Source organism: Hypomesus transpacificus, chromosome 3 (assembly GCF_021917145.1).
Source record: "Hypomesus transpacificus isolate Combined female chromosome 3, fHypTra1, whole genome shotgun sequence".
Lineage (NCBI taxonomy): Eukaryota > Metazoa > Chordata > Actinopteri > Osmeriformes > Osmeridae > Hypomesus > Hypomesus transpacificus.
In genome coordinates, this window is record NC_061062.1 from 11,030,591 (window position 1) to 11,136,652 (window position 106,062).

At 44.0% G+C, this 106,062-nt stretch overlaps 4 protein-coding genes across 15 annotated transcripts; all 4 read right to left on the bottom strand.

The window, feature by feature from the left end:
* Nucleotides 1-19,965: 19,965 nt before the first annotated feature.
* LOC124462432 (CD109 antigen-like) lies at nt 19,966-32,542 on the bottom strand. Its single transcript, XM_047013978.1, has 32 exons — nt 32,112-32,542; nt 31,693-31,853; nt 31,367-31,395; nt 30,868-31,095; nt 30,615-30,740; nt 30,395-30,434; nt 30,211-30,292; nt 30,020-30,125; nt 29,798-29,918; nt 29,540-29,649; nt 29,135-29,386; nt 28,800-28,904; nt 28,621-28,683; nt 28,333-28,509; nt 27,651-27,740; nt 27,239-27,308; nt 26,844-26,973; nt 26,509-26,605; nt 26,212-26,325; nt 25,787-26,005; nt 25,323-25,464; nt 24,583-24,759; nt 24,383-24,464; nt 23,939-24,170; nt 23,492-23,663; nt 23,127-23,317; nt 22,836-22,991; nt 22,566-22,631; nt 21,698-21,831; nt 21,388-21,544; nt 21,151-21,253; nt 19,966-21,069 (listed from the first exon to the last, which is right to left on the bottom strand). Exons 1-32 carry the CDS (start codon nt 32,366-32,368, stop codon nt 20,888-20,890), a joined length of 4,371 nt encoding a protein of 1,456 aa, XP_046869934.1. The 5' UTR covers nt 32,369-32,542; the 3' UTR covers nt 19,966-20,887.
* Nucleotides 32,543-33,427: 885 nt separating this feature from the next.
* Nucleotides 33,428-44,706, bottom strand: si:ch211-195o20.7 (cytospin-A). 10 transcript variants are annotated; one of them, XM_047014006.1, is made up of 12 exons: nt 44,307-44,706; nt 43,292-43,401; nt 41,527-42,099; nt 41,329-41,381; nt 36,351-36,916; nt 35,739-35,835; nt 35,538-35,604; nt 35,382-35,442; nt 35,151-35,247; nt 34,916-35,032; nt 34,566-34,625; nt 33,428-34,412 (listed from the first exon to the last, which is right to left on the bottom strand). In XM_047014006.1, the coding sequence occupies exons 2-12, from the start codon at nt 43,329-43,331 to the stop codon at nt 34,323-34,325; spliced, it is 1,821 nt and encodes a 606-aa protein (XP_046869962.1). In that variant the 5' UTR covers nt 43,332-43,401; nt 44,307-44,706; the 3' UTR covers nt 33,428-34,322. The 10 variants fall into 10 exon arrangements, with proteins under 10 accessions (XP_046869962.1, XP_046869972.1, XP_046869946.1 ...); XM_047014016.1 differs by having other exon boundaries at nt 34,566-34,622; nt 35,151-35,250; XM_047013990.1 differs by having other exon boundaries at nt 35,151-35,250.
* A 1,167-nt stretch (nt 44,707-45,873) lies between these two features.
* On the bottom strand, nt 45,874-49,566 carry zgc:193593 (uncharacterized protein LOC564090 homolog). The gene is made up of 3 exons (XM_047018227.1): nt 48,726-49,566; nt 48,049-48,188; nt 45,874-46,729 (listed from the first exon to the last, which is right to left on the bottom strand). Exons 2-3 carry the CDS (start codon nt 48,097-48,099, stop codon nt 46,427-46,429), a joined length of 354 nt encoding a protein of 117 aa, XP_046874183.1. The 5' UTR covers nt 48,100-48,188; nt 48,726-49,566; the 3' UTR covers nt 45,874-46,426.
* A 757-nt stretch (nt 49,567-50,323) lies between these two features.
* On the bottom strand, nt 50,324-56,039 carry LOC124466451 (glutamate-rich protein 1). 3 transcript variants are annotated; one of them, XM_047018316.1, is made up of 6 exons: nt 55,689-56,028; nt 55,336-55,455; nt 54,940-55,086; nt 52,771-53,220; nt 51,840-52,034; nt 50,324-50,487 (listed from the first exon to the last, which is right to left on the bottom strand). In XM_047018316.1, exons 1-6 carry the CDS (start codon nt 55,705-55,707, stop codon nt 50,426-50,428), a joined length of 993 nt encoding a protein of 330 aa, XP_046874272.1. In that variant the 5' UTR covers nt 55,708-56,028; the 3' UTR covers nt 50,324-50,425. The 3 variants fall into 3 exon arrangements, with proteins under 3 accessions (XP_046874272.1, XP_046874273.1, XP_046874271.1); XM_047018317.1 differs by lacking the exon at nt 51,840-52,034; XM_047018315.1 differs by lacking the exon at nt 50,324-50,487 and having other exon boundaries at nt 50,494-52,034; nt 55,689-56,039.
* Nucleotides 56,040-106,062: the final 50,023 nt, after the last annotated feature.

Here is a 106,062-nt window from a genome sequence, read left to right on the forward strand (position 1 = left end):
GTCCTGTTATGTCATTATTTTAAGACGTATCTTCTGCTGTATCATTCTTGGCTTATAGTTGGAACTCCTCATCCCATCTCAGTCATAAGATGAGGGAGGAAGTGCTTCTGATTTTCATTCCTTTCATATTAAACATAAGAGGTAATAAGGATGTTTCTAAAGTGCACACTGGATTGTATGCAGTGAATATTGCTGTCAAGTCCATTTTTAAATTTTGCATTCATTTGTTTCAAACATTAAGTCCAGTTACATAGAATATATGAGTTCTTCTATACTTGTTAGCTGTGTGGTGCTGCCTAACTATAAACAGAAAGAGAATTCCATATACCGGTAATAAATGCTGTTTTTGAACACTTTGTACTGTTACAGTGTCCTTAGACCCAGAGGCACATAAGTAAAGTACCTACATGAAAAGCATTTTGACTCAGTTTGACACTGCCGGTAGTCTCGGTTTGCCAATAATTGTAAGCAGTATTTTGTATATACAGTCAGTGTACATCAATGAAATACCTGCAAAGATTGGCCCTTCCATCCTCTTCCCATTCTTTCAAAATACAAGTACGCTTAGTCAGCTTCCAACTGACCTGAAAATGATAAAACCTTTGCAGTTGCTTCACATCTGGTTTGAAATGGCTTTTCCACATTCAAAGTCTGGCTACAGTATGTCTTATGCTCAAGGAACATTAATTGACTTTTGAAATAAATGTACTGTATATTTTAGATCATAATCGTGAAAAATATTGTATTTTCTAAAGAACCATTGTTTTTGGTTTTGGTATCCAGGCAATGTCATAATCAGCTGACTTCATCAGCTAATCACTGTCAAGTAGATCCACTGAAATGGAAATTGGAATGGATTAAGAAGCTATTGGCAAACGAGTCATGTTCATCAAATGATTTACACAGGTGAGAAAACTTACAGTAGCATTGTACCTCGAACAGAGGTCTAGGTACATAGATTAAGTCATGTCCAAGCTGGAAACGAGAAGAAAGATTGTTCCTCATTTAAAACCTGGCATGCCATGGTCTGCTGCCTGGGGCAACATTTCAATGCTCCTATAGACAAATGCAACCCCAGCCTGGTAAATGTAGAGTAGCACTGGAAATGGAGGGTTACTCGTCAACTTAAAAGTATTTCACTATTAACAGAGTGACTGAACTGGAGAGCACTTTGTCAGCATTTATCATTAAGGTAAACTTGGAATGGAGGTCTGACTAGGTACAGTATCAGACTCCATTTTAAGTCTAACATTTGTCAACGTGTGACCTATTAAATGTACAGTTTATGTCTCCCGTGAGAAGTGAATCTCTGTTTGTAATCTGATTGTCTGGTAATTATTTGTGTATACAAAGGAGCTGACATGCATGCTTCCTATCTTGACTGTAACTAATTAGTTTTATATAAACAGTCCCATCACATCTCACTTTCCTCACTGCCTATGAAAGATTTAAACCTCCCATGGTGTTTATGTTTCCATGTTAGAATGCTCATAAAAAAGCCATCGACAATAACACATTGTGTTTATGATTTATTCTATCCAATGCATCATTTCCATTTAATTACATTTGATTTTAAAGTATTGTGATGGATTATTGTATGAATCCCTCTTCAACTAGTCGATTAGCAGCAGTATCATTCTGCATTCCAGTGCTGACTTGGCTTGCCTCTGGAGCTGGGTTGAGTTAGGCCTGGTCAGTCCTCAGATGACAGTGAAACTGTAAGTGGTATTAGCAGGTCTTTTGGGCCAGTGAGTGGGCATGCATCCCTCTGGTCCTTTTAGATCACAACTGAACTGCATGCTGCTCAAAAAACAAATGGATATAGCAGCCCTTTAATCTCACTCTTCAAATATTTACATTGTGGTTCCTGAATAATTCTTTGGCTGAGTGTGGGGAGAAACGCAGATACACGAAAGCTTGATTGACCTCTCACTGAAGACTTAACAGTGTTGATATGCCAGCTCATTAAGGACATCATTAGAGAGCTAATGCTTCCTGACACTATAATCCATATGTTGACACATGCGGTGTGCCATGACCCTCTCCCAAGCCCATCTCATGAAGACTCACGGTAATAGATTCTACCATGAGACAGAGACGTTTATTTTCTCTTTGAACTCTTTACTTGATTAAAGAGAACTTTAGAAAGAAAAAATACTGGGCAGTATCATATTCTCAAAAACCTGTCTTTGTTTTATGCCAAGCCACTTGCTTTATTCAAGGAATCTCTCAAATTAGCAGCATAAAAAAGGGATTGTGCAAGGGATATAAAACAACAATGTTGCAATTGGCGTAAACTGCACGCATTCTTGATCTTCTTCTCTGTGATTTCGAGTAAACATCCAGTAAATGAAAAGCTCATGCAGCATCTATTGTTATATTTACTAACCAATTATTCTTAACGACACCATGGTGTTATATTTGCAGCCTTTAAGTTTTTCCCCCTGAAAAAGCATTTTATAATGACCAAATTCAAAACATTCGATTACAGTTGCTGAACAGGATGGGCTATTGCGCTTCTCTGAAGACGAGATTTGCTTTGATGTGGGTTGGTGAGACTGAGCCAGCCATAAAGCAGCTGGATAGGCCATGTCCAGAGAATGGAAATTTTCACTCAGGGAGCCAAGCCCAATGCATGGGCTGGCTTCTCTGGCAGATCAAGGATCAGGTAGCTTTCCACAAAACCTCATTTGAATTGGATTTGTTAGGTTCTCAACCACAATTAAACTGAACTTAGATCAGTTCATATGGGAAGCATTTTCCCTATTCTGGTTTCTCTGGATGGATGGCTCCATGTAGGGATGCAACATGGGAGTGTGTGATTGCAGGCAGCCATGGAATTGGGCTTGCATTTGTCCCAAAATGTTGCAAAAATTAAAATAAATCGCTTGGAAGGCAGAATCTGGGGCCGATTTTTTTTCCACAACTAAGAACAGGATGGGAGCAGATCACTTTTGCTTAGGGTTTTGTTTAGGTTGGGGAACTTTATTCGATCTCCAGTAAAACTTGGAGGGGGAGAGTGAGGACATAGTTATGTCCTTATTAGAGAGTATGAAACGATGTGTTCGCATAAATGGTACACTGCTGAACCATAGGTGGAACACAACATGTTCCATACTACTCAAAGGCAGGGCTCATTGCAACTACCGGAATGAACATGAACATTTCCCTTCAGTTCGCCAAAACAGTTCGCCAAAAATTACAGCAGAATTCACAATTTGTAGTCATCAGAAAACATACTCTCTTACTATACCCTGCAAGAAATTTACAGCGAGCACATACATATTTATTTTGACAGCTAAAGCTCATCCAGTATGTTTAAGCTTAGTTGCATTTACACAGCCTTGTGGGCTATACTTTTAGACTTTGTATTTGTTTGTCACATATTGTCATTAAAAAGTCCCTAATTGGGGTTGTGGCTTGGAATTACATCAGCATACCACCCAGAAGTTCTAATGAATAGAATAGGACTAGCCCAGTACAACCTCATGGCCACAATTTCCATACAAGTCACTTATTGGGCCATGATGATGGTATATGACCATTGACCACTTCAAATTGTTGGTCTTGCTCAGTCATGCTGCCTTTTAACTATAACAGATTAGGGTTGATGGTTTGACACACCCATAGCTCAGGGTTCAGGTTTCATGGCCTTTCAGTGGGACGGAAACTTGTCAGATGACAGTTTCCAGGTTTTGGCCCGAGCTCTAATCATAATTAGCTAGTAGGTGTACTGGAAATGTTTCATCATTCAACGGATTTAGGCAAGAATGTGTTCAGCCCCAACTCAAAGATATTCTTCTGTGCAAATTGACCGGATCAACAAAGAAATTATTGAGCAGCCAGGTAGGATGACCTGTCTACACAAACAAATCACCGTTGCTTTGTTTACATTTGTGTCATGTCATCAACCAAGCATCACACAGATACCCCTCTGCATATGCTTTTTGTGTGTGTGTCTGTGTGTGTGTGTGTGTGTGTGTGTGTGTGTGTGTGTAATTGTACAGAGCTGGTTATAAAAGGGTAAAGGACAATCTGTATTGCAAATAAAATGGGTCAACCGTTTGAAATAAAGTGGACATTTTAAATATTCTGTTATAAGTGAAGGATCTGATGGCAAACCATCCCAACTCTAGGTGATCCCATCTGGTGCAGAATTCCTTTTAGGCATTACAACCAAACATGCTTTCTCAATTAGTGTCCATAACCATCTGCTGGAAATTAATTTAATTAAAAAAAAATCTTTGAGCTCTTGCGTGAATCCTTTGTCAGCTGTTTGATATAAAAATATATGTCCTCCTATTGATGTACGTCAATGCTGTTTCTGTGATAATAATGCTGAATTCATAAAAATTAGGTTAATTGAATAAAAGGTGAAAGGTTGTGTTACAACAGCTCTATCACACATGCAACTGCTCAGGTGCATATCCCTCCACAGCATTAAGAGTCAGTTAGTTGAGCCTCTTCCAAGGACGTTTTAGCACAGACATGCATACATTAAATGTAATTGCTTTTATTGAAATGATCTCACCATTTGAAATCTAATAAAGTTAACACCTCTAGTTTCTCTGCCATCATTCCAAATGCTGCACCTGTTTACATCATCTATGGAGAATCTCATTGAATTTCACAGAATTGTTTATGAGGGAAACTTTTAGACTTAAAAGTGTTGGGACTTCAGTTCACAGTAGGTGGGGAAACCCTGAGTTTAATTAGTTTTACAGTGGCTAATAAAGTGCAATTAATGTAAATGAAATTGTGTGACATATACAGTATGTTGGGAAAAACCCTTTCAAAAGATCTTGATGGAAATTGGGGTTGAATAAGAAGTTAATTAAATTATTCAAATCTCCAGTTCATGTAAAACGGAATTACAAAGGATCCAGAGGCCAGGACAAGCTATTACAATGCCTACACACACAAAGAATAACATTTTGGGAAGCTAGATGTAATGACGATAAACCTGCAGTGAATGATACAAACTTATTATATGTTGTGATATTTTCACCTCCAAACTAGTTCACTTAAACAAATCAACCACCACTCACAATAATCGAATGTAAACTGCAATGCAAAATGTATGATAAATGCATGCAAAAAGTATTGAAAACAAATTGTCTGCAGACACGCACATACAGTACAGTGCACAGTACAGGAGCAGCAGACTTGTTTTAACTGAACGGGGGAGTACCAGAGTATGGGAAATTGCTTTCACATGTTTGAAAATGTGGCGAAACTGGCCAACACGGATGTGGAGTGGAACGCTTTACCCAAATCACTTCTCTAATGGTATAAACGCACAGAAGAAGCAGGAGAAGAGACGGATGAAGGAGAAGAGGATAGAACATTGAGTCCTTGAGTACATTGTGTTCTCTACGTTGGGTCTTAAATGGGTTGGGTCTTTTTTCACATGAGTTTCATACAATTAAATCCCCTGTAGGTAAACCCTAACCCAAAGATTTTACCTCACGACTAACCTTAACCTAATGACTCAAGCTTTAATTGATTAATAAGAACGATGACTTTGCATATTCCGTATGATACACTGATTAAAGCACAAACAAGACTGGAGACTGTACCCGGCAATCAAGCTCAGCCACAAAATAATCTAACTAGGGTGGCATCATGCTTTTTAATAACATTTTCCACTCAACCGCACCAACAAAGCACTTAGGATGTACCCCATAGGGATGATGAGACTAAATGCCCTTCTTTACATGTCACTGTTTTGTTTAGACAGTAATTTGGCGATCCCCAAGTTTCAAGAGAGAGAGAGAGAGAGAGAGAGAGAGAGAGAGAGAGAGAGAGAGAGAGAGAGAGAGAGAGAGAGAGAGAGAGAGAGAGAGAGAGAGAGAGAGAGAGAGAGAGAGAGAGAAATGAGATCAGGCAGAGATGACACCGTGTGAAAGCACCTCTTAGCCTCCCTATCTTTCATAGTGACGGGAGTGCTGTGAAGATGAACAGCAACATCTAGTGGCAGAGCGTATAGGGGCCCCAGGGGTTAGTCCAGACCTAGGGGCCCCAGTAGCCTATCACAAGTATGCTGTTACATGCATGGATAGTCAAAATGAAACATACTACCTATGAAATTCCTGCCAAGTGAGACTATGGCAGTCTTTGTAATCCCCTGTGTCTGCCTGCCTGCTTGTCAGCTTGCCTTGTCTGTCTGTCTCCATATCTGTCTCCATTTTGTTCCACTCAAAACATTATTACATGAATTTGGCCCTGGCTTCCCTTTGGGCCTCCATATAGTTTTTCTATGTGCTAAGCTCATATTGCTACAATGTTTAACCTGTTTTCTTTAGCAAATGACTTTTTCACACCCCAGGTGTTCTCTTTGACCCTTGAACTCTCTTAAGGGTGACAGAGCAAAAATAACTTATCAAGCAGGGTATAGCAGTGCATAAGTCACTGTCGAGCGATCCTCAAGTGTTTTGCTATTAGTGCATATAGGCGGTCATTGTTGAATACGTCAAGCTGGGAGTCATCTACTTTGTTTCTCAAGTACAGATGTCAACTGTGATGAAGCCCACTTCACAAAAATGCATTAGATGCTGCAAAGAGATTGGACAACCATTTTTTAAGTATACAGTAGGAAGAATGGAGAAGAGAGAGACAAATACAGTACAGTCTCTCTCTGTCTCTGTCTCTCTCTCTGTCTCTCTCTCTCTCTATTGTATGGATAAAATCAACATCTGTGCTGCTGCATTGATGAGTTCCTCAATAAAACCCTTCTGAGCAGTTAGTCTGTCTGGCTTGACCAAAAGCCTCCGTGACTTTATTGACATCCTGTCTTGAGAGAAAGGAAAGGCATGGAAGCTTCTGTGAGAATCCAGGAAGCCTGAACAGGGTTTAGGGTAAAGCTAACAGCTAATCCTCAAACACAGTTGTGAAGTGTTCTTACAGATGGCATTATGTAAGATCCCAATTTAGGATTTTCATATATACATATATATACAGGACTGTGTATATACACATAATTCACATTCTACTTTCACAGTATGTGTACAACTTCCAAAGAGACTTATCACAATTATTATTTTAATGAAATCCTGAGTAAATGAGGAGGAATATTTAAGTAATTTTGAGACACATGATCGGAGTCAAGCCTGGAGCCCATGCTTTGTACTGTGTAGCTCTGACTATGTCAAGGCAGCCTACTCCCTGGACTAAACTGCATTTAGTATTTGAACAGAGTTCTCTTTACCTTTGGCAAGCGTATCTTTTATGTGCATGGCATGTTAAACTTGTTGTATATATGGGTTGGCATGTGAGGGTCTATACTTGTAAGCAGCACCTTTATGTTGATGAAGCGTGTGGTCCATAGGTATACAGTGAGATTTGAATTCATATGGTGCATAAACAATGGAAAAATAAGAAGGTTAACATAATAAGATAAAAACCTCCTTTGTTTGTGTTTTCAAAACCCTCCTTTTACTGGAAAAGTATTTCCTTAACAACCTGCACCAGTTTGGTACTGTTTTTGTTTCACTTACACTATCATTCAAATATTATTTTATCATTTAACAAAACATTTCTGTTCTCTGCAAAAAAATTCTGCTCCTTTCACTGTGTAACTTTAAAGTCAAGTCAGCCAATCAGCAAAACATTTTTTACAATCAGAACTTAGTGGAAGCAAGCTGTGCATGCTGTGTGTGTCCTTGACTGTTTGGTCACCTGATGAAATCTCTTTGTGGGCTGGAAGAGAAGAAATTGGAGTTCCAGTTAGAGCCGGTTACCTTCTGGTCCTGATTGGCTCCTTGTTTGCATTCAATAAACTAGTATTTGACATTGTCTTGATTTGTTCAAGTCTTAATGTGATCGCCTGGTGTGTAAATTGAATAGAAATACATATGCAGTGGTTTCATTTCCACAACACTGCCAGGTCACAAACCTGGAGAAGCTACTTCAGTCTGTCTGAACTGACAAATAGTTCTGTTTACCCTCCCTCTGGAGTCATGCTGTGCTGGGTATGCACACAACATCACAACCAGGAAGTCTGCCGCCCCCTTCCCCGGACAAGTGCCATCTAGGTGTGATCAAAATCACTCCCAGAGTTATGTTCCAGACAGAAGTGATTCATGTAATATTTTGTTTGATACTGAATCAAATCTGATGTTTTGTGTTGTTAGTTGGATCTACAACCAACACATGAGGTCCAGACCTACAAACCCATGATTATTTTTTCAGCTTCTATGTATCACCACCTAGTGAGTTAAGACATTGGCATGCAGTCTGAATGGAGCTGAATGAGATCATGTGTAAATAATGGTTGGAACCAGGCTATTACCAGAAGGATGTTGATGATTATTTCTACATATGCTTTCATCAGTCTGGTAAGGCCAAGATGTTAATCTTTTTCTCTCATTATTCTTTGCATATGAGCTCATACTAAGACCCCTACTGTTCTAAACACACACACACACAAACGCACGCACACACACACACACACACACACACACACACACACACACACACACACACACACACACACACACACAAATACAAAGCATTACAAGAACCATTCTGCATGTGTGTGGTATCTGCTGCATATTCATACAGATTCACACATGGATAACCATCAATCACCTCCCTGACCTCCCTCCTTGTGAACACAGTGCAAACCATAAACTCCAGATTGCGCTTCTGCTCTGGAGTCTCTCAACTCACAGTTAATAAAAATGATGCAGCCAGGGAAACAGGCTCCCACTACGGGTGCGTGCTGAGTCGGCACATTGCTGTATTGTTTCAAAAAGAAATCTGATGACGTTGAGGATTTACGTTGCTGGGTGGGAGTTTGGGCCTTTTTAACGAGTGGAAAATCAAGCACAGCGGCTATATTCGCATCGTTGGTTCGGAAAGTATTCGGGAAGCCCATCGGTGAGTGGAAAAGCCTTGACCGATTTGGTGGTCGCGAGGGTTAACCACAGACACCCCCCCACACACACACACTATCTGCACATGCTCAAAAGGCATAGGGCTCTGACCTCTGAGGGGGATGGAGAATGCACTCCTTGAGGTTTTTGCTTTCAATGTTCCAGAACTTCTCACCAACATTCTATAGAGCACATGTTCACCAAACCTGGCAAGGCTACAGATCCCAGCGGGTGGCTACAGCTACTCGCAGTGACATCTCAAGCTTTCCATGGCTTACATACTGCATAACATCATCTCCAAAGCAGAGGGATACTGTCAGCAGTCAAAATGGCTAATGAGAAAAACGTTTAGCTAACATAAGTTGGCCAATTTACTGTACTGGATTGGAAGTCAAATATAACTTCCTTTATCAAAGTTGGGTCAGAACAGTGAGAACACACACCCAGTTGTGCAACTGAAGGGTGACAATGTAGCTGATCTAAGCAGCACATGTTGTAAGTAAGCGTGTTTTGGCATGCTTTCAGAGGTCCCTATTCACATGTACTGTATGTATGGCTTGTGTCCTCTACACTGTGTCCGTCCCCCACACTCACTGTGTCAATAACAACGCTGAATATCTTTCAAGTGAGGTTGTTTTCCTCAGATGTAGGATGGTGATTTCTTGAATAGCTTTATTCAAGAGACATTTATATTTCATGCCTGCTGAAAACGACAGCGTCATTTAATATAAAACACTGGAAATTTGGCTCCACAACTTGACACTTTTACACCAGAAACCGATGTTGTCTAAAATAAAAAGCCCAGCATTTTACAACCTGCAATAATTTTATGGAAATAAATGTGTCAACAGGGGATATTTATAGGAATAACTTTTCAACAAAATCACAATAACAAAATAGGCCTTTCTACAAATTTAAGCTCTTTGGCAAACTGGGTATTTTCCGTTTTTAAGCCTTGCATTGCAATCTGTTGTTCAGACATTTCAAGATGGAGTGATTAAAATGCCTGTTATAACTGTCATCCACAGACAGCAGATATAAGTCTGCCACAATACATGTATTTGGCGACAGGGTTGTGTAATTGGTTGATGACTACTGAGATTGCATGCATAACTTACCTGCTATGCAATCAGGAATCCAATAACCTCTGTCAATTTCTGGAAAACCACAACTGCCTAAGCTTTGAAATACAGGTCAGTTACCTTTAACTGGTCTACCTTTGCCAATTCATCACTAATCCTTCCCAAAAAGCAATCCCATGGCTTTGGGAGTTTCATAACCATATAAACTTTATTGTTTCCCTTTTCTATTCTGGTCCCCCATTGTTCTGCGAGGTGGGCCTTCCACAGGTCCTCCAGGGCTGAATGGTCTGGTTGGTTTCACTGTGCTTCAATGCTCAACTGGCATAATGACTTGGCCAGAGAGGGTCTAACCTGGGTGTTCCATTAGGAAAGCACGTGCTGATGTGAAGAGTGCTGCCCAGGAGAGCTGTGAACTACGCCTGCTACTGAGGAGTCGAGTCTGGTGGTGTAGCGCTACAGGCTGGCAGCCCTGGCTGTGGGAAGGTGGGTCCACTTCAGGGGCCATCAAATACGATTTATCTTTATGTCCTCTATGGAATTAATCTGATAAGTTAATTGTTATTTGTAAAGGACAATTAGCTATTCACTGTGTGGAGTGTGCACGTATGGACGTAATAGCAACATAAAAATAACATTCACGATGAGGTTTTAGTTTAAACATTTTCAGCTATTTACAATTGTTGGTAAACTAGTCATGAGGTAACAGTTGACAAACATATCAAAATCTTATCAGAGTTTGAAACGTCCAGTGCTGGGAAGCAAAGGTTATGTTCCCAGTCATCCATGTTTCACTTTTACTATCCCGGGGCCTGGAGGAAGGGCTAAGTCTGACTCAGATGAGACAAGATACAAATCACCCTCTTGGGATTACCATGAGTACTCCATAATCAGGTAGATACTGGTATACTGTAGGCCTGTGACCTAGGATGAAAAGGTCGGAGTCAGGGAGCTGCAAATCACCAGTAGTGACAAGCCCTACCCCCACCCTTGCAATATGGAGCCTTCTGGTTTATGTTTTATACTAGGCTAGCTATAGTGAGGACTGGAGCTGTCCAAATAACCAATCAGAAGTGCTGCCTTCACATACTTTCCATTATGTGTATGTCCTGGAACTCAAGGTTGAGGCTCTGGGGTGGCTGCAGGAAAGGGAATGGTCTAAACCAGGGATGTGGTGAGGTGGACAGGGATGTGAGGCTGAGACATTGAAGGAGGCTGAGACAAGGAATGGAAGTAAGGATGACGGGGGTGTGAGGCGGAGGCAGGGATTTGGTGAGCCTGAGACAGGGAGATGGGGCTGAGAGAGATGCAAGGGCTGAAACAGGGATGTGAGGCTGAGAGGGATGCGATGAGGCTGACAGGAATGTGAGGCTGAGACCGCTGTGATGAGGCTGGCAGGGATGTGAGGCAGAGACCGCTGTGATGAGGCTGACAGGGATGTGAGGCTGAGAGGAATGTGAGGGCCTAAAAGATGGGCAAACCTCTCTTTCTTCCTCTTTCACAGGAGTCTTGAGTAATGTCAGAGGGGAAGGGAGCATCAAAGAGAGAAGGGAGCGGTCTGCCTCCTGAGATTCTGCACCAGGAGGTAATACTCTCTGTCTGATGAGGTTACCTCTGTCTTCACCTTTTAGCTAAGCAGGCAGGGAACTCTGTGGATAGACTTATGTAACAGTTGGCACAGAGTAACCCCTTCACCACTGTCATTCAGTTAATAGGCCATGGCCCAAATAGCATTGCGTTGAATTTAAGTATTTTGCCATATCAAACTCACTGAGGAAGGACAATGTCTAGCAGTCACGTGCATCTGATGTTTTCAGCATATGTTTGGTCTGCAGAACGTCAGAATCCATTACGTTTATCTAGTTCAGTATTATCAAGTTTCTACCTTCTGTCTGTTTGCTAAGCGATTTTGGCAAGAGTGGGGTTCTGGGGTTTGCTTGATTTCATCGTCGTTGTGATCCAGACAGAAAAACATCCTGTTTGTCACATTCAGAGAGTTTTATGAAGAATGATTAATAACCCAAAAAAGACATCCAATGCAATCTGCAAGAAAGAAAATGACTTCAGCGTCTAAGCACAACTTGTTTTTCCGTATTTGTCAGGAAATAGCAGCGTTTAAGAGTTCCACTGCAACCCACAAGGATATCAGGTAGTATTGTCAATCAAAATTGTGACAACTAGAATTTAACAAGTTAACTTTGTAAACATACTCCTACTTTTGATATTCTATATATACATTAGAATCAGAATGGCTTTTAATCGCCATGAAAGTTTGCACAGACAAGCAATTTACTTTGGCAAGAGGGTGCATACATTCAACATATAGGAATCTTATATATGTGGTCTAAGTATACTAAAGGTACAAAGTCTAACTAATACTACGGGGATTTAGAATAAAAATAAAGAATATAAAATATAAAGTAGCCATAATTTACAATATAAAGATGCAAAAAATACAAATAGTACAAAAGATACAAATAGTGTAACATAGTGCAAATAGCAATGTGGCAAGGTGTCATTGTGCAGATAGTGATTAAAGTATGTGTAAGCTGTTAGCCTTGTTGAAGACGCCAACAGCGGATGGGAGGAAACAGTTTTGTGGCATGTGGCGTTTAGGAGGCACATTACTTCAATCTCATTCCTTAGCACTGAACAATAATTATTTGGACCTGAAGACTATTGTTTCTCCCTGTGTGTGTCGGAGATATTGCGGGTCGTGCATCCAGAATGCGAGACTGTTGAATGAGGACCTAAGGCGGCACATGCCTGGTCTCATGTGGACCTCAGATGTTTGAAGTGAGCCATCAAAAGGAAATTCCACAGAACACATACTTCAACAGCAGCTTGGTGCTCTGTGGTGTTCCCCAGGAGATCAGAGAAAAGAGAACTGAAGTCAAAGATAAGAAAAATATGGACTGACACTGTGAAGAGTTCAGCTTGGAAGCCACGTCAGAGCAGAGTGTGTGTGTGTGTGTGCTTCCGTGTGAGCAGATGGAAGGCCTGTTGTGGGACCCAATCGAAAAGCCAACTGGTGTGAATCAGATCCAGTATGTGAACTTGACCTTGTGAAGAGAAGTGGTGTTGGTTCTTATGTGGTGGGTGGGATATCCCTGTCATGGCCTCAGGGGCCTTTGTATGTATTAGGGTCTGGAGCTCACATTCATGTTGTGCCTAGCATGGTTTGTTTTAGCACCATGTCTGATCAATGGGCCTTTTTGTCATGTCTTCTCGGGCTTCAGAACATACTTCTACATATGTTTTTACATATGTTTTGATAATGCCACGCATGGCATAGCTTCCAGCAATAGTTCACTGAGGGGTATTAACTTTCAACTACAACATTTCATTACTTCTTGTAGATTTATCGACCAGAGCGACCAGATATTTTCATTTGTAGCATGGGTTTGCTTTTCAATAGCCCAATGCAACTTTCCGATGAGAGAAGATATGAGTTGGAAATAAGTGAGATACCATATAGTATATCCTGTGTAATTCTAGCAGCACACCAGAACGCAAGGTTTCATGGCAGCTGACTGCAGCTTCATGGAGTGGGAACAGTTTCATGGACATCTTTTCCCTCTGATGCTCAGTTCATAGGTGAACATGATTTGCTTTATACCAACACTAATCATTAATGATTCATTAGAACATACTGTGATAGGGATCGAGATAAGAATGGGTATAGCTCAGTAGTCGAGCATTTGGCTGCAGATCTAGAGCTTGCAGGTCCTAATCCCCCCATGCATGCTGCTTTAGAGAAAACATCTGTTGATCATGCACCATCGTGCACCAATACAGAAATCCTGTATGTAGCACAAGGGAAAGTTAGTTTGAAGGCACACTAATCACTCTCCTCTTTAACAGCAACAGTGTGCTTGAGAAGATTTACTGGGAGAGTATTGAGAGCATATTGACGGTGCTTCTCCAAAAGGTTTGGTGTGTAAAGAGGCTCTGGAGAGGCGGGCCTGGCGACAGCAGACAGTTGCTGTCTGGGTAGCGGACCGCTATGGTGATCACATGTGGTGACTTGTCAGTGATTGATGTCATAACACACCAGCGGGACCAATCCAGACGGATTGAAAATACCTTAATTTGTCTTCATGACAGATAATAATGGTGCCCTTATAATAATGTTATATGTTTGGCTCATGTTTTTTTCATTAGTATCATGAGTGCATGTGCGTCAATACTTGTGTCCTAGATGGATGGAAAGACGGATGGATGGGTACCTAGGTAAATCAGATGTTTGACAGGAATTCATGTGTTTGTGTGTGTTTATCAGTTTTCACAATCAAAAACTGTGATCCACGGTAATTGGATCAATATCAGTGAAGCTAAAATGAAGTAGCAGTTGAAAGATCATTTCACTTAACAAAATGTGTCGGGTTCTCCTTCAATTCAAATGGCACCAAACTCATTAACCAACAAAATATCATGCTCACTCACTCTCTACTTCTGTCTCATAGCATACACACACACCCACACACACAAACAATGACATAACCGATTTTCTCTTGGCTTTAAAAGACCCTGTCCATACTCCCACGTATCCTTGACACTCACAGGCATGCGTGTACTCCATGTGCCTCCCTATAACTATGTCCCTCAGGCTTAGTGGAGTCCTCCTGGACCTAACAATCCTTAGCGACCAGTAGCTGGAAAAGCTATGCCTCTGACTTTTACACCATCCGACCAGCCTGCAAAAGTCCTTAAACTGTGACAAGAAATATTTAGACAACAGCTCCGCTCAGTCAGTTATAGTGGGAGCCAATAGACCCAAACAAGAGTGTGTGTGTGTGTGCGTGCAAGGGTGTGTCTACTTCCATATGGAGCATTTGGCACGGTAGCGTAGCGCAGTAAGGGTGTCCATTTCAGCACCCTTTTCTCTCTTGTCTAGCAGATCAGCAGCCTGCAGGTCTTCACGGTCATCAAGGCGTGCGTCACTGCAATAACACGGAGGCAGCGTTTATTTTCACAGCCCCTCCTGTCAGCAATCCCACAATCTCTGCTACTGTACAGACCTACATGTCACATGTATTTAACCCTATAGAAATAGTTGCCACAGAAGGATTCAAAAGGTGTATCACAAGTCATGGCCCTGGTCAAGTCAAAAGGCTGTAGCAAATTTCAATCAAGACGTAGGAGCTTCCTTCACATTTTCCACTGTTTTCCTCCATAATGATCTTGTGTCAATCACTCCTGCACACATGTACACACACGGCCTACTATACCACAGAAATCTATACACACTCACACACACATACACTGATGGTGTAATATGGCGTCCACCTGTTTTTGATTAGCCTAATTGCGTATTGTGGTAGAGAGGAAATGTGTAGCTGCTGTCTGTATTTAAGCTGGAGAAACGGACCAGGGGTGAAGAAGGAATGGAAAACCATCCACCGTGTGTGTGAAGAGACAAGAGTCATATTTAGATTTCAAGGGGCCTCCTTTTACATAACACCATGTGCAACACCATAGCTGAGTTTAGTCTACCTCTCTGTGAGTCACTCATTTAAACCCAGCAAGTCGCTTTTAACACAGCCACGGTTCACGGTGCCCCACTGACTCTGCTAGTCACGCCAAAGCACCAGGCCTGATTAATTGAGCCCAGAGGCGCAAAGTCTAGTCTCTCTGTGAGTCAGACGCAATAAATCAATTATTCAGAACAAAGAATTCTACATGTCAAAGTCTCCGGTTCTCTCCTGGTTCTCACCTTTCACCTCACCGAGATTGAGGCTTCTGTCGGATGGTTGGAAATTCAATGGGGCTTTCAGAGAAGTGAATGAGGCTGCCCTGTCCTGACTAGGTGTGGGTGGGAGGGCTGAGTCTGGCCAGTAGAAAATGTGGAGAGAGAGCTTTCACAGGGCCGGCACTCACTGACCGGTAGAGATAATAAACAATCATGATGAAGAGGTATACAGGTTGTGTTTAGGCATGTTATGGTAGACACTTACAGTAAAACAGTGCCCATGGCACTGACTGCACACACACACTTTGCATTGACACACACACAGTCTGGGAGGACTCAGCATTTCCCTGACTCTCATGGTTATAGGCGTCACCTCTACCTAGAAGGATAATAGCATGGTGGTGATATCAGAAGGTTCCCCACATTGCTCCCTGTGTGGGATGACTTAACAAAACCTCAGGTACTTCATCCTTCTACACTCCTTTTTGTCTGGACTAGATCATGCCCCCAGCTCCAGGCATAGGTGTGTGTGCTGTGGGGGTTGTTTGTGTGAGTGTGTGTGTGTGTGTTCATGCATGCCTGTGCGTGTGTGCGTGTGCTTGTGTGTGTCCTAACTGGCCTGTGGATAAGGTCTCCCAAAGGAAAATGCTGCACACAAGGTTGTGCAAATACACACTCATTCTGGGTGGGATGGAAGCTCAAAGGGATTTTCCATGACTCGCCCCAATGACTGCCCCAAACACACGTATCATCATCACAAGAGGAGACGGCACTAAGGCTTCTGGATAGCAGTCGCTGGGGCGGGTTTTCACTCAAACCCCCGTTGTCTTTCATGCAGTGGATGGTGTCATGTATCTATAACATGTTTTTGTTTGGAATATCCTTTGTTATTGCTGTCTTTGAAGCCATTCTTTCCTGGGGATTTTAGATTGGGACTGCTGGGATATCATATTCAGTGTTCTTCCTGGAAAATACAGTTATAAATACATATCTTATTGTTAGGGAAGTCTTCTGTTTTGATAACTTGATATTTAACCTGTAGATAAGTCAAGGTGTTCCATGGTGTCTTTAAATTCGGATGCTGTGACAATCCATCTGCCTTCTTCAAAATATTTCTTCATTAGAACTCCACAAAAGAATAGCAAACCTTAGCAAATCCTTTGTCATAAAGGACTGACTTTCATGAACTCTCACATAATTTATCAGACTTGTGTCAGAGTCAAGTCCAACAACAATAAAAGGTTGCTCCAACAGTTTGCTGATTCTCCCATAAGGGAGTGTGGATCGTACATTTTCATGTGCCTTCCTGTGTTTACTTTGACTATGTCTGATGAGACTATTTCTTAACCAATATTGTCACCCTCTATCACTTTATGATATTTGTTGATTAATAAATGTCACAGCTCTCAATGGACTCCATTTAGGGTGGCTACATATAGGAACTAAACAAGTTCCTGTTCTGTATGTGGAGGGAGGGTGCAACCGCAGCAAAAACACATTGTAAATTGCAATGATTGACTTGTTTGTCAGGAAAATTGCTTTCTAATGCTTCCTTGAAGATGCAATCCCTCATTTGAGATTGTTCTCAAACCTCACTTATTCAACCTGCACTGGTGTATCATTCCTCAGTAGTTTTCTTCAGGCCTCCCAACCCGTCACAACAACAACCAACACACGTGTTAAAACACATTACCTCACACCCATATGCACAATGACCTCCCCGGATAAGATTCATAGCATCATAAATTCTAGGTTCAGACTCTTCCTAATGAATATAAATAACTCAACTCTTTATCATTATGTTCACTAACACAGCCCCTGACCACCACTCATAGCAGAGCAGATGTCATGGACCTGACGTCATGAACTCTATATGACCTCTACAGGGCCCTGGATAACCATCTGGTAATGTCGCCTACCCTAGGTCATGGTGCGCTAAGTCAAGGTTAGCTCAACGGTCAGGACCTCAGGGGGTTGATGTCATTTTATCTCTGTCCCCCCCAGTTTTAGATCTCGGTGCAACTGTGGAGAAAAACGACAACAATACTGCCACCTACTGGTAGGAAAGGTACAGATCAGAGGGAGTCAGAACAGTCACATGGAGATGTGTTGAAGAACGGCACACGGTGCTCTGAACAAGAGTGGAACAGAAAGGGAGAGAGAGAGAGAGAGAGAGAGAGAGAGAGAGAGAGATAGACAAGAGAAGAAGGAGAAAAAAAAGCACATGTTTATAAGTCTGTGTGCATAAAGTCAGGATCCAGAATAAACCTCTCAGAAAAAGAGTGTGTGTGTGTGTGCGCGGGTTGTAGCTTTATTTCCTTAACGTTGTTTACATTTCCATCGGCTGTGATTGTGGCTGCGTGCAGTCATAGCTGAGAGAAGCACATGTTTGTATAATAGGGTGTCTTTGATTATAACAAGCAATCCCTGTAGTCTGCCCACAGTGGAGCAGGACGAGGGGGCGTGAGGGCTTTCCTGTGTGCGCTACCAATACCACATTCAGTGCTTTCTGGTGATGACACCTGGTTCTAATACTGTGTCAGTGGGAGCATTGTGTGTCACTGCAAAGTGGGCTGAAGGTAGACAGTACACTTGTGAACTGTACATATGGGACTTGAGCCCATTAGGGTTACCAGATTTCAGTTTATGAAAAAGAGGACACTTCGACGGAGACAGTTCTCGATACAGTCAGAGCTCGCGCATGAAGGTGGAACGTAAGGGAGATACCCTTTTCCCCCAAAAAAATTGTCTCGAAAAGAGGACATGTCCGGGTAAAAGAGGACGTCTGGTCACCCTGCACAACATTCTAAAAGAGACCACCCTGGCCACTCATTGTTCTGCACAAGCTAGCGCTGAACGGTTCAAAACAAACCCTAGTTTGATCACAGTTGGTAACATTGAAGTGGGTAAATTATGAGCAGGCTGTGAGAGGTATTATCTATACCTGAGTTTCCTGGTCCAGAGTTGATCTACAGTCTGGGAAGAGCACCAGCTGTATTCACCTTAGGGTCCTCTGACAGATTGCTGATTCTCCTTCCTCCGTGCTTTAGAAGGCCATGTTGAGGAAGACGAAGATGAATATGATGGCGTGGCGGAGCGGAGGTGGTGATGAAGTGCTGTCACATCAAACCCTTTCCACATTGTTGAGAACACAGAGAGGGATGAAGTGAATGTCAGATTCTGCGTACGACCAAAAATCACACACAAGGGAATGCACAAAGAAATAGATCATTGCAAACATGTCAAAGTTTATCCCCTTGATCACCCAGGGCATTTCTTTTTTTCACAAATCCAACGAAAACACAATAATGTGAACAGAAGCAAGGTCAATAATCTCGTGCTGAGCAGACCCAAACATTGACTGACCTGTCCAGGTTCATATATTAAAATCATCTGCTTAGTAAGCAGCCTGAGTCCTGTGGTATTAAGGCTAACATTTAGAACCTCAGACTGCTGGTACTGCCTCCTCTCTGATCTGCTCTACAAGCTGTATTGGTGTGTTGAGTGATTGCCCACTGACAGGTGCTTATGGTAGGGGAAGTTACACTGGATGGTAGACATCCATCACCAACCATCCACTCACACAGTAATCCTTTCATCCTCTTGTTAGATTTCTGCTAACAGGCAGCAGATTTACCTTTGTCTGCAGTTCCCTGGATATATGAATGAATTAATGAATAAATGAATGAGTGGTTGAATGGATGGATGTGTGGCCATGTGAATGCACAGTTGGCTGAATGGATTCAACGTGTAACTTCTTAGGACACTGACAGTCCTGCCAATCCATCAATGCGTTGTAGTCATTTATCATAAATGATTTGACATCACAGGGGAGGGAAATTATAAGACACATTTTATGTCATGGAACATTGTGAACAAACTTTCTACCGCCTGATTTATTTATGATTTATGATTTATTAAGCTTGAGTTGCTCATTCCGGTGTTGTTCTTTTGCAGGTATGGCTGCAGCTTCTGGACCAGGAGAAGAGATGCTCCAGATAGGAATCAGACATCAACGATTAGATCATCTGGGCTTTTCACAAACATATTGATGCTCTATTTGCGGGTCATTCGGTCATGTTCCCTTCATACAAACCTTTATTAAACCTTTACCCAATTTATCTTAATATCAAATCATCAATAAACCATTTTCAAAGTCATAGTCAGTTTTTTTTTGTTTTGTTTTATCTCATTCAAATGTGCTCCTTACACATATATATATATATATATATATATATATATACATATATATATATATATATACTATATAGAACAAAATAAAAGCCAATAGTTATATATATATATATATTTACGACTGACAATGCATTGTATAGAATACATAAACTGTACAATCGATCCCATTTGTCTTCAATTGCATTGTTGATGGCAAATATAGTACATTTACTCAATGATTACATAAGGTAGCCATGTTTATCCTCTGGTCTACAGCACTTGTCCTAAAAGGTCATGAAAGGTGCATTCCTTCTCAAGTGGCAAGATTTATACAGTCATTGAGGTGTCCTGTGCACGCAATGACCAAATGATGCCAAACGCATCATGCATCACCGTGAGTGAAAACATATTGAACCCCCAAAAGTCATTCATTTGCAGTTCAAGGGAAGTCCTGCTGAAATAAATCTTAATTCACAGCTTTACTGCCCCAGCTTAACATGTCTGTCTTTTCTTCCAAACAGACAGTTCCAGACAGACACATGTGGAGAACTAATGGCTTTTATTTTGTTTTCCAGCCAACTCCAGACGGATGTGCTTAAGGTCTGTATCAGAAGTTATTCTGTCTGTCAATGCATTCATATTTTGAAGATAAATTGGTATTGCACTGAAACATCTGGCTGAAAATATATTCATTATATTATTTTCATCATGTGTCTACTTCTTAAGCATACAGAAATGCAATTACTACAGCATGGCGTTCTGATCCTATGCATAAATCTCAATTACAGAGCTGCCTTAGTAAACCAGTTAAGTTCCTGAACAAATATTTACAGTCGGATGTCAACATTTAATCAAGTGCACAGGATTACATTACCAATACCAGACAAGTACATTTAAAACAAATTCCAGTGCTTGATATTATAATAGCTTAAATCAAAGTCTGTATCTTCATTATCATTCATTTATTTGGCTAAAGTACTGGATATAATGTAGAATATATTAACTGAATAGTTATTATAAGCAAAACAGTGTTTGCCAAAGGACAATGGCTGTCGGTGTGTCCCATCTTATAACAATAAGACAATTATTGCAAATAGGCATCCCAGAGTGTAGGAGGCGCTGTTGAGTGAATGAGTGGAAGAGATGACACTGATCACAGTCCTGCAGTGGCTACATAGCTCTCCACAAAAGCCACAGGCGTCCATTTTGTGCATGATGTCTGACTTGTATGACCTCACTGCTCTTCGGCCTATGGGAGTTAGGATAGAGAGACAGTGTGTGTGAGAGAAAATGAGTGAGTCAATTCTAGGTAGCTAAAAGGGTAACTTACCTGGCTCATAGTAGTCATACACTTGGACGACAGCAGCTTGCAGATGGGCCACTTTGAAGACAGTCACAAGTGGGAGACTGATGCACACCTCTGATGTGTTCAGCTGAAAATTCAAGAAAATGTTGTTCAAGAAAACTGCAACATATGGCACGTAGTTAAAATCATATCAAGCAAGGAAACTTGAATCAAATCTACTGTGGCTTTAAAAATGTAAACTGTACACATGAGCTCACTTACTGAGTCTAAGTATATGCTGACTGTGCCAGGCAGTATCTCAACCTTTCTGATCAGGTCTCCCACAGACACAGCATCTGGGGCTAAGGTGAAGCCACTGAGCATGCCCACATCCAGCATCAACATGCCTGTCCGAGGAATCATCTGGCTCTCCAGCAGTCTGGTCCACAAACACCAGACCACCAATCAGATTAACTGTTTTAGAATGCACTCAACATGTACAGAATATTAACCTTCAGAAATGTAAAATAAAAGTATATTACAGTGGGTCTACAATGATGTCACTGTACTGGCATTACAGGCAAACACTTACCTAGTACATATGGATAAGTTCATATGGTCCAGATCTTTCTCATCCTCCAAAACAGTTACGGTAAGAGAGAAGGCTTTGTGATCTGAAGCATGTTGAAGTTCTTCCTTGCTCTCCAAATTGTAGAACACATTCATCTTCATGGAACATACAAGGGTGGTCCTAATCAGTCAATGTGGTTTTAATCTGGGACAGGCCTATAATTGATCTGTCGTATTTCTACAATTGATCTATTATTGGAATGTCTGCTTTGTATTTGGGGTAACTCAAGCGCTACCATATTTCATGGAGCTGTTGACAAAATACTATTTCTCCTTTTCTCTCACAAAAACTGTTTTATGAAATGACAAAATCCTGGTTTGTTTTTACTTCCTAAATGCAGTTTAGATACTAATAACTTCCTGAGGGCCAGGAACAGAGAACCAGTTGTTTAAAACTAATGCAGAAGCAAACACAATTGGAAGCAGGTTCCTTCCATCACATCCTTTGCGAGATACAATCAGGGATTCTTCCTCAGAAACAGGAAGCTATGCTTTCCAGATGGTAATTGCTGAACCAGTGAGGCAAGTGACCATACTGCTTCTTTATTGACCCGTTCTGCCACAGCATACGCACAGCGTTGTAGGAGACTTAGCTATCGCACCCAGCTGCTGCCTGCATTTGGTCTGCTCTTGTTTATATGCTGGGCTGGACCAAGTCAGAAGGAGGAGACCATTCTATTTAGGTGGGGGTCTGGACATGAAGCATGATTGAAATGCACTAGTAATGAGGATGTGCCATTTTGAGACCACCATTGGCGCTTTGTACAGTGTGTATGTATCTTGAAATGCAAAACAGTTGGCCTATTCTCATTTCTGTCCCAATACTGTACCTGAAATGAGGCAAATCCTCTGCCCTCTGTGAACACGTCAACGACAATATCTTGGTCAGCATCAATCTGAAATAAAAAGTTATGCAATTATGCACTTTACAAACACCATGGTCAAACATTACACAGACAAAGGTAGACATGAGTTTTCCTCTTGCAAAATGCAACAGAAGATCTGCCCTTCACAGGAAATTATGAGCAGAGCATTAATACAAGGAATGCATAGTGGAAGAATAGGCAGCCAGAATGCAGCGTGTTATTAAGTATGCTTACCTCCTGGCCCTGCTGGAGCATGTATGAGGTGGAGTTGATAGAGAAGAGGTTCTGGGAGAGAGAAGTTGGAGAGGACACTCTGATGCTGATGTCAATGGCATTGGCCCCGCTGAAGGCTGCATAGCATGCCAGGGCCTGAAGGGCTATTACTGTGTCCTGGGAAGGGGTCAGGGGTGAAAGATTCAGAGGTCAGATGTTAAAGATAACCGACAGGCTACTGGGGCTTTGCTCGATATGACAAAAGCTGGAGAAACAGAGGTACAGAGGTACAGAGCCAATGAGCCGCGTCACCTGAGTGCTCCCGAACCCCCCGAGGTGTGTTCTCTGCCGGCTGAGCCACTTCATGAGCTCCAGTCCCTCCACTACACTGCCTCTCTTATACAGAGCCAGCAGGACATACGACGCCATCTCTATCTGAGATGAGCGTGCCTGCCGACTGTCTGGCACTGCTGCACCCAATGACTTCCAGGTCATGACCCCATCTGGAGGAGAAGAGTAGGGATCCAGGAGGTCAGTCATGATATTGTTGGAAATTAGAGTTGTGAGTACAAATGACTACTGTTGCTTTGATAAACACCCAACATGTAGGGAAAGGCCTAGGGGATTTCCTGGCCACCTAACCTGTTCAGTAATTCCCCCGGATCCCTACCCATTACCCTTTATATCTGCTCTCCTTGTGAGTTCACCCAGGGCAGTGGCAGTCACAGGGCTGTTGACTAGAGACAGGGCGTATGCTGCCAGACACAAGCTGTAGTTGCTGGACACTCCACTGTTCACTCTGGCCTCAAGGTAGCTTACAGTCAAGGGAACATTGCCAGAGAACATGCTCTGGAACAAGAGACAGGAAAGAGGTTCACGGGAAGGTTAGAGAAAAAGAAGAAGTAATATTCATAAAATAGTCTGCATACACTAAGCATAACCTTTCCGTATCCCTGTGTCCTCATGTTTCTTAATAATATTCTAACATGACTAGGCTCATGGAGTAATGCATGTCATTTAGTTGCATTAGAACTCCGGCCCCTTGTTGTAAAATTACAACGTCACTTTTAGATCTTTAATTGGAAATGTCTTCTTTTTACAGGGTTAATGCCTGAGTTCCTCACCACGTAGGCCTGGTCCTCCAGGAGGGTCATCAGTACATAGGCGGTGAGAGAGACAGGCCCATCCTCCATGCCCCCCAGCATCTCTGTGTGAATCACCGTCCCAGCCTCGGTGAACTCTCCCAGAGTCGCCTGCCGGCCCACCAGCCAGGCCATGGCCCTGGAGAGCACCGCTGGGTCTATCTGCATGAAGGGCCGGGCCTGGAGGAAGCTCCTCAGGACGAACGCTGTCAGCCTGGAGGTAGGGAAGGGGCGAGGGAGGGGGAAGGGGTGGGTCAAGGGAGGGAGAGGGGAGAGGGAGGAGGGTAGGGAGGGGCAGGGAGGCTCCAGGGGGTGGGACATGGGGGGAGAAGGAGGGGGGCAGGTATAAGGCATGGGGAGAAAAAGACAGAGAAACAGTAACAAGAGAGTCCGTAGATGCATTGACGTCGCCACCTGAAGACCCACCATGTGCTGCCTGCAGGGTCGCTATCTCCAAAGGCACTGAAGGAGCCATCCTCTCGCTGGTAGGACAGCTCTCGCTCATAACCTGCTCAGAGCGCAAAAACACAAACGTCTGTGATTGTGAGCATCCTTTATGTAAAACCAATGCTAAAGGTATATTACACCTTGAGCAAAGTTCATCATGCATCTTAAAGACTGATTACCTGACACCATGTCGGCCAGAGCCTTGCTGCGGATCTTCTCATTAGCTTGAAGAGACTTCTCCAGGTACTGGAGAACGTAGACGTTTGGAGCAAAGAGGATCATGTTCTGTTCACCACAGCCGACAGGCATATCAACCAGGGATCCTAAACCACTGATGGACAGGCCCAGGATATCACCTGTCATTGGGACAGGAAGAGACGTGGGAAGGATTTCAACGTTACACAACATATTTTGGTAATGGAGTCATGATGTTGGAGGCTGTGAGCAGATTTATTACCTGGCCAGAGGATGTTTCAGAGGAGAGAGAGGGAAAGAGAGAAAGGGAAACTCCCAAAATAAACAGAAAGCACCAGAAAGGCATTCCTCTCATCCCTATTTAGCTTTTAAAAAGTATATATAAAACATGTTACGCCTTGAACAACAAAAGTATGCTTGCTCGACACTCTAACATGACAAATACCCAACTTCCCTGGTCGTGACTGAAGGTAATCCAAATAACCAGGCAAAAACGCTCACTGTAAGCATTTTGGATAACCATCATGTCCGTTTATCATTTTATACTTAATACCTCAGACAAACAGATTTCATTTTGACATCATGTGCAAGTAGTTTAAACACCCAATGAAAAGTGGGTATACACGTTGCGGTTAAGCCCACAAAATGTAAACTTTCCATCTTGTCCAAACACACTGTAAAGCGCTGCTTTTGAGGAAGAACAGAAGACGGATGGGGGACGTACCAACCACCTCCACATGTGCCCTCTGGCTGCCAGGCACTACGTCCGGGGGGAAGGAGAAGCTGACGGTTTTGGACAGGTTCCTCTCATCTGGAGGAACCTCCAGAAACAGAGTCTCTGAGAAGGACCACTTGACGCCCTCGGGCTGCAGGGAGGTAGAGCAGACACAAGGGGTTTGGTTTAAGATGAGTACCAGACAATGGAGAAAACAATGAAGATGGAGCTTAATCCATCGACGCTCTGCTGTAATGACAAGCACATTAAGGACAGGCAGATTCACATGTTATCCTTATTGCTTCACTTATATTCTCATTTTGGGATGTTTCCCACAGATTATGGTGTCTGTCCTTGTTTCTGGAGGCCACAGATCACATCGCCAGTGGAGGAAAGGGCAACATTAATCCTTTCCCCTGGGTGCCATTAAAGAAACATGATGGCCCTACCTGAGTCAACGTTTGCAGTTGTACCTTGACTAGCACGGTGCGGACAATGTCGTCCGAGGAGTTGGCGGACCTGGCGTGTACAGATATTTCAATTTCTCCCAGTTCCAGTGGCATGATGGGAAAGAGCATAGAGGCCTCGCCCTGACTCTCGATGATTACTCTGCGTGCGTTTGCCATAGTAATGTCTCCCTGATCCTCCAAAACAAACTCATACTGCTGGCTCTTCTCAACCAACACTATGACCTGAGGTGAACCAACAAGAGGAATAGGAAACCAGTTATAGATAGTCACTAAAACCTGATACATAATGAGGTTAGAAGATGGAGATGCAAGGAAGGAGTTTCACATTCAGATTTCATTCTTTCCCTTGGCAAGAAATTATTAAAAAAATGCTTTGATTCCTAATTCCGGGAAGATGCAAGAAAACCGGCAGTTTGTCTCTGACGTACCTCGCTGTCTTGATCCAGGTAGTTGGAGATGTTCACCTCCAGCAAAAGCTGCTCTCCTCTAGTGATGTGAGCTGGCACCTTCAGAGACAACTGGAGCTCCTGGGACAAGATGCTCTGTGGAGACATCCCATAATAACACTCCTATATTAACACCATGGATACTTAATACATTTCCATAAAAAACTAACAATGACTTTAAACAACAAGAACAAAAATGTCCCTGTAGTAGACAATAAGATATTTTAATTTATACTATGTTTATATATGTTGTGGAGATTTACTGCTTAGCAGACATACTCTTTGAGATATGGAGGCAAGGCCGTAGACATTGTTTTTTGACAGCACCCAGGAAGTGATGTCTTCAGTCACATGAACACTGTCCAGGGCCAACGCACTGAAAAGCAAAAGTGTAAAAGAAATTTAGGGGGAAAAGAGTGTGCAAAGAAACTTAGTGATAAGAAACAATATTGTCCCAAGGTAAGAAACGTCTTCACGATACGGTGGGATAAGGTGTTTTGTAATACGTAAACGATTCTCAATCAAGCATTTAAAAGCACGATAATGCATCAAAGGTATGCTTGCGTCCTCAGCCATGTTTCCTATGCTCTGAAAGCCCTGGTCCAATCTCTCACCTCATGATACCATCCTCCCACAGCCAGAAGTCCTGCCTCATGGAGGAGTTCAGGTCCCCCCACTGTACCTGCTCTATCAGGGCCTCTATCAGGGCCTCCTGCACCTCTTCTGCTGCCTCCTCCTTTCTCACTGAAGAGCAGACAGATGACTTGAGAGCAACATTCTACCTGTTGTAATCCATCACGTGAACATGTGAATGTTTCAGATACGTTAGCTCTCTAGAACTTGGTGATGGAATGTGTCGTATTATGCTGCATCTCCACAAGAGGGAGTCCTCTTTTGAGGAAGGACCAAACAGCAGGAAAGGTATAATAATGATAACATTCATACATCAAGTGGGTACATTGATTGATTAAAAGCTTCATGTGTGAGCGTTTTTTTTCATCAACCATACCCATTTGAAACTCCATAGATTCGTTTATTTGGTTAAGATTTGCATCAGTCAGCACCACCAGGTTACCTGCCTAAAGGGGTTGCAAACCAATACAACATATTATGCTTCACACATAATTTCACTGATATATTTCAGTGAAAAGAAGAAAAATAAACCTATTGTGCGTGGACTGAATCATATCGCCATTTTAAAGTCCACAATCAGTTGACCTTATAAGATGCCAACATGTAGCACAATTCTAGCCCACATGTAGTTCACAGATGCATCTTGTCTAGCAGCTTACATGTAGGTCAGCTAGGCATCCTGATGTAACAATATACTGAAAACAACAGATCTTGTTTATAGCTTAAATGGTTCATTTAATTCATCATGGGGTGTATATGGTTTATGAGACCGTAAAAGCTGCAATTACCTTGAACACAGACAATGGGTTGTCCATCGCCCTCAAACCATTCTGAATTTGTATCTTCTCATACAGATTTTCCACCAAGTCCCCAGGCACCTGGAAAGAAAAACACCCACAAAAGCATTGTAACAAACACTCACAACATTCACAAGAAGGCATCCAGCTATGTTACATCTGGTTTGACCAGTTTAGTGCAACTTAGACTCCTCCATTGTCTGACTTTGAAAAGATACCTGATAAAACAGATCTGATGAGACTGTTAGAAAAAATTCTGGTCATGAGTCAATCAGCCACACAAAAGGATTAATCAATCTCTGAACATAATCTTACAATGTATTGTTTGATGACTGACTTTTAAACTGGATTTAACAGAGGTGTTGGTTTCAGACTTCTGATATGGGCTTTCTCATTCAGCCACAGGAAACTATTCTACTATAAAATGCAAGACATTGTTTCTATTCCTGTTCATCCTACGTTGTGAGAATTATTCACAGTAAATGGATCCCTCACCCTCGCTCACTCAGTGACTTTACCATCTAACCCATCAATCAAAACATGCACCTTTAAATGTTTCGGAATACCAAAGTTGAACGCACTGACACTCAGTTGTAGTCATATATTCAAAAAGTAGGCCGCTGGTTGTTTACATTACATTCAGTTCACTTCAGAAATAGTGGTTGTTAGTTACATTGTTGAGCTGGGCTTTGGAGATGGGGATGTATACAACATCATTGATAACCTCTCCATCTGGGAGGATCCAGTAGACTGTGACCCAGGCCTCAGGTAACCAGGCCGCTGTCGGGCTGAGGGAGAAGGAAGGGGAAGCCTGTGTCCCAGCGTCCACCACCTGCTTCCTGGACGCCACCTGTAAATGACAGGGCATGTCAAACCAGGGCACTGAATAATCATACATTTGGTTTTCAAAGTATGGTAGAAGGCAGCGCACAAATGTAATTTATTTCCAATGCTATTTTACCAGATAGTGAATTTCACTGAGTTGGAACGTGCTCTCAATGTTTATTTCTAGTTGATCCCCAATCTGGAAAATAAAGACAGAGAATTTAACTAAAAATGTTTACATTATTAGGTGTGCCAAAATCAAGTATTTATTCATCCAAGCTAGTCCACATCAGATCTATGTATGGATGGTATCACCTGAGCAGGGATGGGGTTGACTGGTTGGATCTGGAGGTATGAGTCAGATGGAGAGATGTTGCTGTCGTATATCTCCAAAGTCTTCTCAATGAACATGAACCTGGCCTGTGGACCACAGTGTGTTGCATCACAAAGATTACACGCTGTTCAAAAAAGTCTGAGAAGGCCTCAAGCTAGTTTTCTTAGCATGATTTAGCTTGACAATATAAATGTATCTGCAGCAAATCAAACAAACATGCATTTAACCAATGTTGAAGAATGGCACATTTCTGCACGCTATACTGTAGCATTCTTATGGATAAAAGCAACAACCTCAGGAAACTTGAGCCATGTACCTGGATAACAAGCATCTCTACTTCATTTTCTAACAGGAACTCGATCAGGACAACCCCGTCCTCTGGTACAGGGAGAATGAATCTCCTCAAGCCTCCCTCAATATCCATCATGGTTGGAGGAGAGATGCTGCTGCCATCTTGTTGTTGTCTACTTCCCCTTGAACTGGATGTTCTTTGAGTGACTTCAATCGACACAGACGCCGTGGGACCCTCCAGGCTGAGTGGCTTTAGATCAGACCTGGATATTCTCAACTGTGGAATTAATTTGTTCAAATTAATGTATTACTTCCTGAATTCTTTCAAATTAATTTTAATGATTTAAACCCCTGGCATAAAGTGAGTGAGACTAAATTACTCAAAACCAAGTTGGAAACCAAGTGGAGTGTGTGGTTCTTATTCCCTTACTTGAGTGTAGAAGTGCAAATATGGCTTCAGTGCATGTGGGTGATTTTGGAAATCAAGTTGGTAAATGTCCTTGATGACATTCACTGGCACTGTCTTGTTTTTTGTGATTCCTGAGGAAATACAAGAGATTTACAGTTTATATACCGTGTATCCTATAAAGGGAGACTGTACATGAAACATACACATACAAAGAAAACTACAAATTAGTGTTGTGTACAGTTAACTTCATGTTTCTTCATTTGTGCATGATTGACGCACCTGTTGATATTGCAGTGACACAAGCAGTGACAAAGATGGTGATGCTTTCAGCATCAGGGAGTCCTAAACTGCCAGGAAGCAGGTCATCCTTACTGAAGAAGAACTGGGTTGAACCATTGATCTGGAAGATCAAGTAAAAATACAATTGACAGACAGCTGTAACCACATCAGGACCGTAAATTAAAAGTTAGTTTAGGAGACAACAGTTTATTGTCTGGAAACCTCTTTGGTTATGTTCAGGTTGAATGGGTTGACAGAGTTGTCTAGGTCGGACAGTAGAGTGATTGAGATGGACACAGTTCCCTGCACTGGCTGTCCATCGAAGAACCTGGACAACACACAAGATGGTGACAATAACACAAGTCCAAACACTTATGGATCAAGTGATATGTATACACATTCAGAAAACGTACTGGGCAGTCACGTTCCCAATGATGTCATCCCCCACAAGGATCTCAGGAGCAGTCCTGAGTAACACTTTAAAATGAGGTGGCTCTATGAAGACATATATTAACAGACGTTAGGTAACCAAGTCACATGCTGTCCTGTATGTTTAAACAGTCGAAGATCAACACTGGATTCTAGAATGTGGCCTACTGTCGTCCTCCACAGTGAAGCTGCTCTCAGTGGTCCTCTCCTAGACAGTAAGAGACATCCACTCAAGTCAGTCTGAGACTCACTTTTCGGTACCAACTCTTTACCACCAAAAATAGTAACAGTGATATGATGTGTTGAATATATGTACAGTCTTTCTTATCTTGAGATCCAACTGTCCAAGTACAGTATATATGGGCAGATGGCTCTGTACAAAGCTTACTTTCATTGCAGCAACGATTATCCATGTCCCCAAGATAGGATTATCAGAAAGTCGAAATTCTTTAGACACAAATCCCACATGGCTATCCTCATGTTCCCACCTTTGGATAACATTACCTTTGGGGTCCTGGCAGGGACATAACCAACAAAGGATGTCAGTCAAACTACACCCTACACAATGCTAACAAACACATCTTTTCAGCGCTCAGTTTTTTTGTTTGTTGGACACAGGATTGAGTGTGAAACTGACCCACCCTTATGACAATATCCAGGCTGTTCTTGAATGGTCTGCCGTTGGGTTGGACAGAGAGAATACGCAGTCTAACAGTCTCTCCAGGTTGGTAGGTGGACTTTTCTGTGTGGATGAAGGTGGTGAATAGGATGTTGAGGGTGGTGGTGTTGGTGAAGACTTCCTGGTCCCCCTTGTAGCCTTTCACCACCACAGTGTATGGAAGGCTGTAACTGGTAGAGCTTTCAGGGATCTGAAAGATGAAAACAGCCATCAGTGAAAGCCACCCAACCCTACTGTACATTTGGATTTGTCTCATATTAAACATCCCATCTTAAGTCATGTAAAAATGACTATTTATCAATATCTCCAGTTTGAGGTGAAGCCTATATTTATTTTTTGACCACCCCTCTTTGCAATCTGTCTTACATTGTTTTACAAAATGAATCTAATGTTAATATAGCTTTTAAAAATAACAAAACCTGAAAGAAATGGCTGTTAAATGAACACAAACTCGTACTTACAGGAGGAATGGTCAGAATTCCAGTCAAACCTGAGAAAAAGACAGTCAGCACATACGATAAAAGCACTAAACTTGGAGGGCAGCCCACATCACTCAGTAGTCCTGTACAAACCCACATCATCTGAATGTTTCATTCACATTTTAAATTGAGCTTGGTCCACCTATCTGCCCGCATACACAACATGAAAAAAAGGTGGGTGCTCTGTGGTAGAGCGCTTGACCAAAAATCAAGAGATTGCACTTTTCAATGCCCCCCTTATGTCACTTGGGATAAAAGTGTCTCTTAAATCATTGCATTCTTATCAAATCAAGCGAGGTCCAGTTCACCTGTAGTGAAGGTTTCCTCTGCTCTGACTAGGCTGGTGTCAGCCTGCTTCACCTCTGCTGTGACCCTGACAGGCCCGTTGCTGAGAAGGGTGACGGCAAGAGAGTTGGGAGTCCCTATGAGCATCCCATCAGGAACTGAGATCAAGTAAGTGGGTCCAGTCCTGCAAGGCAGAACATATCGAGGAGGAAGAGGAAGAGAGGAGGGAGCGGGGAAGAGGTTTCTGACATTAGATATTCCACACACGGAACTGATTTCTTACTGAAAAATTACAGAGAATTCTAAACATCCCAACAAATGTATCCCATACTTTAGTTGAATGATCATTATTTACGTAGATAATTGTACCAAGTTAACATGTACACTACTGCAATGTGATTTGTTTGGATGTTTATCTATTCAGCTCCGAACATGCATTTACCTGAGGGTGTCTTGAGCAGAGTTCAGATCAAAAGTGTAAATAAATACAAAACACACGCCGAGAAGGCAGATCCACTCCATCTTCAACTGTAGTTTATGACAGAAACTGTCTCTTGGTCCACACTCCAGACATACAAATTCACCAGTGGCAGACAGCTCGCTCTCTCTCTCTCTGGGCTCAACCAACCTGCAGTCTGGGACAAAGCCCCAACTCCAATACTGTCCCAGTGCCCTAGGGACACACTCAAAAGCAGTCATTCACTACACAAATACACACACACACACACCACAAGCTCAATTTTCGAACAATTCTCTCTCTCCCTCAGACAGACACACACACAAAGTATCACCTTTCCCTGCATGTCAAGCCCAAGGCTAATCATGACCCCATGGGTGTGTACATGTCTGTGTGTGTGTGTGTGTGGGGGGGGGGGGGGGTAGTGACAGAGGCACCACAACACCTGCTTACAGGTGTAAGTAACTGTATTCACACATACCAACAAGGATGAGACGACTTATTTATATGAAAGGATATAGCAACACTGTACATTATGTACAGTTCTGTAGTTCCCATGGAAACAGGATGAACTGTGGTGTAGAGAAAGGGTTATAGCTACAATGGCATGTGAAGCTATAACGTTTTACCTAATACCTTTTTACCCAAAACGACACTTCTAAATGAAAACCCTTAACAAAAATTGAGATCTTTTTTTCACCAAAAACAAACTTTCTTTCTCACATCCTTTCCAAGCATTTTTTCTAAGATCACCATCTCTTTTAAAAGGTCTAAACTCATTAGAGTGGTACTATAACCGTCTGCTCTTAACTTTTAATAATTCATAACCATTTGATATGTTGGTGTGAAATTTCCATGAGGTGGTAAGTGCGTGTGAAGACGTGTGATGACAGCTGAGAGGGTGAGGGTGACCAAGGCTTTGTTGTACTAATCATCGTTCTCTCATGGTGCCATCATCAATTATCCAAATGAGGCTAGAACTCTGAGAAATGCATTTTAATTACTGGAAGGCTTTGTATATTTAAAGTGCAACATGTCATTGAACAGAATGTGACTTTCGATGTTTCTCCCAAAAAATTCTTATGTTTTTCTCAATAATCTTTTTCAGACCAAAGAGTATGAAGCAACGCAAAAACAACAGATTGTGATGACAAGTGCAGCAGCAGGGTCTTACCTGGAGATGGCAATCAAGTCAAGGCCAAACCTTGCCTTGGTCATTCATTGAGAACATATTGTAAATCAGATTCCAGTGAGGTAATGAGACCTCTGTTACAATCTACAGAAAAAGAAGTAGACTGTTCTATAAATCCAAAAAGTATTTATTTTATTATTTTGGAAAAACATTAATTAATTTCACTCTTACAGGTTATTTTACAAAAGTATTTCCCACTACATGGCACTTTGCTTTGTCCACTTTGGCATATAGTTACAGTTCATCACTCAATACCAAAACAGCATTGACAGTTTGAAACTGGCTGGATTCATGTTCTGGGAAAAGGGGCAAAATTGCTTTCCACAACTTCTACATGAGATTTACAAAGTATTGATCCCTATTCATTTTCTCTTCATCACTCCTATTGACTATGCTTATACGTAGGAGTTGATTTTAATGCAGGGCAAGAGCTTTTGGGCATGAGCCAAGCATGCCAAACAACAATCCCTGCTATGATGCGTCTATCTACATATCGATCCTCATATCAAAAAGTGCATATAGAAGTGCATTATTTACAAAGTGCTTCACATGAAATACTCTGAAATCAAAAGGCACTTATGTTCGGTAAAAGATGTGATTACAGTAGTTCCACTGTGTCAAGGAAGCAGTGTGGGGGCATGCAGAAACGTGCATGCACACCATGACCACAAGGTGGCTCTGTTGTACCCACAAAGATTCAAACAAAAATCTCAGAGCATTGAGTACTCTGAAAATATATGGCAAAATAAATTGTAAGGCTTTCACAGTCAACCAAATCATGATAGCTTTAAGAAAGATAAGGGAGAGAGAAAGACAAAAAGGAAGCATTCTAGAGAATTCAAACAAATGATCAGTGATTTCCATACTATCCAAGTCAAGGGCTAAATCAAGGGCTGGTTAGCCATTAGCAGTGTTTGGGAGAGGAGGAGAGGGGGGGGGGGTCTACCTCTTCAGTCACCTATGAGAACCCTGGCCAGATTTGGGGTGAGGACCGATCTAGAGCGTCACATCTCAAAGTGTCGGTAAATACTCTCCACATAGACCAGCACCCTCTGCCAGTCTGGGCCTCCTGGTCTCAGCATCTCCTCCATAGTCTGCAGAAAACACAGATCAGGATAAACACCTAGAGACAAAATAAACAATTTCACAGCAAACTTGTTTGTGCGAGTCGTTTTGCATATGTGTGTATTAGAGCCAAAGGGAAGCATTCAGAGGGTTTAGTCCCTTGGCTCCTCATCATGACTCACCAGTGATTGTGTGATTCCCACATTCTCTCCAGTCATAAAAGCCAGGCTGAGGTTCTCCTTCTAGGGACATACAAATAGGATTTCAGGCTGTGTGTGTGTACTGACATTGTGTGTGTGCAATGTAAGGACCAGAAGAATAGCAAAGTAAGGAAGAATTGTACTTGTTTCTTAGTGCTACTTCAAAGGTTTTTGGGGGGGAGATTAGGGTTAGAATTGTATGAAAGGAGGGGTTGGAATTCAGGGATAGGTTAGAAGATAGGGTTTGGGTTGAGGTTAGGGAAAACAGGCCCTGTATTCTGAGTTCCCACAAGAATGGACACACAAACTAGTGTGTGTGTGTGTGTACCCACTTTGCTCTCAGGGCTGAGGGTGCAGTAGGGGATGTGTGAAGGGAGGTAGGTATGATAGACAGCACAGAAGGCCAGACCATCTGCCCAGCTGCTGCTGAAGTTGGTGATGTCAATGTTCTGTACAGGGGACAGACAGCCAGCCAAGACATCCAGGATTACTTCACAAAACCCCACACACGGCTCAAGTGCAGCGAACCGTGTGAAGTTTGAGTGACACATAAGCACGCGCACGTACCTTGTAGCCCTGCGTGCGACTCTGACACCAGCGCAGCAGAGAGTTTCTCTTGGAGCCTCCATGACGCCGGAGCAACAGGTTGAACCCATCCTGGGATCTGCTGCCATTCAACACAGTAACAGGGACACCACAGAGAAGACCTTGATGTTCCTGGTCAGGAGTGTGATACTAGGACTAAACTGTGGCTAGTAATGCCGATAGCGGTGTGTTTGTCGGTGTGTTGGGACTCACCTGCTTGGGGGCATGTCTGAAAGTGCAGAATTGTACTTGTTGAGAGTCTCTTCCTGCTTCCCTATAATTCCACAAATAAAGTGGAATGTGAGTTGTAACAAACTGTAGGCAATAATTCTTCAAGAGATGGTACATTGTTTACACATAGACACACACCTGTGTGAGTGCTGGACCAACTGTCCTGATGTTCCAAGTTTTTTCTTGCCCTTGGTTGATTAAGATTCTGGAGAGATAACACAATTCACATATTCATACATTACTGTTTTTGCCACTAGTCAGCAGCAGCAGCCCAGACAATTAGACCTAGGAAACCTCAAGATGCCAATGGTTGGACCCCAGAAGTCAAAATAGTCTCACCTTGTTTGTGGAACCTGCTGTTGTGGCAGTAGTGAACTGGGAGGTTCCATTCTCAACAGCAGGGAGATCCGAGGAGACGGGAAGTCTGGACAGGCTTCTATGATATCATGCAGCAGGATTCTATGTTAATGAGATGGCCTCACATATTGTATAGTGGACAGAAAAGCACCGCTTAATGTTCTGAAATCTAAAAGTCAGTCTTGACAATCTGGGCAAACCTTTTTTAGATAGGCTGGCTGCTATCCTTGCTTGACTTCATGCCTTGAATCAATGCAAGTCTATTTGAATGGTTCCTGGAAAATGGATGCCCTTAATTGCCCCTGTGAATGCCTTATCTATTCCAACTACTAACTTGCACACTAACTTGTACCTGCTGATGAAGCCTGCTGTGGATACTCCTCTCATACTGTTTATCTAATGCTTGTAAGAAATTGAACTGGATTGACAAGCTGCAACTTGATGAGTCTGCATTAATAAGATAGATAGAAGTCATGGATGAATGTCTGTCTTGGATGGATAGGTTTAGCACATATTTGTTGAGAGAAAGTTCACAATATAAAAAATGATTTAAAATGTTATTGTTGTATATAGTCTACAATGAATGATTCTCACCTTGACCTCTCTGTGGTACCTATCCTCCGAGTCTCAATGGGGGCACACCCCTCCTCTCCACTCCTCTCCTCATTGGTCACATTCCTCAGGTACCTCTTGACCACTCCCTTCACGTCAATGTGCGATTCCTCCTCAACAACATTCTTCATCTTTTCATTCTGACTTCCTTTTTCCATCCCTTCCCCTTTTCCTCCTCTTCCAATCTTGCATATCGCTCTTTCTCTTCCCCGTCCAAACTGAGACTCAAGGGCGTGTGTTTCCACATTTGCCTTTGTATGTGTGTGGGCCGGATTTGGAGCCTGGGCCTCAATTCTTCCCTGGGCCTGGGCGAGGCTGGCTTTCCTCTGCCTGCTCTCTCTCAGTTCTCCCCTCAGAGTGACCATTTGAATGTCTGTCTCTTTCTGTCTCTGTTGAGCAGCGGCCAGCTCTCTCTCAGTGTCCCGGTGGGCCGTTCTGAGCGCGCTCAGTTCCTCTTCTGCTTCGGAACGCAGCCTGTCGGCCACAGTCACTGCCACCTGCAGGTCAGACTGGAACTGCAGCCACTCCCCGCGTTCCACTCTTTCTGTCTGTAAGAAAAACAACTGCCAATTACTAAAACATCCAAAATTCAACTGAATTCAATTTTACTTGCTTGCTTTCCTTGAAAGTTGCTGCTACATTTCATTCTCAGTTTGGTCATGCTCAGAGCACATTATATTACATGGATAGGGACTATGAACAAGGCTTCAATGTTAAAGTAATAGTGGATTTAGATTACACACCGTGCGTCTATGAAACTGCCAAATACGTAAAACATAGGAAACTTGACATTGTCCTTGATGATCAAACACCTATTTGGCTTCCTTAACACAACTGAAAATTTGAAGTGGATGGGAGGCAAGCCTTAGCAAGCACAGGATGGCTTAGTAAACAAAATGATGTGCACACTTCCCTTGTGCCAAAGTGCTTTACTCTAAAACCCCATCAGGTGAAGCACTTTAAAACAACAAACCTGGCAAAAATGGAACTACATGATTTGTAAACACCAAATGTTTTGCAACTTCAAACTGTAAAAGGATTGCTCAAACTAGTTTGAACTTGAAAATCTGGTTTCATCGAGGTCGGAAGTGACCCCAACCGTGACTCATCAAAGCCATCAAGCCAGGAGTGCATCTCAACAGTCCTCTCAACTTGCATTCCTTTCTCAATCTCCTTCCTACAGAAAATAATCAACATATGAAATCAAAGCTCCAGAGAATATACAATCCACTTTTATATTTATACAATCCTACATTTTCAGATCAGTTGAGTAGAGATAAGAGAGAGAAATGAAAGTATTCTAGATGATTGAGGTTGGTCTGAAGAGTATCCTATCCCAGGACATGCACAAACACACTGGCCTGTGGATGTGAACACATATCAAGCGAGGCACTAAAAGACAGGAACTGACCCAAAATGTAAACGATACCAGATTATTTCAAAAGCAAGAGAGAAAGCTAGCAAGCAAGCTGAAGAGAGAAAGCTTGAGGGGAAAAAGGGAATAAGCACAGACTCAGAACATTTTGAATGTGAGTGAGTGAGAGTGTATGTGTGTGTGTGTATTGCAATGTGACCACACATAGGAACAAAAGTGTGTGTGTGGAGGAGTAGAGGGGTTGGGTCGCTTGTTAATTAAATGAAGAATGGATTGAGATGCAGAGGAGGGCTGGAGAGGCAGGGAGACCGGAGCCAACTTGTTTCCTCATCTGACCAGAGACTCAAGACCACAGCTGGGCCCTATTAAATCCTCCTAGCGCACACACGCTGTATATGTACTCACAGATCATATTCTCTACCCTCTTCTTTCTCTCACACCTCATTCTCACATTCCCATCCCACTGAAGCACAATGTTAACTTCTCTTTCACACATTTGAGAGTAAGTGCAAATACACAAGCGCTGACAAACATTCTCAGAACATTTAGCAACAAATCCACATTTCCACTCTGCTCAACTGACATGCTAGTGCACTTTGTAAGCACACAGAGCAAACTTCAGTGAATGAATCCCGTTACATTCAGAAGACATAACCCTGAAAGAGATGTTTTCCCCATATTCTGACCATACACCAACACACTTAAGTTTGTGCACATCTTTATACCTGTCAATATCCTGGATCTATGAAACACTGGCGTGCTGCATGTTCATACTAACTAGGGCTTGTCTGAGAAGGGGAACAGGAAGGCACTCCTCATCTCACACAGAGATAAGAGTGTTGATTCTCCTTTTAAGAGAGACAGACAATCCCTGATGGACTGACCTTGTGCCCCACCACAGGCCCAGATGAAGACATGCACACACCCACACACAGAGACACTCATGTACACAATGAAGGTGTGTGTGTGAGTGTCTATGTTAACCATCTGTCCCACACCTCAGTTCACATCCACAGCAGAGCCCTCTAACACACAGGGCATGGACGGACCATGTGTTGTGGGCCTTTTCAAGCTTTCCACAGACACTAACTGCAAGTTAGAAAACCATCTCCTACACACTCATTAGGAAAAAGACTATACACAGTTTCACATTTATTTAGTCAATATATTCATGCTATATTGTTTGCATATCAAGGATATGCCATTTCTCCTGCTGGTTCCTACCATTCACTCTGCATTGCAGATTTGACACACACACACACAAACATGCACAAACACACACATGATTCTGAATGTAAACTAAATAAACCTAGCCTTCTAAGAGCTGGAAACTTAATCCTTGAAATGTGCAGTGCCGTTCACCTGGAACTTATCCCACTGTAGGGTTCTGAGAAGTTCCCCAGGACAACAAGAGCCAACCCCAGGAACCACCCCCCCCCCCCAGCCAGCAGACCTCAGAACCCAACCCCATGCACCCCACCCCCCACAGCCAGCATACCTCAGTACCCAGGACCCCTCCTCCACACCAGTCCTCTCTCGCTCTTTCTCCCCCCCTTTCTCTCTCTCTCTCTCTCTCCTTCTCTCCCCCTCTCTCTTTCTCTCCCTCTCAACAAAAGCCTCCCACAACACCATGAGCCAGAGCTGACTGAGTTCATAAATTCTAGCTTTGCTAACTTGCAGTATATTGCTCTACTGAGGGACCATGTCAACATGTTGCTGGATAGACCGAGTTTCATATAACGGGCTAACTGGGGCTTAAGAGAGCCCTGGATCTGTGTGTGCTTCTCAGGCACACAAGTACAGGCAGAAGGGGGGATGGAGTGATTGAGTGAGTGAGTGGTTAGAGAGGGAGATGGGATCAGAAGGGAATGGAGAGATGGTGAATAGCTAGAGAACAAAGCCTTGGAGGAGGAGGGAAAAGAGGGAGAGCAAAGGCATGGAGAGAGGAATGGATGGAGTGAGGCACAGCCAACAGAGAAGAAAGCAGAAAGGTCATATTCCAGCTGTCCCAATCTTTACCAAATCTAGAGAAAACTAAAAGCCCATGGCTAGCATACTCTGGTGGGTGGGTATGGGCTTAGAACTGGGCTAAAACAGGAAATTAGAGAAAAACGATCTGAAGGGGAATCAGAAGACTGCACAAGCCATGCACAAGGAATCCTAATTCTGGTTCTGTTGGTTTGTCTTGCTTCTTCATCTAGCTATCTAAAAATGTTGTGGCCGAAAACTGCTATCACTGAACTGGTTGATTGTCCTGACGTGAACACACTGAACTGTCCCGAATTATCCTCAGGGTTACCTCAGGTGAACTAGCATTGACCAAAAGAACAAGACACAGCACATATGATCTTAGTTAACTGTCACTGACCAAAGGTTAGAACCAAGGGGATACACATCAAATAGGAGGGAACTGACCTAGGAAACACCAAATAGGAAGGAACTGACATAGGATACACCTAGTATATGGACAGGAATAGAACATGGCGGCACACATAAAACTAAACACTGACAGATATAAACATGGACTTTAGTCGTTTATGACTGATTGGTACTTTCCTAACAGCTGATGAGCCGAAGCTAGCAACAGGAAGAGATAGCAAGAATAAGCCACCTATACCAATGTTCAGTTAAGGGCGGGTTTTGTGTAAAGAATATAAAAATGACTGATGCTTAGGCTTTCACTGCGGAAAACCCACTGCCTGTCTCTTTGATGAGATAAAAGAAGAACTTGCATTTGAACTTAGAGACCAGCCTGACTCCCGTTCCTCCTTGAAAAGCTACCTTTGGCTAGAACAGCCCACAACAAAATCAATGGCCTTGGATGGCAAAAAGAGAAGAAATGGATAAAAAGAGAGAGATAGTGTAAGCGTGAGAGGAATCAAGAAGATCTAAAAGTATTTCCTCCCTAGCCTCTTAAGAGGGCTGTAGACAGGAAGTGAGCTATTAGAAGGACCACATCTCTCAGAGGCCCTGCAGGGCTGGTCCATTTCTGGGGTGGGTGGGGGTGACAGGGAGTCTTGTTATTGCTGAATCTCCTCGATGGCGAGGTCTAGTCAGAACTATGATTAAAACACAATCCCAGCGCCTCAATCTTTGCTTCAGGGATTGTGTCACTTCCTGTTTACATTCCCACATTTATCCAGCAATTTTCTACCACAACTGTCCCGGCTACTATAACCAATTGTAAAAACAAGTACTAAATATAGTATACAATATTGAAGTGGTCTGTAATCTACTAAAAACTAATCAAACACACTGTGTTGATTCTTCAAATACAAATTGGAACCAGCGAAGCCTTAGGACCCCAGGTAAAAAAGTTAGATGAATTTCCAATAAACATTTGACAAGAGCAACCTGAGCTGTGTGGAATTGTTATATATTTGTTTGCAATAGTGACAAACACCCAAATAATCCACAGGAAACCAACCAGCATTATGAGACTCAGATGAAAAGTCATCTGAACAAGCTGTGTCACATTGGAAGAAGCCTTTTCAAGACACCTTAAAGACAGCTTCTTCATTGGTGATATTACTGAGCATAGAAGTGTAATGCAGGTGTATGCAATCATATGTGAGTATTGATCACCTGTATGGTTTCTCTCAAACAGCAGATTTCTGTGAGGAGACTTTTCAGGACACCTAGGAGAGAGGGAGAGTCAGGGACAAAGAGCAAAATATCTGAATATTTGCATCGCATTGAATTACTTGTGTGATATCATTTTTGAAGGAGGACTCGTGACATTTAGTCCATCTGCTAGTTTGGTCTAGATCTGGTGTAGGTTACCTGCCACTGTCTTGTCCTTGCTGTCAGAGAGTCCCAGTGTTGTCCTGCACTCCTCCACCAGCCTCTCCATCTCCCCCTGGCTGTCCCTAGAAACAGGCCCCATTAGCAGGGACTGGCTCAGACCACTGTCCCTCTCTTTCCAGCTTTGGCCCGAGAGGCTGACCAGGGAAGATGAGCTATCCAGAAACGAGGGGCTCTGGTTTGGCTGGTTTGGGCTTGTCATCTTTGTCTTCCCCTGCTGTGCATGCGCACTAGGGGTCGAACTGGACAGACCATTGTTACACCCCACAGCCACCTGTTCCTCAGGTGTCACGGTACATTTTAGTTTTTCCTGTTGGGTGCTGGAGGTGGGTCCAATCACGGAGCAGTCTGGGGTGACAGGCATGAGAGGTTTCCAATCAGAAGCGGGGGTGGAGGGGATGAAGTCTGAAAAAGGAGGTGATTTCTTGCCACCTGTGCTGAGGGCTGAAGACCTTGGTTGGTCTGGATGAGGGAGGGTTAGTTTGGGGACAGTAGGTGGGTCAGCAGCAGCAGGAGAGGTAGGAGGAGTGTGGAAAATGTCCTGGTGAGGACCTGGAGAGATGATATGGGAACAAGATTGCAAGAAAGAGACTGACCGACTGACCGACCGACCGACGAGCAGGAAAACAGAGATAGGATGGAGTGATCATTTGTGGATGTATGATGCAGATGGCTGAGCCAACAAGTCCATCCAACACACACACGCACACACACATATCTTTCTAAGAAGAGAAGGAATGGTCTATTGCTTGTCAGGAGACAGACCTGGCTCCGGTGCAGCTGATCAACAGGAAATGACCACAACCAACACTCCTTCTTTGTCCTTGTTTGGAAAATGGTCTGGGCTCAAATGGATGCGACTTTAAATAGGAAAGAAAGCTATGCAAAGCAATGCTTCACCACCAGGCGAATGAATCTCACACTACTGTTCTTCAAATTGTGTGCATAACTTCCTATAGCCACCCTTGTCCAGATGATAGTGTGTGTGTGTGTGTTTTAGCTTGTCTGGGTAAGAGTGTCTGTCAGCCAGCATTAGGCCTCCCATGATTAATCCTTTGCCCTTGCGCTGAGCCGGGGAATTCTGCCGATTCATCACAGCTGGGGTGACTGGGCCTGACGAATCACATGGGGATGCAAGGAGAATGACCACGGAGTGAGCTCCACACAGGACAGGAGCCAAGGTTTCAGCCCCTGCAGCGCGCACACACACCCTTTAATTTATCCTGAAATTTGGCCTATCCTTTCGTCTTGCGCTTTCCCCCCCACATTGCTCTCTTTTTTCCCCCAAATAATTCTGTCTATTATTTTAGGACTGTCACTATCACTTTTCTTTCTATACCTCTCTCCGTTTCCTGTTGAGCATTGGCTAATAGTTGAAATGTGTATGAGTGTTTCTGGGTATGGGGAAATTTGTATTCTGGTGGGTAGGGAGATCAAGACTGTAGAGACAGGGAGCAGACAGAATGCAAGGCTTACCCTGTGTGTGTGTGTGTGTGTGTGTGTGTGTGTGTGTGTGTGTGTGTGTGTGTGTGTGTGTGTGTGTGTGTGTGTGTGTGTGTGTGTGTGTGTGTGTGTGTGTCAAATATTTCAAATTCATCTTAGAATGTACAAACTGGCCACAGGAATTTCCTAAATGAGTTGTCTGAGGGCACAGGTATTCACTTTGTAAAAACTTATGGTGTGTGTGTCTGTTAGGTGTGATCTTGACACGGAAAAGAAAAACATCCAGACAAGGGTGTGTTACCTGTTGGTCCATGGCCATCTTTGCTGGAGAAGTTTCCCATAGTGTAGTGCGAGGGGGCAACACTGAGGGGCACGCTTTATCTCCGTGGTCAGGGCTGAGGTGAAGGCACCCTGGAGTCAGATAAACACCATTGAAACAACTGGCAGCATCACAGAATGATGTCATATTACAAGGAAGACGTCCATATTCCATGTTCAATTATATCACAATGTACAATACTGAATTCCATTACTTAAACATGCATGGTTACATTTTGAGCCTGCTAAGTTGTCACTAGCTCGGTGAGGAGCTCATGTTGTTGGCTCTTGATTGTTTGCATGTTCATTTGAATGTTGTGCAAAACAAGACAAGAACCTCAGTCGTCGAATTAGACCTATGATCACATCCTCATGAGAGAACAGTGCGGATAGCACGCAGGGTACAACGCCACCGTAGCAGGCAATGATGAACATGACACTAACATCTCGCTGTTTGGACACATTTTTCAGTTCAAGTTCCGGAGTTACGGAGCGAGAGAGGCCGTGTTTGGCCTTGAATGTTAGAGAGAAGTTATGAGTTTAGTCATGCGTGAACGTGCCAAGTATTGCGCCGACACAGGGACATTGCTTTGACCAGAATTAAGCACCCTTACTTAGCCCAATTAGTAAAATCCATTTCTTAGTGATGTCAAATGTTAACTCCAACGTGAAGGGAACACACGGTGCCCACAAACTTATCAAGAATACTAACTGACCGTGTAAACTTCTGATTGATCCCAAAACTATTATTTTTTAGCTTAAATGAAATCAAAGACACAAGCCTGTAACGACAGAAAATAGTGTTTAGGGAATCCAATGGAAATCAAATGCTTGCATGCCTTGATACAATATTGAATGCAACGCACCTGGCAAAAGTAACTGGACTTTCTTTCCCAACAAACAGTGCTGTTTAACTGAATCATGAAGTTTCTCTACAAGCTCAATTCGAGTGTCGAATTCCTCAGACACGCTTAAACATCAAAAAGATAACTACCTACCCCTGGAAGAACTAGGAAGAATAATTTTTATTTCAACCCCTTTGTTCTTCGTCTAGGTTGTGGAACACAAATCCGCTTGTTCTCCGCACCTTTTCTCCTCCCGAAGAAGCGCGCTCATATCATCAAAACGCTTCACTGAGTAGGAGGGGTTGCGCGCAAGCACGGGAGAAAGTCTGCACTTCAAGAAGTTGAAAAGTACTCTAAAACTTTTAACATAACACACGTTAAGATACCCAACAAACTGCTTTATCAATTGAAAAGAGACATTTCATGTCAAGAGATTCTTTTCAGAGCATACACAGTAGCAGACTACCTGTTCGAGGTTTGTCCAGTAGGGCGCGTAGTTGGTCCGATGTGGACGATTAACGTTGAGTTGACCAGAGAGGTAATTTATTCAGCATTTATTCCAATTGCGAGATTATTTTTAGCCAGTCTAGTTCCCATATTATGGATTATTGGGTGTTAGAAATCCAATTGATCAAGTTTGGTAAACTTGATTGATCAAGACATTTCACAATTTCATTCTAGATCGTCCCATTGATAGAAAATAATTGAATTGCCTGCTCCTTGACTGGAAAAAAATGAATTGATTACTCGATTTATGTTCAATTTACAACATTATAAAGAAATGCAGAAACCCTGTACGGGTTTTAATGGTTATATTATTATAGTGAAAAACTTTCATCGAAACACAATAATACAGGAAAACTGTCAAATTGCAATACTAATAGTAAAACACATCACCAGTTTACAATAACCTATGTAAAAAAATAAATACAAATGTCACATTGCAGAGTACTAAGCCTGGATACATAAAACATGTATCCAGGTGTCACCACACAACGGTACAATCAGAATCAACTATTTAAACATTTACCACTGGCGCCTAAATAACTTTGTGCCAAATATTTTCACATATTTAAGTCATGCTGCTCTTTTAAGTCTTTTTGGAGCCCATTATCATCTTGTCTAAAAGGGGTCAGTCTCAGTGGACTGGCTGAATGTGATGGCAGCTGGGCCCACCACTGCATCTACTGAGGGGATACATTTGTTAGTGACCTATAGCGTCAATAAAGAGGCTAATCTAATTATGCTTAAAACCTCTGCCTGCCACCAGGACCGCAGATGCTGCTCTGAGCTGGCAGACATAAATGTGATTATGGGAATGACCTCTTTCTGATCATGCAACAACACAAAAATCCTCTCCCCTCCTCTCCTTCTACCCTGTACTTCCACTCAAGCCCTAAAAAGGATACAATGGAAATGTGCCTATCCTAAATTGGCACAAATCTAAAATCCAATCCTCCTCCATCCAATTCTTGGTCATCCCTAATCCCAGATTAGATTGATGAGTGTGCCTACTACCTGATGTACCACCTGATCTAATCCCTTTTAAAGATATTGGTTTAGCAGGGAGATTTGTCAATCTCTTCCGTGTCCTCACCAGCATAATCCAAAAAGCCGTATGAATACGCTGCAGTATCGTTTACAAGAGTGTTTATTAGTGAGGGACAGTGTGGAACTACAGTATACAGAGTGGGTTACACAGCAAACAGTGGCTGGTTTACATGTGTGTATTCTGAGTAACTACATAGAAGGAAAAGAAGAGAGAAGGAAATAGTTTAATACATGGGAAAATTCCACCTGTATCTTTCACTACAGACTGTGACAGTCAATGCCAGCCTTGCCCACTGACGGATGGCACCTGCTCCTCATCCACTGAAATCCATTCAAGCTTGTCCCAGCACTGAACAAATAATGGCCCACTGCCCGGACAGGCAAGGGGGTGGGGTGTGGTGGGGGATACCAACCATCTGTGGACTGTGAGTTCATGCCAGTCTTTTTTTTACCCATTAACACAAAGAAGGCACATGCAGTCTCAGAATGAAACTATTTAAGATGACACTTTATTGCTGACCTCACTAAGCAATCGCAAAGACGTCTCAAGGTCAATCAATCACTGCTTATCAAGTGACTGAAATATTGCACAGATGTGCTATTGCACACCGTCATTTCCTATAGGTTAGTTATGTTACAATGGATGAAAGATCATATATATATATATAAATATACAGAATTCAGGACGAATGTTGAGTCATTCGAAAACAGAGTTGCAGATTTTAAGGATTCACTTTCTGGATAGCAAAGGAGGGAGGCGGGACATCCTGACAGCCACTGGAGCGGTGTGGTAGCTCCATGAAGGATGGGGCTACCCTCGCCTGGGCCAGGGAGCTGGTCGCGGAGTCTGTGATTGGGCTGGTCCACTGCAGGAAGCGGGCGGAGGGGCGGTGGTGGAGGGCCAGCTGTTTGGAGCTGTATCCACACATGCCGATCCCCAGAGCCCCCAGAAGCACAGCCAGGCGGGGCATGACCATCACTCCATCTTTCCTTGCCTTCTGGTTCATGTTCAGCATGGCCTGGGTCTGCAGGGGAGACAGAGGACTGTGGGCTAGATTACAGTTTGAGGTGAATGTCTTTTAGTGAATAATCGTTCTTGTATCTTCTTTAGTTTTAGCAATTTTGAGGGAAGTTTTAATGTCTTGACTGACAACATTTATGGCATGAGATATTTAAGCACAAACTATTCGAACATGCTCATGTTAATTAGCAGCATACCACTTTACCCCAACCCACACCCAGGATATATTTTTTTTTTTCTTCCAAATAACTCTCTGCATCTGTCACAAACAAAAGGTGTTGTATTATGTGAGACGTAAAATTTCCTCACAGGCCCCCTAGACAATAATAAAGTGCAAAGAGAGGAAATAATAGATAGCACAATTCTAATGGAGTCTTGACTCAGGCTGTTAAACAGACAATTTTATTTTGGCCTCTTTCAGTTTCTCCTACTCATAATTCATTGCATTGTGTCATGGGTTGGATGTTTCCCATGCTTGGGGTAAACACCAATAAATAAGCGAGAGATCAAGTTAATCGAGCTAAAACAAAACACTCGCAATAAAAGCATATGGTTGAGATATTATAGGTGTCGTGGTGGGGGGTGGGGTAACCAACATAAAAGTAACCTGAAATGTGGTTTTAGCTTACAGAAAATGCCTCCTGAACTGCTTCTTTTAAAGTTTGTAAAGGGAAAGAAAAAAGAACAGACTGACATTAAATGACAGATGCATTGATCAAACCCAATGATATTAAGACCCCCTAAAGCAGTATCAGGTTGTATCTTAAAAACAGCCTGCACAGAGAACCTGTCCTCAGCAAACCAAACAACATTACATCAATAAACCATCTCAAAGTCATCCAATCATTTCAGTCATCAGGTACACCCCGTGGACAGATAGTACCAGGGAATGCCAAGGACTTCAGGTAATCTATACAGGAAATCCATCAGATATTGCACAGGCATTTCTGGTTGACAGGTTCTAAAACAATTCAGGCCATAAGAACCAAGCCAGACGAAGCCCAATCCAGCTCCTCGGTTCCTCTGTTGTTGTGGACCAGCTATATCCCCGAAGACAACACTTCACAATGACAAAGTACAGTAATCTCTGGCTACCTGAAGCAGATTACAGCTTTGGTGTCGCCAATTGCCTTAAAGTAAAGACTGACGCAGTGATGTAATATACCACTGTATACTGTATATGTCATACTGAAGTAAATATAACAATCAATATTATTTCAGGGAGATATACTTTACATCCAGTTTTTTCTTAGACAATCACCCCTGCCCATAATGCCATAGCACAACTGTGTATATTAGACAAAGCCTTCCCCTGCCACCCACCTGCAGATATCGTATGTACCCAGGAGTCAACCTAGGGATCTGGAAGAACATCTTGGAGCGGTCCAGGGTGAAAATCCTGTTGTTCAGCAAAGGGGCGGTGTTGAAACTCTGTCAAGCTCGTCTTCCTGGGTGTCCCTGGACTGAGGAACCCACAGAGAGAGATACTGTGTGTGGACACTTCAGCCTAAAATGAGCTACCTGGTGGAAACCTTGGGATTGTTTATAAGTCTTCTCCAAATCACTTTACGTAAGCACACACACACACGAATGCTCAGGAACACACACAGCTTACAGGTGATGTGTTCTGAAAGATTAAAGAGTGTGCTGGGATGGAGGCCATGGACTTAGTCTTACCAGTCAGACATCTAAGGGTTTAGGCAATTAATGTTTAGTCTGTCAACACTGCAGAGACCATGAACTTGATTTGCTGGAGTCATATTATGGGATATTGCTCAGCACTGTAAAGGCACAACTCCAACAAAATATTGTATAACTGTAGAATCTGCTATCTACTTGTACTGTAGTATATTACATTAACTGTAAACAAAACATTTTGCCTTCATAATGAATTTGTACAGATAGCAGTGTTCAAATGTTTTTAGAATGAATTAGTTATATTTGACTAAAAGGTTTTCCCTAAATGACAGGAGAGTAGGTGCACAGCCACATCCACTTACCAACCGCCATGAACAAAAGACTAAATCACTGAGTGCTGAGGTGGAGGATCCTCCAGTTCTTCTGTTGATGTGTGCCCTGTCTGCTTCTGCCGATTCAGCGCCTACCTTGAGGTTTAACCACTTTTCCTGGGGGTCTCCTTTTAAGGGATGGAACCTAGTGAGCGTGTAAAGTTGATAACCTCTCCCTCAGTGAAGTGTTGGATGCAACCTTGTTTACAAGAGTGTATGGGTACTGTAGACTTTTCCTTAAAGCTGGCATCCCTTCAGTGGCATTACATAACTTTGTGGTGAGGTGTCCTGTTCCTGAGTACAGTGTAACTGAGGTTAATATGTTCAACTTGTTTTTTAATGAGAAACTATTTGCCTGTAGATAACCCCTGCAGTTGGCATCATTATACTGGGCGAACGCTAACCATTTCCTTCCATCTGAGCATGATGGGTAATGTGGTATTTACCCTCGTTCTCCCCTCCAGCTAATGACACCAGGAGTTGGTGTGCAGGGGCCAGACAACACCTGGTGGCCCCTCCTCTGACTGTCACCACAGATGGTGACACTCATGGTAACAGTTCACCAACACTGCAATGCTGTTACACACACACACACACGCACGCACACACGCACACACGCGGCTATTCTGCTCCAGTAAAGGCTACTCATTCATTACCAATCAGCATCACATCATTGGAATGAAAACAGTTGAACTTCATCTGGCCTTGTGTCTGGCATTCAGGTTCAGGTCAGGCTAGCTTTGGCATTCCCACACTTGTTTTCTCACTCCCCACTCCTCATAACAAGCTCAGGGCCATTCTATTAGATTAGAATGCAGTGCTATCGTCAGCAACGCTGATGTCGTTGGCTCAACTACTGGCTGGGTGACAGAGAGCACTTATCAGCTCCACAGCTTCCTCAGAGACAATCTGTGACACAGTGTCTATCTGTGGATGGAGTGGTTGCCTGTAAACAATGGTGTGCACCAACTGTGGTCACGCCATCCAACAGAGAGCAACAAGTTAACGTGTTAACCAAAAACGCCATAGTTTCAACAGATTATAATTGATGTACCAATTGAACTCAGACACAATTAAGGCCATCTTAATAGTGACCACCCCCTCAGACACACACACAAACATACCTTATACGTGTTAACCTAATGTTTCCAATTGGGCACATTTAGGCTATTTGAAACAGCAGCCATTTTTTTTAACATGCCCAAGCCGGTTTCAAATTTGTGTTTTGGAGTTTGTGTAATTGGGGAGTTATCGAGTTAGTTGGTTGGTCTAAATGTCATGACATCTCTGGAAGGACTGAAGTTTCAACAGACCTGACATTTCAGGTCTCAGGTAATTAGGAGTGAAGAAGTAGAAAGTGATGCTGTTGACAATTAGGTCTCCATCATAGCGGAACAATGTGAAAACTCAATCGATAATGGCATTATCAAGCAAAGCCATCGTGGGTATAATGACCTACAGCTTGGTGAGGATGAGTTAGCATTGACTCACAGATTGTGGGTGTAAGACATGATCATTTGTTTATCAACAAAAGGAAAATAGCCCGACACGCCATTATAAAAAAAAAAAAAGTAATTTTAATGCACACACACAATGCATGTTATGGCAGCATTTACATGAATAAAAAAAAAAAAAGGAAAAAAAAAAGAATGTTCCACAAATGTTTTCGGTTGTGTGGTCCTTTTCTCTGCCTACAGGGTGAGGATGTCTGTGATCCAGTACTGAATCAGACGCACAACAGCTGTGGTCTCATCTGGGGGCAAAAGAAAAACACAAGAACGAAATCATAACAATGCATTTTCATGTATTATTTTTGAACTGCAGAATGGAATCTTGCTGTTTATTTTTGTTTTACTTTGTGACCTTTCTTTCGGCGTACAAACAGTGCGTCACGTTAGGCAGTGTCTACGATATAAGAAATATGGTCAGGTCCAAAATGAAAATCACAGGTTCCATTTGGGTGGCCTCATGACGGTCATCCAGTCCAAAAAAATACAGATAAATGAAATAGGCAGGCAGCTAGGACAGACGTCATCTGTGTGGAGGAGTAAACTATAGTGGTTGTGGGCTTCCCAGCTAGCCCCTGTGGTGAATGCATTCTTCCTGCCTGGGTGAAGCGGGGATCTAGTGAACTGTGAAAAAGTCTTGAAGGACTTGAAAGAAAAAAAAACAGGATGAACAGGCAGCACTGAGGCTTATATGGCTTATGGCCGCATGTGAGTGTGTATGTGTGTATGTGCGCGTCACTGCCAGTGTGTACATGCCTGTGTGTGTGTGTGTGCATTTAGTCACTGGAACAACTGGTTCTCACAGGATCTCACCTAAACAACATGCAGATGGGGTACATTTGTATGCGCTGAATGGCTCGATGACTCATCCAATTTGGAGACGGACGTGACTGAGGCAGTCTGACATCTGGGTACTGTGTGTGTGCGCGTGTGGAGGAACACACTGAGGTAAAGCCAGGTATATTGAAGGAACCACTCATCGAGGAGAAGTCTGTTTTTGCACGCCGTTGTCTTGGCAACCGCGCCCGGAGCTGAGCGTCTCTATGGCCACCTGCTTGGCAGTGCCCTGAATCCCTCGGACATTCATTCACACACTCAGCCAGGTCCCTGCTGGTCCAATTAGCAAGCCAGATTTCAATTGACCCCAACCTCTTATGTGCGCATGCGCCCACACACAATACAGAAAAAGACATGTACACCGATTCACTCTCTTAGCACACACACATCACACACACGAACAAACAAGAGGCCCGATCATTCACAGATCCCAGAATTGCACACAGCAAGCTCCCGTTACCCTCATTCACCATGTTGCTAGGTGTATAACCTCCGGGATGCTAGCACGCTGGGTGTGACGTATTTGGTCAAATGTGGCTGCGGGTGCGTGTGTAGGGTAGGACAGGTAGAAGTAGGTGTGGATCAATAAGAGGGCCGAGTAAGTGTGAAACTAATCTGTAATGGGCATAAGAAAACCAGTGCTGACCATCCCCGGGTACGGTGTGGGCCTGAGAGTTCCGGTCAGATACAGAGCACACACAGATGGCCAAAGTAGGACCAGGAGGGGATGTAAGGTTTAAGGACAGTAGAGGATGCTCACCAGGAGACAAGCTGGATTTGGACTGGAAGTCTTCCAGAGCGTTGGCCAGGCGCACCGTGTCCTTCAGCTGCACCTGGGCCTTGAGGGTGTGGAGCTGCCGGAGGGCAGAGGGGGGCGCTGTTCTACCGGAGACTCTGCTCAGGAGGCCCTCAAAGACCGCGAGGGGAACGTGAGGCCTCTCTGCAGGCGCTGAGGCTTGGGAATGGACATGAGGTAGAACTGTCTATGGAAGTCAGGTAGCCTAGGAGCCAGACCAATCTGCGAGCTCATGGTTTATTTGCTCTGGCAGATGGGCCACTCCAAGCCATTCAAATTGATTTCCCTCTGGCAATCACAACCGTTTATCTGGTATGGTGTGACTCATACAGTACATGCCCTACTACAGAAGCATTACATTGCTACCTCATCAGATGTGCCTACTAAAACAAGCATTCCCTTTTTTCTTCTCAGACTCACAGAGTACAAATGTACCTAGTAGACTCTAGTTTCTGTGGTATAGTAGAGGCAAGGTTACCTGAGGCTCTCTCACTGAATGGCGGAAGACTCCGACAAAAGAGGTCTATTATTGGACCATATAATACACAATCACAAGTGGAGGGCTAATCCCTGGAACCAATGTGGTTCTTTGGACTGGCGCAGAGAGGATTATGACAGACCTGATGACTTGGCCTGTCTATTAGCTTTAAGAAGAAGGTGGCAGTCCAGGAAATATACAGTCCCAAATCTCTCTGTTCTCCAGGGCTGCAACCTCGAGTGGTTGGTGATTTTGTGTACATTATCGTCTACTAGTGTGCTTTGCTAAATGCTGTGCTAGATGATTGCTTTAAGACAAATGTGGACTAGTGACAAATCCAGGCCTTATTAGTTCTTCCATCACTCAAATGACTAAGCTACAGTACAACAGGACATTGTGACCTTGAATGAAACTTACGCTCCGAGACATAGAACCCCAGTGTGGTCTTGAGGAACTCGGACACCTCCAGTGATCTCCTCTCCAGCACTTCCTCATCTTCTTCCTCCTCCTCTACATCCCCCTCTCGCTGGTAAGTGAACTCCAGAGCAGCAGCCCGGGGGACCAGACCCATGGAGATCAGCTTCTCCCTATGACGTTTCTTCTTCAATTTCCTTCGCTTGTTTTTGCTGAGTTGTTCTCCGCCCCCCTCCACGGTTGCATCCAAGCCGGGGCGATCAGTGTTGGATTCGCCAGCCTGGCCGGTCTTCACCTTCACAGAGCGTGCTCCAGAAGCATGCTCCAACTTCTTAATCTTTCTTCTTCTCCTCCTCCTTCTTTGCTGTTCTTCTTCTTCTTTTTCTTTTTCTTCTTCTTCTTCATTATCATTATCATCATCATCGTCTTCTCTGCTCTGGCTGGAGATTTCCTCTGAAAGGAGAAACAGGGTAAACAGAAGAGAAAGTTTGGGTGTTTTTAGAAACTTCCGATATCCCAAGGAACAGCTTTTCATCACGGCTCTAGTCTTGATGTTCTGCCCTGACATCCATATTCATCATTGCTAGCAACCATTTCGATACACATGGACATCTAACTGTGTTTGTGATCCATTGGCACTCATTTCACAGTGTTTATTTTGGCTTCGCAGGACCTCGCTAACCCTGAAGAATTCTCTAGGGTTGAGGGGCTGGATTGAGGCTCATGGATGAATGTGTGGTCTCAGAATGATCAAAGAGGAGCAAGTCAACAATGCTTTACCTCTACGCCTGCAGTTTAAAACCTGGGACAATGCCCATGTGAAGGAGAGGGTGACCGATTTCCTCAGAGGAATTGATGGGTGGCGAGCCTGTCTAGGATTTAGCAACTAAGCGACCAACTGTAGTGTTCAAGACAGAGAATGAGCGAGAAACACATGCAGACACACACTCAACACACTCCAACTCGGGGCTCCATAGTCCAAGGGGTGGTGGGCACCATATGGAGGCTGTATAGCAAGGGAGGGACATAAAGCAAGCTCTATATAAACCATCATGTTAGGCCTCTTCCATGTCCGGCTGTGAATGGAGGTGGAAATTGGCTGTGTTAAAAAAAAGAAGAACCGGTAATGATTATTCACAGCATCCATAAAACTAATCATAATAGAAATGGGAGAGCTGATTTGCTGGTGGAGACCAATTATATGAATGTTGCAGATGGTGGGCCATGCAGAGGCGGTTCGATAATATATGCTAATGAAACACGTGTGGTTCAGAGAGGTTCAGCTCAATCAATGAAGGTACAAGGATATAAGTTGCCCTGCCCTATGGAACACACACACACGCACTCACTGACTCACACAAAGAAAACAGATATAAAATAATAGGTGGTGGTGGATGTTTTGGGCCAATGTCTTAGGGGTGAAAAACTTAGCACATCCAAGGCCTCAGGAGTAAGCTTGACACTAAAACATTGCAGAGATGTCAGCTGATTGAGCAGATCTTTCACTTCACATTTCTACTCCTTCGTCGTGCCTAACAACTCCCCTTACCCGTTCTAAAATCAGCGTAAACCACGGCCTCTTGGGGCTTATTGCTTAATTATGTACAGTAGCTGCCTGCACAACACCTTTGCCAACACCGACTAATTCTCAAAGTATTTTTCTTAAAACTCAAGGTGTGCTTTGTGGTGCTGTATTCTGGTGATACGATTAAGATACAAGATAACACATTCGCAAGCTGACACGACTCGGACTACTATTACAAACCTCAAATCATTTCTCTATTTTTGCCCAGAGTCGAGCCTGAATTATACTCATGAATTCACCACTATGCAAATTTGACTTTAGACACTAGGAAGTTGACCTACTCTATCCCATATCTGTACTCAAAATGAATCTGCAGAATCCAATCTGGTAAATCTACAGGGATAAAACAAGCCTCGATGACTGTGACTGTGACTGCGCTCGACACCCCCTCAGCCACCACAACCCGGAATAAATGTATTTGTCACTGGCATTTCCCACAAATGGGATAGCAGAGACAATCAGGGAGAGTGATTGTAACATGGAGAGCGCTGGAGCACATCAAGAGAAACCCTGCAGTAAATCCCTGAGCTTTATAGCATATATCCAACCTCAGACAGTCCATAAACGTGAGATTATAGCCCTCTTACCAGCTGGGTGCCCCGCGGTATTCATGCCTGTTGGCTGAGAGAGCGTGACAGATCCCTCTGCACCTGTCAGGTATCCTTCAGGGGGAGGTAGTGCTGTGTACACTCGTTTGCCAGGGGGGGGCTGGCCTGGTAATAGCCCTTCATCACCTGAGACAGGAAGAACAAACAAGGAAGAAGCACTTCATCCATCTTAGACAATATAGGTTATATCAGCTTGGAGTCCTTCATTGGAGTGGGGTAGGGGTGGTTGTTATTATTTGAATTAATACATTTTTCTTCATGAGCTGAATGTTCTTGACCAGGGTCCAGAGGCAGAGTAGGTGAAATAAGCATGAGGGGAAAATATTGAACCGATAAATTCGCACACATAATGAGATTCAGTGGCTGTATGCTCACCTGACTCGTGTTGCACCTTGGGCTTTTTGGAAACTGTCGTGAGGGTTGGTGGAGTGTTGGGGATTTGGTCAGGCTTAGGGGGCGAGGGGTAGAGCTTCTGAAGGACCTTTGACTGAAATACTACAGAACAAAACCACATTGTATTAACAACCTAAATCTAAAGCGGTATTATTTACCATAATCCTACAAATGTTTTGACGAGTAGCACGTCATGACAGTCGCTGACTATCCTAGTGTAGTAGACCCCCGGTCAATGTAAACTTTCATACAGCGGTGTGATGTAGGCTACTTCCGTTAGAAAGCACTTTTACTGTCGGTTGTCAAATTCCTTTGAAGAAAACTATAATTCTTACCGTCTTTTCTATGTGGCATGTCGCAAAATACAGTTTAAGTCCATCAAATTTGCTTCGGAAGAGTCGTGATAGCTAAACACAGTACACTTGCTAGTGTAGCTAGCTAAATAGCTAGAAAGCTAAGCTAACAACAGTTCTATCTTACGAAATCCGGTCTGTGTCATCCTTGCTCTCTCTCTGCATCTGTACACGCCACAGTGAAACACTGTAATATCGTAAACCTGGTAGGTTGCATATAAAAGTTTGGACAAGACAGAAATGAAATGAAACTGTTCCACAGCACCTGAAGTCAACCACAACACTGTCTGCCTCCTAGCTAATTTGCTGGATTGAAGTACACTGTTACAATGCAAGGGCTCCCTCTACGTTCATAAGTAGTAATAACATACAATCACATTGACATGCGCAAACCAAACCAGCTGTGAAGCGGTGTTTGACAGCAGCGCATGGGAAAGCGCGATGCGAATACCAAATAGGTGCCAGTGTCTCAGCATCAGCACCAGAATGGAACGAGTTTAGGAATTGCGCACCCTCAAAACTTGGCTGGACACCTCAGCATGTGAACGGGCTTTGCAAGGGAGGAACTACCTAGAATGTCAGCTCTGAAGAAGGTAAGTCAGTCCATCTGTTCCTTTCTTCTCCCAAAGGAACATTCATTAATTTTGGCACATAAGTAACTGATTTTAGGATATATAGCACGCTATTATAGCCCTGTAATGTTGTGTTGAGCTATGCAATGGGTGGGTCTAATCTTTTTATACAAAGATCATGACTGTCAAAGCATAATTTAATTTAGGATATTCCATTTGAAATCATGGGATATTAAATCATGTTTTAATATGGGCAACCTCTGGACTAATTTTAGGATACCTTTTCAATTTGATTATGCCCAGAAATAATGCAAAGCTTTCTTTTTCAATCTAGTAAATGTTTTCTTCAGGAACACTTTTGGCTTGGTCACTGGTCGTGCACAACTTGTGTCCCAGAGGAGGGTGTAAAAGATGCACAACTTCTCTGGCAGAAAACAGTACTCGTTGCAAAATGTTAACCTTTGAGATGAATGTCATTGCATGTTTGAGCTCTCACAATCCAACACATTCAGTAAACTCACACACATGCAAGCACACACACCCACACACACACCTTGTACCATACACACACACGCACCTGCACACAAACACTGGTATGAGCAGCCGTTAGACAAGCAATTTGCTGCCTATCTGTTTGCTGCCTGTCTATCTACAGTATGAGACTTTGTGTTGGTGTGTTGGCTTGCCTGCCTTGCAGTGCTGTATAGTGGCAGAGGAACGCCAGGCTGAGGAAACTCAGTGTGGTGGGATAGACAGGGAGTCAGGCCCATACAGGAGCTGTGTTAACATTTTACCTGACGTCTCAGTGCTGAAGAAACATAGGGACACAGAGATTTCACAAGTGTGACTTAAAGGCAATTTGATCAATACACCAATTGTTATCGATCAATACAGCACTTGCCGTTAATACAGCAACACAACTTGGTGCATTCTGGTGGGACATCATTAGATGACTGTATGGTGATTTGGCCACTGTGTAATATCTTAGGGTACAGGTTATTGGATAAGCTTACACACCATTACATGAACTAATGTCTATAGTTGTTTTAACAAAAGGTGGTGTCTCACAATCAACAGAATTTGGGTTGACATTGACCTAGTCTTGAATTGATTTGTTTCTCACATAGGCAGTAATAGGGATCAGATGAGGCTGTGAGTATATGTATTGGTATCATACTTAGTGCACAGCACATTAAGTAATAGCATTCTCAGACATCATAGTCAAGGACGTGGGAGGCAAAAAATAGGTGTGTTTTGCAATATGCATGCAATCACTGTGAGTGGCACCATAGCAAACCCCCTGATTTTACCTTGGAATTCCAAAAGTTTAAAGTTTTCTTACGGTACTTTTGCTTGTAATAGCCAGCATTTATTTATTTGAATGACAGGCAGTCAGCAATGTGTGTGTGTGTGTGGGGGGGGGGGGGGACAACTAAGTGCTGGCATTATCGTAGTGTATTTCTACTTCACTCTGAGTTTGAGACAGACTCTTCCGTTGCAGTTGAAACACAGAAACTGCATTTGGTGCCATTTAGCGGTGGAGGCAATGGCCATGCAAGTCCGTTGCTTGTGTTCATTTATTATGCAGTTGTGTGCAAGAGGGGCTGGGTAGAGCGATTTAGAAGCCAGCAGGAGTGGAATGTGTTGGGAAGAAGGGATGGATGAGGGACAGGCAGAGCTGGTATGAGAAAGAAGATTGTATAATGATCTTGGTTTATGCATGTGTTTGTACATGTGTGTATGTTTGTGATGTGTGTAGATGTACTGTATGCCATTGTATGCATATTTTAGTCCCATCCATAACAAGATTGTGGGCAGTGACAGTGTGTGACATGTCATCAATATTATATATTTCCTTAGTTTGAACAGAATTCAAACTACAATTTCAAACTAGTATTCAAGGTGCTTATCAATACTTCAAAATAATATTTCAAAAGACCTCATTAAAAACAACTGTATGACTACTAATAAAAAATAAAAGATTCAAGGATAATTCAGAATAAAAAGTGTTACTTTACTACACTATTACTATAGACACTCCTGAGAATAGAAAGTTCAGCTGAAGATTGAAGATGTTTCTAGAACTTTCTAGACAGTCAGGGTGGCCAGACACCGTGACTGACTGAATCTTCTTTAGTTACTGTCGGTCTCATAAAGAGTGGGGTGATTATCAGACATGCTATTAAGTTGCTGTGCAGTGATTTAATGTTAACAGAATGGAGAGAAGCATGTGGTTTAAAGGTGAAAGACTGGGTTGTCTGGCCAAGCTTAGTATTGTTTGTCTTAGGCCATTTATGAACTTTCTGCTTGGTTCTGATTGTCTCACCTTTCCACCTCTCTCTCTCTCTCTCTCTCTCTCTCTCTCTCTCTCTCTCTCTCTCTCTCTCTCTCTCTCTCTCTCTCTCTCTCTCTCTCTCTCTCTCTCGCTTTCTCTCCATCTGCTAATGAATGCCACCCAGCTTCTCCATTAGTCTGGCTTCAGCAGAGGGTAGCAGTGGAATTTGAGAGGGTGGAATTGAGCTTCATGAATCTGATTGGCACAATGATTCAAATGTGTTGGTTTGTACCTGTGTGTGTTTGTGCGTGCGTGTTTGTGTGTTACTCCTCTCTTTGCATGTGTGTGTATTATATTGTGTTTGTGGGTTGCTGTTTTGTATGTATGTAGTGCATGTGTGTTTCTGTTTGCCCTCCAATTTAGTGTTGCTGCATGGTTTAGGTAAGGTTGAGTGTGATAGGCTTCCATCTAGCCCAAGGTGTACCTCTGACTCATCACCAGGTCCATTAGCAAACTGCACTTTGCAATTTTCTTAACTCTTAATTGCATAGCCTTTTATTGTGATTGCTTGATCATGGGGGGGTCACAGAAGTAAAAGCAAAAAGCAAACTCTGACTTGAAATGTAGTGTTCGCTCTTGTACGGTAGTGAATTAGTATTATAATTGGATTCACATCGCTGGCAACCTGCCTGGTACCTTTGAAACATTGACCAGACCTTATAGTGTAATATTCCCCAGCCGGGGTACTCAAACTTAAAGATTTTTGTAAACTCTATGATAAATCGGGCTAGTAAAATCAACGGCATAAATTCTTAATTAGTAACAGGTGTGGCTGATTTGATTAGGCTATAAAGTAAATCCCCACAGTTCCAAAAGCGAGCCGTGATTGCTCCAAAACGCGATTAAGTGCTGTGTATCGGCAAATTATTATACTTCCTCTCTCCGATCCACACTCATTGTATTGACTTCAGTTGTTTAACGAATAACATCGTGTTGGATATACAGTAACCTATAGTAAAAATACGGTTTCGTGTCCCCCCCCTTCCCCCCATGCGGTAACCTATTCATTCAACAGAAACCTAGCAAACTGTACTTGGCGCTGGGTATTAATGCAGAACGGTAATGTGACAGTCACAGTGCAGTATTCTTGAACAAACTTCCCCAACCCGTCACAAAACTGTCAGCTCTTATGCAGCTTTAATTTAATTTAACTCGGGGAGGGGGGGGGGGGGGATCCGACAATTGGATGTACCGATATTTCACACACACATTCTTTACTCAGGCTGATTTTTTTTTGTCTACTGTAGGCTTCTTCCACACTTGAAAGAGAAGCTGCTGTAATACGTGCTTTGATCACTAGTTTTACATTTGAAACCAGCCACCGGTCACATTCTATTAAAGCATGGCATAGAATGCCGAAATCATTTTGTAGATCTCTACAATATTTGGTTTATCGTTTTAGAAATATTTTGTAGATTGACTTGCATGACACAATTGGACATATCCATTGGACAATATTAGATATTGTCCTTGAAAATACATCTCTGAAGCAGTTTGCATGATATCCTCAACCATCTCCACATACAGCACACACAAAAGCAGCAAGACACTGGCCTATATGCAGTGAATCTCATTCAAACCCAACATCCATTCATAAATGTCTGTGCTTTTCAATCAGCCCCTCTTCTCTTTCTCTTGGTCCATCTTTTCTGTCTGTGTGTCTCTCTCTCTGTCTCTCTCTGTCTCTCTGTCTGTCTCTCTGTCTGTCTCTCTCTCTCTCTTTCTCTTTCTCTCTCCCCCTCTCTGTCTCTCTCTGTGTGTGTATCTCTCTCTCTCCTCTCTTTCTACGTCCAATTCCAGCCCCATCCTATGCTAAGCTTCTGCGCACCTTGCCGGCTGTAGCCAGTCGCTCTCTCCCTGCCATGCGGTAGAAGTCTATAACAGGTCTCCTGTGCTTTTAGCCTCGCTTCCGCCCCGAAAAAAAAAAAAAATCCCAGCTAGCTGTGTGTAGATGTGTCACAGTGACCTGTTCCCAAACCCAGCACACTCTCCTTCAGATGTGAGGTGTTTGTGCGTGTGTGCATTTTTTTTTGTCATCCAGTCAGGGTTTTACCGTCCAGCTCGAAATATCCCTTCCATCTTGTCCTTTTATTACCTTTTTTTAGTCTACCTTACTTGTAATACCATATTTTGTAAATAAGTTGAGATGGTAACCTTTTTAGTGCTTCAAGCTGTAAAGTGCTGCACTGTACACTTAGTGTCCTCCAACAATATTTTTGCCTTTAAATTATAGTATTGAATGGAGTTACAGTTAGAATATGTTCAGTTATTTTACTGTAAAGCAAGAAATTACAGGTTACTGTCACTATGCAGTGAAGTGCACAATGCATTGTAGTGGAACACATCTATTCTCCCATAGTGTAATTCACTGCCACAGTTGACCTATACCGCATGTTCGCTGTATTCAGCTGATGGACCAATTGTTCAGTTCAGAGCTCCTAAACATCCCAATGTGATGTTGATAAAGTTCCAGCATGGCACTTATCCTTTATTTGATCTGCACATCACTGCTCTTCACAGCTCGACAAGGCAAAGAGGAGCGCATAGGGGAAGACAGCAACAGCTTGGAAGTATGGTGAAATGACTTACACACAGCTCCCATTAGTTCATAAATGCTTGCTCCCTACCCTTCAGATGTCAGTGCCAACTCTCCTCTTAGCTTGTACAATGCCTCTTGTAATAATTAGCTGTATTCCGCATTAATGGACCGTGTGTGTGTGTCTGTGTGGGTGGGTCTGTGTGTGTGTGTGTGTGTGTGTCTGAGTGTGTGTGTGTGTGTGTATGTACACACACGTGTCATGTCTGCCAGGTATGGCTTTGAGAGCATTTATACAGATCATTGTTTATTTGGACGATCTTACATCAGATTGATAGTTGTCTACGACATGATGCTCGGTCATTGATCCCTGTCATGTTGGCGCAGGGATCTTTACCATCATTAACAAAAACTATTGGAAAATGTTTATTTCTGTCCAACAAAATACATCCCCCATGAAAACCACGTAACATTTTAGAACAGCTGCCACTGACTTAACATTGGGCTAAAATTCAGGCTCTAGGCTAGTTCTTGACTACACTGAGGCCTACAGGTGTCCAATTTCTGGCACAAACTCCAGCTGAATTTGGGGGTTTTACTTACCAAAATGGCCATTCAGCTAAAATAATCAGTTCCTTTCATGTGAGGGGTCATTGTAAAGGCCTACTGCCATCAGAGAAAAACTGCTCCACTGTGAGCCAAATATCCTGCAAACGTTCTTTCTGTGTGAGAATCAGTGGATGAACCTGGCAATTTCTCTCTCTCCATATTTCTCTTTTTCTATCCTTCTCTCTTTCTATCTCTCATTCTTTCTCTCCCTCTTTTTTCTGTATGTGATTGCCCTTCTGTGAAATTACACCGGCCACTCTATCTGTTCTGTATGGTCAGTCAGCATTAAGTGTTGGTATTTCCTTGAGAGACGGTAAAGAAACTCTACAGTAAACTATGTGAAACCAATGGTGTGAAATGACCTTTTTCCAAAATATCTGAGAAGAATAAATGGACCATATTGTCTAAGTGGACAAATTATGTCTAATTCACACCTATCTGAGAACTCCTACAAACTTCTCTACATAAAGTAGGCTACTCAGAAGTCTTAGTGTTTTTGTTCTATAATAGCCCAAACTCTCAATGGTGTCACAAAGTTATAGATTGATACATTTCTGTACAGTTTGTTAGATGAGCAACTCAGTGGTGTTGAAATGCCGGTTCTAGAAGAGACACACTGATCTCAGATACTGGATGAGTACCTTTTCAAAAATGTGATACAAGCTTGGCCAATATAGAACCAGTGGAATTGGCCATCATCTCTAACATGGAATGGCCCTGTCGATTTGGAACTCCAGTAAAGCTCCAGCAATTATATGTCCTGGCCAAGTAACAGATTAGACCAGTCAAAAATTATGTCTATCTGCCTGCAGTTTGTGCAACACCCATGCCAACCAAGTCACCGGTTGGATCCAGGGAGGTTTTTACTACTGTACTTGTATTTATTGGTTTGCTTCTCAAATGCAACCGGGTGCTTTAGCATAGACAGTAGACCTTTTCTTCAAAAATTGGCTTTTATAGCATCAATTATGTTTTTGTTGCACCATATATGCATCCCTCTGCAATTTATCCCTATCCTATTTCTGTGACTTTAACAAGGATACAAATCAGATTTGTATAAATACCAGGCATCTCAAAAAGATGATTCATGTTCAGTTTTTTTCCATTTGTCCCATTTCCTGTAGTGTGTGTCTATTTCTTGTAAATATGCTTCGTTATGCAAGGTGACACAAATCCTCTTTCTTGTACTCAGCCAGTGGTTAGCTTAAAAAGAAACACGCGGATGGCTAACACGTTTATATGAAATTAGACGCCACATGCCTTCAGGCCCAATCCCTTTACAGCAGAAACAAGAGGACTGTCTCCTCTCTGTGTGTGTGTGTGTGCGTGTGTCAGTGTGTGTCAGTGTGCGTGTGTGTGTGTGAGTGAGTGAGTAAAACACCAAAGACCATACTGACAGCCACTTCTCTTTCTGCAACGTCTGCCAACCAGCAGCAGTCATAACTTATCCCATTACACTGATGCTTGAGACGTCCAGGCCAAACATTTTATCATACATATTATTGGGAGTTTCTCATTTAAGAGACGCCACTCTCGGTCCTTATCCACTTAGCTGCTCTGAGGTCATTTGTTCAACTTCTATCAGGCATCCAATGACATGGACCATCATAGATGAATGGAGTCGACAAGCAGAGTAGAGTAACTAAAGATGATTTGAAGCTTTTATGAAAACAAAGTTGACAGAAAGACTACCTAAACTTCAACGAGTTTAAGAGTTTGCTCTTGTACAAAGGGGAACGTGGTCTTCAGTTCAGAATACCAACAAGCCAGTGCTAAAAATAAATTTCCCACAACGTATAGATCCATACAGTTCTGATGTAGAAGTTGAAGAGATGATTAAAAAAACTATTTTCAGAAATCCTGCTCAAAAACGGTAAAGAAAGACCCACTGTATGAGGGGAACCTGTGGATGGCGTCTCATTAAGTGTCCCCCGCTGAGAAGCCCCCCCATGCCCCTTCATTATTTAAGTTTCAGTCTTTATGTCTTTCTGCCTCTCCTTTTTATGGAAAGTACCTTTTTTACATTACATTTTCATTAAAGATGTACAGCCATCTGAACAGTCAATGGCTTGAAATAACTGTGAAACAGATGTTTGAACTTATGGAGAAAAGCAAATAAAGGGCATATTATTACTTTTCCCATGGAATTTTTGTGAGAGAAGGAGAGAGGGAGATGGAGAGAAAAAAAGATTCATTTTTTCATTACAAATGTCATTTTAACTACAATGCGCCTGTCAATCAAACATCAAGACTACAAGACGCTCGTAGCACCTGCTGAGCCACCTTCTGTAGTTACCATACCTGTCATCCACCTCTTCCTCCTCCTTCATTCTGTTCTTCTGAACGTCCCAACAAATATTTCCACCAATGGAAAGCATAATAATATTAGAGAAAGGTTTGTCTCCACTCTGTTTCCGAGAAGTAGGCCGGATCTGTTCAAATCACAGACCTGCTTGTTTCTACAAACCAGAACTTTTGCCTGCAGACATGGTTTGACTCAGCTTCTGTCAATGTTTTTGATATCTATGAACAGACGCAAACTAAAATAGAATGTTTTGCACCATGAAACTGTGTAGGAAGACGAGGATAATTTAATGTCTGAGTGCTACACATGATTAACATGTTTAATGCACTGCATTCCTTCAATAAAGGTGAAGTTATTAAAGTGTAGAGTCTTTGGAGCTGTTTGCAAACACTGTTGCATCACTCTACTCTAAACAAAAGAAGTGAAATTAGTTAGGTGTTAGCGTGCTGTTTCGTTTGTGAAAGCATGCATTTTGGACAGATACTGCCTTGCATATGGTTTAATGCTATATATTGTATACAGATCATACATATTCCATTTGAAAAATGAGATGGAGTCCAGATTGGTTAACAAAATGACTGTGGCACAATGCATTATCGATCACAATGTCAGTGTTGTAATGTAAGCAATTCATTAAGTGCTTGCTTTTGTGTTGGCCTTCACTGTCCTGACATAGGTAGAATACTAATGGAGCTAAAACTGCCTTTCTGCAGTGGTCATGTGAGATTTAGAGATTTAGTGAGTCCCCTGGCTTCAGCTTGAACAGTGAGCTGGGCATCTTTCCCTCCATCAAAAAAATGGATTACTGTCAGATCTCATGTGGAATATTAGCCAATCATAATCCGCCAATTAGGCCAAGAATCCACCTGTACTGGATCTGTTCAGCTGAAGCTGCCGCCAGATGAAATGATCCACCTACACATCAGCAGACCTGTAATTTTGTGCTTCAGTGCTCGAGTTGGATGAGATCTTAGATAAATATGCAAATGGTGTGAGAGACGATTGCCCATCATCACTGTAATTGTTGATTGTAACATATGGCTCAGTGCTTCTCCCCAGAGCCATTTCTCTCCTTGTTCTTGTGTAACAAATCTTATTTTTTTCTAATTTCGGATTTTTTCTCTCCTTATCGTTCTCTGTCTCTTTCTTTCTTTCTCTCCTCTACCCCTCTATGTCCTCTGTTGCCCTCCACAGGTGCTTCCCAGCATATTGCAGAAGCATTGCTGTATCCTCCCAGACAGAAACACAGGTAAGGACCACGTCCCCCCCCCAGCCAAACACACCACTCCCAGTGGGGAGAGTTTGAGAGAGGACAGGGGAAGACCCACTGACAGCCAGTAGTAGAAGAAGGGAAGTGTAGGGCGAATGTCACGTCTGTCTGTCTCTATGCTCTTCTCCCCAAGGTAGTATAGTTCACCGGACAGATGTTGACACAGTATGCTGTTGAACAGAATTTGGAGATACACCTCTCTGTCCGGGATGGCAAATGATTTGCGATTTCTGCCATGGTGGTTCTCCTCGTGGAAATGCCTTGAATAATGACAGCAGCCAACCATTTTTGACTTGACATTTGGGCAGCTTTATGTGGATAGCTGTAATTCCAGTTTAAAAGAGCAACTGTGCCTGCAGCCCTTCGTGTGGGGTTGCAGCCCTCTCCTTCAGGAGAGGTGACCTAATCCTCAACTGTGTGCTGCACAAGGATAACAGGATGTTGCTGTGCTCTGTGCTCTACCTACACTGCCTCTGCGTTTGACAAGCTGCTTCACATCCTTGCAGGTGTGAAGAGGTGGCTGATGAAATTGAAGAGCAGGGAGATATACTCAGGTACTCTGGCCCCCCTATGAAGGTTATCTATGAACCCCCCTCTCCTCCCTCCTCACCCCCTGAATTGCATATTTCTCTGTGCTTTGGTTGTTCAGGGTTATAACCTTATCACCGAAGCCATTCATTTCACAAAGCATAGACATTGTACTGTATTACCATCTACCATCTGCACAGCACTGACTCCATACCCCTTGAAAAACATAGATTCTTTGGATTTGATAGTTGTTGAACCTGGTTTTATTTTGTGCTGATTTGGTAACTTATTGATGTTTTATAGAATGGTACATCAAGTCATGAAATGTCTGTAGATATAGGTGTTAGCTTGTTCTCTGAAAGATAATTGGTTTGTCCTCTCAAAGTAGACATTAATTATCTTTCCACTGATAAGGGCACGTCATAAGATTATGGTTGCTCTGTTTGTTAGTAATGACAAGCACCTCACCTCTGATCAGTGCTAGTCCTTGCTGTGCAACCAGTCCCGTAGCAACACACTTCAACCACTCCCCTTCACCTCCAAGAACAGCAATCTCACCTGAGCCTTGATTGGCTATGACCACATTTCCCCTGTCATCTATGGCAATGCCCATTGGCTGGACAACCCTCTGCGCCAGCCCCCTTCTCCATAAAAGGCAGCCAGAGCTGTCGTAGAGGTGTACAGAGTCTTCAGTGGACACTGCCACCCTATACTTCTGGTCACAGGCCACCAGACTGGGCCACCTGAGACCCCCAACAAGGGTTTGAAGTTGTAGCACAGTCCCTGTGGTCCAGTCTAAGGTCAGGACGGTCACTCCTCCCTCCTCACAGTGGTCAGTGACGGTCATCTGGCCGCCCACGTTGACCGCAACCCCAAACGGCCTCTGCCAACCTGACCGGAGGATGAACAGCTTTGTGCCATCACGGGCATGAACCGACACACATCTCTGCGCGGGTAATGCCAGGACAACCAGGTACCCTCGACTTGAGACCGCCACGCCTGCGGGTGTGCCTACTGACCCCTCAGACGACCCGAAGGTTGATCCCTCATCCGTGCTCTCAAATGATCCTCTCTGGTTCCCTTGTGAATCTAGCACCCTCACCCTCACACCCTGCCTCCCGGCTTCGGTGACAAATATCGTACCGTCACTACAAGCAGCTACCCCCACAGAGAAAGACACGGAACCATCTCTCTCACCTCCACCGGGTCTCTGAACATCTTCACCCATCGCTTCCTGTTCTCCAAAACTGGTACTCAGAGTGTCACAACGATTCTCGATACCAGTGCCACACAAAGACGCTCCATCGCTCAATTCGACAGGACTACGAGAACCAGCTTCCTCTGTTTGTGGGACAGGAGGACATGGTGGAGAGGTCTTCATGGTTCCTCTTCTCATGCGACCAGCCTCCTCCAGTCCCACCAGTGTCACCCTCTGGGACAGGAGCTCCACGTCACTTGTGTCCCTCACCAGAGGGTCCAGGGACAGACGCAGGGTCCGCAGTTGGCGCCTCTCGGCCAGCAGGTCTCGTATGGTCTCATCCAGGAGGACGGTCTTCTCCCTGCAGTAACGTAAAGCCGAGCGGAGCCTGGCGCGGAAGAGAGCGGCGGCGGATTGGACGTTTTCCACCATGTGGGCGGGGGCATGGGACATATGGTGGAGAGCACAGCAAGGGCACAGCAACCTTGATGAGAGAGAGAGAGCAGAAGAGAAAGAGAGGAGAGAAGAAAGGGAGACAGAAAGTCAGAGAGAGAGCGAGCATGAGAGAGGGAGAGAGAAGGAAATAAATAGACAGAGTGAAGGGAGACCACTTGGAAGCTTTGAACCATTTGAAAATGAAAAACTCACATAGGATGTAGTCCAGAGCAGAGCTATGGTGCCTGACTATTTATTTTTGCACATTTTGATGAAAGCTTTAGAATGAATGAATGTATGTTTTCTGAATCTGGGGCGAGGAATAACAGTAATTCACAAGGGGTTGGATAGCTATTGTCATTTGTTAAAACAGGTGACAATATGAAAGTATAAATATGCTGCATTGTTTATTTGGCATCTGTGGCTGACGGAGTGGACGTTTGTCATAACAATTGCTTATGAATATGGATGAGTGGACAAGTGAGTCTCTCTCTTTTTCTCTGGGACTAAAGCACACAGGCTGATTAGAAAGAGTTTCTTTCTCACTCCTGCTCAAATCTCAGGCTTCAGGCTCTGAAGTGTGTGTGTGTGTGTGTGTCTGTGCCTTCGTCAGAGAAAGACAGTAAAAGAGAGACAGAGAAACAAAGATAGTATCAGAAAAAGAAAGAAAGGGCAAGACCTGACTCACATTTGTATTTCAAATACTTGGTTTGATCAAGCTTGTCAGGCACAATTGAAAACCAATAGATTAGTCACAAAAGTGCAATCTCTGCATTCAAGGCAAGTTTAGCTAGGCACACCTCTAAAATGTCAAGTGTGTTTGTGTATATATGTGTGTATACAGTGTGTGTGTGTGTGTACAGTTCATACCTGTGTGTTGGCATTAGTGTGCACATACCTTTGCATTGGTGTGTACATAGATGTGTTTAAAAACATTCATGTATATGTGTACCCTTGTGTACAATACCTGTAACAGATCATACAGAAAAACTTGAGCTTTTCATCGCCATGCCTCGCACAGAAAACATCCACTTTGGACACCTCTCCATCTCTCGACGCCAATCCGAGGAGGGCAAAATTATCGATCAGCTGAGTCACTCCCTGTTGCCCGATCACAGTCAACTGTCGACACGAGGGGCAAGGCAGGGGAACCCCCCCCCTTCCGGGGGGTTTCCTGGTTCTCTGGCGGTCCCCCCGCCAGCCTTGCTATCTCCCCCAAGCAGCGGAGGCAGAAGGTGTGGCCGCATCTCAACACCTTGGGCCAGCAGCATGCCGCGTCGTAGCGCTCGGTGCAGACTGAGCAGGTGGATGCCAATTCAATGCAGATGGATAAGCTCATGATGAGTACAGCCTGTCAGGTAGACTGTGTTGGAGAAGATTGGACATCATTTTTATATATATTTTTTTGCATGTTATTCAGTTAGCAGATGCTTTTATCCAAAGTAATGTACAAATAGCGCGTCTAGACTTGTACAGCAGAATATACTTGACCTCAGTAAGCAACACACGTCTGATTGAGCGCTCCGCTGCACCAGTTACTCCCATTGACATGGGCAGGAGGTTGAGGACGGAGATATAAACCGGGGTACTTATAAAATCATCCTCACCCTCTGTTTGGTTCAGCAGTGTGTAAGCCGCAAGGAGACAAGCTGTCTGGCTGAATGCTGTTCTGAGTCCTTACCAGCCTTTATATAGTGGACTGGATCATGTGTGTAGAGACACACTTAGCCTGACAACCTGTCTATTTGTTTGACTTGTGGGACTGTAGATAGGGTGGGAGAAGAGGAACTTAACCAGGTAGTTCAACTACTCTTCTACCCTCTCATGGATGTGTCCTGTAGTAAACACAGCAGTCAGAGATGGAGACTGGCTATTGTTTATGTTATCTCTATAGCTACTATAAGTCACCAAAAGCAAGCCCAGGCTTGTGTTCAGCATTGAGCAAGCTTTGTTTTCTGTAACTATGTTGCAGTGGACAGTGACTTGAACTTATGACATCATGCATTCACGTAACTCCTGGTACACACGTAAACATGAATGTGTTCACTTGCAGACAGTTTCATACAAAACCATCTATCTGTCTTTGTACTTTGAAGGTATTTGTTTGAGAGACGACATATTTGCTTGCTTTGTTTGTTAGAAGTTTTGTTAAAAGTTAAGTGCATGGAACTGTGCTTGTCATCCCAGTTATCCTATTCTAAGACAAACAAACAACAGTCATGCATCTTATTTCACAAAAATATACACCCCGCCGCACCCCCTACCAAGTCATTAGCTTCCAGACTACAATTGTGGCAGTGTTTTTGTTTATGACTTCAGCAGTGTGGTACAGTTGATGTTTCCCACAAGGGGTGCTTGGAAACCCTGAGAGTTTGCGAATATATAATAATTGTGGTGGCTTGTTTCTATGGTGACTGAGCTGGTGATGTCAGCGGAGGTTAAGACTATATTGTGCCTGCTGTCAGTTCCAATCAACAAGAGCATCACTGAATTGACATTGGTAAACAGAGGCCCAAATTCCCAGAATCATAACAGGAGACTTGTTGATATTGTTTAATACTGATTTATTTGTGTGAAGAGTTACACTATGGAAAGGGTTATCACTGGATGAATGTTGACGTGTGTGTCCCCTCTTCATTTGAGTTGAGTGAGTGGCTCCCTCTACTGGACATACGTATGACTATATCATAACCAATACAACCTCACTCTCTCTGACTCTCTGACACATGCACACACAGTACACACAAACACACACTTCTGATTTCCAGAGGTTGCAGTGCAATCATACAACCTCATGTGACCAAAGAGATGAGCTTCATGTCAGTAGCTCACGTTCTGTCTGTCACCTGTGTTCTCCAGGTCTCCCATCATACTGAGAGACTTGGAGAACCGTGTGTGTATCTGTGTGCACACCCGAGGACTGCACAGACTCAATGCTTTGCCTATTAATAGCTTTTAATTAGCGTGTGAATATTTCACCATTGTATCACCATTTTTCATTACCATGCCTAATTTATGTAACCCGATCCTCGTCTGAAATCCCGGCTCCTATCCTTTAATTTGAATTTACTTACAGCCCTTTGAACTGTCTCGGCTTTTATGCTGATATTGGGATATGGATGTCCGATTGCGACACCAATCAATTCACAAGGCAAGCTTACTGCTATCGACATTGTTTATGTTCAAACAAAAGTTAATACGTAATCAGTTTTATCCACATGCTGTGCAATGGCATAGTCTACCGAAACACCTTGGGTTTGGAGCGACGTGATTGTTTTGCGTTCTGGATCCTCTGCCTCAATTTGTTTTGGGTGTCCCTTCACCGGTTCCCTAGAGCCCCCAAACCTTTGCACCACCACCCCCTCTGCAGCACCACCCCAATCCAATTTCTCAAGGTCTGTTACCCTCCTGTCAGCTCCACTCTCCACCCCCTCGCTACCCTTACCACCTGAACAGTGAGGGCAGAGGGGGACTGGTTGGACGGAGGAAAGAGCAAAAGCTGGGAGGACAGGGGGAAGATGGAAGAAGATATTAGAGGGAGGGAGAGAACGAGGAGAAGCGGGGGATAGGGAAGAGAGGACAGAAAGGTGAAGAGAGAAGAGGGAGAGAGACAGAGATGCAGAGAGAGAATCATGAGAGTTCATTTGAAGTCACTTGATTTTCTTTTCTTCTTACTTTCCTGTTATCTCAGCAACATCGCTGCCTGGATGATTATATGTCTTGTGTCAATCACAGCCCCCCTTCACAGTGAGGTTTGACCCCTTTCCATCACACTTTGTCGTTGTCAGATGAACCTCGACGTCGGCTGAACAGTCTTGCTCTCTTACAACCAATAGACACCTGCAAAGCTGCACTTCTACAAAGATGTTTGACAGCCCACTACTTGTGTCTGAGTAGAACGATATTGAGTCTTTAACTGTCTTAGTGGAGGTAAACTATTGTGAAGGACATGGCTAAATCTTCTCTAAGCTTCTTAAACATGGCAGGAGGTGTTTGTTAGCTGCAGGAATGCTCTTTATGACAATAGGCTTGGCAGAGCATCCAGCTCACTGTCAAGCACTCTCAGTAGATAGACACTACCTGCTGTTAGACTAGGATCAATACATGAAGGATGAATTATGGCTGTTGATTACCCATGAGCCTTTGCATATTTTTCAAGGAATTTCTCATGGACGCCAACACGTGGCCAGCATTGGCTAACTGTGTAACTGTGATTCTAGTGTATGACAAGATAAGCTAAATGTGGCCTCTAAGTAGATGTATGCCAACATATGGCAACAATTATGTGAGCATCTGATCATCACATCTGAATGACCTTGTTGGACATCCCCTTTCAAAGCCATGTGCATTCATATTAGGTGCCCCCCCCCCCCTCCGGTTCGGCTATAACAGCAGCCACTCGTCTGGGAAGACTGTCCACATACTTGTGTGGTGTCTGTGGGAATTTGTGTCCCGTCAGCCACAAGGTCATTAGGGAGGTTGGGTACTGATGTTGGGTCATTAAACCTGGCCTGATGGTATTGAGGTCAGGGATCTGTGCAGGTCAGTCAAGCTTTTCCACACGAAACTTGACAAAACATGTGGACCTGGCTTTGTGCATGGGGGGCATCATCAAGCCAAGTGGTTGCCCCTTGGGCGGCCTTCAAGGACAATCAGGTGTTCCACAAACCGTGTACTTTGGTGCCTGAGGGAATTTGCTTATGGACCAAATACAATTAATTTAGTTTTTTCCCCCACCATATATCTTATGAATTTTGAGTTTTTGTGTGTTAAGTGTTATCTATGTGAAGCATCATGACAGTCTGAACTACATTTCTCCATGGGGATTAATAAAGCTCCATACTAAGTAACAATGGGGGCTGTTTTCATAGTGTAGGGCTAGAGCCCTTAGTTCTACTGGTGGAAATAAGAATAGGAAAGCATACAATTGTATTCTACACTTTTCTGTGCTTCAAATTTTGTGGCAACAATTTGGGGAAAGGCCCTGTTTACCAATGGGTCCTATGTTCTAATGTCCATAAAAGTCTTCTTAGAAAATGAAGCGCAATTCTAGAAAAAGTGGAAAGTGGAAACCAATTCCATAAATGTCCATGATTTTGGAAGGAGAGGTTTAGCAAGCAGGTGTCTGTATACTGAGTCTACCTACTACAAGCAAATCATGATTAAAGATATTTGTATAACATATTTGGTGATAACTTGGACTTTCATATAGTTTTTTGTTAAATGGAGTGACAGTTAGTGCTAACCTATCTTTTAGCTTTTAGCTCATTTAAGGTTCTGTTGCTATGGGTAACAAGTTGTGGCTGGTGTGCCTCAAATGTTTTGCAATTTCGTTGTCTCAGCCTTCATATATTCAATCTAGTTGGGAAGATATGGACAGATTGATAAAAGAGGATAAAGTCAACCCCTTTGTGATCTCCTAAAGCTTTGCTGTTGTCTTGCATAATGGCTGAATGGGCTCAATGTAGTGGTATAAAGCCAGCGCATGACATACAGGATGGGGTAAATGAAGGAAAAAGAGGAGAAGAGAGGGAGGGTGACAGAGAGTAAGGAGAAAGATGGTTCACAACAGAATACTGCATATTTGCTTTGATGACTCTCAGCTAGGCAGGCTTTGGCTCATCTCCCATTGGCAGAATCTGGCCAGGTAAAGGCTGCACCTCATCCCAGGAGAACTGCCCTTCTTGGGGGATGACGCACCATCAAGCCCCCTTATACCTCCGTGACAAACGCACCATCCACGCTGGTTACAGAATATCATCCACTCCATGTGTTCACTCTCCAGGTAATATACTAGGGACTACTCTAGATAATGTGCTGGTCCTCGGCAATAGGCCTGTAGTGCTAGATCTTGTTACATCACGTTCTCTCTGTCACATCGACCCCCACAATAAATCCTAGTGACACACAAGAGAATCAGCAGTTGCTACAATGGCCATTGTCTTTCATGTAGTTCAGTTTTCTTTCTCTCACGCACACAGCACAAGCACGTTTTGCATACACACTCGAATGACCATACATTTCGATTTACATACTCTAATGACCATACGTTTAGAAAGGCACACACATACACACACATTCACACATGGTTGTCCTTCAAGGCTCTAGATGGCAATCAGTGACAAAGCATTACTCTGAGAGAACTTGTCTGCTACTGATGTCTTTCAGAGGCCTCTCTCTTCTCTCTCTGTCTCTCACGCTTAATCCCACCCTTTCTTGCTCCCTCTTTCTCTCTCTCTCTCTCTCTCTCTCTCTCCCCTCTCTCTCTCTCTCTCTCTCTCTCTCTCTCTCTCTCTCTCTTTCTCTCTCTCTCTCTTCTCTCTCTCTCTCTCTCTCTCTCTCTCTCTCTCTCTCTCTCTCTCTCTCTCTCTCTCTCTCTCTCTCTCTCTCTCTCTCTCTCTCTCACTCTCCCTTTCTCTCTCTCACTTGCCCACTCTACCCTAACTCGCTGCCTCAGCCAAGTTCATAATGAGAGCTGCTGTAGGCTATCTCTGGCCTTCAGCCTGTTAAAGGCCTGTAGTTATAATTCCACAGAGCATGTGTCTGCCTCCTGCTCGACAGCACAGCACAGCTGAGCACCCACCACTTCACCATCCCTCCCACCCCTCCACCACCTCAATGTTAACATCCACCTAACCCTGGAAAGCCAAACCTCCCCCACACCAATTTTCACTTGTGTAATAAAATCTTGTACTGCTAAACCTTAATAAAGTGTAACCCCATAGCGGCCCCTCGGAAACTAGAATCGTTTGACTACATCTTTTGCTATGTAGTAACATAGTAGTTAATGTCACTTTTGTGTAAAGTGCCTCTATTTAAGATCAATTAAGATCCAGTTCTAATCAAATCAACAATGGTGCATTTGAGGGGTTCGTCTGCCATTTCAGCTGTGCGTTTTGTAAACCAATATGTGCCCGCGTGGCACTCATCTGTATACACAATAGGCACCCTAAGGTGTGCCCTGTGTGTCAGTCATGTGGACAAATGAAACGGAAAGCGTCTCCGCGGGAACCCTGTACCAGCGTTGACTGACAGTCAGATGGCAATGTGGCCCAGTGGGTTGTCTCCGTTTGTCACTGAGGTAATTTGCCAATGAGCCTTGATGTAATGCTGAGTCTCGCTGTTAAGAGGGGGGTGGTGAAAGGGAGCCCACTGAGGTGTAAGGAAGCTGGCATGGTGGGCAGGGAGCTGTTGTTCTGTGTGGAAGGTTGCACTGTGATTAAGGAGCTGTTATTCTGCTGGACATGCACATGTGTACAAACTCAGACAGACAGACAGACAGACAGTGTGACAGACAGACAAGACAGTGGGTCTTGCTGGGGTGGCAACTATCCTTATGGTCCTGGTAATGTGACAGATACAAGGTCTGTTGGGGTTTTGACTCTCATCCTGTGAGCTCCATCCTTCTACTTGGTTCTCAGACCACAGGGCTATCTGCAATCTCTCATTACAGTGGAGAAGCCTGTAGCAGAGAAGAAAGGAGCACAATGGAGTCCCTCATCACTCCATGCATGAGTCTGCGAGTATGGATGACTTGACTGTTTGTCAAGAGAGGAGAGTGGGGGGGGGGTGTTTGAGGATGAGAGAGAAATGAGAGATTGTGGGAGGCAGTGAAAGTGAGAAATAGACAGGGGAGGGGAGAGGGGTGTGTGCGGGGGTGTGATACAGAAAGACAGACAGAGAAAATGGCCTAAAGGACTGTTGTGTGAGGAGAGAAGCAAAAGTCTTCACATATTAGAACTGACTGAACTCCACACATAGAACTGACAGCCTCAATGTAATTTTAAGGCAAAATTGGGGGTTTCTAGTTGAGAGAGGAGGGTGATTGTGAAGCCTGAAGTCTGTTGACGGGTGTTTCTGAGAAGGCTACAAAAAGACTTCCAAACAAAGAAGCGTAGACACAATGTGTAAAGGTGATTTCATGAGAGTGTGTTGTCTAAGCAATATGAATGAAACTAATGGTCCAAAGTTTGATAGTTTGACTGTCATTTAACACCCTGTATAACTTTATATATTTATTTTTTTGATTGTAAGACCCTTTCTTCCTAGCAGTTGATGCGGTGTGCGCTGTAGTCCAGCATTCTGACGCTTCCTCTGAATCAACAAGGCCTCTGTTCATTTGGCGCAACCACAATACACACACTCCTCTTTGTAAGTGAGATCACACTTCACCGACATACCCCATGCGTTCCAGCATCTCAACTGTGTGTTTGCATGTGTGTGTGTGTGTTTGTGTGTGTGTGTGAGTGTGTGTGTGTGTGTTTGTATGAGCTGGCCGGCAGCCCAGCTCATTACTTAGGCCCAGTTGGGCAGGAGGCCTAAAGGAGGGTCAAAACAAGAACCCCAATCTCCCTCCCTCCCACTTGGTATTGTATTATGTTTCTCCCCTCTCCCTCTTCATCTCTCCCTCAGTAACTTTCTATCTCTATCTCTATCTCTATCTCTATCTCTATCTCTATCTCTCTCTTTCTCTCTCAGTCTCTGTCTCTGTCTCTGTCTCTGTCTCTGTCTCTGTCTCTCTCTCTCTCTCTCTCTCTCTCTCTCTCTCTCTCTCTCTCTCTCTCTCTCTCTCTGTCTCTCTTTATCTCTCCCTTCTGTCTTCTCCTTTTAAGGCCCTGTTTCTGCTTCCCATGGTAATTCTGCACAGTTCTTCAATCGTTGCCGGTTGAGGCCGACCATGCATATTGATTTTACTGATGTGGGCATCTTGGCACATCTAAGTAGTACAGAGGAACATGCCAAGTTGTCAGACTCCCATAGCTCCCAGCATGGTCCCAGGAGAAAAGGTATGGGATAATTAGACTATCCTTTACTCTTGGAGCTTCTTACTTCTTGAGAAGTATGCTTGTTGAAGGTATGGAATGTGTAAGATGAGAGTTTCAGTTGCACTGTAGGGAACAGCTCTCTCTCTCCCTCTCTCCCTCTCTCTCTCCCTCTCTCTCTCTCTCTCTCTCTCTCTCTCTCTCTCTTTTTCCTCTTTTCTTCCATCTCTCTCAGGCTCCCCTGCAGCCCATCCATTTGTTGTTGGCAACGCGTGGAGAGTTCATTGTGGTTTTCTGCCAATGCAGCAATTACTCCGAGTGTCACCATTCATTGCTCTCCTCATTATCATTGTGGCGGCCATGTTGAATGGATGGCGCTCGTTTAACAACCCCTCTCTCCTGACACCCCTGCTGGTCTAATTGATCTCTGGTTTGAGAGTGGTCTAACTCATCCTTTTTATACATCTCTCTCACTCTTCCTATGTCTTGCCCTGAGTCTCTCTTTCTCACACACACAAACACACCCTCATAAAATAGTCCCATATTCCCCGCTTTGAAAGTGGAACGTTTCAATTTTTCATGACAGTGTTTTCATGCAGAGTTTACAAGAGAAATGTTACTTAATCAAATTAATTTAATGTGTTCAAATGTGTGTTTGTCTCTAGGTAATATGACAGGGTAATTCCATACTTTAATCTGCAGGTCAACCTGTTTTCAAATATGAAAAGGACAAGGTTTTATAAGACATATACAATCTTTTTTTGTGGTTAGTGTCATCATCCATGTGTGTGGTTTGTTGCCTGGGGCAACAAGAACAGGAGAGATAACAACCATACAGAAAACATAACACCATCAAACAGACATGTTTGTTTCTTATTCTTTTCTTATTTTGTCTCCTTTTGATTTGATCAACTGCAGTATTTACTCATTATTTTATGTCAAATTTCAGACCTCTCTTCAGCTATGTTTTACTTAATTTATGGGATGGCAATTAACTACCTTTCAGTGAATAACGTTACTTTGAGAGACACTGAGAATCCGTCAATTCTGTCCTGCTGTTATCTGCTGTTAGCTAGCTGGGATATTATTTACTGGCGACTCATTGGCTTGACTACCCAGGGGACAGAGGTGATTGGTTGGAGAGTTAACTGTTGTTGACAGGGATTGGTTACACCGCTATTTGACTCCTGTGTGAGATCCATAATTTTTTGGGGGGGGATTACACTTTGGATCGACAGTACTGTTGTACTATCTAGACAAAACCGACAGACTGTATTGTTTGTTGGATGCAGAGATAAGGGGATCATCACAAGGGTTTGAACCTGTCACATTCTCTAGGAACGCTGTTGACAGGAGGGCAGTGGTTATACTGGGGGTGACCTTGATCCTTCTTCGTTTTTTGCAAATGTTTACCTTTTAGCTCATCACACATGTTTTTTTGTCCGTTTATCAAGCTTTGCTTTTGGAGCTCTTGGTAATTATTCAATGTTTATTTGGGGAGATGAGGGCTGAAGGACTCACCAGGAATCCCCAGGCTCAGCTGGAATAGACTCCCTGATGTGGAAGTTTGAGGAAAGGAGGAGGAGATGAGGAGCACAGTAAAGCCCCTGCACACAAGTTTCTAGTTTAGATGTTACTGCATGTGGGTCTGTCGGTGTAATGTGGGTCTTGACGACCTGTGCTGTTATGTAAATATGGATGTGGACCGCTCAGTATTTCCCCTTCTCTCTCTCTCTCTCTCTCTGGCCTATATGCAGTGAATCTCATTCAAACCCAACATCCATTCATAAATGTCTGTGCTTTTCAATCAGCCCCCTCTTCTCTTCCTCTTGGTCCATCTTTTCTGTCTGTGTCTCTCTCTCTCTGTCTGTCTTTGTCTGTCTCTCTGTCTCTCTGTCTCTCTGTCTGTCTGTCTGTCTGTCTGTCTGTCTGTCTGTCTGTCTGTCTGTCTGTCTGTCTGTCTGTCTCTCTCTCTCTCTCTCTCTCTCTCTCTCTCTCTCTCTCTCTCTCTCTCTCTCTCTCTCTCTCTCTCTCTGTCTCTGTCTCTCTCTGTCTTTTCTCTCTCTCACTCTCACTCTCTCTCTCTCTCTCTCTCTCTCTCTCTCTCTCTCTCTCTCTCTCTCTCTCTCTCTCTCTCTCTCTCTCTCTCTCTCTCTTTCGTTGGTGTACTGTATGTGTGTACTGTACTGCTGGGAAGTCCTCGACTCTGATCCTCTTTTCTCAGATGAAACATCTGAGAACAGTCTGAACAAACAGCCAGAGCCAGAGACACACATCGAGTACAGACCCACAACCCTCATACACACACTGTCTCTTTCTCTTCCGTTGTCTCTCTCTTTCTGTTTCTATGTCTCTCACACACACACACACATTCGCTGTCTCTGTCTCTCTCCTATTCTGTCTCTGTCCCTCTTTCTCTCTCAATTCAAACTAAATTCAATGATCTCTCTCTCTCTCTCTCTCTCTCTCTCTCTCTCTCTCTCTCTCTCTCTCTCTCTCTCTCTCTGTCTCTGTCTCTGTCTCTCTCTCTCTCTCTCTCTCTCTCTCTCTCATACACACATGCACACACAGACAGAGGCAGCTACTGTGTACCAAACAGTGGAGCGGGCGGTAGAGGAAATGTGAAGTGACCTTCTAGTGTGTGTGTCAGCAACCCTGCCGAGTAATATCCCTCACCTGTTCTGATCCCTGGTCCCTTTGACAGAATGAGGTGGCAGGAAATGACCTCATGACCTGGCCTGCCTAACCTCATCTGAGGACTCAACACTATACCCCGGCGCACTTGTGTGTGCCTGCGTACGTACATGTGTGTGCAAGTGCTTTTGTGAGCAACTGCATATGTGTGTGTATGTGTGTGTGTGTGTGTGTGTGAGAAAGAGAGTCCAGGAGAGAGAGAGAGAAGAGAGTAAGATAAAGGGAAGCTGTCAGAGAGAGAACTTGTGTGAGGTGGCGCAGTGAGGTTTATCACTACCTAACAAGATGAGGAGGCAGAACACGGTGTGGGGGTGGGGGTGCAGTGAATTCTGTGTCACGGCTGGTGAGTCACAATTCCATTGAAATGCATTGTCATGCCATGTTTGCATTAACCAAAGTCATACCGTTCACATCAAAGCCCACCCCTGGGATATGGTACATTTTGCTGTCAATAGTTGGGTTATAGACCAAATCCTTCCTGCCTTTAAAGTGAACCGGCACCTATGCTTGATTCAGTTGCATAGAGTCGGTTGGATGTAAAACCTGTTAAAACACGGTGCATTACTAATTAGACCGTATTTCATACTTGTTTATATTTTTTAAAACATCCTGGCAGAGGTATTTATCTCCATCCTCCTCTCAAAGGTCCTCTCTTCCCCCTGGACACCCACTCCCTCACATGGCACAACGACAGAGAATTGACCAGGCTGGGCTAAGCCACTCGCCAACGCTGTGTGTGTGCCACTGCATCCGGCCTGGCAATGACTAGAACAAATATGTATTTTTCTGGATGAAGGGAATGGGGAAGGATGCTGCAGTGGAGCTCTCCTGGGGTAATAAAGGCAAGAAGAGAGTCATGAAGACAGATGGGGGTTATCTTCCGGCACCATCCGATGCTGAGGCAAGATAAGACCAGGGAGTTGGGACCACACACAGGCACAAAACTCTCACAGACATACACACGCCTGTTGCGGGGGCATTAACTCATATGTATGAGGGAAGTGAACACACACACGCGCGCCTTTGGGGAAGCATATAGAGGTTGCTCTTTGGATAGGGGGGAATGGTGCTGCAGTGCTGTAAAGGAAGAATTCGAGTGGCACTGTGTCGATCTGAATAGTCAAGGGATATGGTTTTAATACAATTTATTAGACTATACAATTACATATGATTTAAACAAAGTACTTTGTGATCCGTCTTGGCGAAGGGTGTGATAGCCACAAATCGTTCGCAAGAGTGATAATCAGCCAGCACACATGCACTGCCTTATATAAACTTAAGATCAAATGGCATTCTATATGGTCAATCAATCAATGTAGCAAACTCTGTGATTGGCTAACTCAACTTAGTGACAGTTTGAAACAATACATCTCCTATGTGTCCCGAAGTTCTTTGATGTCACAGCTCTCTCCAGAGCAGTAGATAATAAAGCCACAGGGGTTGACCAGTCAAATGGTCAACTGTCCTTTGTGTGACCATCTTCAAACAATACTTTTAATTAACACAAACAATGAAACAGGACACAGTCCTTCTAGCCAAAGTTCAGAGCAACTGTCTCATTGACCCCTTACAGTAACCAGAGGACAGAAGGCCATATAAAATGCTTCACCCATCCCCCAGGGCAAGCTGCCCACAGAGCCATCAGCACCTCACATTCCTTTGAACTCAACTTAATTATCTTCCCTTCCTGTCTCTTACCAATGAACATAGAAGATTATAGATTTCATACACATACATCTATGCATATGACCAACATTTCCATTACAAGTGCCCAACATCATCCACAGCAATCTGGGGGAAGAGAGGAGGGAGGGAGGGAACAGTGTGAGGTTTCATCAGTGTTCTACATGCTTCCTCCAAGGGAACACACACGGGTCACCTGTGTCCATGGGGAGACATCTTGATGAAGCTCCTTTGTGACTGATGCTAATAGCATCCCATCCCAGTTAGCGGCACGGTGCCTAAATGCCTCATGCATCAAGAACTAAGCCTGTTGTGCTGGATAGAGAGCAGCCGATGATGGCTGTTATCCTGCCCTGGGGGGATTGATGTTGGGGATCGGCAGACGGTAGACTGGCATGTAGCTTGATTCATTGTTATGGGGATAGAGGTGGTACACTTGTGCTGGTATTGGCCTCGTAAATGCATTTCAACCATACATACTTACATGGGGCAGGCATGTGATGTTTTCTGAAGCATGCACGCTCACCTACGTGTGATTGCACACACACGGCAACATTATGAGTCAAGAAAGTGAAATCAGCGTGACTCTTATCAAGGCTGCAAGCAATCTGGACTCAAGGTTGCAGCCCTTGTCAAAGAACTTGAATAATTCCAGTCATAGCAGTAGTCTCATCTCTGGAAAGGTTCCACCAAGTGAGCGTGAAATGGCTTTGCACTCTCATCTCACTTGATGCAGGAATGGGAATCATTCATGGCATCATCAAGTTGGTACGCATACCCCTGGCTGTCTGAAGGGTTCTGTATCTTGATAATGTGTCTGCTCATGCGGCACTCTGAGTTAGTTCGGCTTTTTAAGTGTTCCACTGCAGAAACTGTGTAATCAGGTGGCATAGACATTAGTTTAACAAGCATATTCCACATCCTGTGTATATTGTGATTAGATTTAATGAAGTTTGTACTTCTCATTAGTACTTGAATTGCTGCATAAGTCCATGAGATGGTGCTGTGCTCCTGGGTGATAAGCTTTGGCTTTTGGAGGCGTTTGCTCTGGAACTTGACATTTTGTGTGTTTTCAGTGTTACACATGGGCTCTTATGTGGTTGGTACAAAGCATGCAGTCTCAAAACGTAACTCGAAATATCCAGGTGTGCGTGTGTGCATGAGCCTGTGTGTGTGTGTGTGCACACCATTGTATGTGTGTGTGTGTGTGTGTTGTGACCAGGCAGAGAAGGCCAGGCAGACACAAGGGTGCGTCTCTAATGCCACTTATTTAAGCTAATGACAAAAATGTTCTAACGTGGCTCGTTCAACGGAATGAGTCTCCGTACCTGCAGGCAGGTGGACCACGACCAGAGACCGGGCTTCCAAAGTCCTTCTCCTCCACGCTGCCTGTGAGGACACTTAAGTACACCATTAGCAGGGTCTGTCCTACCTTGTCTCTCCTGTGGCTACTACTTGTGTATGTATTTATTCCGAGTACTTCTACGATCCCCTGATGACAGATCACTTTCAGGTGTGGTCCCTCATTGGGGCAGCCAGCTGCAACTTGTTGAACCGCCGCTGCCCAGCTGGCGCAGTGCTGAACCAAGAGCCAGACTTGTTCGCCCACAGTGTGTGTGTTCCTATGTGTGTGTAGTGTGTGTGTGCGTGTATGTGCCTATGTGTCTGTTTAATAATGTGTGTGTGTGTGCGAGGCGAGCATGTGTGTGTACGTGCGCCTGTGTGTGTGTGTGTGTAATAATTACACAGTGCCAACGGGACCTCCACAGTGTGCCCACCATCCTGTTTATTATTCATAGTGTTGTGGACCACACACTGGACATTCCAATACCTGGTCCACTCGAGCGCGAGATTACAGCAATTAATCAAGTGAAGGACATCCTTTATTACCGTCCTACAGTGGTTCTGGAGGACGGAGGGGCAACCTGAGAAAGTGTGGTGGCCTGAGCTCACTTTGAATACCTTCATTATTAATAAGTCTTTTTTACACTTAGACCGCAGCTAGGGGAATTACCCGATACAGAGAATAACCAGAGTGATATCACAGAGACTGTGGACAGAGGTCCTGGAGGTAAGCTGTGGACAGAGGGACTGGAGGTAGGCTGTGGACAGAGGGACTGGAGGTAGGCTGTGGACAGAGGGACTGGAGGTAGGCTTTGGACAGAGGGACTGGAGGTAGGCTGTGGACAGAGGGACTGGAGGTAGGCTTTGGACAGAGGGACTGGAGGTAGGCTGTGGACAGAGGGACTGGAGGTAGGCTGTGGACAGAGGGACTGGAGGTAGGATCTTGCAAACTGCTAATGTCAGATGGGAGTCAGATGGCTGAGCGGTGAGGGAGTCGGGCTAGTACTCAGAAGGTTACCGGATCGATTCCCCGCTGTGTCGATGTTGTGTCCTTGGGCAAGGCACTTCACCCTACTTGTCTCGGGGGGAATGTCCCTGTACTTACTGTAAGTCGCTCTGGATAAGAGCGTCTGCTAAATGACTAAATGTAATGTAAATGTAAATGTAATGTGAGCAGAGAGTTGCTTAGAGATGAGCCTCAACTGATACACACTCGAATACACACTGCGCACACACACTCTTAATCACTCACACTTACACTCCAAATTCCACAAACACAATGGCAATCAGACTCTCCAAATTGCAAATGCACACACAGACATACAGACACACACACACACAATCCCCCTGTAGACACTGTGTAATGGAACTAGTCTCTACACAGTAGAACATGGGGGTGCTAGTGTCTGTGGCTGTCACTCGTCCAGCCTGCTGGCTGGCAGAGCACAGGGCAGGATGCAGGGGGTATTTTGGGGGAAAGAAACGACCTGGTCAGATCCAGCAGATCCATTACCTTTCAGAGGAATGATAAAGAAGGCCATTCGAGCCGTGATATACTTCAGTTATGTGCAGGAGCGGAAAACCATTTATCTTTCTTTTGGTGGGGTGGGGGTGGGGGGGGAGGTTGCTCCACACATTATGTGGAAGCAACCTGCCAGCTTTCTTACATGTTCTCCTCCTTTCAGAACCCCCCCCCCTTCCTACACTTTTTATGGAATACATTTTCAACCTAATGTTGCAGCACCACTGCATTTTGATGTGGCCTATAAGTGCTAAGGCATTTTATATGCGTTAAGGTTCTTCAAGCTGTAAAAAAAAAAAAAAAACGGCAAAGAAATAAAAGCCATCCATATTTCATGCTGAATTATGCAGAGGGTTTTCCAACATGCTGCTGTGTCTTATGGTGATGTAATGTGGGCTTGCGGGCATTCAAAATTCGAGAATCAGCTCCTGTTTCTGCCCCTAGGGGGTGATATAAAACCTCATACAGATGGAAAAGCTCTGTACTTCTCTTCATTTGACGTCATTCACCTTCAATACATAACATTTGACCTCGGCGGGCTGTGGATTAATTGCAACAGTGTGACCCTTGACCCAGGCCATCTTTGTTTCTAATAGATGCCAGTCAGTGTCTGATAGAAGCACTGTCAACGTCTTGTCACACAGCCAGCTGAGATATGAAATTGAAGGATTACAGTAAGTCTAGCAAAATAGAGGTCTTCTCACCTGTCTATTTCATGGTCTTCACCTCCCAGTGAAACTTCTGATGGAGTCAGGGTATTCTGTTGTCGTGTCGGGGAGAGCTTTTTGGGGCACTTTTTAGCTGAGAATGTTCAGTGTGGTTTCTGTGCAGCAAATTGGCCTTGTGGGACCTGCTGTTGCTAGATAGGGAGAGCGCTTGAAATTGAATTTCCTGACAAGTTTGCCTCTGTATAGAACTCCTGGCTTTTTAAGTAGTTTTAAGTTCAAGACACACTGTATCTTATCTGTGCCTCTTAAAACCACAGCATTATTAGGAAAAACTCATAACAAGTGCCTTATGTGAGTGGGTGTGTTTTGGGATTCTGTTGGTGTTTATAACTGTGTTTCTAATACCGGAAGATAGAACACATCCTGGACTTAATAGTCTTTCTTCATCATTACTGTACACACCTATCCTATTAGAAAGACACTCCCCCACCTCACCCCATCTAAACACAGACTCCACTACCATAAACCACCCAAGCCCCAAGCCTGCTTTGTTGTGTAATAGGAAGACAGGGAAAGGGCTGTGTGTGTGTGTGTGTGTGTTGCTGGAGGAGAGGATGAGTGCAGGCTGGAATGGTGCTGCTACTGTTGACGCAGAGTGTGAGATAAGCAGGCAGCACCTCACTGGAATCCTACTGAGCAGGAGATGAGTGGCAAGGAGAGGGGGAGAGGAGAGGAGGGTTAGCGGAGAGGAAAGGGGAGAGATGAGTAGAGGAGATGAGAGGTGTGGTGGCCAGGGGTGGAGAGGAGAGGCAAGGGGGGAGGAGAGGAGAGAGATGGGGAGAGGAAAGGAATGCGGAGGAGAAGTGGGGGAGTTGAGAAAAGTAGAGGAGAAGAGAGCAGAGCGGAGGGGAGCAGAGGTCGAAGGAGGCAAGCAGAAAAGAGAAGAACACATTGAAGGAAAGGAGAGGGGTGTGGAGAACGGAAGAGGGATCAAGAAGGGAGGATGGGCCATGCAGATTCCACAACTGAACGGTGAGACTATTGGATAAGACACAGAACCTCTATGCTGATTCCTCTTTTAATGGTTAATTTGATGAACATAGACAAGTTGTGCTGTAATGGTTTTTAGTGATGGCAGTTATACCATTGTTAACCTAGTTGAATGATCAAAACTCCAGTAAAACCTGGAAGAACATGAAAGAAACACACATGAATGTGATAAAGCACCAGCCTTAATTATTCATTACAGGTTGCATTATGAATTCATCAAAGAGACATGAACAGAAGTGTATTTAAAATTACTCAATCAAATATTCACTATGGGCAATTCTGGGCATCCGATAGCATTGACAAAGACTACTGTATTCAGTCACACTCAGTTCCGAAGCCAACCCCCCTAACATTTCATGGTACTCCAGAAAGTTGTCCAGAACCAGAAACACCATAACTTCTTCAAAGTGGCAGTGGAGTAGGTCTGTGGAAGAGAGCCATGAGATAAAAGGTGCCTCATCAAAGTTTATATGCTGGTAGAGAGACTTACCAGCAAAACAACTTTGATGCCAGTGTGTGTACAACGCTACCCAGCCTCCATCCCACATCCCCCATGCAATATCAATTATAAATAAGGCTGTGGGTTGAAGTGTAGTGTCTCAGCTCTGGGAAAAGGAACATACTGACATCTGATATGAACACGGACACGTTTTCATGCTCTCCATATATAGCCTCTGTTTCTGTCTGTTTTTCTCTCTACCACCCCCTTCCTCTCTCTCTTCATCTGTCTCTTTTTCTCTCTCTCTACTCCCACCCTTTCTTCTCTCTATTCTTCATACTTTATCTCACATCTCCCTGTTCTTCCTTTCGATTTACATTTGCACCTCTTATTTTTGTGTTATATTTTTGCAAAGCTCTTCCGTATTGAACCACAGGTAATTGTGAACCAGCCACTGAACTGTGAAACAGAATGCAGGTCAAATGCTTCTGCTATAAAAATATGTGAACCTCTCAACTTGTTTCCCTTTTTTCTTCTACATCGTGTCGTTTGTCTTTTCTGAGTCGGTGACATGCATGCTCCTGGATTGCCCCCTCTCTTCATAGTCAAAGATCCCAAGAACCTACACCGTACAGTATGTCAAATGTTCCAATTAGAACCGATAAGCTCTGCACGACCTTGAGACAAGAAACCCAGATCCTGTGACAGCTTGCATCTGTACTAGATTTGAAAGGATTCCCACATGATGACTGTACTGTATGTGTACTGTGTTCTGTATGTTCCCTCTGTTTAATCATTCATCTCTTTTTTTGCCTTTTCAGTTTGTGTTTCATTTCAGGATGTGGATCACATCCTCTTATTTGTGTATGGTTGTTCGCGGGCACTAGACTCACGTGTTTACATGTTTATTGTTTATGTTTACTGCTTGATGTACTGTCATTCCTGGCATCAAGGTTATAGGTTGGCGTGTAAATGTGTAAGCCGTCCATCGCTGTATATTTGCAAAGCGCCTGTTATAGCTGCCTGGGATCTCATACCTCTCGTGTTATGGCGCAGGATGCTCAAATAGTGATAATGTTAAACAAATAGTCCAATGTATACGATGCTGGGATGTAGGAGGCTTATTACACTACATTTGGGGGACTGGAACACAGGGTTGGCACAACGACAAGACATTATATTCCTGTTATGTCAGTACTGTGTTCCAGGTACTCTGGAACAGTATGTTAATATTGTGTTCCAGGTACTCAGGAACAGCATGTTAATATTGTGTTCCAGGTACTCTGGAACAGTATGTTAGTACTGTGTTCCAGGTACTCTGGAACAGTATGTTAATATTGTGTTCCAGGTACTCTGGGACAGTATATTAGTATTGTGTTCCAGGTACTCAGGAACAGCATGTTAGTATTGGGTTCCAGGTACTCTGGAACAGCATGTTAGTATTGGGTTCCAGGTACTCAGAAACATCTGCATAGACTGAGGTTGTTTGACCTGCTGAAACAGTATTTACTATTGGAACAGAGAAAGAGGGAGAAAAATGGAGACAAACAGACCATGAAGAAGGCACATGCACTCTCGCAGCAGTAGGTGAAGCTCATTTAACGCACAGCTTTGTTTTGATTTGCTTTTGTAAACATCAACAGATGACCCCTAATCTGTCGCGCTGTCATGACACCAGATGCCTGGAGACCATTACACAGAGGCATGGTGTTCTGCTGAGAGACTGTGGGATGCAAGGGTGCTCTGTGAGGAATGCCAAATATTCACATGAACAATTGTATATAATCAAAAGATGCTTTTATCCAAAGTGACTTATGTTCTGTATATGCAAAAAGTGTATTTACAGTATATGCTATAAAGATGCCCCCCCCACACACACACATACCTTACACAAACACTTTTGCCCAGAAAGTTGCAAATTGAGAGTCTGCTTACATAATTTGTTATGGCTGTGTTGTTTTACAAACCCAATAATGTTGTGTTTGTCACCATCACAGCGTCCTCTCACAAGGTCTGTGTCAGATTACTGTGGAATAATAGTCGATCTGCAAAGTCCTAGAGAAGGCTCGGGGGCTACAGACTGCACGATGACGGATGCTGGGTGGGAAACTTTGAAGGTGCTGTGAAGGTGCTTGTCGCAATCAATGTCGATGGCAGGAGAGGCTTCAGTGGTTGCTGGGTGTGTGTGTGTGTATGTATGTGTGTGTGTGTGTGTGTGTGTGTGTGAGTCGTAAACTGTGAGCCACAGGACTTCTACCACCTACTGTGTGAAGCAACAAAGTCAGACAAAGATACACATACAGTAGATTGTAATAAAGTTATCATCTTGAGGACTTGGCCTATTGTTCATACATTGTTTAGCAAATTGACAAGTTAGTCCATCAAGGTTAGCTATCCCTTTCCAGAGCCATTGAGCCCTGTTGGGACTCGGAAATGATAACTATTTTCCAGAAGCAGAAAAATATGTTACATTAATAGCATAGCATGCACCCCTCAGCTATGATCATATTTTACAAAGGGAACTGCTTTGCCTCTTGGGTAATGGAATTGTTACAATATGCTGAATAAAATGCACAGCTGACACAAGCTCTCTGCCACAAGCAGTATGTTCAAGATAAATCTTTTCTCCTAGGTCTCAGGCTCGTGCCAACTTCTCTGCTTCATCTTAGAGGAAGGTTTCTTCCGGTTCATGTACAGGCTAGTCCAGCACTTCTCAAGCATCATTTCTCCCTTGCCATTGTAATCTAATCCTTGGTCTATAGCAACTGATGGCATCACTTTCCCCTCCACACTCATGACCGCACCCCCACCCACACCAGCAACTCTGTTTATCAAGTTTGCTGAAGACACAACTATGGTGGGGCTCATCTCCGGAGGGGATGAGTCCACCCATCGGGACAAGGTGGAGCGGCTCTTGGTGGGGACAACAATCTGATCCTCAACACCACCAAGACCAAGGAGCTGATAGTGGACTATAGGAGAGAAAAAAAACATCCAGCCCCTGTGCATTGGTGGGGACTGTGTGGAGAGGGTGGCTGCCTTCACATTTCTGGGCATCACCATCTAGGAAGACCTGACCTGGAGCTCTAACACCACTGCTCTGGTAAAGAAGGCCCAGCAGAGACTGTATTTTCTGAGACTCCTCAAAAAGAACAACGTGAGTGAGAAACTGCTGGTGTCCTTCTACTGCTGCTCCACAGAGAGCATTTAAACATACTGTGCCTGTGCTTGGTTTGGCAGCTGCACAGTGCAGGACAGAAAAGCACTCCAGAAGGTCACCACGTCAGCCCAGAAGATCATCGGCCACCCTCTCCCATCTCTTGATGAACTGTACACTTCCCGCTGCCTTAAAAAAGCAAAAAACATTTGACAGGACTCATCACACCCGGGAAATTCTCTGTTTGAACTGCTGCCTTTGGGCAGACGATACAGAACAATAAAAACACAGACAAACAGATTAAAAAACTGTTTTCATCCCAGAGCCGTAGTCCCCCTAAATGCTGCTGTACATACACGCTTTTAAGTACAATATTCTAACTATTTATGTACAATTTTAGGGAGCTGTGCTATAGTGGAATGTGATGGATGTGTGTGTGTGTGTGTGTGTGTGTGTGTGTGTGTGTGTGGTTTAACTTATAGTCTTAATCTTTTTAAATTGTTATCTTATTTTATAAACTTACTATATTATATTCTATTTTACATTAAGTTTACCTTAACTACCATGTAATTACATATGTGTAGTACTTATAGTAACAACATTGTATGAGAAGTGCAAGGTAATTCAATGTTAGCGCTTGACTGTAGGTTATTACACAAGGTAAGAAGGCTCATTTCGGGGATGGGTATAAGCTTAAGTGGTTGTTGTAAAGGGACAGTTCAAGGTTGTGTTATCAAAACAAGAAAGTCTTCAGATGAAACTTGACTATCCCAAAAGCTTTTGGGTAGGCAGCCCAACATTCTGAGAATCATGTCCCTAACTGTGCTCTTTTAGACCCAGCATCAGTGTGAAATATACTACTTGAAATATGAAGGCTGATTTATCCATTGAATTTCACAGCCTGTTGCTCGTAATTGGGTCTGGCAAGTCCAACATATTCTTCAGCTTTTTTAATGAAAGCATTGTTACAACACTGTTTTTATATTCTTCCAAATGACCTTCCAGTCGGTCGACCATTAAAATAGGAAATTGGACTTTAGTCGTTTGTTACTGGAGCATTTTGCTCCATTCATTGTAATTGCTTGTATTCTCAGTTGATGCCCTTGGGCTAATGTAAATGCCATTAAGCAGCAGGCTGTCTTTCTTGGCCTCCAAAACTGTGACAGGAATTATTGTTTCTTACTGTACTAATCATTGTAAGAATGGGTTAGCATGTGTTGTACTGTTGTCTTGACCTGTTACCCAGCTGCACCAAAGCTGCCTACTTAGTCCCCAGATAGGAATCAAAGTAACAAACGCAGAGCACAGCTGATTAAACCTTGACATCATCAGTATGTGTACTCTGTGTGTAAGGATCAGCGTAAGTAATTATGTATTCTTCTTAGTTCTAACTGAATCTTCAGCTCACCCTGGGAACATATGACCCTGGATAAACTTGTGAAGTGACGGCCTTGTTTACTGTTTGTTATAATCCAAGGGTTCGTAAACAAGCAAATTAGGATAGTTTGACTTTGTTCATTTTGGCTTATCTGCAGTGTAGTTAGATAACCAGACAAGTTGTTCCTCTCCCTCGAGGTGATTGATCAGGGTGACCTCTGCAGGGGCAAATGTCTGCCAGATCTTGAACTTTTTTTTTCTTTTTCGGAAGAGCTGACTTATTATTTTTCCTTATGATGCCACATCAAGAGGGCTGGCACATCCCACTGCATTTCCACACCTTGAATGTTTCCCCATACATAAACACCCTGGATTCTACAAGGGGCTCTAAAGGCCTGGATAATGACTTAGGGGTTTCAGACAGAAACTGCTGAAGGTCTCCTTTATTCTGGGCTTGTGCCATTGGACGACATGCTGACGCAAGCCGTTTCCACGAGTGAAACACTCATTTAGGAGCCTCATCAAAGGCTTCTCTGGAGACAGCCGGCCGGAGATGGTCCCTATAACTGTTATCCATATTTTTGTGGTTGCAGTTGTGAACAGTAGTAGTTGTTGGTATAGCAGCGGTCTAGTTCTACAGTAGCTAAAGAAGTGGAAGGGTGGCCTCGGTGACACTGGAAGTTCTGCAAGGTATGCTGCGTCAGGGCTGAGTTAAGAGCCGTCAGACAGTCTCACAGGATGTCCCATCTCTCCAGACCAGGGAAAGGGAAAGTATCAAGACGAGTTGGAATGTAATTGGAAGTTTCAATGTCCTGTCTTTTACACCCAAACAAATGCGCCCACACACACTTGCACTGCCGCCTCACAGCAAAAAGGCCCTGTGTTCAATTCCCCCATGGTGTACTGGTCGGTGCTCAGGTGGGCTATCTCCCAGAACATTCTGTGTGGAGATTGCATGTTCTCACATGTTCCCCCCCCCCCCCCCCCCCCCCCCCCCCCCCCCCCCCCCCCAATTGAAAGCCATGCAGATCAGATTCCTCTCCTGTCCATATCCCTGGCCGGGACTTTGACTTGGCTCTGTTTGTCATTAATATGGCAAAACATTGCATCAGGCTGCCCTCGGGAAGGACGGCAGGATGAGAAGAAGCAGAGAACGTATTTGTCCAGAGGACACTCCAGCATGTGTGTGTTGTGGTGTCGATACTCCCCTCTTGCGTGTCATATTGCATGATTGATAAACAATGCACACATGCGCACACACACACAAATACACACACTTACACCTCAACTGTCTGTCGAAGTAGAAGAGACATAGTGCTCCATCAACACATTTGCAACAGTAGAACATGTTTTTTCTAGTCGCAACACACAAGCTGTGTGTGTATGAGATTATGGTTTTGTTGTTGGAGACTTTCTGGTTTCACATTTGTCCAAGCCCTATGTGGTATGACCATTGAGATACATTATGGCCGTTGGGCTCATTTGGTCCACCAAAAAACAGCATCGAGTCGTACATTCAGTAAAGTATTAAGCTGAGCTGCTTCCATCCATTGAACCAATCGTTGACCTAGTCAGGCATGAAGCCATGTGGCTACATAAAAGAATGGAGAATAATGACAATGTCCTTGCCTTGGGGAGTATTGAACATGACACAAAAAGACCCTAGACACCCAGCAGCTAACCAGCCTATGGCTACATGAGACCTGCTGGACATCAAACACACTCCTGGAACACATTAGCTTTGGAAGACAAGAACTGGGCCTTCCTACTGTACGCTTACCTCAAGGCCTAGGATTTTACTGGATTGAATTAAGTACAGTATATACGAAGACTGCCATTGTCCCCAAACAAACACATGCACACAATCTCACAAGCACACGCATGCACACATACACCTGCACACACATACATGCACACACATACGAGGCACACACAAACACACACGCTCACACACCCATCCCTCCGCAGACAGAGCACATGTAAGTGGCGGTAAATGAGATCTCAGAGAGATGATAAAATAGGGACAGCATTATCTGAAGAGGAAACAGACTCTGAGATGCCAGGAACGAAGAGCTGGGATTGAGTTAGAGTCTGCACTGGATTTGGTTTGACAGTCTCCAATGCTTCCTACCCAGCAGACAAAGTATCGTGATGGGTTTCTGGACAGTGTACACAGTGAGGATGGGCTACTAACCAGAGTGACTCTGAACAATATCCTTACTGTCGGACTGGGGGTTGATCGAATCACATTAAATGATTTTACTGCAATTACACAGCCGATGGGGCTACTGACCCATCTTTCAGTCAACTAGCATTTTTTTTAAAGAAATGTTGTGCTGGAACACTGTTATGACTTCAGTATGAGTTCCCCAGTCTGAGTTTATTTAGCACATTGCCAATGCAAATGCCAGAGAAAAGGGACACAAGGCACATCATTACCTTTCAGACATGGTCATTCGATTCCATTGGAAAGATTTCTTTTTTTTCGACAATCAGACAGGTAGTTAACAGTCCACCACGACATGATGAACAACATACACCACCGCGCCTCAGTGCAACACAACAAGACAGCCCAGGGTGTCTCCATGGCGAGTCATTTAGCCAAAGTCATTTCAGAGCCGCGATAAGAATGGATACCAAATTACTGGCGTGAATAGTTACTGGCGCTGCAATCTCATTACAAGGACAAACTGCATTCAGGAGGCCGGTACATCCGCGTCGTTCCCCTAGCCTTGTTTGCAATTTGAATAGATGGTAGGAGGGCTGGGTAATATGTAAAACAGGCGCGTCTCTCCCACTGCACATTGCCTGGTATGTGAGTTTGACCCGTGAAATGAATATTTGCGTGAGATTAGATTTGTTACGTGCCGAGGACGAGAGAGGCCAACTGTCCTTGTGACTGGGAACCCTCCCTCACAGAGTCAGGTGTTCCTGTCAACGTATGTTAGAAGCTAGGAACGTTGATAGCTTAAAGACGTGAGAGAGGAGGAAGGAAAGTGGATAAGTAAGGAAGGGGAGGGGAGAGAAGTTAAGGATAGAACTGCTCTCAAATGGAAGTGAGGGTGAAATAAGGACAAGATGTAGGGGGAAAAGAAAGGGAGATAGGGGCAAAGATAAAGAGACCAGGGGAGATAGAGGAGGGGAGCGCTTATTCAGAATTATTCAAGGGATCTAAGCTGTTCTGGATGGGTACATATCCCCTTATTAAAATGTACTGAATCTCAGTCACAGTTTGGGATCCATATGCAGCAGTTATATTGGTCAATACATTGTACTAGATTTCTCTATATTGATTTAAACAAACTTTTATGAAAACAATTCAGTAGGACACAAATTTGACATTCATTCGCAGACAATAAGAATTATTTCAAGTCAAGAAGGTTTTGGGGTAAATCAATGTAAAATACTGAAAAAGTATATATTCCTCAGGCTATTATAATTTTAGAACACACCTGACAAGTGTATTACAACTCTATTCTCACAGTGGTACTTAACAGAAGATGTTCTCCCTAACTTCAGACTGTGTACTTTTTTGAGAAGGTCACAACCCTTTCATGCAAAGCTTGGTCTGTCATACTTCCACCCGAGTATTTATGCTAACATGACATGCTGTAGGATATCAATATCCTCACCAAGTGCCCACCTTTTCCATGGAGGCAGAATGAATATTTCGAATAGTCTCATAAATCTTTGCCTTTCTCTAGATGGGGGTCATTAGGATGCATCTGGCTTGGCCGGGGCTCTCTCCTTCTTGGCCCCAGCCGTAGATCTGGATTGACAGGTGTTCCTTCCTGTCTGTCGTTATTAATCATGGAAGGCCCAAGCTCACCAGGCTAGGTCTGTCTGGGGACCTTGAGGCCAGGGTGTCAGTCAAGCCCTCAGACCCTGGACATTAGCGGCCAGACATACTCTTGGCTCCATTAAAGAGACGTGCCAACTGAACCACCCAGAGACGCTTTATTTTACCGTTGAATATATACATATTTCATGTGGTTTGACCACAAGAACACCATGACCCATACAATTGATTTATTTATTTTTATTATTATTATCGTTATTATTATTATTCATTACTGTAATTGGACAGAACAGCTGACTCAGGGAAGTGCAGGGGCGGAGGGGTCTGTGTTATGGTTAACTCTCTCTGGGCTACGGATGTAGCGGTATTAGCATCTCACTGCTCTCCGGTCCTTGAGCTGCTAACTGTAAAAATCAGACCCTTCTATCTACCTCGGGAATTCACTGCGGTCGTCATGAGTGCAGTCTACATCCCCCCCCAGGTAGACAAGGCCGCTGCTTTGGATGAACTGTATGGGATTATCAATGGTCTGGAAAATGTGCACCCAGAGGCAGCCTTCATTGTTGTTGGTGATTTCAACAGAGCTAACATGAAGAAAGTCCTGCCCAAATACTATCAGCACATTGACTTCTTCACACGTGGAGACCAGATCCTTGACCATTGTTATACAACATTCAAGGGCAGTTACAAACCCCTCCCCCGCCCTGCCTTTGGGAAGGCTGATCACACCTCCATTCTTCTTCTCCCCGCATATGAACAAAAGCTCAAACAGGTCAGACCGGTTGAGAGGTCAGTTCACCTATGGAGTGACGAGTGTGTGGCGACCCTCCAGGACTGCTTTGACACCACTGACTGGCTGATGTTCAGGGACGCAGCAGATGGGGACATTAACGAATACTCAGACACTGTCTCCAGCTACATCCAGCACTGCATTGATGACGTTGTCCCCAAGAAGGTTGTCCGGTCTTTCCCAAATCAGAAGCCCTGGGTTGATGCCGCGGTCCGGGCCAAGCTGAGAGCCCGTACTGTCGCCTTTAATTCTGGGGACCCTGATGAGTACAGGAAGGCCAGATACGACCTTCTGAAGGCCATCAAAGCAGCGAAAAGGGCCTACAGGACCAAGGTGGAGTCCAGCTACCATGGCTCTGACCCCAGGCGCATGTGGAGTGGACTTAAAGCCATTACAGACTACAAAGGGAGAGGCTACAATGAGACCCAGTCTTCTGTCCTACTGCCAGACGAGCTGAACTCCTTCTACGCTCGCTTTGAGAGGGACAGTGAACCCCCTGCAGTGGAGCTACCTGAAGGCCAAGCCAGTGGTGTGCCTACACTAACTGTAGCTGAGGTGAGGTTATGCTTTAAGAAGATCAACCCTCGCAAGGCACCTGGCCCAGACGGCATATCAGGTAGGGCCCTTAGGGGCTAGTCAAATCATTCATCTGCTCCTCGCTGCCCCCAACACTGGACCCTATGCAGTTTGCATACCGGTCCAATAGGTCTACAGACGATGCCATCGCTCTGACCATGCACACCGCTCTCTCCCACCTGGACAAGGGGAATACATATGTGAGGATGCTGTTCATTGACTACAGCTCTGCATTCAACACCATCATCCCCTCCAGACTGGTCTCCAAGCTTGTGGACCTGGGACTAAGCACCTCCCTCTGCAAGTGGATCTTCCACTTCCTGACGGGGAGGCCACAGGTGGTGAGAATCGGTGACCGCACTTCATCTGTACTGATCACCAACACAGGCACCCCCCAGGGCTGTGTGCTCAGCCCTCTCCTGTTCTCCTTGTTCACCCACGACTGTGCGGCTACGCACAGCTCCAACCTCCTCGTTAAGTTTGCTGACGACACAACCATCGTGGGCCTCATCTCTGACAGTGACGAGTCAGCCTACAGAGAGGAGGTTGACACCCTGACATCATGGTGTCAGGACAACAACCTCTCTCTTAACATCAGCAAGACCAAGGAGATGATTGTGGACTTTAGGAGGCGGCAGGAGGAGGAGCATGCACCCCTATTCATCAATGGATCGGAAGTGGAGAAGGTCAGCTGCTTCAAGTTCCTCGGGGTGAACATCAGCAATGACCTCACCTGGTCTGTTCACACGGACAAGGTGGTCAAAACGGCCCGTAAGCGCCTCTTCTTCCTGAGGAGACTGAAGAAGTTTGGTATGGACTCAGTCATCCTTACTAACTTTTACAGATGCACTATAGAAAGCATTCTGACTGGTTGTATCACAGTGTGGTATGGGAGCTGCACAGACCGGGACCGCAAGGCCCTACGAAGTGTGGTCCGTTCTGCTGAGTTCATCATCGGCAGGAAGCTCCCAGCCCTACAGGACACCTACCACACACGTTGCCTTAGGAAAGCCAGCAGGATTCTAAGAGACTGTTCCCACCCATCCTTCAGTCTCTTTACCCCGTTGCCTTCTGGCAGGCGTTACCGCAGCATCCGGTCGCGCACACGCAGACTGGACAACAGTTTCTACCCAAGGGTCATCAGGCTTCTCAATGGACACTGATATGGACATTTTTACTGCACACTAGTCACTTATACACTGTCACTTTCAGCTACTGGTTGCTCTTTCAGTAACATTGCACTACTGTACCTCGCCACCAGGCTCCTGTTTGGTCATTGACAAAGTCACTGATCTGTAAATTTGCACTACTGCACTGTACTCCATTTAGGTTAGATTAGTTTATATGGTTGTAACAGGTTTATTTTTATTTATTTATTTATTTATTTTATTTTTTTTATTTTTTGTGTATTAGGGTTAGTATAGCGTACTATTTATTGTTATCTGTAATTTAGGAAGTTTTAGTGTTAGGGTTAGTATAGTCGTTTATTTATTGCTATCTGTATATTTAGGAAGTTCACTTATCTAAGCTCAGCATAGATGTAAATTTGTTCTGTGTACTTATATGTTATGTTATGCCAAGTGCTTGCGTTGTCTTGTCTTAAGAATTTCAGTGCCCAGTCTAACCTTGTGTTGCTCTGTGCACCTGACAAATAAAAGACTTGAACTTGAACTTGAATTGTGCAAAAAAAAATACATTATAGACTGCATATACTGTTATTTTTAAGATATTTTTTTTATTATTTAGACTCAGGCTACTAATGAAAACATTATTGAATAAACAGTGATTGACAGTGTTCATGAATAGCTTTCAAATCATGCTCATCGGTTAGCAGGAAGATAGCTAGGTCTTTCTTGTACAGGTCTGGACGCAAGAAAGAGATGTCCGTTGCCAATGACGATTGGCATCCTGGAAGGAAGCAAACCCATGTTTGGACAAAGTGGTGGATGTCACTCTTTATTGTTTTTCAATGGAGCTCCGCTCTCGCCCTCCTCCACTCCTGGGCCACTGTGAGTTAGACCACATGAGAGACCGAGTATGGGGGTGGAGAGAAAGAGAGAATCACCGAAAAGTAATGAGATTGAGATTAGTAAATCTGTTCAATGCTCTACCAGCCAAGTGTGCAGCCAGCCTTCTCTCTCTTCTTCCCTCCCTCTTTCTCTCTGTAAAGCAGCATCATTCAGAGGGACTCCAGGATCCGTGTGAAGTCCGCTTCCAGCTTTTGTCTTCCTCCAGACTGTGGGAATAGGCAGGGCCTGCTTGCCTGCTTCTGTCTCTATCTCTCTCCCTCCCTCTCTCCCTCTCTCTCTCTCTCTCTCTGCGCTCCACTCCGCTTGCTGCAGTGGCAGGGGCTCGCGCCGCGCTTCGACCCAGTCTCAGCGGAGAGCAGAGCATCTCACAGTCGTTTCCCACCTCCCCCCCCCCCGGCCCCCCGCATTTACACTGCTCTACAGAGGGTTTGGATAAAAGAAAAGACAGTCTGAGGAAGAAAAAGAGAGGGAGGGAGAAAGGAGAGGAAGACTTTCATTCAGCATCTCTCCCACACGCACGTGTGTGTGATTATCTCCTGTCATCGTGAGAGAAACCAGCCCATGGTTTTAGATGTCTGCTGCTTTTAGGCACCCTACCAGGTGAGTTAATGGTGTTGTTTCTTCATTCTCTCTGGCAGCTCTGTTTGATGTGACAAGTAAACTTCAGAATCCTCGTCAGGGACAAGGAAAGCGGCTGTTGGATTTTCTGATGGGTTTGCGGTGTGATTTGATGTGTCTGTGTGTACTGTACGTGTGTGACAGAGAGCACATGTGTGTGCTTGTCTATGTGTTTAGGGAGTATGCCGAAACACCCATGCCTATGTGCGTGTGTGTGTGCCTGCTTAAGTATTCTTGTTTATGTGAGAGAGCTTCAAACAGGTATATGTCATATTCCCATTCAATATGGCAAGGGTTATACCTGTATATTGGGTAAATCTACTTTAGGTAGCAAGGACGGATGTGGGATGTTATGTTGATATCTACTCTAAACCAAAAGGCTCGTTAGAAAGCAACAACTATTTGCGAGAGATCACTGCAATGTCTCATAAAATCAGTCATAACAACAACATAACAACTTAAGTTTAGAATGTCCTTGCATTGCTCATAGAACGTGTCTCTTTGCCTCACTGTCTCGTATCATTTAGTTGTGCGTACTAAATCATAAGATACTGCAGTGCACACACAGACTAACACACGCACACACTCAGAGATAGTAAAACAAACAAAAATACGGTTTTGTCATTGCTCGGTAGCATATTGTGTACTGGGAGGGGTTGTGTGTGTGGTTGTGTGTGTGTGTGTGGTTCTGTGTGACGAGGGGGGGTAATTAAAAGTGCTGATGGTGCTCTTCTGGAAGGGGAACCCCGAGAATCCTCAGTGGAGTAGAATGCTGCTGAGATGATGAGTACTGTGTGACAGTGCTGGTTAGAGGGGCATTTTAATTCACAAAGTGGGCAGTATCTCACTCTGAGTGTGTGTGTGCGCGTGTCTGTATGTGCAAGTATAGGTTCCTGTGCGTTTTATGCATGTTTGTGGGCAGTTGTGTACTCTTGATGGTTTTGCGAATGATTGGAGGTATGTGCTTGTGTGTCTGTGTGTGTGAGTGTGAGTGTTGTGTGTGTGTGTTGTGTGTGTGTGTGTGTGTGTGCGTGTGCGCGTGAGTTATGTGTGTAAATAATTTATATTTGTGTATGTGTGTGTGCTCATACACGCGTGTGTACACATGTGTCTGTATAGTGTGGATGGGTGCAGTAGCTGTCAGGGTGCCCTCCCCCTCCCCTATGGCAAGACCCTGAGGAAATCACACAACATATCTGATGCAACCAGCCTGTATCTGGTGGCCGCAATGTACTGTTGCAGGCCTGAAACAGGCAGCATGCTGTAGCCCTGAAACAGGCACCAACTATACTATAACAGCCCCGAAACAGTCAGCATACTGTAACCCTGAAACAGGCAGCAAACTGTACTGTAGCAGGCCTGAAACAGGCAGTATAGTGTAGCATACTGTCCACTACTGCAGTGCAGACTCTCAACACCATGTTCATCTTACTTCAAACCTTCTTCATCTAACACTAGTAGTCACTGAAGGCCTTGGCTTGGAATTGCGTCATGCACTACGATTGTCAGTTCAATACAACTCGGTTCCCTTTATGAGTATATATTTATTTCAATTTTGGGACCTTTTATTTATTAAATGGTGCAAGTAATACCGGTCTTTAGTACCGCTAGTCTATGTTGTAAACTGACCTGTGGTTGTGTGTGTGTTGAGTGAAGGTACAGAGCTTAAGATATTGGAATATTTTAGATCGGTCCCCATGTGTTGGTGTTTTGGTGTGTGTGTGTGTGTGGTAGGGTGTGTGTGTGTGTGCGTGTGTGGAGCCCCATGGCTTTACCCTCTCCTCTACTCAAAGGGCAAAGGAGAGTTAAAATCACGGCATCTCCTTCTCTCTCTCGCTATTTCTGTGTGTGTGTATGTGTGTGTAACAGTGCATGTGTGCGTACCTATCCAACATGGAAGTACGTGCCTTTATATGTGTGCATAATACGGTGCTTCAAAAATTCCCTGTAATGTGTCCATGGATTTGTAAAATAGGCAGGCATAAGAGTGCGCCTGTGCTCTCAATACTAAAACAAGCGACCGAGTGACAAACAGTCCAGCTAGCTGAATGCCAAGGCTGTAGTTAAGGGCTTGGATTTCCATCCTTATTAGCCACCACTCCTGATACTCTGCAGTTCCTCATGGATTTAGCTGCAAGCCAGGGAGAGAGAGGTGAGAGAGAGAATAGAGGGAGAGAGAAGAGAGAGAGAGGAGAGAGAGCCAGCTCATAAATTTACGTGCACACTTTGGCGACGGATCAATCATTTTTCATTTTCCCCTCCAAAGCTCTTCTGTCTTAACTCACATGTTACCTGGCTGTGAATTCTGAAGACTTCGCCTGCTGGGCCTAACATGGAACAGCTATGAATATTTATCAAGCCCACAATATCACGTTATGGATTGTCTTGTCAACAGCAAAGTGTATTGGAGTTGTTCCTTTCAATGACTTGTCGAGAGGTCAGAGGAACGTGGAGTGTTTTAAGAGGCAGATATGACTCTCGGGACAGAAAATGATGCCGTCGCTTCAATTTGCAGAGAAGACTGATGGCTGGGTTCTCGTGAATTTGATTGTATAAACAGCGTGTTTCCATAATGGCTTAGCTAGCTGGATTGATGCGGAGGAATGGGAAAGTCTGAATTGAATGATGTGCTTCACTTGGCTCATTTATTTGGATCCTGGCTCGTGTCTCATGTGGTGTAAAGTATGCGTTCTTCAATGGATACCGCACACATACATACACATATACACACAGACACACAGACTTGCAACGTCGATAAACACAGAAAGGCTTTTTTCCGCGTTGTGGAGGACCGACATCAGATGGTATAACCAGGACACTGACAGCCAGCTGGAGGAACACACTCCAATATCGTCAACAAAAGGCAATAAACTCAACAGTGATGTAAAAAAACGCAATAATCGGAATACTGTATAGAGAACAAGAAGTAGTTCAACTTTATGCAGATTTTTGCAGTTTGTACATTATCACTGATCAACCAATTAACAGTAATCTAGCATGTGTGGAGCACACACACTTTTGTTCATTAGAATTTCATTAACCGTACAAGCATATTTCTCAACACTTGCACCTGCATCTCCTCTGGAAATACATTGTGTGTGTGTGTCGCTGCAGAGAGGTTCCAGAGTTAGTTTAAGAGATAGATGTTGCATTGGGTGATGTCATCACAAAACATATCTTCACCAGCCATGATTCACACTGGGCTCTGCTGACCGTCAGATGACACACCGCTGAGTGGTGTTTGAATCCAGTTTGTTGATCTAGCTATGTATGTGCCCCCATTCAGTCACACTGCAAGAGCGTGTGCAGACAGATTGTCTATCTGTGTGTTTGTGTGGGGACGGATCATGCATGTGCTCGATTGTGTGTGTGCGTGTGTGTGTGTGGGGGGGGGGGGTCAACAGTTTTGACTCCAATCATTGTCCAGCTGACTCCATCACTTCTGTAACAGACATAAGTGTGCTCCTAGATAATTGTTGTCTCTCGCTCTATCATAGAGCCACACATACACGCAGGCAGCCAGAGAGCTTCAGGGAGCATCTGAATCCTTCCCTGTCTTGGTGCAGCAGTCTATCCCGATGGGGAATCCTGAACTCAGCTCAATGAGGGGAGTCAAATGGTAGAGAAGAGGCCTTCTCTTGTCTTGCCTCAGCAATTCTCTGTGTGACCAGTCAATACCCTCTTCTGCAGGCCATGTCGATACCAGGCCCCTGACACACACAGATACACCATTCAGGCAGTAGAGGATCACGTCTGGAAAAAAGGGCTTTCCTACATTAGTTTCTGTGTACAATATTCTCCTCCTTGCTAATAAAAAAATGAGTCCTAAGATGAGTTTGGTCTGTAGGGGCAGAAGTATAAATGCTTAAACATTGTATATAGACTGAACAGGAGTGTGGTTTGGAATGGGTGGCATTAGCAGTAAAGCTTTGATATGGATGCGAGCTTTTGTCGGAATCCTGGGAGTCAATAAGGATTTGAGTTCTTACCTCATGTCATGCATAGTTTTTTCTTTTTATCTCTCGTGAGCTTTTGCTCAGGTTCAAATTCCTCCATCCCTTCACTCAGCATCATGGGGTTTCTCTCCCCGTGTTGCCATGGAGACATGGCCAGGCAACATTGCGAAATGTGCTTCGCGCATTTCTCCCTGTGTACCACGCCAAACCACGCTACATCACAGGACTTAACCATGCCAACTGTTCCTTAGCGTGCGTGTGCCTGTAAGCATGTGTGTGGGTGGGGAACATAGAGATCGAGGAAGACACCCAGACCTCAGAGAAAGCAAGAGAGAGAAAGGAAGAGAGAAGGAGAGAGTGATGAATAAAGAGTGACTAATACAGTAAGACTGAGGAGTGAAGGAGAGATGGAAAGATCATGAGATTCCCATGGTCTCATCTGGTAGGATGAGTGTAGGCTGTGTGTGTGTGTGTGTGTGTGTTTGTGTGTGTGTGTGTGTGTGAGGAACAGACAGGACGGGGTGTGTGGCGGGGGATGCCGCATCAGTGCAGCTTATTTGCCTACAGCTTGATCCAAGGGCATTCTAATACACTTGCAGTCTGCTTATCGCTAATTCACCTACCTTAATGCCAACTCCTGTCACACACTAACACAGACACACACAAACACATCATTCAAAGTATTGACTTATAGACTTAACAGGTAGAATGAGGAATATTGACAGTAGGAGGAAAGGTTTAACAAATACCTTCGTAGAACTAGGCAGTAAAACGTTTTTGAAGCATTGGTCAGAAGATCAGTTAGATGAGACTTATAGTTGTGGGTCACTTGTGGCAAGGGTTTGTGTTTACTGTGAAGTGAATCCAGTTGTTAAACATCTACAGAACCCAAGGCATTGGCGCATCAACACAGCACGACACTCTGATCGTACAACTCCTGCCACTGCGCTCTGCGTCACCGGTCCCCACGGAAACGCAGACCTCAAAGACTCATTCCATTTCCCCGTTTGAATTTCGGCCGTGACTCAACAGGAGGCTCAACAAAGGACGCGTGTTTTTGAGGGGGTCATCACGGCTGACTCAGCTTGTGATGCTTCAGTTCTAAGTGAGGAGAGGAGCATCTTCACAGCGGCACTAAACCGGCCTGTGGACTGCAAGGCTTTCTGCTCAAGATTTCTGCCTCGCTGTCGGGTCTCCGGCGAGGCAGGGGTGGGAGTGGAAGGGGGTGGATGGAGGGGTGGGAGTGGAAGGGGGTGGATGGAGGGGTGGGAGTGGAAGGGGGTGGATGGAGGGGTGGGAGTGGAAGGGGGTGGATGGAGGGGTGGGAGTGGAAGGGGGGGGATGGAGGGGTGGGAGTGGAAGGGGGTGGATGGAGGGGTGGGAGTGGAAGGGGGTGGATGGAGGGGTGGGAGTGGAAGGGGGTGGATGGAGGGGTGGGAGTGGAAGGGGGTGGATGGAGGGGTGGGAGTGGAAGGGGGGGGATGGAGGGGTGGGAGTGGAAGGGGGGGATGGTACGAGGGGGATGGAGGGGCGGGACCGGGGTGGGACTTGCTAAAGTACCCTGGGAGCCAAGGCTGACCGGGTCCAATTTGAAGGCAAGTGGTGTAATATTGAGACAGACACCTCAAGGCAATAACGTCTGTAGCTGTAAAAGCAGCAAGTGTTTGGGGGGGGGGTGGAGCGTGGGTGTGTGGGTGGGCGTGTGTGTAGCACTGACTTGGATTATTCTCGACGCTTTGCAATGACAGCAGTAGACAAATCCTCTCCTTTGCCAACAGAATGAGTGATATCCCACCATCAGCTCCTATCTGTTTTCCTAACCTCAGCAGGAACCAGCCCTGGCCTTTGGCTCTCATTTTGCTCTCCCCCTTCAGTTCTGTGGTCCCTCCGGAAGACAGGGGGTGAGTTAGAGAGACCTAGGCAGCAGGCGGACAGTGCAGAGAACACAGCGGTGACACAGCAGGGGAGATGCAGTGACAGATGGCTGTGACCTCGTTGTTGTCCTGGACCGTCCCTGTGGGAGGGTCAGGGGTCAGGCCGCGGGGTCAGAACGTGGATGTAGTCATCAGCTACGTGTGCATGTCTGCGTGTGTGTGTATGTGCGTGTGTGGGCAACAAAGAGCGTTGACTCTGGATGGTGTATGACATTGACCTTCCGGTCCAGCCGTGGTCCAGAGGGGACACGGGTGGTGAGGGAGTGGGCAGAGAGCAAGAGAAGTTACTACCTCCCAATCTCTTTCTTTCTTTCTCTCTTTCTTTCTTTCTTTCTTTCTTTCTGTCCATCTCTCTCCCCCTCTATTTCTCTATGTAATTCCCTAGCATGAGGCTAGAGACTAGACACTAGAGAGAGCACTCTCTCCCTAACTCCACCCCCCCCCCTCTCATCCCTTCCCATTGACCGCAGGATCCTGTCTCTCACCTGTTTACCTAGCGTGTGTTTCCCCCTGCTCGATGTACATGAGCACAGCTCAACGCAGTTAATAACATCTTGAAGAAATACCACAGTTAATAAACTGTTGCGGATGCCGATCCGGAGCAGAGACAGGGTGTCGCAAGGTGCAGAGATGACATCAGTCAAACAGACTGCACAAACAACAGCTCCCCCAGAATGGTTTGAATGTCTTCTGTAAGAGCTTCTCACACATCTCTCCTCATTCCCCACAGCCTCATGTCACAAATGACAGGACATGCAAGGCAGTCTCTTTTCCCAAAGCCTTGCTCCACTACAGAGCATGCTCTCAGTTCATTAAAGGATGAGTCTTAGCAGCTTGTTCTGTATTGTGCTGTGCTGGGCAGAGCTGGGCTGGGCATAGCTGTGTTATATTGTGCTGTGCTAGGCTGGGCTGGGCTGGGCTGGGCTGGGCTGTGTTGTGCTGTTCTGGTCTGTTCTGTTCTGTGCTGGGCTGGCCTGGCCTGTGCTGGGCTGTCCTAGTCCTATCTCTGTACCATCCCAAAATATGCTGACTATTCCTGCACAATTCATGTTTGCAGCATAATGTGACATGGATACTGTATGTCTGTGTACCGTTCAGTGTGATGATTAGCCTGATGAATAAATAGTCGTATCTACAGTGGGTTTACAGTTTGAGCTGACAAACTCACTCAAATTAGTTGGACAGGATTTTTCAAGATTGTTTTTGCCATTCACCAAAGTGGAATGATTATTATCCATCCGGAAATAAAGAAAAACATGTAAAAACAACATATAAACAAACACTCCAAAAAATGACAAATATTCTATGACATAGATTCTGTGTATGCATTGGTTAACTCCTCCAGAGTGCTTTAGGACTCAAGTTGTCATCAACAAGTATTTGCCTCGTCTGCTGGCTGCAGAGACAGTTAACACATTCAGACGCCTCTCTGCACAAGTATCCTTCTCTCGACTCATCTGTGAACTGCCCGTGCCAATGGCATGCTGGGAGATAAAGAGGCCAAGTGCGTGTGTAAGAGGCATTATGCTGTGTGGGGGCAGGAGGGGGGCCCACTGAGCAGCACATGTCTACATCACTACCTAGAGACACTACTAAGCACTAGCGGCTGAGAGCCATCGTGGAGCAGTCTGCTGGATCACTGGAGAAGGCTGCGTTTTGAACTAGAAAGACCCTTTTTCTTCTATGTGTAATATTAGCATTTTATTCAGCCAGACATGGTCCAGTAGTAAGTAGATAAGATCAGGGCTGGACTTGCAAATCTCACACACTTTATGTCTTCCAAGCTTTATCTAGATTTAAAACAATCAAGACAATTAAAACAGACTAACTGACTGATACACTAAGCCTGTTTGCATCTGTTAACACATCGCAGCATGAAATCCTATGGATGGACCCAATACTTAAGGATATTTAAGAGCAAAGTGCATAGCTGATCTCTTCTATGATGTCTTCACTAGAAGCAGAATGACTGTCTTGTGAAGCATGTACAGAAGGGACAGCTCTTTAGTCATGTGATCCTGTTGCTCCACAGTTGTCCTACTTCCCAGATAACACAGGCTTTCTTCATTTAAATGGGCGTGTCTGCGTTTGTTCAAATGTGATGGCATCACAACAGATCAAACATGAGGATATGTCTCCGATAAACAACACAGCTCTCTCTTGTCCTCG

Coding starts and splice junctions, on each gene's coding strand:
- si:ch211-195o20.7 (XM_047013990.1), bottom strand. CDS start 43,331: ATGGGAAACTTCTCCAGCAAAGATGGCCATGGACCAACAG. Junction 35,836..36,350: donor GGTACCACAGAGAGGTCAAG/GTGAGAATCATT, acceptor ATGATATCATAG/AAGCCTGTCCAGACTTCCCG. Junction 35,443..35,537: donor TTGGTCCAGCACTCACACAG/GTGTGTGTCTAT, acceptor GTGGAATTATAG/GGAAGCAGGAAGAGACTCTC.
- zgc:193593 (XM_047018227.1), bottom strand. CDS start 48,099: ATGTTCTTCCAGATCCCTAGGTTGACTCCTGGGTACATACGATATCTG. Junction 46,730..48,048: donor GGTACATACGATATCTGCAG/GTGGGTGGCAGG, acceptor TCTCCCCTGCAG/ACCCAGGCCATGCTGAACAT.
- LOC124462432 (XM_047013978.1), bottom strand. CDS start 32,368: ATGACTGCTTTTGAGTGTGTCCCTAGGGCACTGGGACAGTATTGGAGT. Junction 31,096..31,366: donor GAATTCTGACCATTCCTCCT/GTAAGTACGAGT, acceptor TTCATCTTTCAG/ATCCCTGAAAGCTCTACCAG. Junction 28,510..28,620: donor TCAGTGAAATTCACTATCTG/GTAAAATAGCAT, acceptor TGTCATTTACAG/GTGGCGTCCAGGAAGCAGGT.
- LOC124466451 (XM_047018315.1), bottom strand. Junction 55,087..55,335: donor CAAGGTGCAACACGAGTCAG/GTGAGCATACAG, acceptor TTCCTGTCTCAG/GTGATGAAGGGCTATTACCA. Junction 52,035..52,770: donor GGGGTTCTATGTCTCGGAGC/GTAAGTTTCATT, acceptor TCCATTCCCAAG/CCTCAGCGCCTGCAGAGAGG.